Source organism: Clavelina lepadiformis, chromosome 2 (assembly GCF_947623445.1).
Source record: "Clavelina lepadiformis chromosome 2, kaClaLepa1.1, whole genome shotgun sequence".
NCBI classification, from domain to species: Eukaryota; Metazoa; Chordata; class Ascidiacea; order Aplousobranchia; family Clavelinidae; genus Clavelina; species Clavelina lepadiformis.
Window position 1 is genome coordinate 8,704,599 of NC_135241.1, and position 121,896 is coordinate 8,826,494.

The 121,896-nt window shown below is 34.5% G+C and overlaps 12 protein-coding genes across 23 annotated transcripts in view; 4 read left to right on the plus strand and 8 right to left on the minus strand.

The window, feature by feature from the left end:
* LOC143446876 (integrin alpha-6-like) overlaps positions 1 to 15,701 on the minus strand; it is a 21,292-nt gene extending 5,591 nt beyond the window's left edge. Inside the window, exons 1-17 of the mRNA XM_076946727.1 lie at positions 15,564 to 15,701; positions 14,545 to 14,643; positions 12,637 to 12,770; positions 11,393 to 11,472; positions 8,166 to 8,304; positions 6,810 to 6,941; positions 6,122 to 6,226; positions 3,839 to 3,952; positions 3,547 to 3,646; positions 3,321 to 3,440; positions 2,954 to 3,134; positions 2,706 to 2,863; positions 2,435 to 2,563; positions 2,279 to 2,360; positions 1,995 to 2,141; positions 1,702 to 1,857; positions 72 to 181 (exon numbers count right to left, since the gene is read on the minus strand). Of these exons, the coding sequence (XP_076802842.1) occupies positions 72 to 181; positions 1,702 to 1,857; positions 1,995 to 2,141; positions 2,279 to 2,360; positions 2,435 to 2,563; positions 2,706 to 2,863; positions 2,954 to 3,134; positions 3,321 to 3,440; positions 3,547 to 3,646; positions 3,839 to 3,952; positions 6,122 to 6,226; positions 6,810 to 6,941; positions 8,166 to 8,304; positions 11,393 to 11,472; positions 12,637 to 12,770; positions 14,545 to 14,643; positions 15,564 to 15,655 (2,078 nt within the window). The 5' untranslated portion in view covers positions 15,656 to 15,701. The remainder of the gene's footprint in view (positions 1 to 71; positions 182 to 1,701; positions 1,858 to 1,994; positions 2,142 to 2,278; positions 2,361 to 2,434; positions 2,564 to 2,705; positions 2,864 to 2,953; positions 3,135 to 3,320; positions 3,441 to 3,546; positions 3,647 to 3,838; positions 3,953 to 6,121; positions 6,227 to 6,809; positions 6,942 to 8,165; positions 8,305 to 11,392; positions 11,473 to 12,636; positions 12,771 to 14,544; positions 14,644 to 15,563) is intronic.
* Positions 15,702 to 20,193: 4,492 nt separating this feature from the next.
* Positions 20,194 to 25,168, minus strand: LOC143446985 (zona pellucida sperm-binding protein 3 receptor-like). The gene is made up of 10 exons (XM_076946871.1): positions 25,127 to 25,168; positions 24,965 to 25,050; positions 24,368 to 24,475; positions 24,157 to 24,268; positions 23,870 to 24,019; positions 23,451 to 23,642; positions 23,122 to 23,352; positions 22,731 to 22,837; positions 22,395 to 22,559; positions 20,194 to 20,778 (listed from the first exon to the last, which is right to left on the minus strand). Exons 2-10 carry the CDS (start codon positions 25,022 to 25,024, stop codon positions 20,539 to 20,541), a joined length of 1,365 nt encoding a protein of 454 aa, XP_076802986.1. The 5' UTR covers positions 25,025 to 25,050; positions 25,127 to 25,168; the 3' UTR covers positions 20,194 to 20,538.
* Positions 25,127 to 31,909, minus strand: LOC143446986 (receptor-interacting serine/threonine-protein kinase 1-like). Of its 5 annotated transcripts, none has more exons than XM_076946873.1 (7): positions 31,580 to 31,909; positions 29,610 to 29,711; positions 29,362 to 29,464; positions 29,005 to 29,100; positions 25,972 to 26,105; positions 25,426 to 25,475; positions 25,127 to 25,288 (listed from the first exon to the last, which is right to left on the minus strand). In XM_076946873.1, exons 1-7 carry the CDS (start codon positions 31,792 to 31,794, stop codon positions 25,182 to 25,184), a joined length of 807 nt encoding a protein of 268 aa, XP_076802988.1. In that variant the 5' UTR covers positions 31,795 to 31,909; the 3' UTR covers positions 25,127 to 25,181. The 5 variants fall into 5 exon arrangements, 3 of the variants coding, with proteins under 3 accessions (XP_076802988.1, XP_076802987.1, XP_076802989.1); XM_076946872.1 differs by having other exon boundaries at positions 29,362 to 29,485; XR_013114002.1 differs by lacking the exons at positions 25,127 to 25,288; positions 25,426 to 25,475; positions 25,972 to 26,105 and adding exons at positions 26,996 to 27,010; positions 27,334 to 27,469; positions 28,095 to 28,197 and having other exon boundaries at positions 29,362 to 29,485.
* Positions 31,910 to 33,435: 1,526 nt separating this feature from the next.
* Positions 33,436 to 40,159, minus strand: LOC143445518 (transmembrane protein 179B-like). The gene is made up of 5 exons (XM_076944672.1): positions 39,921 to 40,159; positions 39,652 to 39,845; positions 37,804 to 37,935; positions 36,464 to 36,557; positions 33,436 to 34,894 (listed from the first exon to the last, which is right to left on the minus strand). The coding sequence occupies exons 1-5, from the start codon at positions 40,023 to 40,025 to the stop codon at positions 34,679 to 34,681; spliced, it is 741 nt and encodes a 246-aa protein (XP_076800787.1). The 5' UTR covers positions 40,026 to 40,159; the 3' UTR covers positions 33,436 to 34,678.
* A 922-nt stretch (positions 40,160 to 41,081) lies between these two features.
* Positions 41,082 to 46,151, plus strand: LOC143445517 (uncharacterized). 3 transcript variants are annotated; one of them, XM_076944669.1, is made up of 4 exons: positions 41,082 to 41,277; positions 41,489 to 41,624; positions 43,411 to 43,638; positions 44,361 to 46,151. In XM_076944669.1, the coding sequence occupies exon 4, from the start codon at positions 44,784 to 44,786 to the stop codon at positions 45,822 to 45,824; it is 1,041 nt and encodes a 346-aa protein (XP_076800784.1). In that variant the 5' UTR covers positions 41,082 to 41,277; positions 41,489 to 41,624; positions 43,411 to 43,638; positions 44,361 to 44,783; the 3' UTR covers positions 45,825 to 46,151. The 3 variants fall into 3 exon arrangements, with proteins under 3 accessions (XP_076800784.1, XP_076800785.1, XP_076800786.1); XM_076944670.1 differs by having other exon boundaries at positions 41,082 to 41,624; positions 43,411 to 43,550; XM_076944671.1 differs by having other exon boundaries at positions 41,082 to 41,624; positions 43,411 to 43,527.
* A 751-nt stretch (positions 46,152 to 46,902) lies between these two features.
* On the minus strand, positions 46,903 to 71,527 carry LOC143445794 (bromodomain adjacent to zinc finger domain protein 1A-like). Its single transcript, XM_076945116.1, has 33 exons — positions 71,332 to 71,527; positions 67,894 to 68,038; positions 67,473 to 67,624; positions 67,142 to 67,267; positions 66,420 to 66,524; positions 65,179 to 65,278; positions 63,558 to 63,662; positions 56,045 to 56,075; positions 55,529 to 55,613; positions 55,216 to 55,354; positions 55,021 to 55,116; positions 54,801 to 54,939; positions 53,420 to 53,563; positions 53,119 to 53,255; positions 52,823 to 53,000; positions 52,581 to 52,746; positions 52,339 to 52,431; positions 52,126 to 52,225; positions 51,874 to 52,004; positions 51,235 to 51,732; positions 50,878 to 51,040; positions 50,655 to 50,789; positions 50,424 to 50,508; positions 50,163 to 50,291; positions 49,775 to 49,867; positions 49,535 to 49,671; positions 49,244 to 49,408; positions 49,070 to 49,165; positions 48,218 to 48,297; positions 47,889 to 48,028; positions 47,654 to 47,790; positions 47,420 to 47,507; positions 46,903 to 47,345 (listed from the first exon to the last, which is right to left on the minus strand). Exons 1-33 carry the CDS (start codon positions 71,442 to 71,444, stop codon positions 47,164 to 47,166), a joined length of 4,413 nt encoding a protein of 1,470 aa, XP_076801231.1. The 5' UTR covers positions 71,445 to 71,527; the 3' UTR covers positions 46,903 to 47,163.
* Positions 56,836 to 63,124, plus strand: LOC143445795 (uncharacterized). Its single transcript, XM_076945117.1, has 13 exons — positions 56,836 to 56,970; positions 57,205 to 57,349; positions 57,481 to 57,639; positions 57,724 to 57,866; positions 58,717 to 58,882; positions 59,001 to 59,140; positions 59,480 to 59,665; positions 59,737 to 59,862; positions 60,005 to 60,152; positions 60,771 to 60,947; positions 61,201 to 61,327; positions 61,421 to 62,118; positions 62,263 to 63,124. The coding sequence occupies exons 1-13, from the start codon at positions 56,867 to 56,869 to the stop codon at positions 62,437 to 62,439; spliced, it is 2,496 nt and encodes an 831-aa protein (XP_076801232.1). The 5' UTR covers positions 56,836 to 56,866; the 3' UTR covers positions 62,440 to 63,124.
* A 12,274-nt stretch (positions 71,528 to 83,801) lies between the features above and the next one.
* Positions 83,802 to 91,175, minus strand: LOC143447063 (fatty acyl-CoA hydrolase precursor, medium chain-like). Its single transcript, XM_076946993.1, has 10 exons — positions 90,973 to 91,175; positions 87,888 to 88,096; positions 87,672 to 87,818; positions 87,293 to 87,492; positions 86,999 to 87,190; positions 86,295 to 86,406; positions 85,926 to 86,085; positions 85,558 to 85,779; positions 85,151 to 85,391; positions 83,802 to 84,358 (listed from the first exon to the last, which is right to left on the minus strand). The coding sequence occupies exons 1-10, from the start codon at positions 91,046 to 91,048 to the stop codon at positions 84,142 to 84,144; spliced, it is 1,776 nt and encodes a 591-aa protein (XP_076803108.1). The 5' UTR covers positions 91,049 to 91,175; the 3' UTR covers positions 83,802 to 84,141.
* A 1,779-nt stretch (positions 91,176 to 92,954) lies between these two features.
* Positions 92,955 to 107,614, minus strand: LOC143447510 (uncharacterized). Its single transcript, XM_076947658.1, has 10 exons — positions 107,366 to 107,614; positions 107,170 to 107,239; positions 106,707 to 106,921; positions 106,299 to 106,463; positions 105,791 to 105,889; positions 105,213 to 105,486; positions 94,261 to 94,446; positions 94,009 to 94,180; positions 93,739 to 93,878; positions 92,955 to 93,641 (listed from the first exon to the last, which is right to left on the minus strand). Exons 1-10 carry the CDS (start codon positions 107,510 to 107,512, stop codon positions 93,424 to 93,426), a joined length of 1,686 nt encoding a protein of 561 aa, XP_076803773.1. The 5' UTR covers positions 107,513 to 107,614; the 3' UTR covers positions 92,955 to 93,423.
* On the plus strand, positions 98,569 to 105,217 carry LOC143447509 (uncharacterized). The gene is made up of 4 exons (XM_076947657.1): positions 98,569 to 99,152; positions 101,780 to 102,484; positions 103,113 to 103,325; positions 103,499 to 105,217. Exons 2-4 carry the CDS (start codon positions 101,808 to 101,810, stop codon positions 104,742 to 104,744), a joined length of 2,136 nt encoding a protein of 711 aa, XP_076803772.1. The 5' UTR covers positions 98,569 to 99,152; positions 101,780 to 101,807; the 3' UTR covers positions 104,745 to 105,217.
* A 1,934-nt stretch (positions 107,615 to 109,548) lies between the features above and the next one.
* On the plus strand, positions 109,549 to 116,473 carry LOC143447511 (potassium channel subfamily K member 10-like). 5 transcript variants are annotated; one of them, XM_076947661.1, is made up of 7 exons: positions 109,549 to 109,802; positions 113,075 to 113,189; positions 113,312 to 113,466; positions 114,861 to 115,041; positions 115,286 to 115,408; positions 116,065 to 116,160; positions 116,302 to 116,473. In XM_076947661.1, exons 1-7 carry the CDS (start codon positions 109,698 to 109,700, stop codon positions 116,334 to 116,336), a joined length of 810 nt encoding a protein of 269 aa, XP_076803776.1. In that variant the 5' UTR covers positions 109,549 to 109,697; the 3' UTR covers positions 116,337 to 116,473. The 5 variants fall into 5 exon arrangements, with proteins under 5 accessions (XP_076803776.1, XP_076803777.1, XP_076803774.1 ...); XM_076947662.1 differs by having other exon boundaries at positions 109,555 to 109,802; positions 113,094 to 113,189; XM_076947659.1 differs by lacking the exon at positions 109,549 to 109,802 and adding an exon at positions 111,331 to 112,577.
* Positions 116,474 to 118,008: 1,535 nt separating this feature from the next.
* Positions 118,009 to 121,419, minus strand: LOC143447513 (sugar transporter SWEET1-like). Of its 2 annotated transcripts, none has more exons than XM_076947665.1 (6): positions 121,260 to 121,419; positions 120,227 to 120,304; positions 119,781 to 119,904; positions 119,524 to 119,685; positions 118,941 to 119,060; positions 118,009 to 118,765 (listed from the first exon to the last, which is right to left on the minus strand). In XM_076947665.1, the coding sequence occupies exons 1-6, from the start codon at positions 121,328 to 121,330 to the stop codon at positions 118,673 to 118,675; spliced, it is 648 nt and encodes a 215-aa protein (XP_076803780.1). In that variant the 5' UTR covers positions 121,331 to 121,419; the 3' UTR covers positions 118,009 to 118,672. The 2 variants fall into 2 exon arrangements, with proteins under 2 accessions (XP_076803780.1, XP_076803781.1); XM_076947666.1 differs by lacking the exon at positions 121,260 to 121,419 and adding an exon at positions 120,708 to 121,217.
* Positions 121,420 to 121,896: the final 477 nt, after the last annotated feature.

A 121,896-nucleotide genomic window follows, 5' to 3' on the forward strand; every position in this document is an offset into this window, starting at 1 on the left:
AATGTTATACCAAATCACCAAAATCCTAGCAGTTCAATGTGTGTATAAATACCACAGATGTCTTAAGTTACCTCAATGGCTCCCAGTTCTTTGAATTTTTTGGAAAAATAACGTATTCGGCAGTCATTCTCAAATTGCTTTCACATATTTCGTCAGATCCACAATTTTTAGATATGTTTACCTGAAAGTTGTTATCATAAATAGTAAAATACCTACAGCAAAGTTTAAATTTACACAGTTAGAGATATTTGTACAAAATTCAAATGTATTTCAATTCCTAAATAGTCAATAAGTTAAATTGCCCAGAACTACTTCACACATACAATGAAATATAACATATTTAATGCGATAGTATATTAGAAATAAGTCTTTATCAAACATTGTGTATGAAAATTCTACAACAGATAAGAGTGAGTTACCATGTTGACTGCCATGGTCAAGTGGGATTCTGTCCCAGGACCAGCATGACAACATTAAAACCACTAAAATTGAGATAAATATACAAGGGGTGTATTAAAAGTAATGAGCCCAACAAAGAAAATGTACAGACAGAACGTTTAAACAACCTCTTACTCTTATTAATATTTTTAAACTCTTCAAAGTTAAAAAGTCTTTTTGTTGTTGTTTCGCAGAGTGATTAATTTAAAGTGTGCTGGTATTTTTTAACATTGGAAAAATTGACTATCGCACTGTCATCAAATACTTTCATTTGAAAGGGAAAACGGTATCCCAAATCCATGAAGATTTAAAGCAGGGCTTCCCAAACTTTTTTGCTCGCGACCCCTTTCAAACTTCTGAAGTTTTCCGCGACCCTTCACGTTTAAATTGATTAGCAGTGCGAAATATACCTTTGTCATTAGTGACATTTATTGAGATGCAAAGACTGAATTCAAGCAACCAGTACTCAAAGCCTACTTACTACTTTACACATATGTAGGCCACTGGAAACAAAAAAGCACACACATTTATTCAGTGTGATTGGTGCGACTGCTTTCTGCTACAAAGCAAGTCCAGCCGTGGCTCAACACCTGCTAATGCTGGTCTCAAGGCGGTTTTAATGTTGATTAGGCTGGAACGATATTTTGTTTTGATTGTATTTTGTACTTCGTGTAAAATTGGTATACGCTCTGCGACCCCTGACGTTCGTTACGCGACCCCTTGCGGGGTCGCGACCCCCAGTTTGGGAAGCCCTGATTTAAAGGATACTTTAGCATACGATGCCCCTTCATTTGCTACAGTAAAAGGCTGGGTGGCTGAATTTAAGCGAGGCAGACAAAGCAAAAAGATGAACAGAGGCCAGGGAGACCATCAACTGCCACCACTGATGAAAACATCAACTTTGCTCTTGATATGGTAATGGAAGATTGTATTGCAATTAAATTCTGGACACCTAGCAACTACTTCCTTATGCTTTAGACATTTGAAAGTCATATTTACCAGTGGGATATTTGGTGCAGGTATCATTCACCAGAGATAAATAATTTGCAAGTAAAATGTCAAGTAATGTCACACATAGGGCTGTGGTGGCAAAATAGCAAATACCATAATAGTATTCATAGTTGGCAACAGAAGGCAGATCTGCTTTTCACAAATATATCATAATTAGCAGTCAACATAGTAAGAAAGACCAAGGGGTGGTATATTTATTATTCAATTTAACATGATGGAATAGATATGATCTTGATCATGCATGTATCGTACCTGTGTAAAAAGTACATTGTTAATATCTTTGTTTAAAATTGGATAATCATTGGTTGAGTGTAATCCTTCTTTTAAAATTTCAGGTGTAATATCATACTGCACAATCTCATATTCAAGTGAAACTTCGATCGGTGACAACTTGTCTTGAACTTCCTTCTGCAAAATCAATACATATCAGGTGTTAAAACAAAGTAGCACTTTTGCTGTGCGTCAACCCATTAGGCACTAATACCACAAAAGTACATAATTCAAATAGTCTCTTCCAGAAAAGACAAATTCTAGCTTTTATTTACCTTAACATACACTGGTTTCTCTTTACACCTGGGCTTGGATAATGACTGTGGGTAGAGAGACATTGTTGCTGATGAACTTACAACTGCTTCATAGGGGTCCAGCGATGCTCTTGGAAGAAGATGTTGATCAAGACGTTTTGGATCCAGCTAAAATATTATGGATACCATCATTGATTTGCTGCTCATTAGCATTATGGTCACCACAAGTTAGATAATGGCCAAGATAACAATACCAATAAATATGAAACACAATAAAGAAAAGTGGAATCAAAATACAAATTTACCTTTATTGTGTATTTGATATTAACATACTCATTGAAGGTGGCAGGTATGGAAGTGTAGCTCATGCATACTGTGACATTAAACCTGAAAAATAAAGATGAAGCATAAAAACAAGCAAGAAGTCATTGGACCTCTTGTGCTGTTTCATTTTGACTTACGTAACACGCTTATATTTTGTTCCACTGTCTAATGTAATTAAAGTGGTGTGTTTACTCTTCTCGAGATTAACATTGATTTTGTTCACAGAAGATGTTATAGCAGCTTCTACATTCACTATAGGTCTTGTCCTGCAAAAAAGTACAATCTAGCGGAGTTCAAGAAAAGATGACTGTTCAAGTTTATCAAAAACAAAAAAACGGCATTAGCCAGCCAACAATCTAACTTCAGACAAAAGTGTTTTGTATAATTTTGCCATTTGCTTTTATAAACCTGTAAAGTACAGCTGTGTCTGATAAAGAACCAATAAGCAGGTCTGGATAACCATTAAAATCCATATCAAGGCCACCGCTGAGAGAATAACCAAATCCCTTCATTTCATGTTGCAAAATACCAGCAGCAGTTTCTTTTAAGTCCTTTCCATATAAAACCTAAAAATTGAGTGAGTACTCCTTACTTACTTTATCCAAATTATAACTTACATTAACAACAGAAATATAAAATTTAATTATTCTTTTTACCTGAGTAGGTTCATCATACACTCCTTCATTTGGATCATCATTTCCATGGTAAATGAAGACAGCACCAACACCACTATCAGTGCCAGGAGCACCAATAGCAATGTCATTTGTTCCATCCATATTCAAGTCACCAAGATTTGTAATAGAGCTTCCAAATGCAGATTCCATGTCACCATACAAACTAAAAAAGCTCTTACTTCAGAAGGATATAATCATGTAAATGTTTATGTAAATAATGCCATAATATTATTGCAATTCCATCCCTGCTTTATAGCAAATTAATCCAAGATTGGTACCTAATAGGCCAACAATATATAAAGGGCCTGCAATAATTTTAATTCCAATAGCAAAACCAGGTGGGACTAACATTTTAGTTGGATCTGGTCCCATATTTTCAGTTCCTTTGTTGATATAAATATATACTGCTCCACCAATTTTCTTTTCTCGATCATAATATTGTGGTGCCCCAACAATAAGGTCTTCACGTCTGTTAGTTAATGTTTTGAAATTTTGAGATAAAAGTTTTGAGCAAAAAAAAAAAACATTTAAAACGTATCTAAACTCTTCTTATATTACAGTTGAATGTCACAAACCCATCTCCATTTAAATCAAAAACTTCCACAGTATAACCAAATGAAGATGCTAGAATTTGTCCACGAAGAATCTCCTTCTGTCTCATAACCGTTAAAGAACCTGTATGAAACAATAACTTAATGCAGAAAATCGACCAAACTTAACACTAAAAATAAACAAAACGAAAATGAGTTGCAACTACCGCATAAAAAATAAAACGTAACCAACCTAAATAGACTTTTGCAGAAAACATGAAGAGGAGTCGACATATACAAATTATCCACTAAGAAAAATATATTCCTTATGCCTTACCTATCCGAACCTTTTCAAATATAACAACTTCTCCAGTGTCATTTGATCTTGGTGCCCCAGCAATAAAATTGATGTTGGATCCACTAACTAGAAATCCAGTGGTTAAAGAAAAACCTTTGAAACAGGCAACAAAGATTATAAGATGCAATTGGGATAAATAAAGATTATTGCTTTCAATCTTAAGATACACTGCACTATACACATATCATAATATAGATAATATACCCAATAATATAAACATAATATACAAAAACATTCCACAATGTTCTAGATGAAAGGCCAGTGATGCAAAACACATCATATGTGGAACATATTTTTCAATAATTAAATAGATGGTTTGGAAAACAATTAATGCTGTTTAAAAAAACATAAGGATGAATCACAAAATACAAGGAAAATTACTGAATAAAAGTATATATATCCAGTGCAAAATGCTGCATGTAAGAACAACTAGTTATAGGAAAATTAAACTTGGGATTTTGTAGTATCTTTCTCTTTACCAAAACCATGAGAATGAAATAAACATTAACCAATGCTAACCCTGGAGATAAAAAAAATTTATAAAAGTATTGTGTTGAGCAGATGCAAGTATATTTCTTACACTCATACATAGGCAACATAATATAGGCACACCCATATGTCAGACAGCATCCTATACTGATGCTTGATAAAAATCACCATTTCTCCGGAGTTTAAGTAGCTGACCGAAGTTTAAAACAAATAGCCCCGTAATAAACAACTCAATCAAGAAGTAAACCAAACGCACAAAGCTCTTTGTAAAACCTTCCATGAAATGTCAAAAAAATATAAACAATACCACTGACAACAACACCAAAACTTTCAAAAACAAGCAACACTATGTGTACACAATTTTCAACAACATACAACATTTACTGTATACCAAGATAAGAATTTGCTGAAAGAAAATCACGATAATCATTTGAGATCCACGCCTTATCAAGATCAGAAAAAGGATCTTCTGGAACCCTTGTAGTGAAGACCATTCCTTTTAACCCAGAGATAAAACATGTTAATGCACGGACAGTAAACTGAGCTTGAATTATCAGCAAGTTATTACCAATTCAGATAACTGTGCTAATGTGCTGCTTAGAAGACTGTAGTCTGCGTAATATTATGAAGTTATTAAAAAACTTACACAACATTGGTTAATTACTATAAGATTTATAGCTTGTTCTATGCAGAAAGAAAACAGTGCAAGCTTAACTACACAATTACATAATTTGAACTCAAATCCTATTATCTGCACTTACTGAAATTAGTTTTTGGAAAAGCTATGCTACATAAAACAATATCAAGCATGATACATTCGTTGGTAATGTGACTGCAGATGATAATAGTCATTGGGCAATGAGCTTAAGGTATGCAGGTTGTGGTTGAATAGATATTAATCAGCTATATATATGTGTGACTTCAGAAACAAATTTTCCACATAAATATGTACAGTATTTATAAACAACTAGGTATCTTATGTATTGTTAAATATAATACTATCTTGTAAGTATATTGATATATACATGATTATGATGGTTGAAGTCAACCAGACATCTTGTCACAACAAGTAAATCATTAAAAAACATAAATGAGACCGTGATGAAACTGGCATGCAAAATTGAAAACCGTGCATCATTCCACACCAAATTGTCATCACTAGCTAAAAACATATAAATGTTGCATGCACTGCTTCAGGTTTACATAAAACACAAAAACATTCCCATATGCAAGGTTGAAAACAAAAATGTAGAATCTGAATTCTTTTGACAAAATAAATACCTTGGCTGGCTAGGGGGATCTTACTACTGCTGATGTGCACTGAATTGATTTGGGTTAACCAAAAACCAAACCTAATTTAGAAAACAATCATCTGTCAAAATCCAATTTCTTTTTACATACATATACTACAGATGATAAGTAAGTTTTGAGTGAACTCAACAAACTAATACAGCTGCAGTTGCATCAACATTTTAATGAAGACTTTATTTTGCTCAGCACTTCGTGACATTTTTTTTCTATCAAAAGCATGTGATACTGTAATTAATAGTATTCAATCAAAAGTCAAAGGCTTATTGTGTTAATTTTATGTTATTTATAATTAGTGTTAAACAAGAGGCACGAAAGCTTAAAAGATAATTTTGCTTTTTTACCATCCATAATAATAATCAACTATAGCACTTATTTCCTGAATAATAAGCATTATAATTATCCAAATTATACACTGCAGAGCACTATAATACAAGTTAAGTTTAGCTAACTAAAAGTGAGTACCTAAATAACTGTTTTGATGAATAGTTGTTTCAGATTCCTCAGAATTACTCCACAGAATGGCAGGAAAAAACTTGTCATCAGCAAATTCATATGATTTTAAAGCACCTACCCAAAACAAGCTGGTAAAAAGTAACTGACACTGTGAATTATAAAGGTATAGAAAAACTAATAATTAGCTGCATTTGTAAATAAACTGAATTTATTATCTGCAGATGGTTTTTATAAAACATTCTCAGCAAATTTCAATTTTATGCACTGGGGAAAAATGATTGCAACGAATATTTCCTCCTAAGATCCACCAGAATAGGACATATAGAAATACTTATAGAATTCAACATGATAACAATGAGCGGTCCGTTGTCATAATATTGTAATATTTTGCATATTCATTTCATATCCTTTTTAACTACATGTTTAAAACAACATATGCTGTGGAATGTTACTTCTATGTAAATTTTCGGTTTTGCATTCAACGTGGAGGTTTCATGTAGATAGACAGTGATAAACACTCATTTCACTACCACACTGCAACATTTTCACATTACGAGGATGAACATGCATACTGATTAGTGAAACTTGATATTATGATGAGAAGTACAGACATGATGAGCTTACATATAGCTAAATTAATCTTGCCCAATGTTTAACTCGCATAAGATTAGCCGCAAAAGAAGATTGAGGAAATTACCTGTCCAGTGCAAAGCTCCTGGCATACCAAAGATTAAATCCTCTTCCTTATTATTAGCAAATGCCACTGATGTTCCCGCTTGACAATATCCATAAAACGCTTGTGAATATGATCCACCAGGGTCAGTTTTACCTAATTTCCAATGAAAGTGACATTATTGGTATTATTGCACTTTCAAACTGATACTTCATCAATAACTAATTTCAACATTAACTATATACTTCATTAACAAAGTAAGAAGGCATATAACTGCCCTATAAACATGGTATACATAACAAGGTAGAGTACAGCAGGGTAATTTAGGTAATTTTTTGCAAAAAAATGCTGAATAAACTTTACATCTGGAATTTGAATCTAAGTTTTACTTTTTGTGGCTTGGTATGACATTGCATATGCATGTGCCTTCATTTAAATAAAATAGTTGCACAAACACATTACGTCATTAACTCAAGGGAGTAAAAAAGGTACTGACTTGGCAAAAAACATACTTATATATGCACAAACCTCAGAATTCTCTTTTTTCTGTGAAACATAACGGAAACGCAAAACACAAATAATAAGAAGTTTTTAGACTATTGTGCAACACTGTTTATTTAAACTCTCAAAATGCAATGTTGTCCAAAACTAAGGCAATTTTTCTGTTACTCTTTTGCATCACACTGATAAAAGCAGTGATAAGTGACAATATAATGTGTTCATAACACACATAGTGATGCAAATTACAGTTATGTTATATCACTAACTGTAGTTGTAATACAACTGCAGTAGTGTAGTTGCGATGGCAGTTCAAAAGTTTGCAATGTTATAAAACTGGCAAAATTCTGAGAGGTCTGCCTAACTTAGGAAAATTATTCCGCCCATAATTAGCAAAAACAGTGGCGAGTTAGGCAAATAAACAAGTTAGACAAAAACAACTTAGCTGAACTTGATAATACAAGTTCATTCGTGATAACATAATGCAATACGATAATGCAAGTTAATTTCGCAGGGCCTGATTATATCATTCAGATTTCTGCAGACAAGATCTAAGAGCTCGCTGCAATTTAAATCACATTGGACAGAAACGTATGGTGACAAAATGTTTTTGTAGCTGCTGCCAGGGCCTGGAACGACCAGCAATTAGAGATAACGGAAAGCATAAAGACACACTATATACTTGGCATACTTGCTTATTTATGTAAATTAAAAATAAAATTAAAATTAAAAATTAAAATTATGGAAATTATATAAATTTATATTTATTTATATTTTACTTGTTTATTTATGCATTTGGCTGCAGCATCTATAATAGGTGCTTTTAGATTTGCTATTGCTATTTTGTAACTATTTAAATACAAACTATATTTCACCCTTCACCTATACATGGTGTCCAAACATGTAACTGATCCACAGGTGTCAGGTCATTTTTGAAAACATAACATCGACCGAATTCTGCTTCCCAAATAATTCCTCTCCTACCACCTCCACCACGTATGGTATAACGATGAGCACAAACCTTTTAAGTTAAACATTTACTATTGGTTCAGTCCATTTTAATTGAGAAAATTTTTGAAAAACATGACACCATGGATTCTCAATGTCTTACACATTTACAGCATTTGTAGGTTTTGTTGTGACTAGTAAGGTTAAAAAAGAATTTTTTTAATTTATCTAGCTGTTTTCAAGATATCACATCTCAAATATTCGCCACTAAGTGGTGATTTTTGTGACGGGCGCATGATATTTTGATATTAAGTATGATATATTTTCATGAACATGAATAAAAAATTTTGGCCTCAAAAATGCTAATGTTCACAGAGGAAAGCTGATCTACATAACACATTTTAAAATACCAAACTGTTCCTATCTTCAGATGATAACTAATTTATATCTGCAAGCCAATTTGCTATTTCTGAACAAGTCTAGTACATAGAATGACAATAGAACTTCTGATTCAAACTACTGTACTATTTTAACTATGCATTGCCAAATCATGTATTACGAGTTATGGCATAAAAATAAAATTTGTTAGAGCAGGGGTCCTTAAACTGGGGGGTGTGTAAGATTCATAAGGGGGCGCGAGAGATGATAAACTGTCTATTATATGAGCTATGTCTAAACATGCTTTCTTGACTTCCGCTATAGGTTTATTTTTACTAAAATAACGTGTGTCACAATGGCAATTGTATTTTTGAAATTGGGATACTGAAATACGTCAGTTGTACGTCATAAGATTCCACAATTAGGCTGCTGCCTTTGTACCAAAACTGAAGTTCAAACCATGCTATAATGCAGGCTACGGAGTAACAAGTACAAGTGGCATGGTAGGCAAAGTGGTTTGGTAGTAAATCACGATGTGTTAGCCTCGTAGCAGTTGCCAGCGTGACTGCGTAAGAAAGCTGTTGTATTTTTTATAGCCCCCATGGTGTGAAGAAGTTATTCGTGCTGACTAAAGCAAACGTCAGCCAATATTGAAACCGTAAAATGAAGTAAAACTTAAAATTAGTATTGATTTAAAAACCAGGTATTTAAGTAATGAAACTAATTGTATTGACACAAAATGAGTGGAAAAAAGAGAAAGTATCACCAAAATTATCTGAAGTATGGCTTCATAGATACCACAGTGAACGGAAAAGTCGTACTGCAATGCGTGGTATGCTTAGAAAAGCTAAGCAACGACGTTTTGAGACCAAGTCGTTTGTAGCATCATCCTCAAACAAAACACCCTGGCCATAAAGATAAACCTTTGGCTTTTTTCAAAGCAAGAAGGGCTCTTTCAAAAAAATGAAGATTGCCAGTAGTGAGTGCTTTTGCCAGTCATCGTCTGCGGTAGAAGCGTCATTCAAAATCGCTCAGATGATTGCTCAAGAGAAGAAACCCCACAACATTGGCGAATTGTTGATAAAACCGTGTATGTTAAAAGCAACTACTCTTGTGTTGGGAGATACAAACAGCAAGAAGATTGCGAAAATTCCTCTCTCTGATTAAACCATTAAAACACGCATCGATAAGTTCGCAAAGGATATTGAGATTCAAGTTCTTGAAAAGATATATGCATCACCTTTTTTCGCCATTCAATGTGGTGAGACAACGGATGTTGTCCAATTGTCTCAGTTGTTGGTCTACGTTCGTTTTGTCATATCTTCTTCAATAGAAGAGGAAATGCTGTTTTGCAGACCCTTAGAAACGACTACAAAAGCAGAAGATGTGTTCAAAGTTGTCGCCACGTTTTTTTGACAACAATGGTATAAAATGGGAGACTTAGATATTGCGCTCGAGAATAAAGGAATTGAACTTGAGGGCGAGCTTAAGATCGAAGTGGAAATCCACCTTCGACTTTTAAAACAGAAATTCAAACACTATTTCCCAGACTTGGGTGACACTGAATTTCCAGAATGGAAAATGACAAGGAATCCCTTTCGGCTTAACGAGGACATTCTTTCGGACGATTTGCAGGAGGAATTCTTGGAAATGAAGTGCAATTCCACTGCAAAAGGCAACTTTGAAGCAATGTCACTGATGCAGATGCAACTGATTTCTGGGCAATATGTTAGCACATACATAAGAGTCTGGGTAGTGTGACCATACGTACACTTCTTCCATTTTCATCCATTTACCTATGTGAAAGTGGTTTTTCTACATTCGTGAATATGAAGACAAAACCTAGGAACAAACGTGACTGTGAAGCTGTGCATTATCTTCTACAAAGCCTCGAATTAAACGTTTGGTTTCCTGAAAACAACTACATCCTTCACATTAATGAAAGTTAATTGAAAATAAATTGTTGTTTTGTTTAATGCTTTTTTATTTTGCAATAAGGTGGGGTGCGGATTTTTTAGGTACCATCAAGGGGGGCGTGTGCCAAAAAGTTTAAAAACCCCTGTGTTAGAGTAAAATAATAAAATAACTTATCTTGGTACAAGACAATATGCATAGCATATTATTGTATTTCTATAACATTTACAATGGAATAAATGATTCACTTTAATTCACATTTTTCATACGTCACTGAACATTTTCCTTTTATACATGCAGTTTAAAACACTAAATACATTGCCTGTCAAATGATATTCATAGTGCAACTTGTATTTTAGCAAGAGTAATACTGCTGTAAAATAAATTGAGTTGATCTCTGGTTTGTAACTACATCAGTTAACACGGTAACAGATGAATTAATACCAACTCAATATTTAAAATGAACCGGAAATTTAGCGCGAGGTTATGGTTATTATCTCATACTTAATGTAAAAATATCATGTGCTCGACACAAAAATCGCCACCTAAAGGTGAATCTTTGAGATGCAATATCTTGGAAAGGTTTGATATTTCGCAATAAACTTTTTTTTATTATTGCTTAGTACAATAATATTTCAAAATTCTATCATAATCTGAAAACCCATGGTTATCACCACTGTATGAAAATTGAAATTTGGTTTACACCGGACCAGATGTCAAGATTTTCGACCAGGAAATAGAACTGTAACACAGCAGGTAATATTAAACTTAAGATAATTATTTTTGAACTGTTTCAAATTTTAAAGTTTGAAATTGTATGATAAATAAATCAATGCGACACAATTCATTCAATATTGTAAAGAACTTGCCACTACTCTTCCACCAGGTTTTTCTTCCTTGACTGTGACACCAAGCCACTGATTAGAATTATTTACTTCCAAAGTATTCACTGAAATAAAAATACATGCTGTTACATACACCATCATTTACAGAGTTAATACTGATAGTGATAAGTAATAATAACCTCTAAGTTACTTACGCTAAGTTGATGAAACAACTTGGAAAGCTAGTTATTACTACTACTGTTTATTAACTATTACAAATAGCATCGTTGGATGGTAATATAATATGCTGCAGTCATAGGCGTTGATTTTTTAAAAGAAAATAAAAAAGGAAAGGGGTAAATTGAAACTTGGGGATTTCCCCATTATGAGAGCTTAAGATCAGCACGACGTTAAGGAACAAGGAGTTTAGAAACTAAAAAGCAATAACCTTTTTAAAAAGCAATTAGTTTACGCTATAGCTTTGCAGCTTAACAAATAGGTATGTGCAAAGATTCCTTGTTTAGCTTTTCAAGTAATGACCTGCTTTTATTCTTCTTATGACAGACGCACGTGCCGTCGCACATACACTTGCCACCTTTTTTCCTTCGCTGCGATCCATTAATCACAACCACAGTTAAATGATTTTCATTTTGTAACCATTTAACGCTTGTGCGAAGTAGTAACCATCACGTTCAGCAAAACGGTATGTAATAATCGTCTTTCAAAAGTTTATACGAGGTAACCTTTGTGGGCAATGATTGTAGTCTGAATACTATCGATTCCAAAATTAAGAAACAATTTGATTAAAAAATTGTATGTCGGATCGGTGAAGATAAAAACTGGAGGGGGCGAGAATATATTCTGCCCCTTCAAAATTCCCGGGGACGTCCCCCCCTCCCTCTCCCCTGGGAATAGACACCTATGGCTGCAGTGGTACATACCATGTAATTAGCCAATATCTGATAATATTAAGGCCAACAACTACAAAAACATATGATATAGAAACACAACGTGGGTGTGTTTGGTACAAGATTATTTACCTAAATGACAAAGAAACCATGACTTAAACAACATTTTACTAAAGTTGGAAACATGGGAGCAACATAAAAATAACTGAACTGGAATAACTACTACCCAAGAGAAAAAGTTAAAATAACGGAAAATGGAAAATTTTCAATAATTTTAACTTTTTCAGATAATTTTGAGTTTGGATTATTTTGGGCAATAATAACTGTTACTGTATATACAATGTACATTGTACAGTCTATTACATATACTCTAAAACATACCAGATGTATCTATCACCACAGACTGACAATCATAAGGATCCGAAGAGATACCACATTTGTACAGTGCACCAGGTTTATACGAGTCTTTACTGTGATAAGTGTCAGCATCAGCAGTTGGTGCTCCAATCAAGAGCCTAATATAAAAAAGGAAAAAAAATGTTTATTTTAAAAGTTTGCAGGATGTTTGTTTTCACACACCTAACTGATTTTTCACTTCAACGCAATGATTTGAAAAACCAGTCACAACTAAAAGCTTTTTGGCTGAAAAACTCTTGCCTAGACAGTGTTTAAAAATACTACATTTGCCACCAGGCATAATTTCAATAACAAAAGGTGCTCAGCTGGTGAATTAATTCTTTTATGAACCAACTTTTCGCAAACCAATGCGGGTGAGCTTCGTCAGGGCAGATTACAACAAGAAAATTTTTTAAAACTACAAACATATACATTAGACCAGGGGTTCTTAACCTTTTTCTTTCATTACCCACTTCCGCTACTTAATAAACCTATATTCCCCACATACTTTTAAAACTGACTGAAAAATCAAAATGAATCCTAGTGACCTGTGTGACATATCCCAAAGCACAATGGTATTTAACAAAAAGAACAATTTCAATGAGAAGAATAACATTAAAGAACGTTTACGTAGTTTCAAAGAGTAGCAACGTCAATGCGATTTTTGTTCTTGCTTTTCAACGACGATCGAGTCAATGTCAGGCTCTATTTTTGAGGCTCAATCGTTGAGCGGTGACAGGTGTCTGTGACGTAACTATGCAACGAGGATTGCGCCATCAGTAGAAATCGAGGCAAATCGTTACAAATTGTAAAACAGTGCACTAGGACTCGGTGTTTGTTAAAAAAAATTACTTTTGTGACAACTAATCAGATTTACTTCCTTGCATATTCGAGTAAAACTTAAAACAATTTCCCACTGCATGGATATTCAGTAATTTCCCACCGGTTAAGAACCACTGGAGTACACATAGAACAACAAACCCAACTTCAAATTACCCACTTGAAATCCTCAAATTCCCCACTAGTGGGTAATTACCCACAGGTTAAGAACCCCTGCATTAGACAGTATTTGGTTAAATTGATTTATTTTATTGTAACATAATTTAACTCATTAGATTAGCATGCTTAAACTACCATAAAGCCGATTGCTGAATGTCATGATTGTGGAGTAGAAAGAAATGCCTTAATGGCAAAGAAATACCAAAAGCAGTCACTAAGTTTATTGGTTTAGAATTTAGATATGATAGGATTATATAATCGAAGAAATTTTCAATATTGACAATTTTGTCCATGGCACTAATGTGCGTATAAGTTTTGTGTGTGTGTAAAACACACCCGAGTCTTTGAAGTTTGAAATAAGGTACTTATTGTTCAAAAATTTATTGTAACCCGACCAATCTGATGTGAGGTTATGTCTTGCAGGAAAATGAATTTCAGAAAAATGAAGTATATCATAAAAAAGTCCCATATACTATAAAAAAGTTGACATTTCACTGAAAAATATCATGAAATAAGAATATCAAATTTTTCGTTGAAATACGTTTCATTGTTGAGCATTCCTATAGAAATCAAACATTATGATGTTGGTCACTTTGCACGACTGTAATAAAGACAGCTCTAATCTCAGAAAAATGCACTAAAACAAACAAGTACTGTATAATACTTTTTTTTCTTTCTTTTTTGCAAACTTATCACTGATTTATGTCTAGGACCAGAAACAAGCCTAACAGCTAAAAGTACATAACTTTAGTGTTTTTTTTAAACAACATCTTTTACTTTCAAATAAATAACGAACAAAAAAAATAATTTCAAATAAATGTATTCAGTATTGAATTCGATATCTCTGAAATGAAAATTTCTGTTTATACCTAATGACTAAACAAGCATACTTACACAGCATCGTTTAACGTTGATGCATTAGCCAAAATATGGTGTTCAGCTACAGATAGCCCAAATAAACTGCCATTTTTCCCATGTTTTATTAAGGGCAATCTGAAAACAACAAACCAGTTAAATTCAATATTCCAAACTCAAAACTTGGAATATGTATTATAGACTATTACAATTATATGTCACCAACAATTTCCCAGCGATCTGTAGGCAGAGAAAGTGGCGAAGCACTAAGACGTGAATAGAAATACAATTGTGCTATAAGTGGTAAGTTAGCATAACCAACAAGCCCAAAAATTTTATAAAAAGCAAAAACTTGTAGCATGGCTGTTGTCGCAAATAACGTTGATTATAAGTATATTTTATCTTATGTGTTTTTACAACAATCTTTGAGACGAGGAATTTCCAAACATCTGAACCCATTAATTTTTCCGCCCTACATTTTGTTAACTTCTGCGCCTATGATAGTATATAAAAATGTTCAGTGTTCAGGATATTTATAGATTGTAACCAAATGCAAATATCAAAGTGCATGTCTACAAAATGCACTTTAATTATACCGATGGTTGCTAATTTCTTAGTAAAATCGCCGAACTTGCGTTTATTTATTTCAAGACAGTAGTGTGTAACAATTTTGCACAGTAGAAATAGGTATGGTGTACAAGTCCACCACTTTTTTTTGGTCTTGCATTTATCGCTTTATAAGTAGGCTTATAAGTCTTCGCTCCTTTCCGAGTTTCGAAACAACAAAGTGAAAAAAATTTGCTGCTGAGTGCTGGGCTATTAAGGACTTAAGATTGTTTAGTTGAATTAAATTGCATTTTGTTAACAAAGTTACAACTCACAAGATATGAAAAATTTAGATGCAAAATTTTAGATTTGCTATCTATATTCTAGAAACCATTAGGAATTTAGGATTATACTTTGGCCATCCCTAACTGTAACTAGTTGCAACACTTTTTCTTTGGTTTTGTCAATAAAGCTATTTATATATATGCTGGAGGTTCCAAGAAAGCACTCACCTTTCCTCTAGGTTGAACGACAGTGAAGTAATAGAGAGAAAAGCAACAATGACAAAACAAAAACTTATCCAATCATTCATATTGTGGTGCATAGGTTAAATAAATAACTTAATGATGCTTGATCTAAGAAAAATTTACTTGTAATAAAAAGAAATGAAACTAGAGGACACAACAGCTTATCTATCAACCTGTGATGATATTATAAAATTGCTTGCAAATCGAATGCCGCATAGACTACGAAAATCGGCAAAGCAAAGCATTGCGTTACGTGTCGCCTATGCATGACTTCCGGTGTATCGTTATAATTCGTGACGTGAGTTATTCTTTCATTTGCAGCTATTCGTTGCGTGACAGTCTACGAAGTTAACCATAGAAAGTGGTCGACTTTATTGTGTAGCTGTCACAATGTCTTATTTAATGTAATCGTTTAAACAAGAAACAATATAACCAGTTTATACAGTTGTCATGGTATACAATTGATTCTAAGATTAAGAGAAGCGAAACAACGACCTGAGACTCATTTCACTTCGAGGACATTAAGCAATTCTACAGACAAACATTGTAATTGAAGTGGTCGTTCTTACAGGCAAAGGAACGATAAACTGTCATTTCATTACAACGTTTATGGTGCCAACGAGCTCGGTGAGAACTACGCTTTTCTTTTATCGAGGAATCTATGAACAGTTAAATTTGAGGTTGAGAGAAGTCTAGTGATCTCAGACTACAAGTTTCGAAGATATGTCTTACCTACATTGTATGCAAGTGCTCAACGAAGACTCGTTGAATTCAGTCAACTATGAATGCAACAATGACCGACGAACAAAGCACGCTGGCCCATCCACTAGTCGTAGGAGGCCAGTGAACGAACTTGATCGGTATTTGGACATTCAGTAATGATTTTTTGTTTGTTTATTCTCTATATATCCTAGCGCGTTGTTTTGTATTTTACTGTATGTTTTGGTCAAGCCTATAAAGCATAACTTGAGTCTTATGCCTAGGATATTGTCCATTTGTATCGCTGTCATGTTGTCGTACCTCGCAAGGGTTTAAAAGGACCTGTGTTAGGAATCTCTGACAATTTGATGTTACATTTATGTTGATCATAAATTGCTTACATTGCATATAAGCAATTTCTGGGAGGAGGTTATGTGATGATATTATAAAATTGCTTGCAAATCGAATGCCGCATAGACTACGAAAATCGGCAAAGCAAAGCATTGCGTTACGTGTCGCCTATGCATGACTTCCGGTGTATCGTTATAATTCGTGACGTGAGTTATTCTTTCATTTGCAGCTATTCGTTGCGTCACAGTCTACGAAGTTAACCATAGAAAGTGGTCGACTTTATTGTGTAGCTGTCACAATGTCTTATTTAATGTAATCGTTTAAACAAGAAACAATATAACCAGTTTATACAGTTGTCATGGTATACAATTGATTCTAAGATTAAGAGAAGCGAAACAACGACCTGAGACTCATTTCACTTCGAGGACATTAAGCAATTCTACAGACAAACATTGTAATTAAAGTGGTCGTTCTTACAGGCAAAGGAACGATAAACTGTCATTTCATTACAAACCTATTCAAACAAAACAGCCAAAAATGAAAATAAATTTGGTAATTCCTGCACAGAACGCAATTTTCCATATAGGCTAGCCAAATTTGCATGGGGTATGTACAGAAAGTTTACGGTTATAATATGACTAGCATGTCGTGGTAAACTTTGCACAGCTGGAAAATGATAGCCTGCAGGTTTATAAACACTAGGCCTATATCGTTTGTAAACGGAATCTCACCCTCACCCTCACGGATTTGCATCCACACAGAATTACAACCACATGCAATTGTAGGGTTTGCAACCATAAGGGACTAAATCAATACGAAATTACACCCAAATGAGATTGCATCCACACGGAATCAGTATCTCACCTAGGGTTTTAGTGACTGGGAACAGACGCAACATTTGCTCCCCCACTTGACAAAATAGAGAAAAACGAACACTGAAGAAGCGAACTGTGATGGAATTTGCTTTATTTCGAAATTTGACCACCCTATCGCCGGTCCGAAAAGTGCGAAGCGCAAATTATGAAATGAATTCTGACATTTATTCCTACGGTTGCGCTAGTAGTTGACTGGCAATTTATAGTGTACAATTTTGAAACGCCGTATAGAACGATTTTGTTTGATGCTGTGTGACCACAGATATAGTACGAATAGGATTTTTAAACAATATAGTGTTTATATTATATCTATGCGTGTAACTAGGGATGGGCCGATACGAACCCAAACCCGAATAGATTCGCCAAATATCGCCTTTATGGAAGATTCGGGCGAACACAAATACCAACAATGGCGAACCCGAATACAATATTACATATAAATTTACTGACTTTTGTAAAAAATGATGATCTAGTTCCCCGACAATGCTAAACTAGAGTCAGCAATACTTACAATGAAGATCGTTTTTCTAACGATTTTGCTTTTTCGATCGTTTTTTAAACACTATTTTTCGAAAGAAAGCGCTTTGTTTATGGATTACGTCATTTTAGAAGCAAGACTTGACAACTTTTGGAGAAAATTTTATTGTTTGGTTCTTATACGAATAGATTCGGGATTCGTTCGCGTCGACCTTCATGATATTATGGTTCGCACGAACCCGAATATTCTTTCTCGCGGCACATCCCTACGTGTAACCCACTTGCTAAATTAAATTTGTTTTCCTAAATCATTTAACTGTTATCCATTATATTATTTTCTCATAATAGGCTACTGCATAATTGAAGCAAGGATTTACTGTTAAAATTTTATACATAGGCCTATACTGTCCCATCTTGGTTTATCATGGTTATCCAAGATGGGACAAAAATCATTTTTATTTTATAACTTACTCAATAAGTAAGAACAAATTTTATAAAAACTCATACGATTAATTTCAAGAAATGTATATCTAACATAACGAAAGATTAGCCAAAGCATAGGCCCGTTGCATTTTTGAGTGAGAGAGGCTTTCCTAAAAGTGTCCCATCATGGGTGATTTTCTTAATGTTCAGGAGAGCTGGACAAAGATGCAATAAATAACTGGTTTTCCTCTGTCATAGAATGGAAAGAAACCGCATTCAGATGCGCATAGTAAAATACCTTATTTGTGGCATAAACGGTAGCCCAAATTGTTGTCTGCTACAAGTTCCGCTTACTTTCGGTAGGTTTCGTTAAACGCGAAAATTGAAACACTTTAACATACCAAAATATTTTCCTGTATACGAAAATGATATAAGTTAGGCCAATGAACTTTCCAAATAGAAAACAAACGAGATATACCTCTATTTGCAAAAAAAACTTTTTTGCTATGTTTTACCAAATTAAGCCTATACTGATATCATTATGTTTCATCCCTCTTGAAATTTCGCAATTTTCTTGTTGGGTGTAGATTAGGCCTAAGCTTATATCTTGTTTGTTCATTTGCAATTAAATTTATAACAGCTTTCCTTCCTTCTGTTTTAAATTTTCAATGTCGCACTGGTATTTTAAGATAAAAACATAAACTAGAAAAACTCACATGATTGACTGGTGGTGAAAATCAGATTAGTTTGAGGAAAACCTATATTAGGCTAAAATCATACGATTATAGAGGACGAAACATATTAAATAATATAAACAAAAACAATCAGTCATATCATTTCCTTCATCTCACAATATCACTTTAGCAAACCATGACATAGGCTACAAGTCACTGCCTCTGTGTAGCTCATTGGTTAGATCAGATCATTTGTCCTCATCAGCGGACCTGAACAATTGTAAGCAATTTTGCAGTAAGCAAAACAACTGTGAAAAACTGGGTCAGATTACTATAATAGGTCGAGAAGGAGAAGCAAAGTGTGTCTTAGGATTTCATTAACTTCCGTTTATATTTTGTTAAGTGAGCGGCTGTTTGCAAACTAAAAAGAAAGTCTTTTACTTTTAGGAAAGCTGTAAAGTTTAAAAAGTAAGAAAGGTTTCTTAAAGGAACTTATTATGATGACGTTGACGTGTCAAGTGACCAATAGCGTAGCAGGTAGGTCAGGTGGAAATAAATCACATTACAGATACCGGTCATTCGACAGAAATTTTAATTATGAGATAAGGATATTTAAAATATATTAAATTACAGGCTGAAATAGCGCTAGGTGGAACGCTATGGTGCCGAAAAAATAGTTTTATAAGTTCCGACAGCTAATAATAGTCACTTATTTTAATGAAAAACATCTGCGCTAGCGCGTTCGCACTATGATAACCTATGATTTCTTGTTCAAAATATTATCTTCTGCTATTCTTCATCAAAAATATTGATAGAATCTATTGATTCGTTGTATTTCTAGTTACAAAACTGATGTATAAATGTCGACGAATCGTAAAGATAAGATGCCGACAGGGGATTCATTGACGTTACGCCATTTCTGGTTACAAAAGATTATACGCAAACTACACATGGCCAGTTGGATCAATTCCCGCCGTATACCGGTAGTTTCGCAATAAAACTTTGCCGAGTCCTCCGGCTTCAGGTAATTGGAAATCTAAATATATAGTCATATAATTGAACTATTCCTCGAAAATCCATGGAAACGTTTTTAATGCAATTAAAAACGCTTTTTAAAAGAGGAAACAAAAAGTTTATTTTAAAAATTGATGCAAAACCTAATAAAACAGTGCTTAAATTAAGCATAATACAGTAACTTAAAACTGACAAATATGATGGTGGTACAAAGAAATTTTAACACCGAAAGCCGTATGATGGACGGAAATAAAAGATCTTTTTATTAGTCCTATATAATTATACACACATAAGATTGTACATAAAGTCGAATCCATATCGTCTCGTTTGACAAAACAAAAACAAAGACTTTCTGCATATTGCGGTTTGCTAAAGGTGTTTTCTCTGTAGTAAAGCCTAAGAAAATGCGAAACAATGTTGCAAGACTAATTAATTAATTAGCATTTATCAGTTGCAATCGTATGGCATCTCAGACGTGTCGCAAGGCTCGGGATATACACCTTTTCGTACCATATCCTTTACCAAAAACGCGAGTGCGTGTTTACAGGAACCACCTGGAGATTTATAATCATTGCATCTATGCTGATATGAAGTGGATAGATCGGTACAAGTGCAATCCCAGTTAAAATTAAAAACTCCACCATGTTTGTTTATTTTGCAAGTGATGGAATACCCAGCGTAGATTGCCTGTAAAACGCAATAAACATATAGGTTAATGGTAGGGAATTAGCTTCTACACCGCTAGGTGTTTAGTGATAGCAACTAAATCTTTTCCTATACTTCGAAGTTTGAAGATGTGTATTGTATGAGAACAATTGGTCGTAAACTTTGTAAGAATAAGGGTCACGGCCAATGGTGGGATTCATATATTTTAACATCCGGTTCTCTCACTAGCAGCATGCCATATTGAACCGGGCCCGATAAAACATAGGCTTATACATACGCTTGTTAACAACCGGTTCGCGGAGGTCATTAAAATTCCAAGAACCGGTGCGAGCCGACTGAATCCCATCACTGGGCACGGCCCAATTAGATCCCAACACCCTATCTATACGCTATAGTGCGCATTTGCAATCGAGCATATCGTAAATGTCTAAGCTGGATTCCCAACTTTAATTTAGGCTAAAACAATTACTATTTGTTGTAAAAAGATAATGAAAATATTTCAACTAATTCATCAAAACACACTGGAGAACGAAAGCACAATTAGTGAAACCAAAAAGCTGCAGATTTATTTTTTTAATCTTTCGAGCAGCAAAATCATTCATATAATTAATAATTAATTCTTTCAATATCAATCGCTTCAGTAAATTCTCTTTTCACAAAAAAATAGCTAGGTTCGAAAGTCTTTAAATTTATGGTCAATGCCGATTGTTTAAAGCAGACGATAATTTAACGTTGAATAACGGTAGCCTATATATATATACATATATATAGACTAAACACCAATATATACCGTTAGTTAACCCTATTCTAACTAGGCTTGGCTTCTCCCGCACACTGTCATAGTAAAACGTGGCGTACAGTTGCATTGTTTGCTGTAGAAACTTGAAATTTGGTGACTTTTCCTAAAAAATGTTCAGCTATCTGTCCATGTTTGTTTGATAAAGTTGGATTTTGTAATTTTTAAGATATTGCGATATTTTCATGATTTTCCTCTGCTTTGCTCTGCTCTCCGCATTGAACCGTATTACTCATTTACGCACCAATAACTCGACTAACTATTCTCTTTCGTTCTCTTCTCGCGGTCAGCTGGTCTTCTGCACAGCGGGGACGCGGCGTAACAAGAAGAATTTCTAGAAATGTGTCACTTTTGGAAATACTTAATTTACACTAAATTCACTTTCTTTAGTTTTACAATTATGATGTATACAGGAAGCCAGATGATTTTTCTACTAACCTGTCAAAATCCGATCAGTTTACGACGTATAGTTTTCTAGTAATTAACGATTGAAAATGTGTGTGCGGGGTCGGCCACACCTAGTTTTTTAGTAAACTCGCGAGCCTGGTTAGGATAGGGTTAACAATGAAATTCAATAACTGTAGGACAAAACTGTATTTTTACAGGTTTTATTGAAAGAAGATAGTGAGGTTGCCAAAAGTTTGTCTTTTTCTGACAAAAATAGCCACCCTATGCAGGCTACGAACGCCACACACCTTATATGCTACGCCACTGAAGCCTAATATATATCTCATTCAATACACATTTCGTTAAATGTTGCTCTTCCGGGAATTACAGCAAGTTCATATTAATATTATGAACTATATCTGCATGGTATCAGGCCTACTAAAAATTTTCTTACTATAAATTTCGCCCAAGGTTTGTCAACAATATCATCTTTCAGCTTATTCCAGCTTTTTATATGTTTACAATCAGGACCAGTCATGCATGGTGGGCACGAACTTTGGCATTTTGGTGGCAAAGACGACCAATTCATTGAAGTCTCACATGTGATTGAAGTCGGTCCCTTAAACCAGTAAATTCCATATAATAGTTGCATAAAGAAATATATTTATCTAATAATCTTTCTTATATAAAGTCGCACTTAATTTGGTATAATTTATTTTGTATACACAGTATAGGAAATATACTCTGCGCAACTTTTTGTGAAATTTAAGTCACCATATATTAAACATACCAAAATATGTCGGCCTTGTGAACATAAGAACTTGCAAACTGAACCAATTTTGTTTTTGTTGGTGCAAGTGTAGGAGAGAAAATCTGAAGGTCTGATGTCAGGACATTCTGAGAAAAGTCCAGAGTATAGAAGCAATAAATTTTAAGTTAAATGAAAATAAATTGCCACTTGTCAATGATTTGAGTTTGACACAAGCTCTAAAGCAGTGGTTCTCAATGTTTTTTCACATGCGTTTTTTCCCTTACAAACCTTAGACGCTGTCATTCTTAAATACGAGTATGTCTTTATAATCAAGTTAATCTTTCCAAGACAAAAGAGTTTGCAAAAGTATATTAACCGTCATAATCACTAGAGCGCTTTTCATTTCGAACACCTCCCTTCATTATCGTACCTTTCTCCTGACAACTAGGAAAGTCTGGTTGCCATAGCGAAGTGGTGGCGCACGTTACTTCAGGAAATCCTTTTATGACATAAGTTGGTTGACACAAAACAGTACATTTTGTGCCGTTTTGAAACATGCTGTACACCTCGCCTGAATGAAGCACAGTTGTTTCACCGTCAAACGAGCAGGAAGAATTTGAGCTTACTCCCACACTGGGTCGCAAAGTTCGGCAACAGATCACTGCAAAATGGCGAGTTATCCTTATTCGACTTAGACAAGTCACAATCATAACCACAATATATAACCTAAACTTGCAAAATTACAAATAATAAGTTTACCTTTCTCACAATATGGCACTGGATTTGTCCAAAACGGAACAGACGTGCCAACGGTTTCACAAACTGTTGTATTTTTTCCAGGACATGATGCATTTATCATTAATCTTGAACCAGCAGGACAGGTAAATTTACAAGCGTTTTTTTTGCAGGCGATTGAACCACCATTTGGGGGCGATTTGAGTTTCTTACATGCTATAAAGCATATATGTCAGGGTTGATTGAGATGAGTGTGCGTTGTACTACACAAAAACTTTGAAGATTTTTGCTAACATAGCTTATGTTAACAAAATTTTAGGCTGAAAAAATGAAATTAAAAATGACAACAGCATTACAAAAACTTATTAACCTATCAAGTATAATCGAAATAATTCCTATAATTCTTTAATGTAAGCTATAGACCTATAAGTGTAAAACGTAACTGTGGTTATATGTAGAGCCATGTGTCCGTAATATTAACCCAAACATCACAGCAGCAGCAACGCCCAGCATGACTACGAGGACAATCAGAATAATCTTTCGTCTGTGTTTTGCACAGCTGTTTTCAAACAAACGTGTCCAAGCATCCTCTCCTACAAAAGAACACTGCCATTTTGAATGTTAAAAGCAATTAGTCGCGTTTCAATACCGAAAAGTTAAGTTATTACTCCAAACTTCTGTAAATTGGAAGTCTTAAAATACAGTACTTAATTTAAGTCTGCAACTGCACCTTGCGATTCTGAGTTGGAACTGGAAAGAAGGTTTTCGCTGTCATTAGAAAAGTCATCATTTTCCACCGTCGATACTTCGTCTATTCTGCGAATTGGATTCCTTTCTAAAATCTGTCCGAAGTGTTCGATTTAAAAAGAAATAGACATAATCACAAAAACATATTTTTAAAAACAATGTTCCATGAAATATTTGCACTGTTTACCACTTACCAATCTGTTATTTGGCGCAGGGCGATCGATAATAATAATTGATCTTGCCAGTGATGCAGTATCAGCAATTGTAGACATTGGGGAATCTCCTTCCGCAAAATTGCTTGACTTAATAGTTAAAGCAAAAGCAGAATAAATATAGCACTTTCAAAGATCAATTTTAATTTTCTAACTTCAGCTTCCGCAAGGTTTCGCTTGCTTTTTCAGGTGCAGCAATAAGATAATTTTATAACCACCAGTAAAGCTGGATCACCGTCTTTATGCGGAACACGTACAATACATTCGCTCACAGTGTAATAATCCCTCTATCCATGTAATCCATAAAGATAGCAGATAAAAAATAAACAATTGTCGATAACCCTTGAGAATTTGAGTTTTTTAGGATTTAGTATAATACATAAAATTGAAGAATTGCCAAAAAGTTTAGGTTAGGTTTTTTATATGGAGTTCGGATTTTTTCAACTTTGAAATTATGTTAAAAACTGATATAGCATTTAAAGTCACGTTATCGGTAAAGTTTATTATGAGGTTGAAGGTAATTAAAAATTCATATGCGGATTTTTACGGAATGAAATTAATGTTTAGGACCAGAATTACCTGATCTTCCCCATAGGAAAGACAATATTCTTTTGCCTCATTATATTGTTGATCGTTCATTTCAAAGTTAAGTCGTTCTTTTATTTCTAAACAAATACAACATTTAAAACTTTCTAAACTAATATAGATGGAAAGAAGGCTTGATACATTTTAATGACAAACCCTCAAAGCCAGGTCGTATTTCGGGGGAATGAGCCCATGATGTCAGTATAACTTTTCAGAAGTTTTCTTCTTTAACCAAGCTGATTTCAGGTCGACTACCTTGTTCGACGACAAAATGCTTATAGAATTCTTCTGGTTGTTCCATTTGTCCATTCATTGAAGCTGAAAAAGTATGAGAAATGACGTAACTTATGGCTTATTGCCTTCACTTCTGGTTAACGAGCAGTTAAAATATGATCAACGTTATAAAAGACATATAATTGCATGAGAAAAATCGCTTCAGAATGTCGTATACAAACTTTGATAAGGGATTTCACTTGTAGCCAGTTCCCACAAAAAAATGGCAAAACTGTAAAACAATTAGACACATTGAGTCTTTCAGCGAAAAGGATAGCGCTAAATGCAACGTGTTTCTATGACAAATCTGTAGCAAGAGTTAGGAACAAAAGAGGCATCCTTTTTGTGTTTATTATTATATTGTTGCCTTATGGGCTTTTAAAAATAATGATCATTGTTAAAATTTTAATTTTGCTGAACCTGAGTGAGATTTAAGAGATGTTTCACTATAACTTAACTCTTTAAAACAGACGTCAAATTGATAAACCAGCGAGAACTAAACGTAAAGAAATTATTTTTATAGATCAGATTAATATTTATATGATACATTGGAACTTGCTGGGTTTCTGCTTTTGTTTTCACTTAAGTAATAGTGGAGTGTAGTTTTGCAACCTGCCTGGTATCCAATGTAAATTGTCACCGTAAAGTCACAATTAGGCAGTTCCAGAATCCAGATAATACCCAGCCAACCTAATCGAAACTAAGCAATAATTTACATAACAACTTACGAAAACACATCCCATTTAGTTGTAGGATTTCTATTCCTGTCCATGATACGCTCGGGGGCCGCGTGAGTATAAGTGAGACCTGCGATTCCAACGTCAGCATGTAAGCCAACTTTACTACATCCAAAGTCGCTGACCTATAGATTATACCCAAAAACTACACTCTAAAAAAAAACTGACTCTTTGGTGACTCAAAGATCCTCCCTTACTTTGAAAGAGTCGACGTATCTGACTCTTTTGAAAGTAACACTTGCTCACTCGTGATAAGAGTGACGGTCACTCTTATAACAAGTGACACACAACTGACTCTTTGGTGACTCAAAGATCCACCCTCTCTTTGAAAGAGTGAACGACATCTGACTCTTTTCAAAGTAACAAAACTTCACTGACGTTCACTCTATATAAAAGGTAGAATAGCAGCCAGCTTCCAAATTTTATGCAGTGGAATTTATTACTCACATGACTTCAGCGAATATTAATTTCACTTCACTTAAAAATGCACTTTGAAAACTCAATCTACAGTATCACCAATACATGCAGTGTTTTGCACACCATTGATGGCAGCAAGAACAGTTTTAACTGAGCACACTGGGGTTTTGTTTATAACCAGCACTTCAAGAAGATTGTAGAATGGTGCAAGTCTGGGGTAGTAGGAGATATTACATACCCAAAACGAAGAGAACAAGCGGTACAAAGCACGCACCACGTCATTTCCAACATAAATGACGGAAAAATCGGCAACAATGTAATATTGATCAGGTTGGCTGCTGTTGCCCACGGCTAAAAGGAATGGTTGAGTCAGTCCAGAATCTTTGTGGACGGCAAAGTTTGTTGGGTCCGTGCCAGCCTAAAATTTAAAGTTCAAAAATTATTTCAATACAGCAAGGTGTTAAAAATTACACGTTGTCATGTGAACACAAACCACCACTATCACTTACCCCAGCAAATTGAAAAATAGCATGCGATTGTGACTGACAACCCTTTCTGCGGAAGTTTAATGGCGGAAGCAACTTTTCCAGCATGTGAATTGTGTGAAGTTTGTCTGCATAGAAAATAAAAACTGAAGCCAGTGAAAAAGCAAACGACTTACTTACACAACAATCAGAAAAGGAAATCGTGTTTAGTGCAGAAGAACATGAGCACAATAAAATTATCAAGGTTGTATAGCTTCGTGAATTAATCAATATATAATTAATTGACCATATGGAATATAATGTAACCAAAACACCAGATGTAAGCAATTTGCAACAACAGTACATGACGTATAGAAAGCCATGACTCCAGAACTGTCATCTTTTTGTTGAGAGTCAGTTTCAAAATCCTAGCATGTTAACCTTACGCCAAAGTAGAAAGTTGCTTGCTTACTCTCAGTTATGTTGCTTGATGTTATATTCTTCAGACGTTGTTGAGATCATTGCTTTTCCAGTTACAGTCAAAAGAACAGGAAAACATATCAAATAGCTATAATATAAATCCAACAAATGCAGGAGCTAAAATGATGCTGTGAAAAATTGAAAAATTAATGATCATTAAATTGTAATTTTGAATTGAAAAATAGCGTTTCATTTCAATTGGCGGCCTAGCTTAGTAATTTAATCATGAAAAGTAAGACTTTGGGTGAGAAGGGATTAGTTTTAGGTTAATTTACGGACAAATTAGTGCGTTGTTTTAAGTTGAAAATTAGCGTATATTTCAATTTACTGAATAGCGAAATTCCAGTTTACCATGTTCGTCTTTTTTAACTTCGGTAAACGGCGGCCGGTAAAATACGTCTCCACTGCACAGGCTGCCATTTACTAAGTAGGAAAACACCAATTGCGTAACCGGCTAGCTATTCACCAATATGGCTTTTTCAAAACTCGGCAACCTGCAGCGAAACATTAACGCTATGTTAACAAGAAGCTGCGATAATTAACTTTGAACTATTAATTTTTTCTGGTGAAATAGTGGCAGCCAAAGTAAAATCTGCTAACGTGTCGATTATCAGCTAGTCACTTTTTCCACATTACTACCAAATTTAGTACAAAAAGATACAACATTTTACATTGCAAGCAATGAGCCTGTAAGACTATAAGTAGTTAAAACCTATAAACAGACCAAAATAGACCTAATACAAATTTGCCTACCTTGCAGCAAATGTACAGTTTCTTCAGATATGTTAAAATTTTTCGTTAAATACTCACATAGTTGCACAACTGAAAATTGTATGTCAAAACCGTCAAACTCCATCTAGCAATAAAGTACAGATAAAGATTTTCTTTTAAAACTTTATGGGCTTAGCTTCCAAAACAACAAAAAACTCTGTTTAGCTTGAGGCCTTTGCAGCACGATTTCTGGTGAAAAGTTACGGTAGTTTCCTGTCTGGTTGGTAGGCCTATACTTCATTTTTAGGCTACACACAAATAGGCCTACCTATTTTTCAAATAGCTATAAGCTAGGTTTTCATCAACGCTTGCTGTTAGCTTTAATTTATCTTCAAAGTTAAATGACCTAGCTCAGTCTACTGAAATCATTATGCCCAGAGGTTAAACCTATTTGCGGTTCGCCTATTCGTTCACCACAGGTTAACTTGCACAGGCCCAACGGTATACCATACCATACCATGCCACGTGCAACAGACAGACAACCTAGGTCCTAGATGTAACAATTTGGTAAAAATTTCCATTGCGTAATACGCTGCAAGCCATCCGTGACGACACCACTCAAATAAAGAGTCGCACAAGCAAAAAAAAACGAGAGAAGGCAGAAAAAGTAGAATCGACTCTTGAAAGAGTCAGAATCCGTTCTCTCTTTCAAACGAGTGGAAAAACTGACTCAAGTTTTTTTAGAGTGTATGAATTATACTTCTTGAATTTATCACAAATCGCAAGACCTTGAATTACCGCAAAATTTAAATACCATTAAGTTTAACAATTTTTATATTGTGACGGTGATAGTATGATGCAATCTTTCCTGCATCAATAAATTGGAAATTTAATTAATTTAATTATTTAAGATATCAATATGTCAGTAAAACCGAGTTTTGTTGGCCTGTACCTTGGGATGCAGTTCATCACTTATAAGTATGTTTTGAGATTTCAAATCGAGATGGAGAACTTCTTTTTCATGCAAAAAATGCATTGCCCCTGCCACCTATGAAGAAGTTTCAAAGATGCATTTTAAACTGTTGTTTACAACTCAATATTCAAAAATGAAATCGAGTGAAAAAAAAAGAAACTGTCTCTACTTGAAATGGATATTAAACCTTTTTCTCAGTTTAGATTCAGCGCAATCTGGTTTAGTAATGTCTTGCGCATTGTATGTATCGTATTGTAAATATTCAGTTTTATGGCAGCAAAACTTGCGTGAGAAAACATGAGTAAACTCAGGCAACCCAAATGCATAATATATTACCTCTGAGGCAATTTGCCGTTTGAGTGGCCATACCCATGAGGGAGTTGTTGCATCGGTTGAAGCTTCAGGCAAGTACTGAAGAAACTGGTCACACGAGCCAAACCTGCAGTATTCCAGGACAAGGCTGTAAGGTATGTAGAGGTGCAATTATAAGCCAACAAGCAAATAAGAAAAGAGTAGCCTAAATCAAATTTCATGATTACACTTTACAGTATCGAAAACATGAATGCTGCAAAAAGTGCACTTGCCTAAACTTGTTCTCGTTACAATAGCTGCCGAGGTATCCGATAATGTTTCTGTGAACATTATTGACAAGAATTTCAGCCTCCTTTCGTAGACAGATCACGTTGCTGTAATAAACAAAATTATAATATACGCAAGTGCAAAATAAATTGATTAAAAGTTGTGTACATTAGAGTATTATATACATATTGAAATTAATTCATAAGAATTCATACAGTTACTTGTGAATAGAAATAAATACATACAAGTTACACAAAATCAAATTAATTTAATTAAATTTAAGTACCACCAGTAAAACCTAAATAAATTCAAATTGATTGATATACGAGTAAAAGGAACCACTTTTTATTTAAAAAAATACATATATATAAAAATAAAAGCATACAGATCGAAATATTTTATGAAAAGCAATATAAATACTAAAAACTCATATATAATAAAATCACAAAACAATTTACAATAAATGGCACAATTAAAAACTATTAAAGAAAATTATATTTTTCTTCTAAAATTGGATTTATCAAAATTAAATAGTAGTTTTTGTGTCGAAAGGAGTATAATATTGATAAACTGTTTCATTAATAAAGGATTAGAGTAAAGCCTATAGTAGCCTAATGTATACCGGTAGGTATTTGGTTTTTAAAAAGAATTTATTTAAATTTGTTTTATTTTCCACGAAATCATTTAAATCTACTGTAGTTCATATAAGTTTTTCCAATTTATATATAGAATGCACCGATAAGAAATTGACCGATAATGAATTAACCAGTTGCCGAATAATTAAGCCTATAAATAAGCCAGGTTGTTATAGTTTTTAAAACATTTAGAATCCAAATGGTATAAAAATTTTATTAGTGGCCGGTTTACTGATTAATTATTATTCGACCAAAGCCTTATGACAACTTATCGGATAAACAGCTGCTTTAAGACCATTTACCCATTACTATTTGCCAATAAATGAATACAACTTTAAGTTGTATAAATGTAAACAAAAATAAATTGAAATCTTACGAATTTGTTTAAAACTTTAGTCTGTGTTTTCTTTTGTATAAATTGATTTAATTTGTTTGAACTTTTAAAATTTTCCCAATAATCGTGAGAACATATCAACACATCTGCGTAAAATCACAGTTGTTTTACGGTGTATAGTTTAATTGTGTACAGTTCTAAAAACCTTGTTGAGAACAATTTTACTGTGGGGAAGTTTGGAGATGCGAATGTGAGCAGTCGCCGGTCCCAAAACAACTTTCACGGTTTATACGGCAAGCCTAGCGTCGTAACATACTTTAGGTCTTGACCCAGATGTTGAGATTAAAACTTTGTGTAGCACAACTTTATACTTACTTACCATGGGCCTACGTATAACGGTTTACTTCCATATTTACTATCACCAATGTTTACTTACCATATTTGGATTATTTCAGGAGAGAGATGATAAGAGTTTAACAAGAATCATTCTTTTAAGGTAAATAAAATTAGTCTTCGACTGATTACATATACGCAACGCTTCAAGAACAAATATGTATGACGTTGGGTTTTCTTGTTGCGCTCATCGATTTCTAAGCACTAGCTATAGCGAGACCAGCACCAGGTATAGCCACAAGACGCTTATTATCATTACCAAACCAAACGGAAAGAACTGCTAGACTTTGCTATATAGAAAGTTATGAACAAGTGAATCTTATTCATGAATTGGTTAACAGAACGTTGGTCCTTAGTGGTTCTATCCGTGAATCATTTTTAGCTAAACAACTTTTCCAGAGAACAGCACTATCATCAAATCTATAGCTTGGTCTAACAAAATCTGAGGTATAGATTTATGCTTTGAATTTGATATCAGTAGTCTAATTGCTATAGTACACATCTTGTAAGTCTATTACAACTCTGATTTTCTTGGAATTTAGCGAGCACAACTTAACAGTACGTTCCAAATATCTAAATACTGTAAACTCTAAAGCAAATAATCATGACTTACAGTTGATTTAGTTCTTGACCGTTTACTGTTTTCAAAACAACCTTTTTCCACTGCATATCATTGTCAAAATGTTCGAAGAGTTCAATCTTTCCTTCGCCTCCTTCACCAATTCTTATGTTTTTTGGTCGCAAAAGATCATTTGTAATAGCTGGTAAGCCTCGCAAAAAATATTCTTGCAGGTGTTCAGGTCTCAATGATGAAACCTGATTCAGCATAACTCTTTGATTTCAAAGTAACATTTAGCAAAAAGTTAGAGAAACATTAGTCGGCAGCTACCTCTAACCGAAAGCCAAGCACATTATATAACTACGATAGTTTTTGTGTTGTTTGTTGAAGCAACCGTAACAAAACGTCGCCGAGAGAAGAAAATTTGTATGGTATTTTAAATGACCTTATTGTATGATGGGCTTTGATAGCTAGTCATTCAATACGTGGAACAATGTCGAAGGGCGTTTTTTTACTATTTCATTACTTTTTCTTTGAATGACAATGACGGCGTGTTTAAAACTACTTGTAGTATACCTCGGAGATGTAGGGTGCTATATTTGTTCATGGTGCTGTATGTTTTGTAGATTGTCTCAGAGCAGATGAATTGGTTTCAGTAAAACAGCAAATCTTCTTATGGCTTCAAATTGGCGGTCAGTAAACTCAAGTTCAAATTTGAAACTGCTTGTAAATCTCTCGTATAGACGCTCGCTTCGCAATTACATCAAATGTAATTTTTATTGTGTAAATGCTTTCAACTATAACTGTTGTATTTAGAATACCTGGTGGATAATTAAAGTAGGTTAATTGTCACGTTTTTTGTTTTCCGAAGGTATTGATTTTATTGTATTGGTAATTAATGTGAGTTTCTTTTTAGTTTGCGAAGCTAGTTCTGAAATAATACTCTTAACTTATATCGGAAATATTTTCTGTTAAGTTCTTATCTTATTCTAACCTATACTGTAATTTGATCACAATATAGCTTTCCGAAAACGTTGCGTCTCCAGTTCAGAAACACCTCAAATTTTCCAGTTGAACGTAGGGGAAGTGTGAGGCTGAAGGGACAAAAAATCTTTTTATTTTTCACCAATTTATTTTTTATTGCTAAACGAATTTTAAAACATTATTGCTTTGTTAGAGAGTTATCTTGGTTCTGATAATAAATGTGGGCTGAATTTTTCTTCTAGACACGTAATGAAAAATAATAATTAGGCCTATAACATTGGAATTTATTTATTTTTGAAATTGGAATTTAAAATTACCACAACCCCAACATTAGCCAATCTAAAAAAACATCACTTAAAATTAACCTTACAATGTTTACTTTAGTATAGGCCAGTCGCCAGTGATTCTCAACAACAGCTCTTAAAGCTGCATGTGGCTTTCATGCATCCTTTTTGCGGCTCTTATCAATACTGTGAAAATCATTAACGTTTTTGCTGAACAAGTCATCGCTGTCACGCAAAACATATGTTTTCGACGGAGAAAAAGCGTTACAACATTTTCCGTATACAAGAACAGGGCTTTTCGATTGGGGTTACCAGTACCTCTTAGGGTTATAGTAGTTTGAATAAGTGTTATAGCGGCCCGATGTTTGGAGACCTTTACAGCATAAGGCCAGACTCGCGAAACAGATGTCGATGACGCTATGCTATACTTGTGGAAGTATTGGCCAAGTTCGCGAAGACTTATGAGAAATTGGTGCAAATTAGTGCCTAATCTAACGACACAGGCTTCAATTATATTTCGGCTACGTACCTTCCTTGCTCTTCAGCATGGCTACTTTACACGAACTGGTCTTGAGCAAGGTATTGAAGATGCTTATGCCTGGTGACCAATTCTAAATTTGGGCAATGACACAAAAAATGGAGTCCATCCGACAGTGCACATTTATTGCACAACGACTACCTCGGTGACCTTAACAAGAGCAGTAAGAAATCATCGCCAAGTTACGTCATGCGTAGGTTTTTTGTCAGTCCGAGGATAAATTGTCTTATGTCAAGGTGCATTTTAATTGGTGTTAATAACAACAGCAAAATTTCTACGAATAACATAATGTTATCGTATAGAACGCAAATAACATGGACAATGTTACATGGTCAAGACTAACTCTTTGTTGTAAGAAAGTAGAAATTGAGTAACAGATAATTGTAAAATCACTGACTTGCTGTTTGTCAGCATTAAATACTCTCCACAAGCAAGTTATATGCCATGGGCAAAAACGCAAAAGATTGTAATAACATCATGTTGTTATAATTACAGAAGACAACAATCACGTAATCATTGCAATGAAAAGATATATGTATGACAAGGAATAAAATCTACAATATGCTTAGTTTTGACTTATGATAGAAATATGACGACAAATCACGCATTTTGCATCTCATGCCAAGTGATGCACATGTTATCAAAAATCAATATAAATGATGAAATCGTGTAATATTATACCTAATGAAGCGTAACAACGCACTTTAAACAATAATGGTAACTACAGAAAAACGAGTAAGGCACTGGCAATCTCAAATTTAACCAACTCTGAACAAAGAAAACCTGCATAAGGCATAAATCTGCAAACATTAACAAGCAGCAATTAATAAGCATTTAATGTTAAAAAAGAAAATATTGCTAATCATTACAAAAACTACATACTGCTTAAAAATTTTACATTCAAAAACAGATATCTAGTGATAAAACTAAAGTCTCAATTGCACTGAAACAAAATGTTACTTTCCAAAATTGTAAGCGCAGCAGTTACTCATTTCTAAAATTCATTTTCAATTTGCAAATCAATTTTAATTTCAAAAATTGATCATGCAAATTTATTTTTTTAAACAATGGAACGAAATATCATGGTGGTAAAAATTTTAAATTCTGAAATACTGTACAATGTACATGCTATGGCATTCTCTGCAATAATAAAAGTTGCACAAAACACTAAAGAAACAGTGATTGGTGAAGTAATATAAATGAGATAAAGCATCTATCACAAATCGTAATCTGAAAATATTGCACTGATAAACAGATGACAGGTATACACTGTACATGATACACAAAATACAAATCTTCAGAACTTCCCTTAGATCCAACAAAGAGCAACAAACAAAATTACAAGTACTATGCTCCACTGTCACCGCCAAAGTAGTTTGGATTTACTACGGACGTACCAGGGAGATGCTCATTGGCGACAACACCGGCAGTGTCAGATGCAGAAAAACCATCAGTGGTTGGCATTGCTGAGCCATTAGATCGAATTGATATGTTTCTACGATAGTGAAGAACTACCAACACAGACAGAAGTATCCATTCAAACACGCAAAACCATGATGCTGACTGCAATAAAATTACCACAAAATGTTGATTTCGTTGCAAAAGGCCTAAATTCCAATGCATCAGCTCAATTAACAAAAGGAAATTTTGAACCAAGTTGCACATAAACTACATTATGAGATAGTGGCATTCGTGGGTGCGACACACCCACAAGATAATAAATAGGGTACTTTTAGTATTAATTCACAGACAAAAATACAGCTCAAGTAGAGGGTTTAGCATGAGTGATACATGAACCTACCAATCTAAAAAGTTTTTGTTTTGGGAAATTCCAACCTAGCAAATAATGGTTGACAACTTGTGAAAACAAAGCTATTCTAAGAAAATCCTTTCCTATAAATTTTGAAAAATGCTAAAACGCACAAAAACTGGAGCAAGTGAAGAAATTCATGCCCACATGAGAATCAAGTACTGAGGTTTTAATGTGTTGTAAATTCCTGTTAATCAGGCCTTCACATAATATGTATTTCTTCAACTGACCCCAAAAAACATAGAAGCTTCTTGGATAGATGAATTATAATTTAAACAGCAATACATCATTAACTCCACTCTCCTCAACAACTCAAAAAAGTGGTCTCATTAAAATGCCTAAAGAGTAATATTAATTGCAGATATTTTAAAGCGTGCCGATGCAGTTTTGCACCATGAGTGTGAAGCATACTTGTCAAACGTGTGGTATGTGAACTACATATACTTGCGCTTGCATTATGTATATACTGTACTTTCAACATTTTTAACTACAGAGTTTCAGCGTTTCTTTACCAAAAGCTTTGAAGCTTTTTCATGTGGGCTATGAAGAAGATCAAAATCTATGAAAGCGGAACTTAGAACAAAATTACTCTGTCTGCAAACATGTACTTGGCAGCAAAACGAAGCAAATTTTCAAAATTCCCAAGCGTTTCTTGTTGACAAAAACAGGCATTTTTATTTTCTCTATAGCTTGGCTTCAAACACCAACTGACTTGGCTCAATTCTGATTTTCCAAATGACCTGATTTGACAATTACTCAAGTTAATCCTTCAAAAAAACTCAGCTTGAATTGTAAGTTGAGACTAAAGTTTGATAACTTGGTTACAACTCTGAAGCCTATAGAGCTCACTTATTGTAGATAGTCCAAAGATTCCAAACTGGCAGCCTGTGAGACCAGGTTTCAATGACTCACAGTGCAACGATAAGTTTACAGTACAATGCAGCTCACTGTGCTATGAGTATACACAATGCTTCAAAGCAGTCCATTTCGCCAGGTTCCATGATCAAAGTGTTCAGTAAATTTTGTTACAAGTTTTGATTCATGTCAGTATGACAAACATAAATGTAATTATGTGTTACGTTACAGTTAGGTTGAAGAAAAGTGGTAACAGTAAGAATTATAATAGTAGTGCACATTAAATATAAATATTTTTAGCCGGGCTTATATTAATTGTTCAACTTGGTGCACAACTTAAACTTTGAAAGATTATTTCGTTGGGTTCCTTCAGCTTTAATTTAGGACCATCCACTGATTAAATAGAGACAATTTTTGTATTAACTACGGACACACTCACACACAGTCATTACCAGCAAATCTCTAACCTGAGCAGTAGTAAGATATGTGTCATAATTACTCCCATCCAGATCACCAGTAGGCCACACAAACCACGATTTATGTTGGCCTTCCTTACATGTACTAAAAACATAACATCATCCAATTTATACAGAGCGATGTAAATGGCTATGAAGGAAACTTTTGAAGTATAATATGCAAATAAATCACATTGCAAATGCAAAACACTAAATTGCATTTATATGCTTTTAAAACGTTTATCTATCCATTTAATGAATACCATATTTTTTTTTTGAGTAAAAGCTGCAAAAAATGATTGAAAATAAAAAAAGTAGCCGCACTTCATTAAAAAACGCAACGAGCAACGCTAAATTGAAAGTTGCTCATACACATGAGCTTCTGCGATAGGCATTCTCTTTGTTGTCTCTCTCTCTCAATCGAGTAAACAATAGAAGTCGCACAAAATGATTAAAAATAGTAGCCGCAGCTTCTATTCGTAAAAATATGGTATACCAAATGTTACTATGATCATGGTATTACTAAAGTCATATTAAAACTAGTTCTAATAAAGTTGATTCTGATACTTATGAGCTTAACTTTAGAGGCACGTCCAAAAACAAGCTGATTTTAAATAAAAGAACTGTTGTCAGTAAGTATAACTGATAAAGAAATTTTGATTTGTCATGGTAAAGTTTTTGCCAAAAATGTATCGCAAAGTTGCTGCTAATTAATACAGGAGTGGTGGTAGCTATGACTTTGCAATGTAAAAACAACATGCTAGATGACCGGGATTTCACCCAAATATGGTAATGATGATTGGTGATAGGCTAGCTGAAGTGACTCACGCACTTTGGATGTGATACGACTGTGCAGGTAAGTGGTTTATTGTTAACATGAAAATGCCACAAGTGACAGAACACATACTTTTGAAGCATTATGTCTTTATGGCAAGGCTAGAGCAACAACCTACACTGAGCTCATGGAGCTGTAGTTTAGCATCTACATAAATTGCTGGTATAATTAAACATATAGTAAGTTAGAATAGGTTCGACCAACGAAAGATATTTCTGCTAGTAAGTATGCTTTAACTACAGTCCACACGTATTTCTTATGTGTATCTTATGCTAAGCATTTGAGATTTGATCAAATTATCTTAGTTGCGCACATTATTTTCATACCAGGATATCATAATTAGCACTGAATTTAAATTCTTGTGTGACACATGTTTGGCAATTAGTCATTAAATTTTGTTGAAAAATTCTTGCTCCGGTGTACATACTGATAACTATTCTTGGATTTAAGGTTACCTGTTTTTGGACTTGCATCTCCTTTAATATGGAAAATATAAAAAGCTATAATCAAGAGTTACCCTAATCCTGACGATTTTGTCACAGAGCTACATAATTGAGCCACACCAACACTTAGTATGCAGGAGCTGATAAACTTTAGAACGAGGAGCAAAACATTCAACATCATCGCTGGAAGAACCCACATTTGTTCCCTGCAAAGAGATAGACTTTTTAAACTCATAAAAAATTTTAATAGATAGTTATATGCCTATTACAAAATATATAGATTTCTAGAGCAGAAACCACCACTTTGTTACTAGTTGGTAAACACTACAACAGTTGTAGTTGTAGGCTTAGAGTTACTGAATATTTTGACTGAAAATCCAATTTTTACTTGATACACAAATCTGAAATACTACATGGTTTCATGGCTATGTGTCTTACTGTGCGAAAAATTAAGTCACATGTAAATCAAATGTATTTCTTTGTCTGTGCGTCTGCAAAAATAGTAAAGACATGTGATGCTACCCTTAAAGTTCATATTTATTAGTTCAATCCTGCACGTTATTATACCAGAGAAAATGTTAAAAGAATTTTGTGATATCAAGATAAATGGCTTAACAAACAATCAACAGACTGTAAACTAGTGGTTCTCAATCTTTTCCTGATGACTGATCAATTAAAGGAGTTTTTGAAGACTGAATTAGACTTAAAGAAGTCTGCAAGCCCAAGATACAGCATTCCGAAAACTCATCAATTTTGACCTTTTGTGGGTTGTAACACATAAATGCAGGCAAGTTTGAGCTGAATAATATATTTTGTAATTATTAAGAAAACAAAAGCAAAACATTCAAGTTTCGATTTGTTTTATTGACATTTGTGGTGGCGAAATGTCAGTAATTTTGTTCTTTTTTAATTTGAAAAACAAGTCAATCGCAATTATCGATAAATAAAGTGACAACTTGATGCATTACTTTCTTAACTATTAGCACCTTTGATCAAAGGTTATAAGTAGGGCCCGCAAAAGTCAATAAAGTCAAAAATTTTTAAGGACCTCGTCTGACCACGAATCAAAGAATAAAGTTGTTTTCAGCACCTAGGGGATTGTTTCTAAGAAGTTTATAGGTCAAAATAAAGTCAAAATTTACAATAAAGTCAAATTTTGTCAAATTATGACTTTTGACAAAGTTTTTGTGTTTTTTGAGAGTAATTTTTGTAAAAATCCTCGTGGAAGCATTGTAAATCAGGAACTGCGACACAATTAAACCATATTAACCCATAAAAGCAGGAAATAAGTCACAATGCCCACTTGGATCAGCAGTAACTTTTATCGCAAATTGTCCATTGTTTATTCATTGTTACGTATTTAAATAATCCTTATGCCGCGTGAAGGGGGTTACATTACTTCTTCCCTGTTTAATTTGCTGTTTATTAGAATTTACCAAGCGGAAAAAATCGAGGCAAAGTGCCCTTTTCACAAGGACAAAATAACACAAGCTACCTAAATCTATCGCCAAAAAACACGACGCACTTTTTATAATCCATAAAACACCTTGACTTTTCGACAAAATATTACGTTTGGGTAATTGGAGGAAGAACTGTGGCCTCTACAAATAAGCAATTTCGTTAGGTCAAAATAAAGTCAAAATTTGATAAAAATAAAGTCCAAAAAATTTTTTTAGGTCAAAATAAAAATGGCCCTAGTTATAAGCAAAGTTGGCAGCTTCGGGTTCGGTTCGCATTCACACAAGTTTCAAACTCTAATATAACTATCCTCACGAACTGGAATCTTTTTCGATTTGGCACATTTTTAACAGTTCCCTGATTATTTACATTTACTTATTTTACCCTTACACTTGCATGATTTTGGTATTTTCATGTATATATTAGGTCAAAGTTCTTAAGATTATATAACTTTCATTACTTACGCATTATCAATGGACTTGTACAAGGCATATGCTGAGTACCCTCCATAAACCAGGGGGAAAAGCACAGTGAAGATTGTAAGATATGTGCAAAACTCACATGCACTTTTACTTCCAAAACTTAAGACGATGAAGGTATTGTTGTCGTTATTGTAATCAACCTTGGCTGATAATATGCACTGACCTTTGAAGTCACTCTGAAACAAAAAAGTTTAATAATTTCTAGCATAAATTATAAACAAAGCTTCTGATTCAACCACTAATTCACCAACCTGAACAAGACCTACAGGAACTGATGACACAATTTCTGTAATAGCAGTTGCTAAGTAAATAATGATTGCTGGTCCAACAATAAAATCCACTTTAGGACAAGCCATCGCTTGATTATTGCAGTAGAAACTACGATTGTAAAAAAGCTAAATACTGTACGACAATCACCTATTTGTATTGGTAAAGTAAATTCAATTGTATTATACCTGGACCAAAAGCTAAATTTACTACAAAGATGATGACTAAGAAATTGATTACAATTTGAGTTAACAGCAAGCAATTTAGAATAAATCAATCATTTTTATCTCTGGTACCCCACAAATCAATTAATTAATCAACAGATTACTATTTAAGGGAATACTTAATGAATATGAAAATTCTAGCATCAATGCATGCTTAAAGTATTTATGAGTTTACGTGCAAGTCTGGTCATACATGTGGTGTCAATGTCGCTGTAGGGTCATTTCATGTCAGTTCGACCATCCATGTAACCTACCATCTCAGATTTTAATTAAAGTATGGAAGTCCAAGTCTTTTCATGAAAAACGAGCCCAAATTTATTAAAATCGGGTCAGTAGTTTCCGAGAAAGTCGTTTTACAGGTGCGCTAGAAAATGGCGGAATGACAATGACCGTAATGGACATCGACGGTAATGGACGTCTAATTAATTTTAGAATACGACTTTGGTATCGCAGGTAACCAAACTTAGTATCCAATACAAACATTAACAACATCAAACTTTATGTGCTATGTGAAAGTAATGTTATTGGCTTGATTAAACTGTTGTGCGGTTTGTCGTGGCACAAGATTCGTTCAACTTATATTTATTTAACAACTAGCGTTACTAGTACATAAATGCATATGCATTGTAAGCAGAAATAAATAAATAATATACCGCACAATACTACCACAACTGATTAGAAAATAGAAACGTGATTGAGTAGACAGGAAGCAAAACGTTCAAAAATAATCCAGGGAAATAGAAACATACAACTTATTAAACTGTTGACTTAATAACTTATGAACCAATTGAAGGTAACATTTGAGCATTTGTTTTCAAGCCTGATCAACCTAGATCAATCAACAAGAACAACCTGATAATTTCCAGACTATATTCCTATCTTATTAAACTTTTTTTAATGGAAACACTGTTTAATGTTAATGTCTATTGCCCAGAATCTATCAGACTCAAAGATCGCACCAGGTGCAATTTTTTTTATAGTTAATTAATTGTCTTCCATGTTGGCATGAATGTAATCAGTAATCTGCAAGTAAAGGAAGAAAAACTAAGAAGCCATTTCCATCGATTTTCAGGGAGTTAAGTATTCTCAAGATATGCAACTTTTGAGAGACACTTAGGTAGGCATTTAAGTATCGTAAGGCAAAAATCATATTTCTCTGAATGCTATTTTGATTACTTTTTTTAATTTATTGAAATTTTTATTCTGTCTAACCTACTGATATTTCCGAAAATCCTTTGCTACAAGACTCATGTGGTAGTATTATTTAAAGCATGATTGTTGATGTTACAAATTACAGCATATTTTAAAGCTATATATAATCTCTTTAGGAATTTGCACGAAGGCAAAAAGAAGATTTTCATGAAGGATGACAAGATTGACAGTGTTAAAATAACAGACGTTGATAGCCTACGCTCTACAGAATCAGGTTTCAACAGTAAAGTTGTGCCTACACAAAGATGTTTCGTGAGTGTATTCTATGTTTGTATAACTTGAGCCATTGAGCTCGCATACGTCTGAAGAGCACTTTGACTTATTTTAACTTACGACGGTGTCTTCATTTAATTTACCTGTTGAATTAATTATCTGACTCTATTGTTGCGTGCGGTTAGAACACTCTAACCTTTTGTTAGCCGAAAGGTTTTAATATTACGACAGAAATAGTTTTTAAGAAAAGGCTTTTATTGTTGGTTCTGTACACTTTCTCAATATTACAAATAACCAAGAACATAAATAATACTACTTAACTACTACTGCTTATAACATGTCTAATACGTGAGTTGCAATCACCATGACTAGCTCAGACAGTTCGGCTGTTGATTTCGATGATTCATGCAGTTAACACTTTTAATCTTGATGATTCACTCGACTAAATATTGGTCTCTGCTCGCTGGTAAAAGTGTGTGCTTATAAAACGGGAATGCTGTGAATCGTAGCAGGTGCAAAGGACAAAACAATACTTTAACAATATGAGATACATATAGCTAAAGCTGACACATTGAGGCATAGATAAATAATCAATCAGTGTTAAAGTCAAGAAGCAGGCATTTCCAATAAAGACTTCTTATCAGCACAGATGCTGGAAAACAACTTGGAAACGTACTAAAGGCAGTGTTCACACGAAGTTATTCTTTGCAAGTTTCCAAATATAAAACAAAAGTTGAAGTGTTTGCCAAAAAAAAATTCATAAACTTCATTCAATAACTTTTGCACAAAACAGTTTTGCAAGAAATGATGTAATGGTATTAAAAATACCTCCCAGGCCGCTACACGTCCAGTATCATCACATAGGCATGATAGAAATATTTTATTTCTCCTATTCCTATAGTGGCGCTTGTAAATGACATAATGAACAGCAGACTGTTCATGCTTGACCAACACCTTGTTGTTGGTTGCTGCTCTGTAATTGACAGGATAGTGTTGGTGATGTAGCACCAGGCTTCTGTTGGTGACGTAATGTACAGCAAACTATACTAACTCGAGTAGCAGCTTGCTGTTGGTTGCCGCTGAAAACCGTACAGCTTACGGTTGTTAATATCAAGTGTGTTTAAAGCTTAAATATAACTTATGATATTCTTGCCCACATAACCAATCTTTAAATATTTTCATTCCTGTAAAACAATGTAGGCCTACGCTTTTCTTGGGAAAAATCTCCATCAGCTGCTCAATCCACATCACTCAGAAAACAATACCATGGTGCTATTAAAAAACGGCAAGCTGCCGCGCAAGCACCCACTGTGTTTAGATTATATGGTCCCATCTCCTGCTTTGACCATAGAAACCTAGCACCAATAGAATGCTCATGAGTGTTTTACCACGATTGAGTAAGACTAATTTTTTTCGTGGTAGCTCACTACACTTTAGTCCAACGTACGAATTTGTTGCGTCTGTTGATAGCTGTAGTAGGCTTGGGAAACGTTGTTGGACAAGAAATTTTTTTTGTGATGTGGTGGAAAAGCATTCTGCTGTAAGGTGGTAACTTCAAATTTTCTAGTGTACAAGCTATTATGCCGAGCAAAAAGATTTAAACACTGTTCTAATCTGTTGTTAACACTGTTCTACTAAGTTGATGTTATCAAAACCGTGTTAACCAAATTTTAAAGTAAACTAAGAAACAGGATATATTTTGGCACTCTTAAGGTTAACTTTATATTTTTCGGCACGAGCTTTCGAAAGCATAAGCTGGCTTCTTCAGGTGTACAGTGAAAAAAGATTCTGCATCTTATATATAAGATGTCTATGATTATTGCAGATTTATGGTGTGTCTGTGGACGATGTTTTCAACGCTTCTACAAATTCTCCGCGGGCTTTACGCAACTGAAGAGATACTGGTACCCTCGCCTGCTAACGAGGAATGGAGGATGGAAAGGTCACTAGCCTAAGATACTTCCGGTAATTTGGTAAACACTACCGAAGATAAAGATCGTGATAGACTACCAGACTTACCCTAGCTCATGAAAAGTAACCATACTGCATGCTGGTAAGCCGAGTTCATCGGGTATAGAGCAACTGTATTTACATAACTACGGAATGTATACACGTGATTAATGGGACTGAAGTTCTAAAAATAATGCGGGGATTTTGGTGCTAGACTGCAGAATTTGGCATACACCCACTCAATAATGCTTTTCATGAACTTTGGAGTGCCGTACTTAACTTCTGCTGCATGTGCACTCAAATTTCAATTGATTTAAAGTTTGAATAAGTCAAACTGTGTACATTACTGTGTAATCACTAATTGTGCTCCAAACTGCGCACTTTAATTGCGTCAGAGAATTTTTGTACACCATACTTGTCATTTTTAATTGATTGGCACACCCAAGATCTTGCAAAACAGCCATACCCTGCAGTCCGGTTGTGGTGAAGTGCACCAGCTGAATGACATTGGTCTTTGACCACAATTTAAGTGCAGCAGGAATCTATAACCTATAGTAGGTTGCCTACAAATGCTTAACATGCGATTGAGGACACACTAAACAGCTAAAAGTCTGAAATTGAAAACAATGTTTCCCATGCAACTGGGCCTATTTTCTTCAATTCAACATTTTGCAGGTTTTTTGTTAGATCAGGCTTTTGTGCATACTTCTGCACTCGACGCTAGATCTAGCCTATAAAATTAACTTTTGTAACTGAAAATGTCTCATACTCTATGGGCAGAATACTGCACTCAATGAATTGTTCTGCATTTACTACTTTTTTTAGAAATCGCAGTTGGCATGATATACAAGAATAGGACTCCAGCGGGGCCTCATCGCTCAGACTGGAAAGCATGGCACAATTAAAATTTGGGTGCAAAGTGGTGCACTAGGTGTATTGTGAACCCTAGGTTAAATGCAAAATCTGTGATTTTATTTTTCGGTGGTAAATGTGCAGTTTGTTTGTATGTCATGTAAATCGTAGTCAATTTCTTATAAGTAGTCAATTCATACTCTCTGATTTTGGTTGAATAAAACTCCCATTACTCTAGTTGGAAAGGGGCTGAATTGTTATGCACTTTTTCTATCATATGATAGTTGGTAACCAATGTAAATACGGTTCCCATTTCCAGGTTTTGAGTAGGTTAGCTTTATATTTTCACATTAATATCAAAAGCAAACTTGATACCGTATCAAATACAACTGAACTATGAAGAATAAGTCTGTTCGAAGAAAAACCACTAAAGAGTCGCCAAGGAGTTTCAAGACGCATACTACCAAAAGAAGGAATAACTTAGCCCAGCGTGAAGACTCAATACACAGGGTTTCCCGTAAGTCTTCTAAAACCAACAATGTTACATCAAATACAGAATGTGACTTCCTTCAAGGGAAAAAGAGTGATAAGAAAGGAATACATACAAATTCATCCAACAAGTCCCCATCCACATGTGAACAGGATTTAGATGACAAACATGTTCCTCCTGCCAAAGATTCAAGTAATAACCATCCTACATACAAAGTTCAGAGCATAAGGGCTTGGCTCAACTCTAATGAAAATCAAATTTCACAGGAAAGACTAAATTTAAGGCAAAAAACGCAATCTAGAAAAAAATCTAGACATCGCAGCAAAAGCTTTAATTATGAATCTTCTCCCTCTATTTTACAAACTGTTTGCAGTTTCAATCACATGCAGTCAACACCATACCAACTTCCTTCTTCTAGTGGTACGGACACTTCAACTCCTGTAATATTACCTTCAACTGATACAGCGAAAGAAAATTTATTTGGTTTTGAAAAGCTTTTATGTCCCAAACCACCAACTATGCGAAACATATGTGATGAGTCTCCAATCAATACAAATTGCAGCGGTGCAAGTAAGCGACGTCCATTGCCAAGATCGACTCAAAAAAAAAAGCCATGGGATAATATTTTGGAAGATCACTCTAAAGTTAAGAGGAAGCACAAAGGACTACACAAAGAGGCAAATTCTGAAGTTGTACTTTTTGACATAGCTAAAAGCTCTGTAGTTGATCCTATTGAAATTAAAGATCAGACAAGTGATGCAGACTATGATACTAGTATTGAACATGAATATAGAAAGACTAAAAAATTAACAAAAAAGCATCAAGACTGTAAAAAAACATACAAGAAAGGGACTGAACTACACACCAAGCGCAAAAATGTACAGCCACTCGTCATACCAGAAATTCCCTGGGATGATATAATGAATCATGAGTTGGTGATTGAATGATATTTTTTGTGATAAAGATTTACAGAAATCATTATTTCAAGCTTTCTTCTTTTCTACACTGAGTTTCAATTCTTTTTAAGTTGTTTTGTTTGAATGTAACATTAAAGTTTTGTTTAGATTTCTATTGTGTTTATTTAACCGATTTTCTTTAGTGAACTGTCAACTGTGACATGTGTAAATGCATCACATTTTGATTCATTGTTTCTGTTTATAAATATGTCAACATTTGTTTGCAAAAAATGCATGTGTATATTTTTTTCATACTTGGCTGATGTGCAAAAAAAAACATTCGATAAATATCATAAATAAAGGTATAAAATTACTTTATTCAGAAGTGTTTTTCATGAAAAAAAACCCTAGGAACAAGTATGATACAGTACTTAAACCTGTTTTCAAATCACACCTTTTGTATAAGAACTGATGGGTTGGATCTCCTAGCAACTTGGTTTTTCATTTGGGCACTAATACATTTTTGATTTATCACAACATAAACTTCTTTTAAACCTTGTATCACTAAAAAAATGTCAAATGAGCCCTTTCTTTGAAGTTAGTTGCAAAGTTTGTATGTAGTCAATATTCATATAATATTATGTATGTCTTGATTTACAGCAGCATGGCAACTGAACAATTTCTTGATTTTGCGTCAGCCCAATGCAAGTGCTTCCTACAGTTTCTTGTAAATAATTAATTCGCACCTTAGTAACATGGAAGCTCTCACTTAAAATTGCTTAAGCAAACTGATCCTGATAAGTAGCGAAATCAATAAATATCAATTTCGGTCAACTCAAAATAAGCCAACTAGTCCCTTCCGGCGATAACAAACTCGACGATTGTACTTCAAAAGTCAAAATTCACAGAGGAATTTATTAAATCATAAGTGAACTAAAATTTTGGACGCAACATGTTTCGTCTCATTTGCTAAGAAGATAGAAAAGTAATGAGCATAATTTTGAAATCTTAACTTATGAAGTTAGTTTAGGTAAATCATGGGATAAAAGGATAGTGCCAAGCAAAAACACAGATTGTTAATTAACAGTATGTAGCATTGTACCTAGACTTTGTATAATCGGAATGTGGAAAGCTTGCCTTAATATATTTATTTCAAACACAACTGGATATTTGCAAAAAACTAAATTGTCCAGTTCTATTATTTGCTCATCCCTGGTTGTTGAAGCTAAAGCACTTACAGAAAATTACCACATCAAATCTGAAATCAACAACATGCAAAACCAGAGCACATAGAAAATCACTACGAAAGCATCTGCTTCCAAACTAACTTGCAGTGGGTTAGCAGCCATCGGTGGTAAAAATACAGACCGGAATGATTCAGTTCAAGGCATTAAGTAGTTCGTCGTTTTTTGCTTGTATTTAGTGAAAGTCGATACTGCGTAAGCCCACATTTGTTAAGTTTGGAATCAAAAAAGTTTTGAAGTTGGGTCGCCATCTTTGCGATTGGAGAACGTGGGTCGTTATACTCATGACAGTTGAGAAATATTTGGCTGACGTCCGTTATGAATTCAGCTAAAATAAAAAAAAACTGTCAATGCTGCAAGCATGATTACAAAACAATATCGCAAAAATGCTTGTTCGCTTACTTGGACTAGGGTATTGAACATTCTTCAGTTTCTTAAGAACTGTCCCTAAATCCATCGGATTCTTGATTATGGTGTAATAATCGGGTACCTACAACACATGCTTTATTTTAATTACCAGAACCGATATGCGGAGCAGTATTTAAACCCGAAAACAACAACACGTTAAATTATTGTTCGTATAACAAATGTTGTAACAGATTCATCTTCTTTTAATCTGGTGCATCGTTTCAGCACCTGTTTCTTGCTGACAGGCTCGAGAAACGGCCAGCTGTCTCTATGTTTAATCGTATCAGACAAAATCTCCTCACAAACAGCCAAGTCCTTCCAAACGCCGGTGGACCGTCTCTTGCTTCCGGTTTTGGCATGACCATCTAATTACACAGTATAAGGGTTTATTTCAAAAGTTTGATCCAAATATGTTGTTGGAGTCATAGTAGAGGGGGATTAGAATAGGTAAGTAAGTAGGCACCTCCTCTCTGAGCCTTTCTTGTGTCGTTAGCTCGCGATCTGGTGGCTCCGCAAGTGCTAGGTTTGCCGCCAGATTTCCTTTGCGGTCTTGTGATCTTGTAAGTTAAATTTTTCTTCGGAGGCTCTGATATTTCTTCGCTACTGCGGTGCAAAAGTATATTTTATTGTTTGACGAGAATATAGGCTACTGTTAGCTTTCGAAGTGAAAGCGTTGTCCGCCAATAAGGTTTAGCCGTTATTTGACTGAACGTACTCATGCGGAAGAGGATGCGGGCTACCACAACAACTTGTAACAATGCCAAGATGTAGTTAATTTAACAGAAAAGCTACCTTTCACTCTCTTCTTCATTCTCTTCATCTTCACTCTCTTCTTCATCACTCTCACCTTCTTCCTCATCAGAGCTCTCATCCTAATGTGAGAAGAAAATATGGTTATTTTTGTTTTGCTTTGCTTTCTTCCGCTTTGTTAAAAATTGAAATCGATTCCATGTCATTACTGGTTGCCGTGAAAAATCATCCCTTTCGAAACTGATAATGTAAATGTGCCTTTGTTGGTTTCCTTATAAGGCTAGTTTTCTAGCAATGTAAGCACTACGTAAAGCAATGTCTAACAGAAATAGAATCGCCAAGACTTTAGCGCCGGTTAGTGTAGTAGAGCTTTTCAGTGCAAAAGTGGCGCTAGGCCGAAAATGCTATGATACCGATAAGCTGAATTCTTCGCAGGTGTATACAGGTACATTGCCACAATTGTAACTTGGTGAAATACCTGCGCTAGCACGTTCGCATCCGGAAATTCAAAATATGGTTTTTGCTGTTCTTCGTTTAAAAAATATTGATAGAAACTACTGTTTCTATGCATTTTCTAGTCACAAAACAAAACTAAAGTAAATGTGGACGAATTGTAAAGGTAAGCTGCGACGGAAATTTGGAGGGGTTGTCCCCCAAATCATTGCCGTGGTGCAATCCCAGTTTCGGCGAAAACCGGAAGTAATCCAATTAAAATCTTAGCCAATTTATTTTCTCGCGTATCAATACCCCGCTCAAAAAGTTATACATAATTCACCGAAAAGAAAGACGTAATTGAAGATTATTTTTACTTGGCCGTATATTGTCTATTGATGCAATTACAACTGCATAATAAAAAACAGAATTGTATGAGTAAGATCAAACAAATTTCGTTACCTGTGAAAAGCTCTTTGTTCTCATAACTTTACGAGGGCTGATACGAGACGACTTAGGTTTGCAGTCCGGGCAAAACCAATCACCAGCCGGGACCACCTATTGAACGTATAAAAAGCTGCGCTTCAGTATAAAGTATTACGCATGGTACGAGCGGGTTTGAATCTTATCACTTACTTTTAGCGCCGGTCTAAGGCAGTACATGTGATGCCCTCTGTCGCACGAGTCGCATAAAAGCATTTTTTCAGCATTTCCCTTGCGCCGACATATGCGACATTTTGCGTTAAGCACCGACCTCGACCACATGATGCATCGTTCCAACGTGGAAAGATGCAAAAACACCTGATGTAAACGCAACTACTTTACATCTTTAGGATTGGAAATTCTGATATAACACGAATTAAGTTTCGGAATAAGCCACCACACAATAGTTAACAAAGAAAAAAAAATAAAAGTAACGATTAATACTTGTGAAACCGACGTGCAGGCAAGCAAGGACATCTGCCATCGTTCCTGGAGTTTCTCGCTCTTACGTCGGTTGGCTTCGTTGTTCTCAAGGTTGGCGGTGCGAGAGCGAAATGTTCTGCTCGTGTCAACGGCTACACCTGGCAATGGTATCACAACCTTACTCAAACCAGGTGTGCAAGTCAACGGTTAATGATTATGGATTGTTAGCAAATGAAAATCTAACAACTGCAATCAACATACCCAGTGGCGGTTTCATGTATTTTTTGTCGATTCCCTTCTCAACTGCGAGTAAAGCTTTTGCGAGATCGGTAACAGTACAGCGAGACCTCGACTCTGATAGACATGTAATTATGGTTTTAAATGGTAGTTCAATTGCGTCTTAACTGTTCTCACATTTAATTGGTACTTTTGCGGATATTCAATGCACATACCCTCTTTTCAATTACAGTTACTAACTAACGCACTTTATTGCTGTAAAATTGTCACCTTAACTATCCCACCCTTCGGCCAAGTCTATTACGATCTATTCGACAGGGACCGAAATGATATTTAAAAGGTGAACTTTTAAATGTCGGGTTCTTATGGTGCCTTATTAACTATATATTTATGAATAAAACGTAGAAATCACCATCAGTCTGCATGGGTTCTTCCTTTATGGGGAAATTTATTGAAGAATTTTCACGTGGTAAAGGGAAAGTGACAACGGGACCGCAGATGATTTCGTCTTTGTCCAGGAAATCCTCGTCAAAACGCCGGTCTATACAAAGTTGCGCACATAGCAAATCAGTAGGATTTAAATCACTAAATTTATACGTACTAAGTATTTAAAACTACACTTATAAACAAGCATTTATGTTGAATTAATGTTTAGAATTAATTTTGAAAGTACCGTTTTTATTGAAATCTTCATAACCACCACCGTCGTATTTTAAACCATTTTCAATACAATCGCGCCACAGTGGTCGGTCTTCAACCTGGAAAATAAGCTCAGTGCAGGAAGGTAACGGAAAGTATTTAACATTCAGGACATACTGGCTTTTATATATCTATTATATAAAATGTGCAACGAAATATCACAAACTTTGATGAAAACCTCGTGGTTAAATTCTAAATTAAAAACCTTGATAGCACCAAGAGTTCCTTCCCATATCCTGGCTTCTAGATCCAAAATCTGGTCACGCAGTAACTTCTTAAGCGTTTCTTCGCAGTCTTGTTCTCTGAAGTTAACTTTTGTGCAGTGTTTTACTCCAGTGATCTGCGCGATAGGTTTTATTAAGAAGACTGTAATTCCACTTAGCAAAGACTTACGTCTACGTCGTACCAAATGTTACGCTAACAGTCACCTGCTGCACGTCAGCTAAACGATTCTTATTTTTAGCTAAACTTTCAGACAGAACTGCCTTGCGTGATATTAAACACTCTCTCAGTTTTGATTCTCTGAATCCTCTTGTGTTCAGCGACGAGATGAGATTTTCGATGTCATCAGAGGTCGAAAACAGATACCACCTGCAACGGCAACTAGGTTTAAAACAAATAATTATAGTAACGGGAAACTGTCTATAATAAAATCAGTTTTTCAACAGAAGACGTTTCGAGTCCACCTAAACTCAATATTCAAGCAATCGGACCATATCTTAAGTTACATTAGCGTCACTTCAACTGAATATTACAGCGCTGAAAATATGAAGAACACCAACTACCTGTGCTCTTTTCCTTGAGAAAGATTTTGATTGAACGAAGACAGCTCTTCATTCGAATTCGTGGACACCAGGTTTTCTTGTACAGGGTGCGATATACCATTGTTGTTGTTATGTTCGGATTTAAATACCGGAGAAGCAAGTGCAGGGTTATCGTAACTTGCTTTAAATCCTGTTGAAGTCGTGCTAGATATTGGGACAGTGTTTTGATCTAGAGTCAAAGGCGATGCCGGTAACACCTTAGATATTCCACTTGGCGCATGGTTAAATGGAACCAAATAAACGCCAACGGACTTGGCAGAATTTATCGACATAGGTGTGCCAGCTGCAGAGCTGTCGCTCAAACCTGGCGTGCTGCAACCTGATATGGCAAGTTGAGGAAATAATGCTTTTTTCTGAGGACTTTTAAGTGAGAGCAAGTCATCGGTTAAACTCTCATCAACGTATTCCTCGACAAAAATCCAAGGTAAACACCTGATTGCCCAGTAACGACGGTAAAATCTATAAATAAAAGTATCATTAATGTTTTGGGAGGACATTTCGCTAACAAATTCGCTAAAGGTAATCGCAAATGTTACACATAAAATCGGTGTAACTTTGTCGAATTTAATATATTCCTATAAAGCGAAGTGCATGCGTTACCGGTCTTGGCCGAGTGGGAGTACTCTGAAGGAAGACTGAAGTTTATTAACCGTAGTTTGATGCTTCGACATTCGATAATTCCATGCCTCCTTAGCCTGGCTTTCTTCTTCTTCAAAGTGACGGAGACGATCCTGCACAACGTTTGTTAAAACGAACATGAATGAGCAGTGGACACGAACTGCAATGCGTATACTATCTATGCTCATTGGATGTTATGTATTTATCTAGAAAAATCGGTCAAAAGAAGGTTACCTCTTTCTCTTCTTGTGTTAGCAACTTGGGCTGACCATCATCTTCGTCATTAGTTTGTTTCCTTTTGCGCAAGTTTCTGGGATTTTCTTCCAAATCTTCACTAATCAAGCAAAACCAAAAACTCCGCTAACTTTTTCATAAAACACCATAAGTTTGAACTATCGTCGATCGTCAATAGAATTCTTTTAAAATAGACGTCAAACAATTTCTAACCTCAAACCTTGCTCCGCTCTGTGCATTTTCTCTTCTAGTTCTTTCATACGTGCCAGCTTACTCAACGTTGTCTGTTCGCCTTTGAACTTGGCTCTGAAAAAAAAGGAAACCATGAACGATACATCAACAACTTGTGCCGCGCAATCTTATGAAATACAAGGTATCACGTGTGGTGTGAGTAAGGATGTCAATCAAGAGCTGAACAAGATAGTTTTTATACAAGAAACAAAAACTATTTTCACCTTTCGGCAGCAAAGTCTTTCTCCCGACGCTTTTCGGCAAATTTATCATCGCGATATGCTTGTTGAGCTTGCTGCAGTTTCTCCCACGTTTCATCCAGAAGATCTCTCGGAGTTACGAAGCTCAACAAGTGATTGCATAAACACATCAAGATCTGCATCTTCTCATCTGTTCACGACAAATGCGGTTTTTTCATAAAAACAAATGATTTTTCACCTTAGTCTTTCTTAATTCGTTTTCTGACCTGGCGTGAGGCTGAAGACGCTGTTTGTGGCCAGTTTATGAACGATGTTTGGATGTTCCATGCACAGACCTAATGGCGTGTCATCCATAATGGAGTAACCACCTCTTTGCTGGTATCTCCATACACGGTCTTCGCCACGAGCGCGAGACGCAGATGTAAGGATATAGAGCCGTAATATCTACAAAAAATTCCTTTCTTAGAAAAAGAACAATACAAAAATATATGTCAAAATGGCAAAGAGCAATATTACTTCATTGCACATTGCAATATAGTATGTTTTGCTTGGCAGAACTAACTTCTGTTAAAGTGAAACCGTCCAGTTCGAGTTTGTTCAAAGTAAAACCTTGGTACGAGGCAGACCAGGTTGATGCTAGTGTACAGAATGCTTGCACCGTTTCTTCATTTAGATTATGCCCGAATTCATCTGCAAGTTCTGAAATGGTAAAACAAGTCAAGAAGCAATATTTTAACGACCTGTAAAGCAAGCGTGACAAGGCTGCATAATGATTCAATTTTCACACTGGTAGAAACTGTAATAAAAAAAGATTCATTATATAACTTAAACAGGGAGAGAACAAATGACGGATTAAAAAAAACCTCGGTCGGTAGATTCGGTGAAAATTTGGTTAAATCCGTCCTCTTCTTCGGAATGTGTGCGGAAGAGATTAGAAAGAAAAAAAAAGATAAGATCGCAAAGTGGACTATTATGATTGCGCATCATCAACGCATTGCTGAGTACATCTGCAAAACATAAGAAATTGCATAATTTTAAGATACACGCTGCCCGAAATATGGTTATTTTGTAAATATGATATATAGCGGTGGGGCAACGAAAAGTATTGCACGGCAATAATAAGTTGGCCGGATATGCATTTGCTTTCCAATATCTCAAGAAACTCTAGTCAAACTGTAGTGGCCTGGGTGGCATTTTTAATACCATTATATCATTCTTGGGAAAGTGTTTGCCAGTTATTGATTGAAGTCTTGTTTATTGATAACACTGCAATTGTCGTTTAATATTTGGAAACTTGCTCTAAATAAGTTCATGTGAAAACGCCGTTTAGTACGTTACCAGGTGATTTCAAAACGCCCTAGTTTTAACTGAATTATAATCCCCATTGCCAACGCTTTATTTTTATCGTTCGCACGTTCTGAAATGTTCGTGTATTTTATGTCGGATATTTCCGCTCACACCGCTCCACGTTGTTATAAGCTCAAACTTCTACGCGAGTAACCGCCCAGACGGAGAGATACAGAATCGTACGAACGTATTACGTTAGTCGTGTTAATTGCAATTCTTTAGACCTGTTTTAAACGGTGATTACTAAGTTTGTGATTGTGTGTAATATTCGGAACCTGTACAGTTCCTACAATAAAAGGACCGTTTCTGATAAGCTGTATCTGTAATAACGTAAGAGCTTTCGGCTGACAAGAGGTTAGAGAATTCTAACCGCACGCAACCTCAGAGTCAGATCATTAATTCGGCAGGTAAATTAAGTCCAAATAACATAAGTTAAGACAGATGAGCTGTGCATCTGCCGCATCAGCCTCTGCAAAACTGTATATCGTAGCTGTTGCACTTCAATCTAACAAAAACGTTTTTAAGGCAAGCAAAGGTTCGTGTTCGAGAATGAGTATGTCTGTGACAATCTGAAGTTCTGACCAGATCAGTTTTGAGTGCATTACGTTGGGTGCGTAAAGTGCTGTTAAAGCAAAACACACTGTGCTACCAGTAGAGTAGGAAAATTGTAAATGATTACTTGTTGTTAATCATGTGGTCAGTACTTGCAAAACTGGTCCATAATAATATTTAATCTTAAATTAAACTTGTAAAGAAATACGTGCTTAACACGTCAACTGCACGTGGGTTACTGCTAGGATGCGCATTTGTTTATTGATTACTGTGGGTCAGTTAGTCTTCTCAAAGATTGTCACAACAGCTAATTATTTGTTATTAGAAACGTATTACCCTACTTACCAAAATTTACACCTTGTGGGAACTCATCTTTGGCATCAAACAAATCACCAAAGGTGAAAAAGAATTCCATTAGACCGAGTGCATCGCCAAATAATGGTGGAGGAATATCACTGTAGACTATTTCTGGTGTAGGAAGATCCTGAAGAAAAAAACGAAAAAGAATTAGAATGCGTTATAAATTGATAACTCATGATGTTTTCCACTGAAGTCAAACGATAACCTTCAGGTCATCACATTCCAGGTCATCTCTTGGTCTGCTCCATTCTTTTAAATACTCAGCTAACCTTTTCTTTTCTTCTTGCTTTTGGTGTTTCATCTGAAATCAGACGTTCAGATGTTTTTGTACTCTTATCATTTTATCTAATTCTACAAAAAATGCCTATATATAAATATAATTTTACATAAATGGGCTTACCATTTCCCTTTCTACTTTGAGCTTTATCAGTTCTTCTTCTCGCTCCTTACGTCTGCGTTCCTTGTCAAGTTTTGCGACCTCTCTAAGCCGCTCCAGCTCTTCAGTCCTTCTTTTACGCAATTCTTCCTTTTCCTTGCGTCTTTTTATGAAAAATAAAAAATTACAAAGCAAAGTTACTAAAAAGTGAATATAATAATTACACCACTAAAAATGAATAATTCATGTGTTTATTTTACTGTGTTTTGGGGTTTAACAAAACTTAGAAACTAAATACAAAAAATACATAAGCAGTTTGAAATTTAAGCCAGTTTACTTCTCTTCCTTCTCCAATTCACGAGCGAGTTTCATTTCTATCTTTTCTTTACGAAGCTTTTCCCTAATTTTCTCACTTTCATTTTCTGCAACGAAAGGTTATTCAATAAAATTTATACTAAAGTGTGGTGATAAAAGGGGCACAATAAAAATGTTAACTGAACAAAAAAGATGTGACAAAGAATGATACCAAGCATTTATTTTTGCACTACTTCAGTGATACCTAATAATAATAATACGGTGAAACTCCTTGATTGCTCAAACAATAAAAAATCACATTTATTATCACTTCATGTGGGCCATGCACAACCTTAGGCTATTTGTGCAATAATATAACACAGCCCACAATCATGCATATATGACCACATTTTAATGCAGAGAGAGCGCAAGTGAAGAAAAAGCTGGTGTAACTGTTGACATGCACGCACAAAATACTATATAAGCTACTGTTTCTTAATGTTGCTGGGCGTTTCATTAAACGTCTTTTAAATTGTCATGGTTGTATGAAAGCACTTGCCTTGACTTGTCTTGGTTCCAACCGCTGAGATCTGTAGAAACATTTTTTATTTAATTCATTTTTACTTAGAATACTAATTATGGCAAGCACTTCTGTCACACATGTAAACAATTTACTCAATGTCACAGTGGCAATGCATTTTTGTTTATGCAATTGTGATAAAAAAAACGTTAATGTTTACATTGCAAGTGCATTAATATCATAAACGTGGCAATTAAAGCTGCTGGGCATTTTGTAGGTGGAAGGTTAAAAGCTGATTTCATTCTAATGCACTACTCATCTAAAACATACAGCTTAGAACTGTCAGATAATTGTCAGTGATAGTAACTACTGAAATCAGAACACTGGCTGCAATACTTTTTATGTTCCTTGGCTATGATAACAGGTTAAAAAAAGTTAATTAGTATGGTCCTATGGAAAGATTTCTCAAAATTAACAAAAAAATAAAAAAGATAAAAGTATCTCACAGTATTTGAGAGAAGCTGTAAATTTAAAACACTACAATTTCAAATAAAGACATTTTAAGCAGTAAGAAAAAGGCAGAAGATACTGATTGGTTAATAAGGAGTAACTAATGGGAAAATTAAATTTCCCTGCTTCATCCATAAGATCATGACGCTTTATAACAGTAGTGGCCGTTGAGAGAGTAAATTTGTTTAGTCAAGAGCAAAAGCTGTGACCACATCAAAGCATGCCGTGCTACTAAAGTTACTAGACATTAAAATAAAGCATAGGGATTGATAGTGAGATATAGCAGGTGTTGTTCAAAACCGTTAATAAAAGTCGTTTTCAGAACAACTTTGAAGTCATAGGACATGATATATGTTTGAGCTAGGAATGGCTTATAAAAATTTTTTAATGTGTATCATTATTTTCGTTTTTTGTCAACGACTTGGCCATACAAAAAAGGGTCAAAGAATAGCATAGTAAGTACTGGTTCTGATCGTTATTTTATGATTAAATTACAGCTTTCCAAGTATTTTACGTAGCTTTGTTTTTGTGCAGTATCTAGGCTCTTAGAATAAATAGTAAATGAGACAAATTATCAATGCTATTGTAACAGTGATAACTGATAGTTTTCCGATTGTGAGAATCTTATTTTGAAGGTCATTCGTACAATTAAGACAAGCAGTTGTTTACAATTATTTTGTCATGTTTAGCAATTGTTGGTTGTATACGGAAGAAATGATACTGGAATGTTTTCTGGCAAGACTAGATATCACTCTACTGCAACTTAAGGTTCCACCAAACACAACCAATATTTCATGTATGCACAGCCAGCTTGATAATGCAAACCTTTTCCAGGTAAGATTCAATTTAAAAGAAGCAATAGATTTTGTAATAAACCATCTTCAATTGTGCAACTTCCTATTTTAAACGTTATTGCCATACAATGGTAATATTTCTATCAGCTCAGATTACTATTTTAATTACAGAGTCACATTTTGCAAAGTGCTGCAAGTATTGAATTTGTTAATCTTGCCTACAACGAATTAACCGAGTTACCTGAAGAGTTTTTCAAATCAAACAGAAATCTTACAGAAATTAACCTGAGAAACAACAAGTTGGCGACTGTACCAAGAAATTTATTTCAGGTTTTCAGATATTTTATTATCATGTATGTAGTTTTGCTAAATGGAAGCATTTAGTTTCAATTCACAGGACATTTTACAATCTAGTTTCTAAAAGAGCTACGACTGATTGACTTGAGCAACAATTTTCTAACATCACTAAGTGGGGACACATTTGCCATGAATCCAAAACTACAAATTGTGGAGCTGTGGAAAAACCAACTACAATTTGTTTCAGAGGAATTGTTCAGGTTACTTAATTAGTAGTTATAATGCTATATATCAGGGGTGGGCAAACGTTTTGTACTGAGGGCCACATTTGAAAAAATGTTGCAGCCGGGGGGCCGCACACCCTAATTACAAAGTAGGCAAATTTACCCGGTGTGTAAATAAACGCATATTCATATTAAACACAATTTTTGTATTTCACACTTAGTTACGTTTAAAGCTATGCGATCATCATCACAAAAGTTAATGAGACTTGTGCAACTGTTCACAGTTTTTCACAATCTTCTGCAAATAAAATAGTATTTAACAGTCCATTCCTTATTGAAAACACGACTTTCGTCTTCAAACTTTCGTTTCTTAACAGCACTCATTATTTTAGCATAGTAAAAATATAAATCTTTTATTTTTTAACAAAAATCCTGTCGAAGTAGAAAACATTAAACTGTGCGTCTCAAATAACAATGAAAAGCTATTTGGAGGAAAGTAGAAGTACTGGTAGGCCTACGGTAGCCGCTACCATATTTGTATTTTATTATCAAACAATTGAATCAAACAATGCGTGAGAGGTGTACGGCTAGTTGCTGAGAGCATGTTGCAATACATGCGCGACTGACGTTTGTGTGTTTACGCACTGAAAGTGAAGAGAAAAACACACTCGTAAAGGGAATAATATTTTGTCATGTAACCTGTTTAATTAAAACAATAAGTGATGAGTAGGAGTTTCTGCAAGTGCAGGCGGGCCGCATGCGGCCCGCGGGCCGTAGTTTGCCCACCCCTGCTGCAAATAATCCATTTTAATAGTTTTTGGAATAGAATTGAAGTACAAATATATGAGGTTTTGCAGATATAATTACAGTTAATTTATGGCGACAGAAACATGAAAGAAATGGAAAAAATAAGCCTAAGCAGAAACCACCTAGAATTTCTTCCTAGTAATGTCTTTATGGATCTTAGCAATTTACAAGATCTGTATTTATTTAAAAATAAACTCAAGTGTTTACCATCAACCATCTTTTATGGAGCACCAAAACTTTCTGTGGTAGGTAGATGTTTCTGCTATATTAACAAATTAATTATCCAACTATTCTTGGTTCAAGTTATACGAAAATAAAAGACTAGCATCATTTACATGAAAATCACTACATAATTATGTTTAGATTCATCTTGGATACAACAATCTCCAGATTTTACCAGAAGATCTCTTTGCTAAAAACATGCAAGTGACCAACGTTAAACTGTGGGCAAATAAACTCACCTGTATTCCAAAAATACTGTTTGAAAACCACAAAGATCTGGAGTAAGATGTTGAGAAAATATTTTTTTTTCATTGAAATGCAATATTTAAAAGCTTATTTCATGGTCTATCCCAAGGGTTCTCGAACCTTTTGTTTTGAGTTTTGAGTGATTTTTCTAAATATCAACGGATGCTCAAATAAACCAAACAATGTCAGTAAAATCACAGTTCACAACCAATTTTTCAAAAGATAGCAATTATTATAATTTGTACTGATAGCCATTTTGTGCTACAGTACAAAATTTTTGAAAAGCTACGCCAGTAATGTCACGTATTCTCATATACCAAAACGGGAACTAAGGACAGAATGTTTCAGAAACCTGTTCTATCCTCTTGTTTTAGATCTGTAAATTTTCTCTTACGCAACTGGGGCATTCCTATAAATTTGCGACAGCGCTTTTCGAATAACCAAGCATATAACACCATATATGACTTGCAAAGACTTCTTCAAATGTATGGCAATAACACATGTATACAGCACTCATGTGAGTGGGACAAGAGCTCATCGACACTTGATTGCAGCTACAGGTAACACACTTCTTGGCATAACAATGTATTATTAACATGTAAGTACATTGATGACTTTCCTTACAATTCAGGAACATGAGTTCTGTGGAAAAGCTAAGGAACTTTTGTGAAAACATCAGACATTTAAAATTGAACGGAAATCGACTACGTGACTCAACAGAAATTGCTTCATTGTTGGAAATGCAGCAAGAAGTTAGGTTCATACATAAACATATATATTTTATTAAGCCGAAGATTCCTCGTTTAGTCTGTCTTAATGGACCATAATTTGACTGAGATGAAACAGTGTGGTAGTTAATAAAACACTATGTATATCAGAAATCATACATTTTTTTACAGAATACTTGAGCTACAAAATAATCACTTTTCAGGCAAATTGAATGAAAGAATGCTTGAAAAAGCGGAATATCTATCATCAATTGATCTAAGTGCAAATCAGATAACTGAAATATCAGAAAAATTTTTCAAATATTGTCCATTTTTGCAAGTAAGATTTTTTAAATCTTATGCACACACTGTATACAGTTAAACTTTGTTTGTTCAAACCCTGAAACAAAGAGAATCTCCATCACCTGACATGAAACTGCTAGGAACATATTTCTTCATGAGCATTTTACCGCATTCATCCACCGAGCTCCCTGTCTGAGTTTGGCACCACGGTAATGTAACAACAAATACGCCAATTCAATAGAAAAATCAGCTGCCAACGGATAACTACGAATGTTACATATTAATACATCAATTTTTCAAACTGTCTTACATCAATGTTTGTTTTAGACAAAGTCATTGACAAATATTTTAACTATTTTTACTTAAATAACCCAATTTTGATGCAGTTGGATTTTCAATACATTTCTTTATCCCATCTTAATCTAGGGCAGTCTTAAAGACATGCTATCTTACATAAATTGATTTCACTGTGACATTCTTTCAATTTTGATTATCTGGATATCTTGCTAAACCAACATTTTTCAATGAAAGAAAGTAGTTCATATTAAAGTGGTCTGACTGTATACAGATATTGATATTGTAGCTGAACACCAACTGAGTTTAAACAATCAATAATTGCTAAGATATTAATTAATTAAGCAATACATTGTTTCAGAAAGTAAATCTTGCACAAAATCGCTTTTTCACCATATCAAGGGGTATGTTTTATAATAATGTGCAATTGGAAGATATTGACATATCAAGGAATGAGTTGGCAATTCTTGAAAAGGATATCTTCGCTAAAAACAGTGCTCTAGAAGGAATAAACCTTGCATACAACAATATTTATGAGGTAAATGCAGTTAGCCAACTGACCTGATATTGTATTTTCTAGCTATTTCCAAGTGTTGCATATAACAGCTACTGGTACTCACTAGTCACTACTATATACACACTACTCAGTCTAATACTATGGGTAACATATTATTAAACCCCTAAACTATTCTTAAATTATTTAAGCTCACGAGACTTTACAAAAAAATGATTATTATCAATTGTAAATAATGTTTAGACAGCATAAATTATACCTGTCATTTGTTTTAAAGATTGCCCAAAATCTGTTTCAAAATAACCCCAAACTTAAAGCAGTGGATTTATCCTTCAACAGAATAAATAACATACCAGCAAATATCATAACCAGCGCAGTGGGACTGGAAACTATAAATCTTAATGGTAAGTCGGAGAAACATAAAGTAAAACACAGAATTGAGTAAAATCTGGCATAAGCAGGATCTAAATTATTATATGAGATTGACTTGCATGCAGGAAATAGAATACAAGAGTTTGCAAAAAATGACGAAACCTCAGCTGACAAACATGGAATAAAAGAAATCTCATTGAACAATAATGGTATTTACAAAATACCAGTTGAGGTACTAAATGTAACAACACAAGCGCAAGTGATACATTTAAACAAAAACAGAATTGTTAAAATTGAACCAGAATCATTCTTTTCATCAACTCAACTGGTGCTACTGGACATCTCTGACAACCGAATACACAAACTTGCCAAAAGTACATTTTCAAAAACTATAGAAATGAAACAACTAATCTTAGACCGAAATGCATTATCTGAGTTACCACAAGGTCTACTTGCTTGTTTGCGAAATCTGCGTATTTTTAGTGTAACTGGAAACAAGTTAAAATTCCTTCCAAAGGATATCTTCCAAAACAATACACAGTTGCAAGAAGTCAGACTTTCCGACAACTTACTTGGCCAAACAGGTCTATCTGAGTACCTTCTGATAGCAAACCCTGCGCTCAAATACATTTCCATTAGTGGAAATGCAATTGCCGAATTGCCACAGCTATTCTTTCAGTATTCACCAGAACTTACTCAAATTTACCTTGGAAATAACAACTTACGAAGTTTAAGCAAGACACTATTTCAATCAAAGCAAGTCTTTTCAAACGTGGAAGTAAATGATTCAAGCAAAATCAAAGAAAACTCCAACTTCACAAAGGTTAGTACTTAATAGCACAGACTTTAACAAATGATAGTTTGATGAGTATTTCCAGCGTGTTCACTTCATTATAGAAACTGCGTAACAAGCTAACAACCACTAAAGGTCGACCATGTTGAGTATAACAGCACATTTCCCATTTAGCTTTTGAACAACATGCAAGAGGCAGCAACAAAACCACATTCACAGAACCAACTATACGTCATTGATCTTCGTGGGAACCCAGATCTGGATGAACTTGGATTACAAGATCTATTCAATGGTGCTTCGGGCATTCGGCGATTTTTTGACATAATGGAAAATAGGTCATGTGCAAAATAGGTCATGTGCTTCATAAAGCTTTATGCGTGATCATGAGCTTCCCTGAAAACTATGTTTTTTTAATACTGGTAAAGTGTTTCAAATAATAATATGGAGTTTGTTAGTACTTACAAAACATAACATAGTTTATGTTGGAAAGTATAATAATGTATATTAAAAAATATTATACAAATATCTGCATTCTGATCTGTATAAACGAGTTTACATGCATATTTGGAAGCGAAAATCTTTTGTAAAAGTCTAGAGCTGTGCATAATTTTAAAATTTACAGTGAAAACTACATTAAAACCAGCTAAAATAATTGGACCACTCATGAAAAAACCAGCAAAGTTGGGAATTTTGTATTTTTAAATCAATAATTAATTAATGAAAGATCGTTAAATAGCAAAAATTGATATTCTGGCTGAAGACAGTCATTTAAAACCAAACTTATTTATTTTGCATTCAAAATAATAGAAGAGCAAGGCCCTATTTTGGACATTTGATGACATTGTTTAAATTTGAAATCCCAAGCCTTTTAAAGCCTTGTTTAAAAAATTGATCCTGCTAGATAGGTAATTCGGCTAGAATTAGCCAGTAGACACAAATCTCTTCTGAAATGATCTAATCTATCTTTTCAAAGCTAGTAGTTTATTTGCAATACATTTTGCGTTTCACATTGCCTAATAAAATTTTGTTTTGGCTTGCTTACTGAAAACACGTACTGACGTCACTAAAATTGAAGACACAGGATTTATGGTAATCGTGAGCAGAGACCACTACTCAAAAATGACAAGTTCGGCTATTAAATCTAGACTTGAATGACAAATAGTAGTTCTAATTTCAATCAGCACTGAGGTGTTTATCTCCACCCTTCTAATTTGTACATTGGAGATTTCTAACAAACTGCATGATCAGCCATCACCTATGTAGAGCTATTCAGAATTGCAAAATGAAACTGCGATAAGGTACAGTTTTTGTTTCAAAACCATAATAATTAAAGATCAACAAGCATATGCATGCTGGCCAATCGTCGTTACAAACAGGATGCTGAATAGGGTTGCCAAATTTAGCTAAACTGTAACGACAAATCACACAAGTGGATCGCTAAAAAAACATTATCTCTCTGAAAGGCTTACCTTCTTTGATCTTTGACCTTTTGGAGATGAAAATGATGGTGTTGGTCCAGCAAAAATGTCTTTCCAGCTCAAGAAGTCCAAACCCAGTTTGTTTTTCACTTTAGTCTATTAAAATGGAAAAATATAAGTGTGAAAAAATTTAATGCTCAATATAAAACTGAAAGTAATCAATATATATCACAACAAGTAAGAATTATTAGCATGTGTTTCAAAACAATTGTTCTTAAAACGAATTCTTAAAAGGAGGGCTAATAGTAACATAACAATTGTTCTAATAATGACCTTATCTTGAAATACGGATGACCGTTTGGACACTAACTTTAAACTCGAGAGAAACACAAAAAAATTTTTAATTTCTGACATAATATATAGTACACTAATTAATACACTTTATGAGTTGAACAAAAACTCACACACCCAAATTATAGGGAATCAGTGGTAACAACAAAATTCGTCAAATGTGACGTTATAACTCATAACAAATAATGATGTCATCAAAAATAAATTGCCTACAACAGTGCTTTTCAACTTGGTTGATGACGGTTCGCGCTCTTTAATGTCACGAAAATCTCATTCGCATGTGATACAGTCAAAGTTGTAAAATGTTTGACAGGATTCAAGCGATTTAGCCATTTGTTCACACTTTCTTGGTAGCCTACTTCTTATTGAAACTAAATCTTTTATAAAACAATCTCTACCAGAATCAGTATACATATATGTGTCTGCATTTGTAACCCCAATTCGACACATAGGAAAACAAAATCACAACACGCTTAACAGTCCTGAAATGTTACGTGAGAGTTTCACTTTTGCTAGCAAGCGCATGCTACGTCAGAGTTAAACTACTGTTGCGTTGCACTACCAATGTTAGTAACTTTCTTGAGTGCAACGAAAAAAAGTTTAAATAAACAAAAAAATACAAAATACATTAAAAATTTACAATAACAAAGTCTCAAAAAAATTAACCGAGAGAGAAGTTTCATCTGCAGTTTTAAATGTCTAAGACAATATTTAATTTAATCGACTTGCAAATTATGTTTTTGTCTGGATGCTTTGCTGGCAGCGTTTGAAATTAACAAAGACCTTATTATTAGGCTCAAAGAGTTAACTATTTATTAATTCAAAAATTCATCACAAGTGGCACAATACGTTCTCAAGGGCCACATGTTTGATATCTTTGACTTAAACTGAACAATATCTCTTTACTCAGGTAAGCCAAGGTAGTATTTTTGTAGCTATGTTTTGCTAAAGAATTTAGAGATATATGAAAACGGTATATTTTTGGCAGCCACTGTCGTTGTCAGACACCTTGATTTTCCTAACATCAAAAACAGCATCAAGGTAATCATCTAATAACAAAAATATTTTTCAAAATCCTTTCCCTAGTTAACAGTGCAAGTAACGGTAACTGGATTTGCATTAACCCTTCCTTTTAGGCAGCATTGACATCAACAATCATGAAACTTCCAAATCAATTGAAACAGCTAGAAAACTTTGAAAAATTTTTAATCTCAGCATGCAGACCGAAAATACATGATTTTTGCAGCTGACGTGATTCCATGACATATGCATATTTAGTAATGCAAAAATAAAATGGGGTAGCAACTAAATCTAGAAATACCTTAACAACATATGATTGTGTAGCACCCCCTTCCAACTTCAGGCAATATGCCTTTAGAAGAAGTTTGCTGAGCTGGCGGGTGTAAATGCCCTGTCTTCGTCTACAAATGAAAAGACTCAGTTAAAATAATTCATTTCTGTGAATAATAATGCAATCAATTTAAATAGGGAGTAAACGATTATAAAGCTTCAGTTTTACACATTTATGTAACACAAGCAAAATTTAAATTAAATACTAACAATGTACGGTTTTCCACACATTAATTAAATATTGCATAATTTATAATAACAATTTTAACAACAACAACTTCATTAGTAAGTATCAAAATATATTAATGACATTTTTCTATTCTTAGATTCTTATTGATTTTGGCACAAATATTTTTATACAAAGTTAAAAACATATATATATAAATATATATATGTATATAAACAGGGTGCCCCAGAAAAATGTACTATTTATCTGCAAAAATAGTGGTTCTAGGCAAGTGTGTTCTCCATCACTTTGAGTTCTAAACATTAACAGTTAAAAAAACATTAACAACATTAAACAGTTCACTAAACATTTTCTGGGGAATGCTCGAAATTTCTTGGTGATTGTGTTACTTCAGTTGATAAAGAGTCTGAAGCCTAAGGTTTTAAGGACTCTATACTTAACATACTGCCACACAAAAGTCTGGATAACTAAGGTCAAGGGAACAGTGGTACCTTCGTTGCAGAAAGAGATAAAGCACACTTTAAAGTGTTATTTGAGAAAACATTTGTTTATCTGGCTGTATACCAAATTGCCCATCTTGCTGGAACCACTGGGTTCTCATCTGGTACAGACAGTTTCTCCAATAGGCCTGAGAGCAACGTAGGTAAGGTAGATAGAATGCTTCAAAAAGTATGAAACCAATAATCCCATATCAATTATGGTTTCCACGATGCTAAACTTTGCTGCTTCTTTGTCTAAAAGCTTGGTGTAAGAACCAAGTGGATACCGAAATGTCTACTTTAAAATAAAGATGTTACACCTGTTTGACACTTTTCTTCTGACATTAACGTTCAATAATTTTTGTCCATTGCTATATATATATGGTTAGTCAAGGCGATTTTCTAGGCGCTTGCTCAGTATCAAATTTAACTTCAGGGTCTTCGCAACAAGTAATGCAGCAGTAGTGATAAATGCTTTCAAAGGTCAAACAAACCATTTTAAAAGTTGTATATTTTTGGGACACCCTGCATTTTGAACATGACAACCTGATTAGTGCAGAAGGAACTACTTTCTCTGATGCACCAGGGGCCTTTAACTTTTGAACTTGATACAATACTTCATTAGGTTCCAGTGATTTCAGAGATTGATATCTGTTGAAAAAAAATTACCGATATGGGCGAAAAAAACTCAATGTTCTAGAACAGGGGTGGGCAAACTACGGCCCGCGGTCCCATTTTATTCGGCCCGACGGCACTTGCAGAAACTCCTACTCATCACTTATTGTTTTAATTAAACAGGTTACATGACAAAATATTATTCCCTTTACGAGTGTGTTTTTCTCTTCACTTTCAGTGCGTAAACACACACACGTCAGTCGCGCATGTATTGCAACATGCTTTCAGCAACTAGCCGTACACTTTTCATGCATTGTTTGATTCAATTGTTTGATCATAAAATACAAATACGGTAGCGGCTACCGTAGGCCTTTGTGATGAAGATTGCGTAGCTTTAAACGTAACTGAGTGTGAAATGCAAAAATTGTGTTTAATATGAATATGCGTTTATTTACACACCGGGTAAATTTTCCTACTTTGTAATGAGAGTGTGCGGCCCGCCGGCTGCAATATTTTTTCAAATGTGGCCCTCAGTACAAAAAGTTTGCCCACCCCTGTTCTAGAATCAGCCATGACAAGGTCAATATAGTCAAAAGAAAAATTTAAACATGACAAGCACAATATAAGTCAGATGTTTAAATGATGAAACTAACGAAGAGAGTGGCATTTCATCATCTTCATCACTACTTGAGTCATCTATTGTAATGGCTTCTCCATATGCATGACCATTACTGGAAGAGCTTCTACCAGATACAACTTTTGTGATTTTGCAAGTAGATCTGGATAATTTACAAACTTTTAGAAAAAAAAAACACTAAGACCTGGTTAAGCATGCTGCTACCTGTACAAAACGCACTTGATGCCATGCAAATATACAGTATTTTATAATAAAACAGTTCAATATCCAAGTACTAGATTTCACAAATCGACACCGATATGTTTAATTGTAGGCTATTTTGCAAAATTTAACAAAATAATCTATACTTTGTGGTTGATGTTTTTCCAGATTTCGATTGATCAAATACTTCTACTTCTTCACCAGAAAAATATCTTTCTTTAACAAACCCATAAATATCATCATTTAGTTCATCAATGCGTGATCGTGTGAACAAACCAACCAAAAACAACACCGGTTTCTGCAAAAGACAAAAATCATATGTACTTCTGAAACAGTTTTAAAGCGAATACAGTACTTATAATTGTTTTTAAGCAGTATTGATTTACAACTAAACTCTGGTCTATAACAAATTAATCACGGTGTAATCAAAAAACATGAATCATAGTTAACAAATTCTGAAATACTGTTGCATATATGTTTGCATATACAGCTTTCATTAAAAATTTTCCAGAAAAGCAGAATTCTTTCATAAGAATGGTAACTACTTTTGGAAAAAAACTCTTTTACCAATATGGATGCTGGGATTTTAGCAAGTTTTTTTTTAGCAGCAGCTTCACAATCAAGAGCTTCCTGGAAAGTGAGGTTAGGCCGGTCAGTGATAGAGCAACTCCATACCAAACTGTTGCACAAAATCGTTCTTTCATAAAACTCTCTGCAAAAAAGTAAATACCATATATTATGTTATCAGTACCGAAAAGAAGTTGTGTTCTGATGATATGCTGACATGTCGTCGCACAACAAGACAGTCGCAAAATGATGATGCACTGTTATAATAGCCGTCGTTTACACAAATAAATTTATGAGAATTGAAAATATAGTCTACAGAATTGTAGTGATAAAATCGGAACAAGTTTACAAATATTACATAATTAATAGGTCTGCTAAAACAAAATTACATAACATTTTTTTAAATATTTCCATTTTGACGTATATTGACTAATTACATGTCTTTGAAAACTTTTTATTTTTGGCATTTCTGTGCCGAGTATGTACACTCTACACTACAAATCAAAATAAATGCGTGTGTATATCATTTGTTTTAACAACCTACTTTCACTTCTTTTCGTGCTGCTCTTTACAAATTATCAAAAAAGTTTTATTATTAAGAATTTTTAGCATTAAGAAATAAAAAAGAGGCATGGTGCTTATTTCAAACTGGGGTGAATGCTACCATTTGTAAATGAACTAATTTTTCCACCAAATGATGCAAATGCTCAATGAAGATACAGCATTATCGATCCATTCCTTACCTTAACCCGACATTTTATTGAATTCCATTTATTCAGTCTAAATTCACAACTGCCACCAAAATTTACAAAAAATACATAGCCACATCAATAAACAATTCCTTCAGCTACATATATCTAAAGATAATAGTCAGCTTGAGTTTTTTGCTGACCATAACCACTAGAGTTGGCCAAAGTAGAATCCGATTGAATTCGAATACAAATTGTGTGGCTTAACAAATGCTGGTATTCGAAAATCCTTTGTTACGTTTAAGCACACTTATGTTTTTCTTCTTCCTGCAAGAACGAATGAAATATACATGTAGCCTACTTGAATGAACCAAAGCATTAACTACATTTTTCTTGTTTATCGTTTCAAAATAATTTGCTTACACACTCTTATCGTTGCAAGTTAATAGTTAAGAACTGAAAAGTTCGGTTATGATGATATAGTGGCGTTACGTTGATTAAGACTAAACAAATGGCCAAGGTGTGATTGATTAACGTCAAGAAGGTTTTTGGTTAGGCGCCAAAGTTTTGTTATCATTACTCAGGTACTGTCATTACCTTTTCACTTGTAACAACTAACTGGGCCTCGTTATGCCAAGCGCCCGCTTTGCCTAGACCAGTGGTCGGCAAACTGTGGGCCTTATAACAATTTAGTGGGCCGCGAGCTATTTATTATCATTTCGATTTTATCGTGTAGTTGTGGGCCTCGTGATAGCCGTACGTTCATTGCACTGTATTTTAAAAACTGGTGTAGCTAAGAGTTTTTATTTTGGCTCATTGTTGCATCACAGTTTCATTGTTAAGTCTAGTATTGTTATTATTTGGGCTACTTTTAAGGCGGTCATCTTTATTTTTCGGAGTTTCAAGGTGAGTTGTTTTGGAGACTGAGAAAAGGCAAGGTTAGCCACTGCAGTTTAACTTCGCAGAACGTTACAATTAGTAGTAGACACAATCGGTTAACTTGGAGATTTTACTATAAACTGATTTTTATATTCCATATATTGAGTTAAGGCTAGGGTGTGTGTGTTTCGTTTTAGACGTTTAAATATTTAAATATTAACCGCATTTCCTCTGAGGCATTGTTTAAAAACAAAACATTTGTTCTAAAACTTTGAGATCATGCATGCAAACAAAAGACATATTCGTAGAATGAATATAAGAACCAAAACAGTAGAAAACATTTTTTTTTATTCGTTCTACGTACAGGTCACAACTCCCAACCTTATGCTGAGATGACATGCTGTAAGTGTGGCATCAAAGAAGCATTTACTTTACGTCATAATTTTGTGTAAACAAGAAGTATTGAAAACTTTTGTTGAGTTTTCAGGACATTTAGAGTTTTTAAATGGATGCGAATAAGAAAGTTGATGTTTATAAAACACATTTGAATTACGCTGACCGTTGCAAAATTTCTCGGGCAAATTTCCAAACTTGTGTTCATTCAATCAAAGTACTATAGCATGTAACAATTTAGCATGTTAGAAATAGGTACAGCATATAAGCTCACTGCTGCATTTGTGTGCTTGCAAAAGTGGGCTTATAGGTCTACAGTATTTTAGAGGTTATCAAACAACAGAGTTAGAATAATCTGCTGCTGAGTGCTGGGTTATTCAGGACATAGAATTGTTTTAGTTACATTAAATTTTGTGAACATTGTTGCAACTCACTAGATATGAAACGTTTATATTCAAAGTTATAGATTTGCTATCTCTGTTCTAGAAACCATTAGGATTCTACTTTGGCCATCACTAATAACCAAACAATGTAATAAAATATGCTCAAAATGACTAGTACTCAGAGGTGGGCAATCGGTACTTTGAAAGTACTGTCAGTAACGGTACCGATGGTTTCGGTATTCAGTACTATTTCGGAAGAAACTAGTTTGGTACATTGCCTACTCGGTACCGATACTTTTTGTAAAGTGGATCATGTTGCGAATGCAATTTTTGGCCCTATAATGACCCCACTAAAGATTACTTTAGGACAAAAATATGTGAACTCACTCCTTGCAAGTTTTGTTAGACATTTGTAGATTAAAAAGAAAACAAAGGATTAAGGAGACGTATGGGTCAGAAAATACGATTTCTCTGATTTCGTTAGGTTCTTACGTAGGGCTTTAGAAAACCTGTTTAGACCAATCAGAAGGCAGCATGGTTGGTGTTGTTTTATAGCCTGGGAATTCTAGCAATTAGCACGTTTCCAAGGAACAGGTTGCGCAGAAAATTTGGATAGAAATTGGCATGCAAAAATAGGAAATGTGTGTTTTTAGGTCCAAAAATTCACTTTTGATTTTGGGTCTATGTAACGGGAAACAAAGATATTTTTGCCAGATTCCAGGATGATCTAGTATCGAGCAAGCCTAGTTCACCTGCAAATCAGGAAACCTCATGGGGTGATTTCTGAATAATTGCATTTTTAATAATTTTACATACAGAAATAACCAAAGAAATTGACCCTTATTTGAAGCTCATATGCCTCCTTGAGGTTTATTTAAGATGTTTTGAAAAAACATATTCTCCACAACCTTGAAGTAGTCACATTAAAAATACAGAGTATTGAGACTGACTGATATTTCTTGAAAAAGTAATTCAGTACAGGAATATGGTACTTTTGATACCAGTATCGATATTGAAAAAGTACTGCGATACAGTATTTCGGTACTATAGTACCGCGATACTGCCCACTTCTTCTTTTACTGTGTGTCACTTACTCATAGTCTCGAAACACCTCTTTCGTTAAAGGACAATAAAAAATCTTCTCATTGGGAACGAGATCATCAGGTGGCTTCTTAGGGCTGAAATATTTCCGATGCAATAAAGGCATATTCTTTACAGCACAGAATAACCAGAATATGAAGAATAACGCTAATGCAATCAATTACTATTGAACTGTAGAAAGTTGGTATGTAATGAGAACTATGATGACACAGTTCTTTGAAAATTTCTATGGTCTAATCATAAGCAATGAGTTTAATGATGAATGCAATTCTTTCTGCAAGCTAATGAAGGCCACACATTAAAAACAATAAATGGACATTTTTATCAACAAGTTTAGTTTTCTCTGATTATTATTTAAAGACCAAGCCAAAACGCTCTTAAAATCAAAAAAAAATATGTATACTGCATTACAATGCTACTGGATTCATTAATCATACTACAGATACAGATTTGGGATCAACCGATTATAATTAACTATATCTGCCGGGGCCGATATTGGCTTTTCAATTCATATATGGTATCAACTTTTTTTTGATGCAACGGCAGTTATGAAAGAAATCTAAAACTGGGTTACATTGGTTAAAATTTTGATTATCATTTACAACATTGTATACACTGGCTTCACAAAAGAAAAATGTCAAACCAAAAATCAGCAAAACCTTACCAAGTCTAACTAAAATCTATTGGCAAACTGTGTACTTGAAAAACAAAAAGCACCTCATTATGCTTTTGGCTGATATAACTTTCAATCAATTTAATTTATTTTACCTAACAATATTTTGATAAGCAACCAAAACTTTATGCAAATTGTTTTAACATCATTTTGCAGCCAGTGCACTTCAATATTAGCTGTACTGCGCCCTGTTTTGGCAGTCTTTCATGCTCGAGATCTCATCGAAAAGTGGCATGCTTTCCAACCCAGCATAGTTTGACCTCAAAAAAGTTATTACGTTAAAGGCTTTGACTTGACTTCGGTAACATTTTCAATTGACTTGTATCACAGCTTAAAGTGACTCAACTGGACTCGAATTGCAACTTAAATTGACCCGATTAACATTTCAAATCAGAAAAAAGTGACTTGGATACAAACCCTGCTTTGAAATGTAATTTTTTTTTGAGGTTTGAATCATCAAAAAAGTCAAACTTAAAAAAAAAAATTTGTATGCCTGTAGGCTGGCTAACAGGTCTTGATTATTGCCGTTATTAGAGAAAATTATTATCGTTATTAGGAAAATTCTTCAACATAAGTGACTATTTCACCAGCATCTGTTTCGCAAAATTGCAAAATCACAATACCGTGACCAACAGATTTTCGCTAATAGCTTTATTACTCTCATTCTACACAAGGGGAAAAGTTATCCGATGGCATAGTGGTAAGCATTTGGGCTAGTAAGCTGGAGGTTTCAGGTGCAAATTTATTTAATGTTTCAATGAGTATTTTTTTGTTCAAATTTATTTTTGTGGTAATTTAATGAGAAGTTAGACTTTCGGCCGAAGACTAGGTAAAGAATTTTCTGGCATATAATTTACTGTTTTGCCCTATATTCTATGTTATAAGAATTACATTGGCATGGCGCAAATTTTGGCATGGCGCAAATTTTGGCATTACATTTATTGGCGCATTTACCCAACGCACTGAAACCAAACTTTCCACAGTTCCAGTAGGGCAGTATAGCCGGTAGAGTAGGCCATGGTACTTTGGTAAATGGCAGTCAGTAAAATATGTGACTAATTTAGTTTATAACCAATTGGAAAATACCAATTGCGTAACCGGCTAACCATAGCTAACTGAAGTAGCGTAGGCTAGCTTTTTCCAAATCGATAACAGTCTATCCTCAGAACGCAGAGTATGTCAGTTTTCACTGAGATCTCGGGTATGTAGAAACAAAATTCCGGTGTGCAAGGAAGCAACTAGTGTGCACTGAGAGTTGTGGCCCATGGCTGCTCGGCATTTGTGCAGGCAAGCCACACTGTATTCTTTGCATACTGCTTGGCAGACATTAATTCATACTTTTGTAATGCGCGATCGAATAACTTCCTTACCAGTTTCGGAACAAAATTGCATGGATACGAATTAGGCTACTTCCAATATATTTTAATATAAGCTAACTTTATTGCCGTATTTCCTTAAGTTCCAGTTGAGTAGCATCAGAAACAACTAAAGAACAAAACCAAGCAGCACATTCTGACTTTGCACATACAGTATGCGCGGCCAAGACGCGCATTAGCCTGCGCGGTTGAGATTTCAATCTGTTTTTGCGCAGCTGTTGTTGGAATCGAACCGCTTTGCGCGATAAATTTACAAAAATACAGTCTGGCAAGCAATAGCAGAAAGGTTCGACCCTATACAATTTCAGCAAGAGTAAGTGTATCCGTTCTTTTCTTTGGAGACACCAGTTTTCCCTGGCGAGCTTTTCTGTTTTGGAAAAAAATGTCGGGTGTGCTCTTGCCATAATCTGCAGTCTGGATCTATTCGGCAGCTGGTGAAATAGTCCAGACGAGCTGCCTTCATCATATCAAGTAGACTAATGTGTAACGGTTGCAAGACTCTAACACTGTATACATCCTAGCCTAGCTTATCATTTAGTTTAAAACATAACCTACCGATGATAACCTGAGTATTTTAGCGCGAAAATATTCTTTCAGGTTACGCTACCTAAACAATGCAGCTAGCAAAAATGCCCAGTGTGCCAGCAGACTCAACAACTGTAACCTTTGCTTTCCCCGCTCCAACATACATCACATGGAAATCGTATAACACGATGACATAGGGTGCCCTTTGTTTTATTTAAGGTTTTTGATGCCGCAGTTTTGTTAATTAATTCGATGATCATTAGTCATTCCTACGGCAAGTTTTTGCATCTTTTTTACAACTTCCTAAATACTCAAAATTTATGTAGTACGATGTTTTAAGTTGTTTTCAGGAATTTTATTGTAACTTAATTCTTTTTTATATGCAGCTTTTAACTGCAACTTTTTTCAAGTATTGCGCAAAATTGTATTGGGATCACCGATTAGAACTCAATTAGTGACCTAAAAGCAATTGTAGAAATGACCCGGCCAAACATCAGTCCAGAACTGTGTCGTAAATTGTTAAATTGCCAAGCAACTTCATGCACTGTGAAACGAAGTTTTAGCATGCTACGCAAACTGTTGGCAAAAGATCGCCATTTATCCTCAGATGTGCTGCGATTGAAAATTTTTTAAAAGCCAGAGATATTTTGACTGTTTTTAAACCAATTTTTTGCACTGAACTCAAAAATGCAATTAGTTTTTTCTAATCAGGTCGAGTTTTTTTTCAATCGTATTTTTAAGTTTGCTAACTTTAGTCATTAGAGAGCAGCAAGAGAGCAGCAAGAGAGCAGCAAGAGAGCAGCAAGAGAGCAGCAAGAGAGCAGTGGAGAGAGAGCAAAATTATGAAAGTATGACAATATCTCAAACATTACAATATCCAACTTTATAAAACAAACATGGACAGATAGCTGAACATTTTATAGGAAAAGGCACCAAATTTCAAGTTTCTACAGCAAACAAAGCAACTGTACCCTACGTTTTGCTGTGACTGTGTGCAGAAGAAGCCACACCTATAGTGTAAATAGGGTTAAGTAGAGTAAGCATGACAAAAATGACGTCCCACTTCAGTTTTTATTTGAAAGTTTTAGTATAGTCTGTAGCTCATAGGTGGGCGGTACCGCGGTACTATAGTACCGATTTAGTGTACTGCGGTACTTTTTCAGTACCGATGCCGGTACCGTCGGTAATTTTGAAAAAAAGTACTGAAACTCTGTACCGAATTACTTTTTTCAAGAAAGCTCGGTCGGCCCGGTACTCGGTACTCTTCACGTGATTATTTCAAAATTTTAGCAAGTAGGCCTATGTTTTCAAAAATACATGTAAATTAATCCTTATTACTAATTTTAGCATCTGTTGAACTATTTTAATCTAAATATGTCAAATAAAATTGCAAGCGATTAACGTCACATATGTTTTGACCTGGAGTAACCTTATTTTATCGGGGGCATAATTGCGGCAAACATTGCATTTGCAGCAGCATCTTTTACACAAAAAGTATTAACACGAAGTTAGTCAGAGCAAGTTTTCAAATATCAATCGACATTTTACATCTTTAGCAAAAAAACAAATCCATAAACTTCAATCAATAACTAGAAAATAACTTTGCAAGAAATGATGTAATAGTATTAAGAAATACCACCCAGGCCGCTGTAATTTTATTGTAGAAAATGCGACGTAGGCCTATAGCTGACAGTTATTTGCCAAAGAAAAATATAGTTGTTTTGTCCTAAACTGCTTTAACGGTAATTGACGAAACGGTTATAACTTACATATTGTTGCACGTGCATAGCTCACTGGTGAGCATCAGCAAAGGACAGTTTTTCACGGTGAAAGTATTTTAACTTCAGTTTGGTGAATATTTTTACGTGGCTAAGTTAGTAGTCATTGATGGTTAGAGCAAGTTATCATAACAAACGTTAAGAAACAATTCTTTGTCCTAACCTTGATGTTACATTTGACGTAACATTACGTTACGTAAATCGAAATTTCTGTAAGCGGTCGTTAGTCAAATTTGTTTGTTCAAAAATGATAGCAGTACGAAAACGGTTGAAAATCATTGTTTTAGAGGGCCCCCGTGTGAAAAATGGGATTCAGAGCCATACGTAAACATACGGTTTTGAAAAAGGAAAAAAAGCAGCTCACTCTACAGTGGCATGACTTTCCAAATGTTTAAAGAGTATAATTACTATGATCGTTTTGTGCTGGAAATCTTTCCAATAATATTTTTCATGTTTTCAAACTGAGCAATACAGAGTGGGAAAAAGTAAACTTACTCTTGATTGCTTTGTTACAATTAGAGTTGAGATTTCGGGACGGGATTCAAGAGCCATTCAAATCTTGCTCAAGGGTAGCGCAACAGGGGATCAAGAATCATACCATACAGGCATACAATATACATGTAACCATGTGATTTGGGACGTGATACCTTGTATTAATTTGGATAATGATCTACCAGTGAAATGAATTAAAAACGTAACAGCTAAGCAACGTTTCGTCCATTATGGTCTGTAAGCAAATTTTTAAAATGAAGGAATATATATATCACTAACAATTCTCTTGACTAACAACAAAAATTAACGCTTTCTGTAATGGCAAAGGTACTCCAAGTGTAATGCCTACTATGTAGTTGATAAGTGACTGTATTAACCATGATATAACACATCCAGCTGTAGTATGTTTGGGATTAATTCTTGTACCACCAAGTCTTGAAATTAAACAAGTTTTTCATGGCTGTATGTTGTGCTGATTGTGTATAAATACCCTAATTGTGTATAATTGCATTTCAGCAATACATCTTCTCAAGCATACATCAGTTAAACCAATTAGCATTGCCCTTATTGATTATGCACAAAGGATCCAAACTGGAAAGTAAGCTATGGCACTTTTGGTGAGAAATCAAGACACGAAACTTGGCGTGAAGAGGTGCACTAAATCTTCAATCCTTTATTGTTGATAATAAATCAATTAGTGGCCAACCAACTTCTGCTTGCTTGTTTATTATAAATCGGAAAGAGGAAAAGTTCAATGTAAATGTTAATGAATCTCATGCATGCAGGTGCCTCACTTTCTGAATTTCCATTAAGGCAAAAAGTGAGCTTGATTCTTTTTGATGGATCTTCTTTTGAAATTAATCGCTTGGATGTGGACTGTTACATCACTTTGCAAATTTAGCCTAGGCAAATAGCTAGTTTTTTTGACATAAAACAATCAAACAAATAAAATGATAATGATGGTAGAATGAAACCGCCAAACCGTTAGCCTACATTAATAATGATATAAAAACTATAAATGATTACGATAACTATGGTTTAAAATGAAGTAACCTTGACTGCCCTGGCACCGCATTGTCGCCTAATCGCCAATTACTTGCCACTACACAGCCTACACTACTCGTAGCACGTTGAGATGCTACCCCTGACACATCAAGGTGCTAACCCTGACCCATCAGAGTAAAAACTGCTATTGCATTGAGCAGCCAGCGATAGCATTGAGCAGTCAGTAATAGTAGTTTGCTATTGGAAAACAGGCTGCTATTAAACAATAGCACTCGTTCTTACAGTTGCGACCCCGCCTCAAGATATTTTCCATCGCCCATACTTAACATTAGCAATGGGTTTTGTCGACCCCCTTGGTTATTTTTTTAATTGTAAGCGTTATCAGCACGGATTGTAAAGACTTCACTGAAGTAAGAAGCTTATAAATTTCTTTTCCAAGTCAAAAATATTGGCTTATAGCTTTTATTTTATAGCGCTTTGAATTCTACATACCGTCGGCTCGATAGCCGAGTGGTTAGAGCATTGGCCTCACAATAATTGCGTATTTCCTGTTCGATACCGAGTGGCGTTATACAGTTGTTATGTCCTTGGGCAAGGCATTATCGACATTTGCTACTATTAAGTGGAAGGTTCCAAACTGGTTCGGCAAATTCGTAACATACAAAAACTTGGGTGATGACTGATGAGTTTTGTCGAGCGAAGACTTTTCTCCAGCCCTACAATAGGAGATTATCATACCATACCATACAGTCACTTGTACTAAAAGACTCGACTTGACCTGAATCTTAAAACGTAAACAACTTGACTTGACTTACGATTCGAGTTTAGTGACTTGGTTATGTATCTGATCCAACCTGCTGGGCTTCGCTACAATGAAGCCATTCTTTCTTCACACGTTTGGCAACGGTCTCCAGTTAATGTAAACAACTAAACATTTATGAATTTTCCAGGGTTGACCTAATATCATGGACATAATGTCATGTAATGTCAATCGTAGATTATCTGCTCATAATATATATCTCGGTAAACGGTATTTTTGTGGATTGATGCCTTGGTTGAAACTGCAAATACAGAATTAAAAATAAAAGTTAACCCTATAAAGTGCCATCTTATATTCTGTTTTTATATTTTACTTAGTAAAATTTTATTACTTTATTACTTAGTAAAATTTACTATATGGTCTACTGGGTTAGCATGGTTCAGGCACCATTAGCTTTGCAAAAATAGAGTCAACACAACACAACACAACACACAAGGACAACGCCAACTTCAATGCTTTGCAGTTGGCCTGACAGCATAGGTATGTGCGACTTCACATTACTAGAAGCATCTATATATGGCAATAATTACAAAAGTACTGTAATTGCTGCTAGAGTCGAAAAAGGATATGCTACTAACCCTGGTAATAACACAGTCCAGTAAAAATCCCCTAATAATACGAAATTAGATATGACAGTAAAAGGAACTTCAGTGGTAGCTAAGACTTTACGTCTGCTTTTATGAACTCCTTAACGTCTCTGTTAGGGGGAATCCCAGTTTCAAAAAACCCTACCGGTGCAATCTCACTTACAGCGAATATACAAAATCCCTGAGGTACGACTAATTAAATCTATCCGAAATTCGGTTAATTCACTAGTCAGCTATTACACTCGCATGCTATTGTATTACGTAATTTGCTATTTTTATAGCCGCGTTTATTACAGTTATAAGTTATATTTTAAGTTTGTTTTGTGACGTAATATCCAATAAATTCACTAATGATAAAATGACTTCATTCCAATGAAAATGAAAACAAAATTACATTCCATACCTATAAAAATATCAGTAATGGATCAATTTAATTTTAGATGAAGACACGCTGCGGTTTAACTGCATATACTGCTTCCTCTAAGCATAACTGAGAAAAAAACTAGTGAGATTTTGTGCTAATGAAGTTTTGCAGATATTCAATATGCAAATTATCTCAATTTTACACTAATAATTCTTTACCACATTTGTGTGTATTTTGTTTCTTACAATTAACTTAAAATCGTTGTTGCTTCACTAAAGTGTTAAAAAGCTGCTTTTTTGACCGGACTATTTGTATTAAGTTATTTGCTAGTAATACCTCTTTATTTCGACAACTGAAATTCTTAATTTTTGAACAACTTTTATTGGTGTAATGTACGTTTGTTAAAACAGGCATAAAAAAAATACCAAACACCAACGTTATATTAGTTCTGATTAAGAGAAAATTTTAGTGCAGTGTGTTTTTATGATCGAATTTCTAAAATACCAAAAAACAAATTGCACATAGATGAAAAGTACTCAATGTAACTGTACATATATGACTACTTTCGCACGACAAAAAGTAGCATTAAAAAGCACAGTCGGACAAATGTAAAACTTAGAAAACATAGAAAATAAACATAGAACGTAAAAGAAATAAATAGGCAATAAGTAGACAAGCGGTTTAATTCCCAATGTAAAATAGAAATGAGCTCAATGTGTGTTCAACCTGCAGTTTTTCTTTAATTTTGAAACACATTGACAGGCGATAGGTAACTCGACAGTAAAAACTGCGTCGTCTCTGTTTTCAATACCTTTTTGAATCATAACTGGTTTCCCTTTTAATTTGTTACTGCCTTTAAACTTTCTTGAACATTTCGCTGGATTGTAGCATTTTTTTTCACACAGCACCGTAGTCAATACAACATTGTCGAGATTGTTGCATTTAAGATAGGCTTCAGTCCAATGAACAAATCCAGCTGTATTTTTGTGTGGTGTAAGGTGAAATCTGCAGCCGTTTTCGTTTAGTATTCTGTCAAAAAGGTTACCGATGGTTGTAAAATTTATTTAAGGTAAATCCGTTAACACATGCAGTATATTTGTTTTCCTATACGTAAGTATATACGTTGTGAAAATATGCTGATCATATCCGAATTATTTTTATGAAGTTAGTAAAAATAATGATCATTTAGCAACCAGTTTGCTCACAAAATTCGGCCAAAAAACTTACCGTCTAGCACTTCTTCCTAAACTCCTCATAAACCGTCTTTGGTCGTTCGCGTTTTTCGTTGCTTGTGAAATTGGGATAGCGTTCAGCAGTAACGCAAATGCGTAGCATAACAAAAAGAATTTCTAAAAACATTTTGATAAAGATCAGTAAAAACGCTATATCGGTATCATATGTTTTTATCATCCAAAAAAATAACTGTTTCATTTTATATTGAATCTGATACCTGCAAGAACATCTTGAATTGATAAAAAGTTTTCGCTGGTAATCTTTAAAGTTGATATTCTTTCAATTGTCGGATCAATCGGATTGTCGAAGTTTTGAAAAACGCTTTACTTTAGTCAGTTTTTCTAGTTGTATGGCCATTCTGTGCTTTGTTGCTGAATATATATGCTATACCCGAGAATATAATCTTCTGTAGAGGAATTCACGCCATATAACGTAAGATCGTGCAGTGAATAATGGCAATTTGACTTGAGCATTAAAACCTTCGCAGAATTGGGGAATCCCCCTTCACATAAAATACCGTTAATGACCAATCGACATTGGTCCTATGAAATATTTCATGATAAAATGATTCGCAAATTATTTAAGTTATAACTGAAAAAAGGATAAAGGTATGTAATTTTATAATTACATACCTTTATCTTAATTAGATAACTTTATCATTAATTAATTTTTTCTGCAACCCATTTGTCTAAGCATTTACGAAAGAAAGCATTTTACTTCTGTTTTGTGTTTACTGATATAATACTGACCTGGGAGAGATTTTCTCTGTTGACAAAGTGACGTAGCCTGGTGTGTTTGTTCTAGTCAGATTGTTTCCAAGTTATGATTTGGTAGCAGCCTCCTTTATCAAACACACGTTACAAAATATTCAAATTTGTTGCTATACCATTTAAACAACTTAAAATAACGGCCGGTCAAATAGAAATACCTTCATATAGGAGTTTATTAAACAATATGACATCACCGGCTATATTTACATTCTTTTGAGCCGGTTATAGTTACGCAGACAGAGAAATCACGTGCTTTTTGTTGTAACTGTCTATCAATATTACAAAAAGCCTCTGTATGCCTATGGCATGAAAGAAAAGTTTCTGAAGTTGTATGACAATTATTTCAACCGCCACAAGTTATATACTTTCATGACGCAAAAGCAATATTTTGCGGGCACGTTATGTTACTTGCATCAAAGGAATTTTACCATAACTGGAAAGAAAAAAAATGTATCAGAATAAAACCATCACCGAACGGACGAAGCACAAGACCGTTTATAGAGAAGTATTGAGCAGATACGAGTCTTTAGTGGAAATTATTTAAGCCAATTTGAACTTTGTGTATGAAACTTGGCATTTTGGTAATGTTATTGTTCTGCCTTTAATATAAGCTAAATGTGGGTACTGTACTTCCTTTTTTGCTGACCTGGGAAAGAGATGATAGCTTTGTGTTTTTAGCCACAATGAAAATCATATAGCAGGGGTGGGCAACCTTTTTGAACCGAGAGCCGCTTTAGTTGTTAAATTTTTACTGACGAGCCAAGTCATAAGAACTTATGACGTCATAAATAATTTATGTCGTTTAATTGTTCCATACCTGCATTCCTCAATCGAAAAATATCATTAAATTTGGATAATTAACAACTTGTCATCAATGCTGGCCTAAATAAGGAAAAGAAAAAGAGAGAAACGTTCATAAACGGTACTCTTGGTAGCCTTTACAATTTTTTTGAAATTTTACGATTCGACTAGAAGAGCCACAAAAAACATCCGGCGAGCCGCAGTTTGCCCACCCCTGTCATATAGCATTACCTTTGATTCATGTTGGCACTATATTTGTGGAACTCGATAACTGTGAGCGGATTGAAACTACGAATAAATATATTGTTGTTGTAACTCAACCAGCCATAGTTATAACCTAACGAAATTTCTAAACGTACATGTACATTATTTAGTTGTTTCCCCTATTCTGAAAGCAGTTTGCTGATATTAAAAAGCGACGCAATATTGACATACATATCGGGCATATTAGATAAAGTGTTAATAATCGTAATGTCATAGCTTATCCTACAGCTTTGCTTTCAAAATTGGTTTGCTATAAATTGTTTTCTTGTACTATAGGTGTTTATTTAATGATAATGCCACTATCTTTATTATGCCGAAAATGATTTTTGTTTTTTTTCTTGAACATACAGAATACAAATAATAACAATATCCATAGCAAACCGACATATATTTTCATCAGTAGTGGTTTTAGGGTGAGGCGAGCAAGGCGGTCGCCCATGGCCTTCCTGTTTGTGTACACGCACTCTAAAAGAAAAAACATTGCATACGAGTATCATTGCTAACTATTCGCAGTTTTTCAGGACAGGAGTAATTCATTGGTTAATGCTAATTAGCTATATTAACTGTAATTAGAATAAGGCAAAATTGTGTAAATAGAAAGTTCGTGTGAGATGGTCCCCTCCTACTTTGAAATTGCTTTCATATAGCTTGATGCTTTAACGGTCGGGTGATTTAAAACATCATGTCAAGACGGAAAAAAACTGTTCTCTGCTGGCAAGCCTCTGAGGTACTAGGCGCTCGATAGCAACGAAGAAATGAAAGGAATGAAATCTTGGAAGTGATAGAGTAAAATTTAAGGAGAGAAAAACCGAGAAGTAATGCACAAAAAATCACGGGCAGTTTGTCGATCTTTTTGACATAAAAGCAAACTTTTTTTGCATTTTAGATCATGTAAATTCAAAATTTTCCGGGGATGATTTTCATATTGAGGGGCCTGATAACGACTTTCCTTACTCGACATATTTCCATTTACGATGTTTTTGGCTTCGCATCTTTTTGGCTTAAAACTTGTGAACAAAGCGTTGAATACAATCGAAAGAAATCAAAGCTCTTGACTCTTGAGTTTTTGTAAATGCCATTCCAACCAATGTGTTGATGTGCATGCACACCAAAACTATACACATTAGGCCTATAGATATATTGAAGACACATAGGTGGGCATTACCGAATTACTTTCTTCAATTATTTTCAATTACTTGGTACTTTTCACGTGATTATTTCAAAATTTTAACAAGCATGTTTTCAAAAATACATGTTAATTAATCTTTAATACTAATTTTAGCATCTGTTGAACTTTTTTAATCTAAATATGTCAAACAAAATTGCAAGCGATTAACGTCACATATGTTTTGACCTGGAGTAACCTTATTTTATCGGGGGCATAATTGCGGCAAACATTGCATTTTCAGCAGCATCTTTTACACAAAAAGTACCATTACCGAGCACCGACAAATTACCGAACTATTTTTTTAAAATAGTACATTTTTTGTCAAGTACCGGTACCGTTACCGACGGTACTTTCATGGTACTGGCTGCCCACCTCTGTTATAGCTTAACACTACAAATTCATTAATCTTCACGTTTTAACATTATATGTGCACAAATAACGTTTATAATAACTGTTAGCACATCCTTTTAATCTATAATTTTTAAACTATGCATATAGTGATATAGACCGCATCATCGTAATGTCACGTATAAGCTCGTTTCTGCAACAGGTCTATAAACGCGCTAGCTTACATAGATACCTGGTACGGAGGAAGATTCAGCCAAAGTTCGACAAAAATTGTTTTCACGAAATTTGCGATGGCAAAGCAAACAACACAGAAGCTATTTTTATATTTTCTTTTTTGTACCTGTAACCCATGTGGCACTTAATGTATAGTTTAACACAATGCACTGATAAGTAGGACTATGAAGTATGAACGAAACCACTTCACCCGAGCCACACGAAATTGACTGCAAAGATAGCGGCGTTAAAAGCAGTTAGGTAGTATGAAAAATGGCATTAAGTTTTAAGTACCAGCAGCACGAGTTTTTATAAGACTAAACAGCTATTTTCACGTATTTAAAAAGATTGTGGTTCATTGCTGTTTCAAACAAAAACAAATTTCCTCAAAGTTCCTTTTTGTTAAACGGAAATTTGTTATTATCCACATCATGATGATGCGGATTATTCGTTTGATCAAGTTCAATCCGTTTGGTTTGTAAAAGCGTTTCCCACAACTTCATCTGACGTTGGCGAAAATTTGTCTCTACGGTAAGAGTTTGGTTTATGCAGACAAATGATGGGTATTGCGGCCAATCAAATGATTTGTCGGGATTAGGAACACTGCAAGAAAAAGAACGTCGATTACTATCGCAGTATTAATATTAGTAGTAACTAATCACTAGGGCAACCAAAAGTCAATATGGTCAATTTTTTTTTACCTGCTCAGAATGCTATGAAACAAGCACAAAACAAGTTTCAGCTTTGTACGACGTGTGGTATAGAAGTTATTAGGTCAGATAAAGTCAAAATGTTACGTTAGGTCAAAATACGGTCAAATTGTTTCGTTAGGTCTTTTTTTTAGGTCAAAATCTATTAAACTTGTAATTTTGTAACCATTTTGTAATATTATTCTTCCGTTTTTCTCTTTTCTTGTACCGCAAACAATTCCAGTCCCGCAAATTTTACTTATAACCAAAGCCACAAAGAGAGGGAAGGCTTTTCAGCGCGTTTGGTGACGTCACATCGTGACGTCATTGCATTTGAAACTGCAAGTTGTCAATCTTAATACGCAGAAACGAAAAAAAAGTCAGCACTAGAAAAGCATTTTGTCATTTTTAAATGCAGCTTTAGATTAGAAAGTTGCTGTAGACAGTGTAGAGACTATCAGTATAGCGTTTTTCAAAATGAGGTCAAAATTTAAACTTTTTAGGTCAAAATAAGGTCAAAATGTAAACTTTTTAGGTCAAAATAAGGTCAAAATGTAAACTTTTAAGGTCAAAATGAGGTCAAAATGTGCAAATTTTAAGGTCAAAATTTAAAATTTTTAGGTCAAAAAACTGGTTGCCCTACTAATCACCAATGTGGTCATTACAATAACGTCCAACATTCCGCGTTATTGTTAAATGTCTTTACCCGTCTTTAGCAAACGTTGCCAGCATTTTCATCATTTTTAAACTCATATTTTTCTCTTGGCTGGTAAACGTCATTCCCTTCGCTTTAAATTCAGATAGGAAAGGAAATCCGAGGAAAAAGGGTAAATCATCACTGTGGTCAGCCCGGTTAAAATTATATGGAATGTGCATTCCCAGAGCAGAATTATAGTAAAACGATGGCTTCATATCAAACTTATAAAAATAAACATCTGTTCCTGCATCTAAAAAATAAAAAGGCGTAATGAAACCAAATTTTATGCGTACAATTCAAATACTTTTTGCTGGTCATCGCCAAAAGGCATAGCGTATCGCCTGACTTGTTAATATTTATCTACTTTATACGGTATAATAGGCTTATAGACTTATTAAATATTAAGAAGCCCAAACCTTTGTATATAGAAGCCCCACGTATAGAGTTGTAGTTAAAAAGGGCATCTGCTAAACATTCTACCACCCCTTTTGTTAATTCAATACCATCAGATGAATTTTCTCCCAAGTATTCTTTGAACAAATCATCTACCTTTTGTCGGTTTTCAAAAATTTCTGGAAAATATTTGATGATGTTTTCACGGATAACTTTTTCGGCGTTTAATCTGGTCATGAGCGAACCTTCGTGAAAAAACAGCCCATATCATCACACATTGTCAGTCAATCATCGAGTGTTAAGAAACTTTATAATAACAAGTATCAACAAACAACCAACAGCTACAATAGTACTGGCAGATTATGTACTCTCTGTTTTCATGTGAGTTTACCGCGCATGTTTCTGGGAATAACTTTTCTTCCAAGGACAAAGTCAAATTCTCCGGCAACGGTACCAAACATTATCGGTATATTAATGTCGAAAGTGCGATTTTCCAGAAGGTCATCTACCTTACTTGGGAAAAAGTGGCCGTCAACTCTAGCTTTGAAAATCTGAGAAAAGTAGGCTCATAAGTTTTTTTTTAAAGTATCTTATAAGATACAGTTTGAACATCATTTGCCATGTTTTTATAACTTACACATTGAAAGAACCTAAAAATGTTTTATCATTCCAGCTAGATCACGACGGTTATTGCTTACTTTGAAAATACAAATACATTCCATCATTTAAACATTGCCACATGAATGATTGTGATTCTTACTATGTTGCTGTTACTGGCTGCGTTTACTAATTCGCTTGATGTAACCCGGTTACGAAGACAGGTGGACGTGTGGTCGATGTCCCAAAATTTGCAACCAGTTGTTTCGGCAATCCTACAAAAATTCATTTAAAACAGTGAACAATGATTAAACTTTAGCGCTTTTATTGCTACGACGTTTGTAGTTCATAGACTATATACTATAAAAACTGCTTTTTTATATTCAACAGGTCAAATTATTGTCACTTTGGTTGTAATAGGCCTACAGGCTACTTTTACAGATGTGGTTGGTATGGTAGGCTATATGATATGATAATCTTACTCCTCGGACTGAGGAAAGTCTTTGTTCGACTTGGATCCTGCTGCGATAATATTTGATCGCTCGAATCCCGGTGAAGAAACCCCATTTATTGTCTATCTTCTATAGCCTACCCGTGTGACAAGTTAACCACAGCAATTTCGAAATAAAGATCTCACTACAAGGTCACATGTAGGCCTATTATTGGCAGAAAATAAAATATTTAAAACTAGTGAATTTTGTAATTTGTCAACTTAATTCAGCCATTCTTCTTTGCAAAAGACTGACAAGAAATGTTGATTTCTGATTGGTGTTTTGACGTAAAGACAAAGTAACACTGACAAACCGAGCTACCGTCAATTTAGATAAACACGAGACAAAGGTAAAACTGACGTACTCCATTACTCACGCGCTTGATTTATCTACGTGGCTTTCATCCCACATTTGCGGAACTAAAACAGTTCCACTACCAGAAAATACGCGATGAAAGAGTCCTCGACTTAAAGGAGAAATCGAATGAGCACCAACAGAGAAGGCACCCGCTGATAAACCGAAAATTGTAACAAGGTTGGGATTTCCTCCAAATTCACCAATGTTATCTCTGTTACAGAAAGCCGTTATAATTATTGCGTTAAGCATGGTGGTGTTACTATTTTTGACACAAACGTTTTTGTTTCCTGCAAAACAACGATTGACATCTCACCTAACCCATTCAAGAGATTTTGTTTGATCTTGAAGTCCTGAATTTCCGGGAGCACATTTATTTTCAAACGAGAGAAATCCAAACACGCCGAGTCTATATTGCACAGTCACCAAGACTACATCTTCGTATGCCGGGAGCATCCACAATTTGTGTGTTGTGCCTGTTACTTGGTAGGATCCACCGTGGAACCACACAATAACCTAGTAAAGGTATTTCAGTTCACAATTCAGTTAAAACCAGTTTTATAGCGGCTAACATTGGAGGTTATGAGCAAAGGTCTTGCATGGAGATCCTTTTTTCGAATAAAAGCATTCTGCTAAAAGTATATTATAGGCTGCTTACACACCAACCATGTTGTAATTCATTTCCTAGAACTTACTGGAAGTTTCTCGGTTGCGTTCACTCTTAAGGGCTTGACAGGAGTAAAAATATCGACGTTCAAACAATCCTCTTGCATAGGATAATTTTCTTCGATCATTATCCCAAAGATGGAATTCGCTCTTAGACGTTCGACTGCTTGAGGATCCTAAAAATTACACAAACATTATCTGCAAAAGAAAATCAAGAGATATTTATAACACAGTACACAATATACCTGCCGGCAAAATGGCACTCTTTCGTTTGTTACATCTTTAACACCAGTCCATGGCCAAGGATCAACTGGGGGTAAAAATCGAAAGGCATAGTCCGGAGAACGTGCATATGGTATCCCAAAGTAAGAGTACACTGGCCTATTGGATTCAAGCGCATAACGCTTCGTTCCTTGCACTTTGCCACACTTTGTGTTCACAGTTAAATCTACATCTATACAAATACATCGGAGTTATTTTAACCTTCAAATTCCTGCTAAGGAAATACAACTAAACGCAATGCATTTAGGCCTAATGTATTGAGCAAGACGTTTTCACTTTTCACACCTATAAAAATGTCTGCATCAAAATTAATGTTATTTGATGCAAAATTGATGTTATTGGTGAGCAAACAACGTATATACCTTTTGACCACTTTTGCGGAAAGATGGTGACACTTGATACTGACATTTTGGTAATTTTTTAATATTTTATTATAACTCAAATACTATAAGCTTTTTAAAAATATTTTATTCCAAAATCCAAGAAATTTTTTCCACGAAAAAGGTTGCTATGTCAGACAACAGGTATAAAGGTGAAACCGTTTGAATAGCCTATAGGTCTAGGAGAACCATAGGAGTTGTCGTAGAGTCAAACTTTCACCGAAAGTTTAAGTGTGACTCCGGAGAAAGTTTAGAGATACTTTGGACATCATACAAAATAGACTTTGCCGACTACTATACAATAACTTGGTTTAAGAATATTTAACTAAATATTGAGTAACAGGGTTGCTGCTATTTGTGATTAGAAACTACAGGCTTAACCGATTAACTGCCATAATAACTTACTGAAAAAGCTTTGTTAGACGAGGTTAATCGCTTTTTTATTTTCATTACATACATAATACCAAGTATGGTGATTGTTTAATTAAAGAAAGAAGCGACTGTGAGTTAAATAAACACCAACAACAAAATAACATAGTCGTTTACTGCCAACGCAGCAAATCCAAAAGTCGATTAATCAATGCAAGTGTTAAACTTGTTTTTGCCCTGTATCTATTGCGTTTCTCCCTTGCGGCCGATTGCGCGTTTTCGTGTTTAATTATGCACATGTGTCATTTTATCGACGTGTGTCCGACAAGTAGTTGCACGGACAGATATGCATTGGAGCTCCTGAAATGAGCTGGGTCAATGGAACTTGACTAAACTGCTTTTAAATAAAAGATGTGCCTGTAAATCTAAGAGTGAGGACAACAAAACGTAACACAAGTTATAAAGTCCAAGTCTCAAGCTGTAGTGTCCGAAGTGTCTCCATATACGCTGATTCATACTGTGCAAGTTTGAATGTTTAGGAATTTAGCTAAAATTACAAGAATTAACAAAATATAAACTTCATTTGCCTACCTCTCTATCACTATAAGAAGTTATCTAATATAACGATCAGTTTGCAAGCAACATTTTACCCAGTTTAAAGACAAAAAGTAACTTTTTTCAGAAAAACTGCATTTTTTGTTCCATATAGCCTTCCATTTACTTCCAGCAGTTAGCTAAACAAAGTACCAAGAGACTATTTCTGGTATGAAGATGTCGTAATAATATGTAATGCGATATAAAAACGGTGTGAAAGTCTCTGTTCGGATCCCGGGGTCCATTTTCTACGCCATGTATCACCACGCACTTACCCTAATATACTAGTGTTACGAATTTTGTTCCTCAAGTATTGCGTAGTTGCTTAGCGTGTTTTCGTTGAAGCGTTTTTACCAATTAGCACCTTTTGCGTGTTTGTTCTTAAATATTTTAATCACTTGATTTGGCACCCTCGTTAAATATAAAAGGTTGTGCGCTTTATGAGGGTTTAGTCTGAGTCGGCGTCTGGCCGGGACCAATTAAATGTGGCTTTTAGAAAGATCATTGGTTTGTTTTATTAGCGTGATAACGCTACACAGTCTCACAGTTGAAGGTGTTGCGGTTCACCGTAAATGTGAAATTAAGCCTGGCTACATGAACGAGAAAATAATCGTTACATTTAGGCGTTTCTTTCATATTACGTCGCGTAACATAAGCCTTTTGTAAGGTTGGAAAGTTACATATTATCGTAAGTAGGTCTCGATCGTAACCCATTGCCAAAGATTGACATTTATAGACATACGTTTGGCTAGTATACATCATAAAAATAAAGTCAGGTTAACAAGAAATTGTGAAAAATAGCTTCGAGCATACAATTTTTCAGAAGAAATAGTGACCGCTCCAACAAGGCAAAAAAGTTTCTTCACCGCCAATTACAACGCAATTGCGCAACTGAACATCGAAATACGACCAAAACTCACAAGTAATTACAGCCTAATACAAAAGTGCGGAGAAGGTAACCGTTTTTGTCTGATATGAAGTAATTTTAAGTTTACTTTTTTTAAGCTATTTTATCTTTAGAGTAGCTATGTTACGGTACCTTTCCCAAGCACAGCAGGTAACATCACCGAGGTACTATTGTAACTATTGACTACCAAACTACGCAATCTAAAATTCCAGTCGGAAATTTTGGTAATATTTTCAAATTTTGTTTATTGCTATTACCCAATATCAACTAGCTTAAGTGTTCAAAATTATCCTAAGTATGGAAATTATTGACATTAATTTAATTCTAAACTTTGCTGTGCTATCTTTTGTGCAGCGAGATCATTACGTTTCGCAAATTCCAAACCACCAACGAGCGTTCCCGTTATCGTTTCGTCAGAATTACCCGTTCGTTACCAAAAGAAAAACACGTGTTAATGAAACTATATTAACCAGATCTTATATGGACTATATCGCTATTATATCAAACAACAATACAATACAGTGACTATATATCTACAATATCTAGTACAATGCAGCAATACAATACAGCATCTCGCGATCAAAACTAGTGATCAAACCACTTTTTATATCTGCAGAATTTGAGCAGTTACAAATCCAAAATCGGTCACTAATTAGTAATTACCTTTGAAAGAAGACGCATTTAACACTCAACTATACTACCATAGTATAGTTGGGTTTTGTTTTGTTAGTTTTGTTAGTCACAAAACGATATATGTAGAAATGTTGCAGTATTTGAGCTTCAAACTAATAAGCTTACCCAAATCCGCCAAGTTCATCCTAAAGTGATAGACGACCATCACAGTTAAAAGTAGAACATATTTCATAGACTCCATTGATTCCTTAAGAAAAGATCAGTGGCCAAACCCAAAGGTTGCACACGTTTTTCTATTTCAGCTATGTCATACAAATTTAACAACGATTAGCAACTTTCTACACAAAGGTCTGCTGTTGCAATGCTCCAAGCCTACAAACAGTGAAATGTTGAAATTGACATATCCAATTACAGCCTGGCTATCCTATATCAACGCATCTTCCCAAATAAGCATATTAATATTACCAATAGCTGTGAACAGTTGTAGTTGCCATGGTGTGCTTTAGATAGTACTACATAAACTCGTCATTATACGTAAAAATTTTTAGTGACAATATTCCCATCAAAGCACAAGCAAAATTACTGTAATTACTGTCCACAAGCTCAAATAATATAGATTGTCAATAGTTCACCGGTAAAAATCGTAGCCTACGTTAAAGTTATTTTGCATGGTTGCTTGTTAACGTAATTTAAATATTATGGCATAGTAATCTAAACCTAACCTAAATCATCCTTCTAATCTAAATGTAACTTCCGTTAAACCCTAAATAGCTTAAATCGACTTTTTGCATGTTTTACTAACCTAACCGCCTTCAACAGGCTGCGTGACCTACTTACGGTGAAATAGTCACTTTGAATGGTAAAAGAGTTCAGTCCATTATTAAAGATAACTTAATCTCGAATTCCTTTATTTTTTATTAAAATTCTGTATTTACAATTCAGTTTAATTTAGAAGTACCCAAAATTGTCCAAGTGTCTATACAAACTATCACATAGGCCTATAAAATACATGATTCTTTTCTGAAGAAGGTCTAGTTACTCTAGTAGCTCGTTATACAAGTATAGGAAATAAGGCAAGAAGTTGAACTGGTGATAAAAAGCTTGATGCGTACAGTTAGGCTATAGTTTTGACCTTGACTATTGACGTGAACTGAAATATATACTAATTGTAAGATTTATGTTTCCAGATAGCATAAACCTCTGTTATACAATTTCAGCAGTCTCGTATTTTCCTAACGCTTATTTTCATTCTGTATTCTTCTATTGCCAGCTGAGTGCAGTCATATGACAATATCCTATACTAGCCTGCTGTTAAACTAATAAGTAAGCTGATATAACTCGGACGAATCTGTGCGTTACCCGTATAATGTATATCTTTTTGCGACATTGCTTTGCGCAAATAGGTAACTAGCTAAATATCGTTCTATAATTCTCTTCACCCGCTAAATAGTCTGACATAACGTTGTGCAAATATTTGCGAAAACCTCGGTTGTGAGATGCGCAGCAACACTAAACATGCTGATAATACAACTATGGTTTATAATCAGCAAGGGTTGCTGTAAACTGCTTCACGAATTTGCAGATGGAGCGTTTCCCGTCGTTCGTTATAAACTGCTGGCGGATTGTTGTATGTTGTCATTCATTGACCTATTAAGTTCTCATCCGTTTCACCAGCAGCCCATGGTAACCAGCGCATTAATTACTGTTAAAAGATTTATTATAATGAAAGTTTAACCCTTTTATTTTCTGAAATACATTTCTGTAATAAAATTTCGAATTAAAGATTTAACAGCCTATAGGTTGTTAAATGTCGCAAATGTTAACGTGTCGTAATGTTGTATACAAACTGAGCATGCAAATCAGCCGCAGCTGTTTATATCACGGAAACGGGTTTACCTATAAATCAACTATAAAAGATACGGACTTTTTCGCAACCGCTACTACTCCATCTCTTCTCTAACGTATTTATTTCGCTTAACAATTAAGCAACTTTTATTATTATTATTCGTCGATCGATGTCGCTCAAAGTCTAAGCAAGTTAACTGAAAGAAACTCTGGTTTGCCGCACCTATATTGAACATGTCTAAACTAATATAAGAAAATAACTTACTTCATATTGTTACATGAGACATCAATTACAGGAAAGATCATGCAAGCGTTTTTGTATTTGATTACAGAATTGTGATATACTGGATGCAAATGTTAAACCAACACCAGAGAAAAAGACTACGGCAATAACGGCGATAGTTAGTAGTCTTTTTTACGTAACTTAGTCTCTACTCTATAGCATATGTACACTGTACAATATACTGACTTCCCTGTTGTTTGGTTTTAAGAATAAAAAGGATTAGCTACAAAACAATATTACTGTGTTCGTCATAAAGTAGAGTTGTAAAATTAGTGAGTAAACTCACCAAAATTATTATTTTTGCTTTTATGAATGATTTGTTGGCGCTCTAAATGATTGATATGAATAGGTTAACTGTGACAATTACAAATATTGACAATTATGATTTGATTTTTTATTTTAGGAGTAAATTTGTAGTTAATTATGAAAAGGTTTTGTTTTAGTTAAAGGGTACATGTGACGATACGCAAGGAATACAAATCCGTTCTTCATTTCTTATCTTCTCCAGTGAGTTTAATCATCATCATACTGGCTCTCAAAGAGTAGTTTGCTTCATCATGCCATGTCCTCCACTGAATACCTAAACAATCTCCTCCTTCGCAGTTGGTCAAGTTTGCCCGGCTGATATAAGGTCCGTTCAAGTTTGAATCAGCGCAAGCTCGGTACCACCAACCGCTTTTATGAAGACTGGCACAGTTTTCAAATGCTGTTAATTGGCCGTTTATAATAATTAATAAAACATCATATCTCGGCTACGGTGATTCAACTCGTATCTATGCAATATATAGGGATAGTTTTCATACATTGTCCTTCATAAAGACATGGCCTACAGCTATCGTTGTCCAAATCTCGAGTTCCAAAACGAGACAGATACAAATTTCTTGAACCGTCGTCAGCATTGCCGCGTAAACCATCTCCAGCCGTTCCTTCGTAACGTCCAAATCTTTAAAACAGCAAAAAAACTCAGTTTGCAGTGCCTCTTATGTAAGTGCAAATGGCTATGGTTGACGCAGTTATACGACTATTTGCACCATAATTCATTAAACTTATATATACCTATAGGCTAGTTATACCTAACGCTGTAGTAATCTCTGGAACTGCTTAATCTAAATCCTTCGTATTCAGCATAGGCCCTTTCGTCTTCCCAGTCCAAGAGAACGACATGCAGACGATAGCTATCTTGGTTGGTCATCTGATGAATTTTTTCGTTGCCCAACCAAAACTCTCCACTTAAATCTCCAAAGCCTGCCACAGGAAATGACCCACAACACCGGTTAAGTCTATGAACCTTGAGAGTATTTATAACATTTAAAGCATTTATTTACCCAATGTGTAGTCATCCCATTCTCGATCAAAATTAACACTTCCATCTCGGCGTCTTTGTATTACAGTCCAGCCACCGCCGTAATACGTTTGCTCGCAATACACGTTGAAAGAATCTCTTGCCTGCCATGGATGAATGGAATAGATCCCCGAAACGTCATAACCCATTTGAAAGAGCTCTTGACAGTCTGAATACAAGGACATCACTAAGTGCTAGGCTACACTGCAACGGTTGCAGTGTCGCAAATTGAAATTTTTTTATAATTTGAAAACGAGAAAAAATGACATATGTTCTTTCAAATCGTGCTTTGCTTACAATAGAAATATAGAAAATAAAATAGCAAGTGACTATATTTCACCACAAGCATATACATCCAAGAACCAATGGTTTATGACAGGCCTTTTAGGTTAGGAGAAAAAACGTGCAAAAGTTGATGCTGTTTACTAAAGCTTGAATTGAGACTAAATTTAGATTAGAAAGAATGTTTCCTTACGCTATAGATTTCAGTTAGCAGGTCTATTGTCTTTTTGTGATAACTCTCAGGCTCGATTACCAAAGCTACGGGAAATGGAGTAGTGACAGGCAATAATATATAATGATCAAGTAACAACTAAATGCTTATCAAACTGATAAAATGGAATAGCCTACTGCAAAACAAGGTATAGCAAAACTTTTGTTAGAATTTGTCATTAGTAAAATTCTGTTTCTTCAGTATAAGATTTTCTTGCTACTTGCTGCAACTCTCAGTAAAGCTAGTTGGATATTAGATTTTTAAGGTAGATATAGCCTAATTTGACTCGATTTACTTCCAATGTGTACGATATATAGCCTAACATGTTAAATATATGTTGTATAAATGATACCAAATAAGTCGGCTATTTGCGTTGACCAAATAGCCAGCATCTACACGGGTCGCTATTTTTTCTCATTTTAAAGAACAGCACTTGTCTTAGCTGAGTCATTGTAAGGATTTTTCTAAAGATTGTCAACAAAATAAACTCTGTGGACAAGTCAAACAAAAATTTAAAACACTTTTGTGATCGTTTCAATTGAACATGAAAACAAAAATATTGGCTTCTCGAAGAATATTGACTAGAATGGCTATAGCTAAGTTGCCTTTTTGGAAATATTTCAAATCAATTCAGCAATCACGACGAAAGGTCTTAAAATTCCAAAATCTACAACAACAGTGTTCAGAAAGGTGATGTTCAAACTATAGTGTCAATGATATGGGGTCAGCATTCTGGTGTACCTTCATAAGTGTATAAGAATTCGAAAATCGATTAATCATTGTATTCTGCTATATTTCCAGATCCTCCATTTATTTTAGAGAAAGCGTTTTCTTATTGGCGTGTATTCTAAACGCTCGTTACCTAAGCTATACGCAGGGTTGCCATACCGTCCTTATTTCTAAGATTTGTCCTTATTTTAAAGGTCCATATCTTAGAAAATATGTTTGTCCTTTTTTTCTAAGAAATGTCCTTATTTTTTGGGCATTTTGACACCTTTGGTATACCATTCTGCACCAAAGAGATACCAAAATTAAGAACATGCAGATAGTGTCTCGTTTTTTTTTTAGAAACGTTGGTTGCTTTCTCCTGTTGTGCACTGTTTAAGCTGGTATTCGTCTTTCGTTTCCTAGTCGTCCTTATTTTTGAGTTGAGACCGATGGCAACCCTGGCTATACGCTTCGAAAGATGACGTCAAAAGCGAACTTAAAGCGCAAATCTTGCTTAAATCCTTGTCGGTGGGAACACGTGCGTATTTACGATAAGGAAAGCGAGAAACAAAGTAAATTCATTTTCATTTGACGAAAATAACCTTTTATCAGCCCCAATCAATTCCATGAAAGCCGAGTCGGCCAAATAAAATACCAATAGCATTAAGTAACAACGTTTTCTACACAACTAAGGTTTTTCGGTTGAAGCTTATAAATGCATTTGTAAACATTGTTTTTTCAACTGAAGGAACTACTATTGGTTACTTCTACAAACTTATTTAAAATTAAGTTTTTTTTTAATTTGTTTAGATTATCATGCTATCAGTTTTGTTTCTTATTTCGTTTAATTTATTTTGTTGAGGATGTTCTTTGTTACTTCCCCGAATTACAGTGATGAGGGCATAAACAAATTTCTCATGTCCGAAATATTTTTTCCTTGTCAGTGAATGAACCTTGTTTAATTGCTTCTCATACCAGCACGTAAGCAGTTGGAGGATCGATCCATCACCATCACGATCAGCAGATTGGTCACGTTCAACATGCCTGGTGACTTTCGTTCAAATACGAAAAAAAGAAGTATGTTATAAAGTAAGCGATAACCAGAAATCTAACCGTTATCGTAGCAATTCGTCAGCGAGAAGTTTTGGAAGATTGCTTTGGAAAGGTTTAAGCGTTTCTATAAAGTAAGCTAGCTCATTGCGATGACAAAACACTGATAGATGGGTCAAATTTGGTACTCAATAATAACGTTTATAATAAAGCTACTTGGGCTCAATAGCAATTTATAGGTAAAGTCAGTAAAGCAACGGTCAGAAAGTGAAATGTTTATAAACACTAAAACAACAATTCAATATTTCAGATCTGCAATCTGTGGTAACCTTTAACTTAAATCAAAATTGTCTAAAATTGAAGTGTAATAGTGACTAATGTAATCTATGACGTGTCGTGCCGCACATCTTTACAACTTGCTTGACGGCAGAAACCTTGTTCAAGTTAATAGGATTATGTGTGACCACAAAGCGAATAAGTGACGAACTCTAAGTATAAACTATTTGTTTTAGAAACCAGCATTGTGTGACTGGTGCACTCATCAAAACAATGACAGTAATGGCTAATTTCTTACTCGCTAATTTCCAAATTCTTTTTGTTACATCGAACTTGCAAAGGGAATCAAATCGATTCAATGTTCACCTTTTTGTCGCCGCAAAGAAAACATATTCTTTTTTTGTATTTGACAATTGCAATTTATTTGTTTTTTGTAAAGTATCCTTTTTTGCAAATAATGGCGTTACATGTGATGCTGTTGCGCAACTGTGCTTTCACAAAAACATTCCGGCCACCTTGCATTGAAGTGAGGCTTCTTCAAAAAATTACAAATTGCGTAATTCAAGATCTGCTTACGAAACCAATTCATTAATAATTATCGAAGTGAAAAACAATTCGAGACACAACTGTGAAGTACAACGTTAGAGTAAAACTTTGACAGGCACTAACTTTTTTCAGTTTTGTGAAATCACGACTTTGATTCATGCACATGTCTCGTTTACGTTTGAAGTAAAATCGTTACGGTTGAGACATCAGGTGCAACTAATCACGTCACTGACGTTTTTTCTTTTTGTGGCCACTTGAAGAAAAGTCAGTTTTCTTGTTGTAAATTTATTAGTCAACCAGTTGTGTTCCACTTCGCGGACACACGCACAACAAAGTGGCTATAACGTCTAGTCAATAAGCTGTATGAGTTATTGATGATGTGTTTATAACATGTTAAACCAGGTTATAACAGAGAATACAAAACCAGAGGAGAGAGAACAATACCTTATGCCTTTGCACCTTTGTATGAACGTTTGGAAGATGCTGTAAGAAGTGCTACAAATTAAATGACCGCTTTGTTTCTCACCAAGGTTTGAAATGCAAAGTGACGTGAAGTATTTAGTAATTGAAGTGCTGACGTAAATGGTAAGATAGAATCATAACCACATTTGTGAGTCATGTGAAAGTCCTTACAAAACGTTTTCACGATGCAACATACTTCGCGTTTTTTTGCCCAATGCGCTGTAAGTTAACACCAGCCGCGTTAAAATTATTTATGACTTTAAAGTATTAAAGTTATGGTAATTCTGCATATTGCATGATATTATCGAAATTATTACGTTCTTATTGCTGCATATATTCTGGTGTGGCATGATTTTTTTTTATAATAGTCAGTTGTAAAGCACCTAAGAACATGGAAAATGAAATTAAAAGTGACAAAAGTTTGAGATAGGAATCATAGGACCTTTTATTACATAGATAGATAATCAATTTTTGGATGATCGGTTGCTGATGGTATGTACCATCTGTAACATGTATGGATACTCAGGTAACCTTCATAAACTGTTAGATTTTAACGCGCCACCGGGAATGAAGGGTGTCAACAGCTTTTAAGCATTTTCGCTGTCGGTGATACAATCAGCTTAAAAGGAACGGATTCAATCACGTGCAGTGTCCTAAAAGTTATTGCTGATTTGGCTTCGGAGATAAAAAGGTTTTTAAGCATTCTTGCTTTACAAATAAAGTAAATGGAGTTTTAACAGTAAGACAAAAATAATATTTGTTAATAATAAGAATAGTTCAGAATAGTGTGGCAATCTTTGACGAGAACAAGATCAGTACCATGAAGGATAACCTATTATTTAGTTACGATGTAGCCCATGCAAAATATACGTTTATGTGTATAAAGATATTATTAAGCTTCGATATGAACATCGCCAAGCACGCCAAACCTATAAATTTAACCACAATTAAAACCGTTTTCGAAGAAAGTATAACGACGAACAATTCAGACTGCATCATTTTATTCATTTCGAACCCAGGACACAGGGCAATTAGCGAGATAAAATTGTGGTGGTACGACAAAAAATTATACCCAACGGTGGTTGGAGATTTTATAGGTGAGTAGAAATAGTCAGTACGGAAAAGGCGCAGAGCGGTTTAAAATCGTTGGTCTGAGTCTGTATAAAGAATTGCTTAATTATAGTATTTACTCAACACTAATTTTGCCAACAGTGAATTTTACTATTTATAGGTTGATAGAAATTTAAGTAAAACAAATCTTTGTGTGTTTCTCATGCACCGTCATAATGGAACTTTCTGCCATTTGGCGCTACGGATTTGGTATAGCTTTTAGTGTTTTGGTTAGTAGATAATATATTTTTGACACCAATCTATTATATTTGTTCTGTGGACAGGCCATTACAGTAACGTACGTGACATCATCTACTAATAAAATATCCAAATTAACCGTAATATTACGACGACATGAAACATACCAGCAAGCCGAGTATTTTGCAAAGCTCTTTGGAAGCTCGAAACCGTTTTTATTTTTTTGCTCAGTACAAAATAACTAAGATTTAACACAGCATTTCCGAAGTATGTCTACTGTCTAGTCGCTTGACTGGATAGTCTTGCCAAGCAATTAACGAAATTGTAACCGACTAACCAAAATCTACTTGTGGTGTAAAGGCAGCACGATTTCCTTATGATGGCATATCTTAGTTTGGATAGTATTTTCGTTAGTTGTGGACGGCAAATATATCTTTTCCCAGTAGCATAAGGCTTAAACTAAACCATTAAGCGCATTACATGGTATTAATGTGTCAATTTTGACGTCATTTCATTCCTCAAAGCGTCATCAACGTTAAAAAAGTACAGTTTAGCAGAAATTTCCTGTCTGTAACTGCAAACTGTCCAACCATGTTGTTTTACCAGCTGCGTGCTAATGAATTTGGGTAAAAATGGTGAATAATTCAAAATTAATTTCCTAACTGAGTGATAATGTTTACTTTGCGAAACATAGTGCTAAACGCTTTGTTTTGAAATAACAAGAAGAAATAGGCAATTTTCTCCAATAAATCGTACAATGCTTTGCTTATCAATCTATACACTAATCACCGCTTTCATCCCATATCAAACTGGCTAAGTTATCAAAATATCATAAAATGGCAATATGTTTACGAACAGCAAACAGGATAAATTTAATTGCATTCACGTTCATGAAAAAAATAATGGTTTTCCCATTTTAGCTATACTTACTCCATTATGAGCTTTCAGACCCAGCCATATTAGGTTGGGTGTGCCAACTGTAGCTTGGCATTAGCTATAAAGGAGTATGTGCAAACAAAACTTTGGAGTTTTAAGATTTGGAGAAACTTAACCTTGGATTTGCATGCTAAGTAGGATTCACGATAAAAAAACTACAGACGAAAATGTTTATGAAATAGGTTTGTATCACACGCGAATACCATGATTTATTAAATGTCATGACACAACATAAAAGGTTATTTTAAAATCACACTTCAATGAAACAGATTCTTTACCCGCGCCATGGCAAAAGGGAATAAGTAAAGCTCTCTTAACTCCAAATCACACACACAAACATAATCATTAATTCAAAATTATTAGAAAAAATCAATTATGACTGGGAATTCTGATTAAGCTTGGTAACGTCAAGTGCATACCAGTGCAGACACGGCATTTCGAAAACCGATGTAAAATTCATTAACCTCGATATGTTTTGTTGTAAAAGTTATGTTGATATTTGATAAGAGTTGGTAGTAGCCTATATAGAGTTTGTCAAAACACATGTTTGCTGACCAATCTCAATTCCTTTCTCAAAGCCCGATTGTCTAAATTTATGTATTTATATCCAAGAGGGAAACGTTGATTTCTGTTTAAGGTGGTTTCCTACAACAAAATGGTACTTACGTGAAGAGATTTGTTTGTTTCTTTTAAATAAATGTCATTCGAAATTATCATTACTACGCGGCCGCCATAACATCCAGAGATACAGTAAATCAGGAGCTACTTTTTGTTGGTTATTTTGTTTTGGAAAAAACCCAAAATTAAAAGACTATTTCTGAAGAATTATTAAGGTGTTGCTTGTGACACGCTGCGATTTACGCACAATTAACCACAAAATTTTCTCCTCCCTTGCAAAAGGCAAATGAATGAAAATACCTGTGTTACTTCTGCGAAATGGTGTAGCCCTAGGCAAAATTATCTTAACCTTTATCACGATTAAAGGCAATAACTTTGCCTAATTACAAGACGCACGATTAGGAAAATGGAGACCTCATAAGCACAAGCTGAGTCCAATTTCGCTGAAATACAGCGAGGGTGTGTCAATAAAAACGTGGGCTGTTTTAACCGTACATGATTACCCGCATATCAAAAGAGACTAAAGGGAAATTTAGTCTCCCAAATTTATCACCCATGCTTCAGTTTCTGACTAAAAATCATAAATTGAGGTAATCTTTATGCGGATTTTCAAGTATAGTGTATAGCTATAATAAGGCACGGCGTTCATATCAAAAAAATAGTGACGTTTAAATAATTTCTTAACTTCCGCAAAATTCAAGTGAACCTGTTTATTACATGGCTTTATTCCCCCAGGTAAAACAAAGACCAGCCTGCATATGGCAAAAAAAGTAAATTACCTTGTGGGATCTGATAAAATCGATATTAAGCTAAATTGATATCGCTTATCGCATTTCTGGTGACGCATTTTAACTTTTGCCTTTATCGCTGCCGATTGCCATAAAGGAGTAAAACGCTGTCGTTTTTCTTCCATTTTTGCTTTTGCTTTGGACCTGCAACCTGCAAGCTGCAACGCAATTGCGGTCATATTTGGCCACAAAACCGATTAAATATATTTGTTAAGAAGTCGAAATCCGGTAGTTGGTTCTATTAGATCTGCTATAATTGGTGGTATGATATTGTTTTAGGGTTTCAAACTTTGCTGAGTATTCTTTTAACTTTTGAGATATTAGGAACTGAATTTCATACCTGTAATGGAAAACGTCACAATACGTGGTTATGTGGAATACCGAACGCCTTTCTGCAGTCCTTTTCTTTGTCACAAACCGGGTATCAACCAAGGCGGAAAATTCAACAATGTTAGTGAGGGAATTGCTTTATGGGAATGTATGCCGGACGCTTGCCGCCAGAAGCTGAATGGATTTCTCGTAGTCGTGGCGACGTTGGCGGTTTTTACAACTATTTTCAACGCTATTATGATTGTGATCAACTGTACACCGGACACACGTAGAATGCTGCGCCGCAACCCTACTATGCAAAATTACTCTACCTACGTCATTTCATTAGCGTGTGCCGATCTATTGATGGGAGCCGTTGTTCTGCCTTTAATTGCTCTGTATTTTTACATGGAGATCGTCACCGTTAGAAAATCTTCATTCGTCGAGGAATGGATAATTACCAAAGTTGTTAGGGAAAATGTACCTAGTCAGGTTATTATGGGGCGTTTTAAAGAAGTTTTTGCAACAGCTAATACAAATCAAGAAATATCTTCAATTGACATTCCTGCAACAATGAATCTCCTAACCACGTGTTTGGGTACGGTGTTCTTAATCACCCTAATTGTGTCGTTATACACAATCGCAGCAGCGAGTGCGGATCGATTCTACGTTTCTACCAAAGCAGTCACCAATCGCTCCATTTCGTTGTCAAGGTATGTCGATTTTACTTTTGACATGTAATTATTTGGAGTTACTTGAAGACATAATCCCAAGTCGTATTAACACGGCGGGCGCCGTTTTCCAATGATCGTTTATGCTAAATATATTAGGGTTCATCCCTTTCCTAACGCAGCAGGAATAATTCAAACCACAAATTAAGAATTCTATATACTAAGTTATAACTATACTATTTTCAAAATTTCTTACACTTCATTCAGTACTGTTGTTCATACTATAACCCAAATTCATAAATTATTTTAACATATTGCATTTATTGACAAACGATAATTTTTGCGCTTCGACTTGTTGTATATAGCGGGATAAATCCTTGGTATAGGTTTAGGCCTATTTAACAGGTATAGGAAAACTTACGCGTTATCGCTAAATATTTGAACCTTACAATTACTACATAATAACTTTGCAGACAACAAAAAGTAGCTATTTTGATGGTTGTTGAAACTAGAAAAATGCTATAAGATCAAATTGGCACGGAAATTCTGTTAAACAATTTTGACCACCATCTCTTTCTGACTTGGTGAACCATAGATACCATAGACAATTTTGTGATCATATATAGACCCTTACTTTAAAGTATATCTAAAGAATTCGTATTTTTTACAGTTCGTCGTTCAGAAGATCGAGTAGTTTCGTTCAATCCGAGCGATGTTGCACACAAAACGTAAACCGCTCCACTTTTGTTGTCATATTTATTTGGATAGCGGCGATATCTGTTTCAGTGGCTGGAGCCATTACTCATGGGAATCATTTCCACACTGTTGGACATGTTTTTGTTATTCCATCTGTCAGTGAGGAGTATGCAACTGACTTGCAGTGGTATGATAAGCATACAAAATAGGCGCAATAAAAAAAGTTTTCTCACATTTAACACATTCGATAACTATGAGCTACAGTTTCTGTGCGTAAGCTAATATGTGAACTTTTGTTAAAATTAAATTATGATACATCTTAACGTTATTGCATGACGTTCACTTTGTGCTTTTTTGCAGGTATTTCATTGCATTTTCAATTCCTCTAGCTTTGACTTGGGTATTTAGTGTTCTATTGTACGTTACGTTATGGAAAAGAAAAAGCAAGTTTAAAAATTCGTCGAAAACCTATTCACAAAAATGTGCAAAACGAAATCGGCGTAAGACGGACTTAGATCAAGAAATATCAGTCGCGCACACCAGTCGCTACAGCAATACTGAAACACCGGTGGTTACCGAGCCCATGATGTATAACAGCTCCGATCCAACAACACAACGTGGAAGTAAACTTTCAGAAACCTTATCCAATACGGAAGGCACAGAAAAATGTACAAATAACCGTACATCGCCTACCAGTAACTTCCTTCAACTGTCACTCAACATCGCTGAGGCTGCTCGCCCGGATTTCGGAAACAAAAAACGGCCAAACAGCTTTGATTCCTCGTTCCGAATTCCAAACTTTTATCAACAGGCTTCAGAAAACAACAATAACCAGTTAAATAAGAACAACGAACAAGAAGCTGTTCTCCTAATCCAACCAAGAAGTTATGTGATGAAATCAAGTTTGAATGAGATCAACAAGGCGGCCGAAGGGCCCCCAGCCGGTTATGTTGCCAAAAGAATCTTATGTCGACGGAGCTGGAGTGGATATTCGAGTGAAACGGATTTTAAACCTGACTCAATCAAACAAGTTTCAAAGCCTTCACCAAAACTACCGCGACGTTGGCAAAGCTTAAAGACTGCGACCACTCCTAGCACACCAATTACAAGCTCAGGTTTAGATCGCAAGTGTGACACCACTCGGCACTCGCGATCAACTACAAGGGTGCGACGAAAGTCATCAATTTTTCGCGCACGAGAACTAATACGACCGAATTCTTACGAGTCAAATATTGCAAAAACTCTGCTTGCTGTCGTAGTAACGTTTAGCTTCGCTATTGTTCCTTTTTTAATTATATCATCACAAATATCCACAACCCCGGAAAATAAAACAATGTCAAAAATAAACGGTGAAGTGTCCGCGTTGACAGTGGTTTTAACTATTTTAATTTCGAATAGCTTTTGGAATTGTTTCATATATGGAGCACGCATGCCGTATTTTAGACCAGCTATTATTCGAGTTTTTCGAAAATTGACTGGAAATCAAACCGGACCATCTTGCTGTCGAATAATGCGCCGAAAACTTAGTTTAACTAGTAGTTCTATCAGAAAAGAGACCACGAATCGACCAAGTAGCTTGTTTTGGCACCCGTCTCAGCATATTTAATAGTTTTTTTGCTAGATATATAAAAAGCAGCTCCAACACTGTTCTTGTGCTACTTGTACTCTGTTGTATATTTTATGCTGTCGTTTTTTTTCAATTGTTTTGGGAGAAATTTGTTGTACTAAATATATTTCTATGTATTTCATACTGTTCAGCCCCCATTGTGTTAACTCGTTTTTTTCGCGATTTCGTTTTGTACATAGTTTATTGAATTTACATGTGTAACAGAATATGGACGACACTGTTTACTGCATAGTTCAAGTATAGTAATCGCAATTCATATGATAATCACGATGTTTTTCATTTTAATTTTAGTGCCTCCAAACATATTTAATTTAAGCATGTACTGTATAGCCTGCAGCTGATTAGACGTCAGCGAATGACGCTTCTGATGTTACATATCAGAATGGCGTGTTTTCAGATTAGTTTAAATTAAATAAATGTTGGTACCAAATAAAAATTCACTTTTACCATTTGGTGGTGTTTCGGGTTGTGGAAAGGCAGTTGTAGTGGGCACGGAAAGCGATAATCCTCCACTTTGTGCCAGGTCATGAATCCAATTTTCCAACTGCGATAGTCTCCTTGTAGTCTTTACAACACTTGTCTCCATATCACTAATTCTGCTTGTAAGGGTGTTTTCCGTTTGCGACGATGAAGTCTCCGCCTTGGATTGTTCACCATTGGACCGACTAAGGGAAGCAACAAGGTTCTCTAGAGTTTGAATTCTTCCGAGGCAATCTCTCGACTGAAAAAAGTTGATATCACAAACGTTCTTTACTTTTAGGTATTAAATTACCACATTGTGTGAACCTTTAAAAACATGACTTTTTTAACAATCTGGTGTAGGTGCTAATGATATGACGTTAGCTATATTGGGATTATGACAAATAATGTAGTCTAGATGTTTCCGTTTTTTACAAAGTAGAGAAATTTCAACAACATCTGACAAATTCCTGACTCATATTATGAATCCAGTAAATACATTTTTTTTCAAAACAGCAAATCTATGATCTTTAAATGAATAATGAATATCGTATTGATAAGCTTACTCGTCGATCAATTGCTTGCCTGCTTGAGCGCAACTCGTTGTTTTGTGAACTCAACATGACGTTTTGTTCACGAATAATTTCAGCAAGCTCGTTAGCTTCCTGAAAAAATTGAATGCGAATACTAATTCAAAGTGATTTACCAGTTTCCTCGGTACTGGTATGCAAAATTCACATTAACTTAACAAAACACGACACGTTTCAATATCGAAGTCCGTGGTCCAACCGCAACTTTCCCCCAGTGGGTTGCAAATTTAAAGGTTTACAACAAACAATCAGACTTAGGCATCAACACTCACAGGATGTGTTTTCCATCTAACAAACCGAACACCCAATTTTGCTTATTCTTGTTGGGTTTCATCGTTTGAATGCACTATATTTAAACTTTATAAAACAAGATCTGGCTCTGAAAGTTTTATGGAATGACCGTTGAAATTGCGAAAAAATAGCTTTTGCATAATTATATAACTGTTTACCAAACAAAACTAGGGAAAAATCCTTTACAAATTACCTTCGCTTGTCTCTTTAGGATTGCATTTTGCCTCGTTAAACGCGCAAGGGTAGTGTTTAATTGGCGAACGGTAGAATCAAGCTCGAGCATGGTTGACGTGACGTCAGGGGGCACAGGATTTATATTCATCAAAGTTATAGGAATGGTTCGCACAAGCTCATCAACCTGAATTTACAACGGATGAAACTGTTTTGTTAAAGACGTGTTAACAATTACATGCAAATATTTTACCCTTCCAAAATACTGTTACGGTTACACTCATGCACAGAAGCATCTAAAATACTCAAAGAAATAAAATCCTGATTCAGAAATATATTGGTTAATAATCAGGTTGGCAAGGCACGAAAGGTTTTATTTATCAATTAATGTATAAAGGTTTTCTCTAGCTTCTAGTTTTTTTTAGGCAACCTCTTCAGCCTTCGATGTTATAAGATTTTGACTTTCAGTGAGCGTTGCTTTGAGCTCTCCTATTGCTTCATCAACAATTTCCTCGACGTGATGACTAGAATTGTGTTGTAATTCATTAAAAAATGACTCAACCAAGAAAGCGGAGATATTTGGATGCACATTAGAAGTAACAGCTTGGTTGGAAGACAACAGTTCCTCCAATTCTGAAAGTTTTCCTGAGATCCAAATTATACTGCCGTTTATATAACTTACAAGAACAATATTATAAATTCCATTACAAAACGAAAAAAGAGCATAATAGAATTTAGCTTGTTGAACCTAATTCATGAAGCAAGTCATCTTTTTACTGAAATGAAATCATTGGCAGCAAATTTATAGTAGAGTAAAGCCAATATCGGTTACAGATTACAAATGCCTATTAAAAACAAAATTTGTAAGAATTGGGTTTTGTAATAATACTTACCTTTCATGGAAAGTTCTACTTTTCCCAAACGCCTTTTAAGTTTACACGTATCTGGACACGCTGATTTTGTCTGAATGTATTAAATAAAAGTGTAAGTACAACTCTAGATGACTAGTACCTCCATTACAACAAGCTACACACAGCTATTAAAACCGCTTGTCTTTGAGCCTACTATATATGTTCTTATAGAGGCTACCTTATTTTTTTTCTTTATGGCTCTTCCGCCAGCATTGGCGCTAGGAGACAAATCTGTTGATGGATCAGATCTGCCAGGAAGGGCACTTGTCTTTAATAAGTAAACTATGAAAATCTCGATTACAATTACAACAAATTGTCTATGCATATTCTTCTAGCAGTTGTTTTAGTGCGAAGCCTGAGCGTCACTACATTTGCTGACAATTAACTGGAACACTGGACGAAAGCAAGACCGCATTGGCTTATAATTTACACCAATTTTTGAAATATTTGGAAAGTGTAATATTGTGCAAAGAATACCGGAAGCAATTGTTGAACAAACACACGTTTCAGTACCTTTTCTATAAGATTGTTGGTCGCATATAAAGGTAGGCGATAACCAATAAACCAATAACGACGTTTCCTCAATAGGCCTTGGCGCTATTTTTATTCCTACTTTAGCGTTCCAGTGAAATCGAATAAAACTAGACAGGCTATGTTTTCAAGTATAGATTAATAGGTGGGGAAAATGTCTGGCCCAATTTCCAGGGTATCACAAAACCTAATCACAATACAGTGTAAGTGTGCTTGCTGGATCACAGCTTATGTGAATCAATAGATTGTTCATGCAAATTTTTCAAATATGCAAATACAAATTGACAACTTTTATAGACGAATTTGACTGTTCATAAATTACCTTTTAATACTGTAGGCTAACTATAAAGCAATGTTGAAATGCCCATTTCGATTTCGATAAAGTGTAGCATGGTTTCTAGATCTTGCGTGCTGATGCTCACTTTAATTTTAATGGTCGGCAAACTCAGTGTAAACCTTTTGAATGGGTAACATTTTGGCGTTACCAACTGCACCAAACAGTGTACTTTGCACCGGCCACAACCGGAATGACATGGCGTTTGAATAGACCTACACTATTGTACATTTACATATAAGAATAATTATGACTGTATTTGAATGTAAAACTGTTGTAAAAACGACTTATTTTATTTTTTCAAATAAACGAGACAAAACGCACTCTTAATAAGACAATAAGCATTGAGGATTCTTCTGAGTTTCAGTGCAGACGTTAATTTTTACACACTTACATATTGTAATTAATGTATATGGAAAATCAAAACTCCTAAGACGGCGAAAACGTTTCAATTTTAGAAAAAGAACTACTAATATGGCTTATCAAATATTGTTTTGAAAAGTTGATTTATGGTCTCTAAATGAGTTTCTTTTACATTTTTGTTCTATGTGATTTGAGAGTAAATCTTTTATTGAATAATAACACAAGCGGAATAGCACTAAACTTATACGTATTTTATATGTAGCAGCTGCGTTTTAACTGTACCCTAAGAAAGGAACCGATAAATAATGCAAGCCTGATTTGAAATTTCACTTTTTACTTTAATATGGGATAATAGGATAGCATTGCTTTAGCTGTTGTTCAACGATTTTTGTCGGCTCGGTAGCGGAGTGGTTAAAATATTGGGCTTGAAAAAATCCGCTCATGTTCAGGTGTTCGATACTCTGTGGTGCTACAGTAGTAATACATTTTAGGCAAGTCATTAACAACGCTTGCTCTTGCTCAGTGGTTCTGTTGAACAGTTCCAAACTCGTGCAAAAACTTTCCTTACTCTAAAAATGAAGATTATGACACCATACGAATTTTTGCCTGTGGTATTTGGTGTCAAGTTGGAAAGTCAACACTATTATTGTCAACAATGATTGAACGAGCAAAAGACAGGATTTTGATAGGGGAGTATCCTTCAGCGAAAACACTGAGGTCAGAAAATTTGACAAACAACCTTTTATTTCTGTGAAAGCTTTTGAGTACACAGATAACACGCTGCTTAGATCGCAGAGCACCAATGGGAATGAAAAAGCACTCAAAAGAAGGCAATTCTTGTGAGTGAAGAATCGATCAGGGTTGAAGTAACTCGAGTCATGTTTTTTCATGACTCGACTTAATTGAGTCAAAGGTCCTAAATGCCTCGAGTTCAAAATGATTCGAGTCACGTTATGACGATTGCGACGGCAAGAAAAACAACTTTATAGGTAACAAAAACGAACCTGTTTAAAAAAAATACAACCCTCTGAAAAACGTATCAACCAAACTAATTTGTAGAGAGCCATGACGTTGTAATAGTCAATTTAATGCAACGCATAGTGTTACCTCAGAACAGTTTTTAAGTTAAATCATTTAACTTTACTCGCAATCTAAACCGGCTCGACTTGAATCGAGTCATAACTTAAATTGACTCGACTTGGTTACAACCCTAGAATAGACTAACTAATACTACCTTTCAAGAAACGGCCGCCAAGCGCGTAACTGATGGCTCGTGAACTGAATGGTTAGAGAGCACTGGGTTTACAATAACGTGGCCCGTATTCCATACCGCTGTAATACTATTGGACAAGGCATTAACGAGGCTTGCTCCTGTGCAGTAAACCTGGTAAGTGGTGAAAAGATCTAAATTCCGCCAATACAATTCAAGAATAAAACATAAAAATGTGTGACAATCCAAACTTAAACAGCGGCTAGCTCGATAACTGGGGTTCGAGCGATGAAGAATCATTGCTGAATTTAAGTGATGGAAAGACTTTAATCAAACGGAGCATAAAGATTATATCATACCATATTAAACCAATACTTTGTGTAAACATAAGCATTAGATTTGTTATAATGTCTACAATAAACGTTTGCTAATTCTAACTTCTACATGTTCAAAATTTGAGCTCATGTGATATTGTACTACTGCTGTAGTATACATGTAAGAGCATGGTATTTGTAGTACATGGAATTCAACACAATAGTACTTTGGTAAATATCTAAAATGGCTGAAACCAGTAGTTTTAAGATTCACAACTTCTTTCTGTAATATCATTTGCATAAAACTCTTGCTTTTGGAAAATATTGAATTAATAATAAATTAAGGATCCATTGGATTATAATGAAAATTTAATGAAGTGCTCAGTCATATTGCCTCTGAGATTTTTATACTTACTCAGGTACTGCATAACATAATGAGAAAAGCTACAATAATATTTTTACTCCATAACAAACTATTTAAAATATAGCTTCTGATTTATTTTTCCAAATGAAGCAACATCACTCATAACAATTTCTTCAAACACAGTGTAGTAAATTCTATTTAATAATTTAAAAAGTATTATTTTACAATTTTTGTATATTGTTATTTTACTGGCAGAATTTGATGCTTGAAATAAGCACTTGGGTGAGAAAACAAACACAATTTGATTAATTTTAGTTGGATTAAGGAATGAGTTATTTCAAGTGGAAATTGAATCATGATATGCTTTTGTTTAATATATGACATTCTTTAGGTTAATAACGAATCAAGAGAAAACACCCTGAATGTACAATTTACCAGTGAAATAAGGTCTGCCTAAATTTAACAGTCCTGATAAATATGAAAGCACCAGGCCTACCATGATAAGTTGATAACGCATATTAAAAAAATTTCAAAAAAGTGTAAAGGTAATATAGTGCCCATTGCAATATAAGCATAGTTATTAAAAGTGTACAAAGCGAAGGATTAAACATATGTGTAATATAATCTGATAGCTGACAGTTAACAGTTACACTAAGTCCAATTTACATTTCAATCACTCATCAGGTTTTACATCTTATTTGGGTCTTGTATGTTTTGGTTGTTAAAAAGCATATAAAACCTTCATTTTCGGGGTATGACTTTAAATGTGGTGGTATTATCTTCCTATTTGTTTCATGGTTAAATGCAACTTAAAAATAATATCATTCTAATGTATTCGTTTATTTAAAAATAAATTTAAGCTTATGAAATAAAACATAATTGCTGGTAGCATAAAGAGGCTAAAAGGAGCTACCAAATGTTTATGATGTTTTTTTCAGTAAAAAGCAATGGCGAAAGCTTTTGTTAACTCTTTCTTAATTTCAAAACAATATTTAAAAGTTTAAATCTGTAACTGTATGTTGAAAAATTCATAAAATATCTCAAATTTTGTGGAAATATTTGAGAACTTATGTAACCAAAATTTCAAGCTGCATGATTTGAAATCTTTCCAGAAAGTTTTACATCGAAGCAATAAATGGACCGAGTTGCCCCAAAATACTTTTAATTAGGTCACTGTAAAACAATTTGTTTGTTTGCTGCTTTCCCTGTATGTGCTTCTTACACTGGTTGAAGCTGAATGAGTTTGACTCTAAATAAATGTCACCCTGCTGCTGAAAAGTTTCAAATGCAAGAATGGCAGTTGTGACAACCTTTCGAAATATTTCCCATATCCTATTGAATTTACGATTGTTACCACACTATTTACCATGAATGTCATAACGAAGCGCAGCTTCAGATTTTTGCCACACATAAAACAATGCAAATGGTTTTTGACAGAACATACCACCTGTATGCTTATTACAACTGTATTATCGGTAATTGTAAACAGAGTTTGCGGAATGGACATTTTGAATATCTGTTGAAAAATATGAGACTACGTTAGTGTAGGGTAATCTCATTAACTAAAGCTTGAAGGAAGAGATTAAATTACTTCAAGTTATCTAAAATTAGTAAATTCGGTGGCTGAAGAACATGAAAATGGTACAGGGAAATTATAGATATATATATTCGAAAAGTTAACTGTACATACATTTTTATTTTATATAAAATTTGTAAATGATTTGATTCTAATTCCTAAACAAGTATGTCTTGAAAGTGAATCCACAAAGCCAATCAAGTCGCTGTGGTTATCACAAATTAATTAACAATTTTTTAAGAAAATGAATACCATTAGGCTTTGAAGACCACAAAAATACCTTTAAAGCTTCAAGTTAAATGTAAAATTTTGAGTTAATAGGCTTAAAGTTAACCATAGCTATTTATAGGTATTTTTATATGGAATTTGCTAGGACGAGTAAAGTTGCCTAGAATTTCATGTTAAAGCATGGCAAGCTAATGAAGTTTGCACTGTACTCAAGTCCAAGAGACCTTTTACCTTGATTTATACGACAGAGCTCTGTATGATTTACACTGGTAGAGAATATGAATTATAAAACTTTGTTCACATTATGCATAGCATATTTTGTATATATGTTGTTTGGAGCTCTGGTCTTTCAAGCACTGGAAAAAAACACAAACAACCAACGATGCCAAGAAGCCATTGCATTTAAACAAGAACTGATGAATCGGTCAAAACCCAGAGATTTTTTTAAAGAGATGGATGATATTATTTCTGTATGATTATCTTAATATCTAAAAGATGTTATAACAGATTTAATTTCAATGCCTGCAAGTGATACATAACTGAAGGACTCATGTTGTAATTTTATGTTCTATTTACTCATTCTGGCGCCATGTTTGCGCTAAATATTTGTTCTGCAAACATCTACAAGGGTTTAGGTTATATAGAAGACAAAATGGTGTCTGACAAACTGGATCATTAACTAAACAAGACCAAAAAACATTTTCCCTAGCTATAAATTAAAAGTATGAAATAAACTGCAACTTATGCTGCAAAATTATTAAAAGTGAATCATTTTAACCTCTAAAATAGACCTGCGGCCTAAATCATTATATAATAATTCTTTTAATTTCATATTTTAACTTATAGTTATATTAAGATATAGCTTAAGTTATATCATGTTGAGGCTTTTTTTAAAAAAGAAACAAAAATCTTTTATAACACTTTTTCTGGTCATGTGAAAGTTAACATACCATGGTATTTATCATAGAATTTGTCGTCATTTGCAGAAGATGGAATTAATATGAAGGGAAATGTAACTTGCTCAACCACTTGGAATTTTCAGAGCGCCTTCTTTTTCTCAGGGACCATTATAACTACTATAGGTTGGTTTTACTTTTCAGTCCATGTATTGCTCTTCTATCTTCAAGTTGGCTAATAAGTGAGGACAAAAACACAGCAGAAACCAGTAAGTAGTTTTGTTTAAACACAATTTTTTATGGTACAGGTTATGGCAACATTGTACCATCAAATGAAACGAGCAGAGCCTTTTGCATCATCTATGCCTTGGTTGGCATTCCTTTATTTGCAATAATGTTTTCAGGGCTTGGTGAAGTTATCAGCAACTTTCTTTCAAAATTATCATCACATGTGGATAAACTGGTAATTCATATTTGACTTACTTTAAACATAAGAAAAATTTTATGTAGTAAGAACAAAATCAGAAAACTTTAAAAAACAATTTCTTATCCCAACCTTAACTTTGAGTGACTAAAATGTTGCTTAACCACTAGCCGAAAGCGTACATATAGAAAAGAATTTGGACAAACCTTTCAGTAACCCATCAAATTATGGGAATGGACTGCCCTGTTAATTAATTTTATGATTGAAAATTTTATTTCCTCGATCAAATTTGTAACCTAGCATGACATACCTTGCAACAATTTTCATCGAGATTTTCTTAAGGAAATAGTATGTAGCTTTACCTGCATTGAACAATGTGTGATAACTTAACAATTAGCAACTATATAGCAGCTAATAATTAAAAAACAAGACCAATTGACCAATTCTCAGCCCTAATCTAAATCAGGTTTCTTGAAGTCAAACTTGGATCTCTAATGCAGATCACTTGATGTTTCAACTTTCATTCATTCTATTTTATTGAAAAATATATTCAACACCAATTTAAAAATGCTTGTTACTTTTTCTTGTGTATTCTCACTTCTCTTACATTAATGTATTCCACTAAAGGAATAAGACACTTTGCTTTAAGTAAGGCATTTACTGATAGTATGATTAACAGATCTGAGGCAACTCTACATTTTTCTCAACGTTTAAGTTAAAAAGCAAGAAAAAAGGTATTCTAGTGAGCTAATTGCAAGTGAGCTCCTCATGTGAAAACAAAAAGATCTCACCTTTATCTCAAGTTGAGATGCTAAAGAAGAGCGGGAGTCAAATCTAAGGAGAAAAAGTAGACAAGTGGGTTAAATTTGGCGCAGTTACATTCATTCAGAGTTTAAACAGAAGCTGAGCTTGCAAAATTTTACCAGTAGAGATTGCAAAATTTTACCATTTTGTGTAATGGAGTGCGTAAAAACTAAAAAAAGGAATTTTTGGTTGACAGAAGTAATTGTGCTGCTACATTATTGAGCATATATATAAAATCATTTTTGTGCACCAAGCTGTCAATGAAGTAGAAAAAACTCTGAAAGCTTCCAGAAATATGTGTCACTAACAAGCTCGTACAACGTAACGAGGTGTGATTGTAATCTCCTGGATTGCAAAAGGAAATGTAAAACAAAAACACCATGATGTGATTTTTCTAAAAGCGTACTTCAATCAATGTTATCAGTTATAATAATAATTGTAATTTTTTATTTATTTTTGTTGGGTAACTCATGTATTTGAAAAAATTTAATCAATTTATCGTTAAATACAAATTAGACTGATGTGGCAGTTGTGATATCATGTATTACAAAATGTGGCCATTAAATTTTGAACAGATTTACTAGCCTAAACTATATATTTTGCATACAGCTCATTTATCTATATTTCAGGACACAAAACCTTGGATAAAGAACTTTCTCATATATTTCATTTTTGGACTGTTTGGCTTCACATTGTTTTGTTGTATTCCAGCAGCTATATTCAGCATAGTTGAAAAATGGCCTTATACAGTTAGCCTGTATTTCACTGTTATCACATTAACAACAATCGGATTTGGAGATTATGTTATTGGTAAGAAATATGCAATGTTTTAGAGTAAATTCCTCACATTGATAAAATTTCACTTTATTTATAACTCCAGGTAAAACTTACTGACATAAATTCTGATTTAGATATAAACAACCTTAAAAGGACTGTAGTATTAAGTAATCCTAAATATGATAATAATCTAATTGTATTACTTTAAACCAATTTATAAACCAGACAACTATAAAACTAATCCATACTCATGCTCAGATCATGTTTTCATTATTAGGAGAAAACCCTGACATTGATTATATTCCTTTGTACCGCATTATGGTTTATTTGTGGATGTTGTTTGGATTTGCATTTATGGCTACATTTGTACAATTCACATCGGAGAGACTAAGACAAAGAGGTAAAACACAATAGTGCAGCGTATAAACTAAACACTGTCACTTCAGTAGCCTAAATGATAAATCTGCAATCTTAAACCTTTAATTTGTATAGTCAATGGAAGCTTAGATGCACAAGAGGAAACACCTATTTATTCTAAGGTTCAACCTTGAGCTTTATTTGAAATGGTTATACCGTTTAAAACAGATAATGATGACAGCTCGAACTAGTCACAGCAATCGTATGGTATCATATGCTAAGACTAGTCCAGCTATGGAGAAACTAACAATATCATACACACTTAAATTTTAATTTGGTTTTACTAAAATACATTTTTCTTTTATGATTCACATTTTACCTATAAGTTTGAAAAGATATCTCTACATAATTATTTCAAATACAATGTATTTCTCATAAGCCTTCCAAAATCAGATATTGCATTAAAATTCATAGAAATCTTGATCATGCATGTTTTTTTTTCAGTATGTTTATGAACTTATTGTCAAACAACTCTGAAATGACAGCAAAACTTTGTTAAAGAGATGAATTGTTAATTAAAGCACAAATTACCAATACTGTACATTTGTATATGTACAAACATATAGTTTACAAATTAGCAAGAACTTTCCAATGATACTCAAATATTTTTTTCTAAAATACCATACTTTAATAAATTAGCAAAATCAAGAAAAGACCGGCGCAGGCAGAAGAAAGTCCATCAAATAAAAACCGAAACTACTCCAGAAGATTCTTCTAATCTTACGGAGCAAGAAGGTAGCAACCATTAAAACAGTTCCAGTGTTGATGTACAAGAAATCTATACTTAATATCAGAATTTGCAGATTAACCAAACTCACTTTGTATGGTGAGCCTTGTCATACCACACATTCGGTTTTGGTGTTTTTGTTTTTTTAGGAATAAGTTTTATGGTTTTTCTTTTCTGGTGCTAAAGTGGAAGTTTATGAAAACACGCATTATTGTTGCAATGATTTAATCTTTTTTTTGCAATTAACATGATTCAGCCATGCATAATTTTGTCTCGTACAGTGAAGTACTACTATAAAATGTACATTTATGTTTCTTTTGACATCTGATGCCATGTCACTTCCGGTTTCTATTTAAACTAAATATAAATATATATCTAGTTTCAAATAAAAAATATAACGGAGAAAGATTAAAAAATTACACTCAATTTCAATAAAACTGTTTCTTCTTACATTCTTTTCCTTTTAATAGTTATGTGAATTTTAATATTTTGGTCATTTTGACTTATTGGACAAGGAGCTCTGACAAAAAAAGGAATAATTTTAACCAAGCAAGGGTTAATTAAAATTGAAACTAAAATAAAGTTACTGCGTCTTTACTATTTCCAAAACATTTCGTGGTACAGTAGAACTCGTATAGATCTGATGAAAATTCTAGTCCGGATGGTTTCCTGTTCTTTTTAGTGCATTTCAACTCGCTTATAACGGATCCATCATCGTATGTAATGGATACATTCTCCAGTCCCTTTCAGAAAAAACAATGTAAATTACCTCGTATACAACGGATCCATTCATCGTTGCAAAGAAATAGATTGTTGACAGTACAATTGCTATTGTCACAGAAGAAAGCGTGCATTATTCTTCACACTTGATTCGATCATTCACTTCTGTTGTGTGTACTGTAGCACTGTATTGTATTAACCAGTATGCAAAAAAGAAAAAGTTTCATTTTCACAGTGAAATAGTGCACAGAAAAAATACAGTACAGTGTGTTGTTTCTGACTTGAACATGTTTGGTCATTAACTCTGAAGTGTGAGACATAATACATAGGGATCTAGCAAGCCGACGATCGATTGTGCAAGCCGGTGTGCCGACGATCGATTTTGTATACAACGGATATCGCGTGTAACGGATGAATATCGCTTGTCCCAACTTGTTCGTTACATGTGAGTTCTACTGTGCCGCGGCGAAAAAAAAAAACTTCCAGAAATGTATCACTTGTAGAACGAGCATAAAACGAGACTCACAAATGCTCATCTTCATGAGCTTATGAGGATATCAGTAAGTGACAGAAAGCCCCGATTCGATGCTATTGTGGGATCTAAACCAACTCATCATTTTTCTCACTGAAATAATCTTGCAGCTGTAGCACACTTCACTTTTGACTATTACAAAGTTATTAATATGTTGTAGGGTACATTTTCATGAATAAAGCACCATAAAAATTAAAGCATGTCCAATATATTTACTATTCATATTTAGTGGATCATCATGTTGTCAGGTTTGGTTATGGTGGATCATGGCAGAAATCATTTGAACACCCCTGATATAGTTTATATAAAATTCCTGTACTCGTTTTATAATAAATAGTCAATTACCAATTAGAGTTAGGTACAACTAATACATTGACACAAACTAAAACAACAGCTCCTATGCCAATTAAGCGATATTTAAGCCTATTTTGTGAGGGTTGTGTAATGTGTTCGCTCGATCTGTTCTCGTAGGTAGGGTCATGTACCAGTTTTGGTGCGTCGATCATGAAAATATTCCAATTACGTCCAGCGTTTTCAATCAGCAACAATATACATTCTAATAAGCGTTAATGCATACATTATTTGCTTTGATCGGGTGGTCGCATTCATCTTTAAAAAAATGTTGTAATATCAATTTTCCAAATAAAATAGAGTACGACTCATATCTTCGATATTCTCTTATTTTTTTCTAAAGTTTTTACGTTTTCGTATACCAAATGTAAGCAATGTGAAACATTTTACGATTAAAGTTTTACACCGTTTGAAAGGAATATTCAGAGTAACTGTAGCAATAACTTAACCGCAAAATTTGACATGCTCTGTTTTGCGCATGGGGTGAGTTACTTACGTGATGTCACATCGCACGCCCAGTTATTTTACTAAGCTAGCGCCTATGGCCAAAGGTATTAATGAACAAAACCCCCTTTTAGAGTTGTTTAAAAAATGTGTTTCAGTAAATACTATGCACTACTAATAATACACTGCATTTGGTATTACACAAGCAAAATTCTTTTGGGTATATTAATAAAGCCTAACAAGCAGCAGTACGCAGTAGAGTTTCAAAATACAAGGAAATTTTATAAAACCAAGTAAGCTATAACTAGGTTATAATCATACAAACGCTAACACACTTGCATACTAAAAAAGTAAAATCTCTCTAGGTAAGAAGTACTGTAGATATCATACATCATGATTAAACAAAAAAGGTCATAATGGCAACAACCAGCTGCAACCATTCCAATGTCCATTTTTATACAGCGGAAAGAAAATCACATTGGTAAAACTGCTGACTTTTCTTGTGGATATATGTAAAAGAGATAAAACCTAGCAATGCTGGTCAATGTTCCAACAGAATTGGGAATCTGCAAGACAAGAACATAGGCAATTATTTGAAGAAGACTTCTGAAAATTATACTATGAATGTAAGACTAAATAAAATATACATCTGACACATATAAAGAACATCTGATATGAGGAAGCCAACATTTGCACGCTACATAAAACTGAAAAAAATTTATCTTATGATTTAGTACTTACAACAATAAAAAAATCTTTCAGCAGAAGTCCATATAAAAACCAGGAAGTAGCGCATAAAAAAGAAGCAACAGTAAGAGGAAATGATATTGTTGATGTTGATCTGTTTTTGAGCACAGTGTTCTGTAAATATATAAAAAGTATTTATTATATAAGCCAGAAATATTTAAGTATATAATTGTCAAAATAAATCACAAACATCACACTTCGTGACTCATAACAAGAGGTGCACAATGCAAAGAGCATTCTGGGCGGCAAAAGCAAATGTAAACATTTTAGTAATACAAAAAGCTGACATGTTTAAAACAATTTTTTTTATAATACTAACAAACAGATAAAACAGCCAAAATCATCTGATGATGCTTCACTTTAAGTTATTTTCTAATGCAGAACAAACACTGTTCCAAACATGTGAACTTTAGAGATTACTTGAATTCATTATATACTTGAGTTTGTTTATAACTACTTGCTATATGAAAGGTAGCTTGCTTAATCATACCTAAATTCAATTAGTGTTAAAAGGGTGTGCAGTAAATTTTACTAAGGCAAAATCTAACAATTAAACAAAAATTTGAAAACAACTCACAATTTCAGCAAGTGGTGAGCTAAACATTAGCATCGTGATACAACAGCTTACGATTCCTACAATATATATGGAGAACTCAGCATCATTCACCATTTGAGTGGAAATAAACCAAACAACCACAGCTGTAATAGCACTTAATGATGTCTGTTGAATTTCTCTATTCTGCAAAAGAACAGATACATAGAATGCTTATTGTTATCTAAAAAATAATCATACACTTCTGAACTTCACTGAATCTATATTTCAATAAAACAAACCTTTGTTGTTGAAAAATATACAAAAACACTCATATATATCGTTTGTAGAATTGATCCGACAACATTCACAAATATAATAGTGAAGTTTTCTGTCATTTGTCCATACACAATCCATGACACATTACTAAAAAAATTGTATGTAAATTAAAATATATTTAAATAGACATGAGAAAGAATGAAAATTATTTGTACCACCACAAATATCAAGCATATTGCCACATGAATCGCATATCTATTTACCATATTGAAATATGTCAGCTATACATTGTTCAGTTTTGGTTATAACATAATTATACAGTAAAACTAATACTTTTTGTTTTCTTATAGAAAACGTAGATAATCGAAATTTACAGTTTATTTTATCAAACTTTTGTAGAGTATTTAGTGACAATGTATGAATGAATATCTGACAATTTCATTTTATCTATTTCTAATTCAATGCTTACTTGATATTTGTCATCAAGTATGGAAGAAAAGTGATGTTTTTAGTCGATTTCGTTTTTATCATCTGAAGGCATTGCGGTCTGCAAAAAATCACCAGTATCGATAACTACAGGTGTGTGGTTACATGTTTCTCATAGTTTTGCCTTTAAGAGTATTTATACCAACTGATGATAATACAGGTATAGCATAGTAAAAGACTATAGTGCAAGGAGCATCAAGACTATAGTGCAAGGTTTGTTTTTGAACAAAGAAAAGAATATGATGGCTTAAATAAACCCTGTGGTTATTCCTAACTGCGTGACCCCAGTTACCAAAGTTATTATTTTTTACAAACTTACTTATTGTAATTTAGCTTTTAATTTTCATCTGGCACTGACTGTGGGATGCACAATAAATGAACAACAAATGATATCTTGATTACAGTACAAAACGTTGTAGTTTGGAGATTGAAAAAAATGTGAGGGTATGTATTTTCAGGTATACCTCAATAACATAGCTTCACCGTTAAAAACTGGGAAGAGGTCTAATGTTGTGCTGGTATCTTTAGCATTCCAAATGCTAATCCAAAGTATTACCAGTACCTAAATCTGCAACTGTTTATCAAACCTTTTGCCAACTTGTTTATCAAAATAGCAACCAGAGTATTTTTAAAAGAGCATTAGCATAAATAGTGAAAGTAAGTTATAAGTTCATAGAGATTGCTTTATATACCCTGGTCACAGCACAAAAGAGTCATCTGTTAATGTATTTAAAAATAAAAATCAAATAAAAAATAAAACATAAACATGAAAAATATGAGCGAATATTTATATTATAACAACCCAGGATTTTGACACTCTGAGGATGCCTATACAGGTATAGGCTAACTATATTTCTGTTTTACATCATGCAAACTAATCCTGGTTTATATTACGTTTTACATATGAAAAATATGAGCAAATTTAAGCATAGAGGTACAATAAATTTCAGATTCACACAGTTACGTATTGTGTTCATGAACTAGGTTTGTGTAAAATCAAACAAAAGTACACTTACATTCCAGTGGCAAACATTACTATAGTGAAAAAGATACATCCATTTGATGCAATATTTAGCCAATGAATCATCTTGTAAAATTTTGGATACACAAAGTATTTTCCTTAATTTTTTGCAAAGTGGGAAAAGCAACTCTAAAAACCAAAGGTGCAAAATTGCTTTATCATTATAAAGCATTTCTACATGTATAAACAAATCATGTAAAAATAACCTTACGGTAACTATTAACTGTATACATTCAAACATGAAAAAGTTCAAAATGATTGATTGAAATGATTCACTGCTGCGAAATATATTCTAGTTCCTATCATAAGGTGCTTGCGGTTGCAGCTAACATATTAGTTAAAAACTTTGGTTAATCTAATTCCAATGTATGGTGCATGATTTTAATTCAAGATTCTGTATCCTGGTATTTACTTACAACTAAGTTAGATTAATAAATAAGATATAAAATAGATTTAACAAGAACATAACAATTACTTGTCAATATGTCAGATCGAGGTGTTATTCACATAAAAAAAAAGCATTCTGGCAGTTTTATATAATATCGAATTTAATGTTTATTGGTGTTTTGAATTTATCTTTTTAATCAATTTTGTTTTTGGTTAAAGCTACAGTATATATAGCATTTTATTGA

Coding starts and splice junctions, on each gene's coding strand:
- LOC143447510 (XM_076947658.1), bottom strand. CDS start 107,512: ATGCATAGACAATTTGTTGTAATTGTAATCGAGATTTTCATAGTTTAC. Junction 106,922..107,169: donor AGTAGAACTTTCCATGAAAG/GTAAGTATTATT, acceptor TTTGGATCTCAG/GAAAACTTTCAGAATTGGAG. Junction 105,487..105,790: donor GGCAAGCAATTGATCGACGA/GTAAGCTTATCA, acceptor AACTTTTTTCAG/TCGAGAGATTGCCTCGGAAG.
- LOC143446985 (XM_076946871.1), bottom strand. CDS start 25,024: ATGAACGATCAACAATATAATGAGGCAAAAGAATATTGTCTTTCCTAT. Junction 23,353..23,450: donor AGTGCCATATTGTGAGAAAG/GTAAACTTATTA, acceptor GCCATTTTGCAG/TGATCTGTTGCCGAACTTTG. Junction 20,779..22,394: donor AACCTTGGGCGAAATTTATA/GTAAGAAAATTT, acceptor TGCGTTTTACAG/GCAATCTACGCTGGGTATTC.
- LOC143446986 (XM_076946872.1), bottom strand. CDS start 31,794: ATGCTGAATCAGGTTTCATCATTGAGACCTGAACACCTGCAAGAATAT. Junction 25,476..25,971: donor ACTAAATGGGATGTGTTTTC/GTAAGTTGTTAT, acceptor ATTGTTTTACAG/TTTTGCCATTTTTTTGTGGG. Junction 25,289..25,425: donor AAGTGAAATCCCTTATCAAA/GTTTGTATACGA, acceptor ATACTTTTTCAG/CTTCAATGAATGGACAAATG.
- LOC143445517 (XM_076944670.1), top strand. CDS start 44,784: ATGAAGAATAAGTCTGTTCGAAGAAAAACCACTAAAGAGTCGCCAAGG.
- LOC143445518 (XM_076944672.1), bottom strand. CDS start 40,025: ATGGCTTGTCCTAAAGTGGATTTTATTGTTGGACCAGCAATCATTATT. Junction 36,558..37,803: donor ACAAAATCGTCAGGATTAGG/GTAACTCTTGAT, acceptor TTATGTTTTTAG/TACATGTAAGGAAGGCCAAC. Junction 34,895..36,463: donor CATATCTTACTACTGCTCAG/GTTAGAGATTTG, acceptor ATTTTATTGCAG/TCAGCATCATGGTTTTGCGT.
- LOC143447063 (XM_076946993.1), bottom strand. CDS start 91,048: ATGGAGTCTATGAAATATGTTCTACTTTTAACTGTGATGGTCGTCTAT. Junction 87,493..87,671: donor ACGCAACCGAGAAACTTCCA/GTAAGTTCTAGG, acceptor TACCTTTACTAG/GTTATTGTGTGGTTCCACGG. Junction 86,086..86,294: donor CAGCCAGTAACAGCAACATA/GTAAGAATCACA, acceptor TACTTTTCTCAG/ATTTTCAAAGCTAGAGTTGA.
- LOC143447511 (XM_076947659.1), top strand. CDS start 112,386: ATGAATTATAAAACTTTGTTCACATTATGCATAGCATATTTTGTATAT. Junction 113,467..114,860: donor CATCACATGTGGATAAACTG/GTAATTCATATT, acceptor TCTATATTTCAG/GACACAAAACCTTGGATAAA. Junction 115,409..116,064: donor GGAGAGACTAAGACAAAGAG/GTAAAACACAAT, acceptor TTAATAAATTAG/CAAAATCAAGAAAAGACCGG.
- LOC143445794 (XM_076945116.1), bottom strand. CDS start 71,444: ATGCCTTTATTGCATCGGAAATATTTCAGCCCTAAGAAGCCACCTGAT. Junction 54,940..55,020: donor TGGAATGTGATGACCTGAAG/GTTATCGTTTGA, acceptor TTTTTTCTTCAG/GATCTTCCTACACCAGAAAT. Junction 47,508..47,653: donor AGCCTGTCAGCAAGAAACAG/GTGCTGAAACGA, acceptor CATGTGTTGTAG/GTACCCGATTATTACACCAT.
- LOC143447509 (XM_076947657.1), top strand. CDS start 101,808: ATGGAAAACGTCACAATACGTGGTTATGTGGAATACCGAACGCCTTTC. Junction 102,485..103,112: donor CGCTCCATTTCGTTGTCAAG/GTATGTCGATTT, acceptor TATTTTTTACAG/TTCGTCGTTCAGAAGATCGA. Junction 103,326..103,498: donor TATGCAACTGACTTGCAGTG/GTATGATAAGCA, acceptor GCTTTTTTGCAG/GTATTTCATTGCATTTTCAA.
- LOC143445795 (XM_076945117.1), top strand. CDS start 56,867: ATGTTTGAGCTAGGAATGGCTTATAAAAATTTTTTAATGTGTATCATT. Junction 57,867..58,716: donor GTTTCAGAGGAATTGTTCAG/GTTACTTAATTA, acceptor TTATGGCGACAG/AAACATGAAAGAAATGGAAA. Junction 59,863..60,004: donor GAAATGCAGCAAGAAGTTAG/GTTCATACATAA, acceptor ATTTTTTTACAG/AATACTTGAGCTACAAAATA.
- LOC143447513 (XM_076947665.1), bottom strand. CDS start 121,330: ATGATTCATTGGCTAAATATTGCATCAAATGGATGTATCTTTTTCACT. Junction 120,305..121,259: donor GTAATGTTTGCCACTGGAAT/GTAAGTGTACTT, acceptor GATTTTTTGCAG/ACCGCAATGCCTTCAGATGA. Junction 119,686..119,780: donor TATATTTTTCAACAACAAAG/GTTTGTTTTATT, acceptor GTTCTTTTGCAG/AATAGAGAAATTCAACAGAC.